We start from the raw sequence: 144,179 nt of genomic DNA on the forward strand, positions 1-144,179 counted from the left end.
ATCCTTGCGGTCCTGAATGCATGCCTGATGGCGGGCACCTGGAGTACGGTGTGGGCGTAGGTAGATGGGATTCACCTGGGCTGAGACTGGGCTTTTAAGGGCGGCAACACGGAGATGCCAGCAGAAGCCAAGAAGAAGCAGAGAGAAGAGAAGCAGAGAGAACGCCAGAGAGCCCAGATAGAGTGAGGATTTGCTGGGGGCTGGGAGGCCTGCCAACCTCCCGGCCCCCCAGCACCCCTGCCTGCCATATGCCTGGCAAATCTAAATAAAAGACCTGCAAAAGCCACTGAGGACTCTGACTCCCCCTTTACCCGGTCTACTGGATCAGAAAACCTGCACTGTGGTGTTCCTGACCCTACAAGGTAACTTCAAACTTTTCCAGAATGTGATTTCCATATTCCAGCTAGCAATAAAAAGCCAAAGGTGCCCATTAGGATGTGTCTTGAAGTAGACTTGCCTTATTCAGTTTTGCCAAAGCCTTGACTCCACAGAGCACTGAAGACCTCAGTATCCCTCTCAGAAAAATATGCAAAGTGCCTCAAAGTCCCTAGAGAGCCCTTTGTTGGCACCATTCCACTCCTACTCAATCCCTGCTCTACCAATAACCCTTTGGACTCTCCTGGAAAATACAGATGGGAATTTGACACTGGGAAGCATTCTTGCATAACTGTCTCCCTTCTCCCTGTCAACTCTTGACAGCCCAGAGGACTTGGTGCAGTGTGACTCTGGGACCCGGAGAGAAGAGCTTAACACCAAAGATAGCAGCTTCCCTAGAACTCAGCGTCTGGTGTGGTGGAAATTGGTGAGAGGCAGGGAAGGGTTGGGGAGGGTAAGCACGCAGAGGCTGGAGAATGCTGACCTGAGGAAACGGGCTTTGTGTGTGTCATTTCTTCCCCCTACTAGTAGAGTAGAAAGACGTGTTGAGGTAGAGGACAGCAAAAGGGCGGGATAAAGAGACTGCTTGGAGTCTCTCCTGTTTTGAATTTTTTTTTTAAGTTTTATTTCTTTATTTATACAAGCACTGGGTATAGTCGGAAGCGCCGGAGGGTGAGAGAATTCAACAGAGCCAGAGCAGGGAACAGAACAGAACAGGCAGAGTGACGGAAAACACTGCTGGGGGGAGCAGCAGGCTGCAGGGGCGGGGGGGGGGGTCTGTTGCTCCATGTGGGATCCTCGCCGGCGGCCGGGGATCGAACTGCCGCTGCAGAGGCTGCGGGCAGCTTCGCAGCCCAGCGCTCAACTGCTGCGCCACCGGGGAGACCCCGTTTTGAATCCTTAATCAGAAAATCGGTGACTGTTATCTTGGCTCTTGGTGTGCGCTCTCCGACCCAGGTGTAACTTTTAAGGTGGAATTTGTGGAGGGCTCTTTAAATCCAGGTGTACTCAATGAGCCTCATTTAGCCAACGGTGTATGTACCTCCTCACGAGCTCCAGCTGATTAAGCAAGTATGAATTTTCCCTACATAAATCATGGTATTTTTCTCAAAAGACTGTTTTACTTAAGTGTTCCGTGAGTTGGCCCTTCCCAGCAGTGCAGCTGTCAGCTCCCCACCACCCCGCCCCCGACCCCGCGCCCCACCAGAGCCTTTTCACACCGAATCATTAGAAGCTGTCCCAGAGCTGGAGGACAGGATCTGTTGATTTAACATTGATTCTTCCAGAAGTGGTACACAGGGGCCACGTGGGCCATGCACTCTCACTGAGCTCTTTCAGCCCTGAAGTTCGATGTGTGAGGTCAAAAAACCTTTGCATCATCAGTATTGGATTCCAGGTGGTCCTGGACTCGATCAGCCCCGTGAGCCAGCGCCTGACCTGTTAACCTGGCCCTTCCTCAGCACCAGGACAGCCCTACATTTGACAACGGCCTCACACGCCCCATCCCTTCCTGATCATTCCAACAAGGGGGCATGAGAAGTAGAGTCATCAAAGGAAATGACTCTTGAACAGGCTCTGGTGGCAGAGCAACCTCCGTTCCACACCCGGTTCTTCAGTTTTGCACTGTCTGCCACGCTCGGACAATCTACCTAGTCTGAGTCCTTTTACTCGTCTGCAAAATGGAGCTGTTCCTCCTTTGCAGGATGCAGATAACCCACATGGCCCAGCCTTAGCAGCAGGCACACAGGTTCTCCCTGCCTCACAGCTTGGTCAGGTGAATACGGGTAAATAACCATTAACTCCCGTTTTTCTATTGTCAGTAAATATATCCAAATAACTGTTCACTGCTGCTGCAAAGTGTTCAGAACTGAAACGGCAGAGCAACAATTTTCATTCCTTTTTAAGAGAAGCGAGGGGAGGGACACTGAAGACCTATAAATGAACGCAGTGAAGAGTTGAGATCCTAATGCCTGTGTGGAGAAAAATCACCCACCGAGCGTGATTATGTCTCAATGGCCAACCTGGCACCAAATGCCCTGTGCAGTGAGTCACCAAGAAGAGCGACTTGTAGTTAGGTTCAGGTTATTGATGGTGATGCAGAAAGCAAATCCCAAGCAGTGGTAAATCTAAGCAATTCTATTTGGATTACATTTTATATGTGCATGTAATTTTTTTCTTGGCAGGAGGCTTACCTTCCTAATTATGTTTCCCTTCGGCTATTATTAAAATCAGTTTGCATTCCCCGATCACACAGCAGTGACAGTGGCAGGAAGGCAGCCCGTGACAGGGTACAGTTTATCTGGGATTAAATGTTCAAATACATGCAAATCTGTGCATAGGTATGTGTACACACATACACGCCTTACAGTCCTGTTGTTGAAGAAACAGCAACATGTGGCATTAAGTAGTTGGTTGTGAAACATCCCCCAAAGGCCAGAGAACAAGACCCTAAAACTTTAGAAAAGCATCTTTTGTCTCTATACATGTGCTTTAGCTTCACTCTTTATCACATCTGCCAACTCTCATCAGCTTTCACCTAATAAGGCTGACACATGAGAACCTTTCAACAATCCTATTTTCAAATATTTTAAAGATTTTATTTTTGTGGAGAAGAACTGGGGTACAGGCCAGAGGTGCTGGGGAGGGCGGGTTGAGAGGATTCCCCAGAGAAAGAGTGGAGAGCAGAACAAGTGGAATTACTGAAATACATTGCTGAGGGGAGCAGCTGCTGTGCCATGTGGTCACCTCCTTGGCCAGGGATTGAACGCAGGCCCCAGTGGTGATAGCACTGAGACAACCCCAAGGCCACCAAAGAGGCCCAGATTTTCTATTAATTCTTTAAGAAATGTTCAAAGTAGCCTAAAACATGCATGTAATCCAACGTGGACACTCATGTGGAAAAATGGATTTCTGTAGATTTTACTGATGTGATTAATCCTGAACTTAGAAGTCACCTCAAACATTGATGACTAGCAATTCAACCTTCGATGAAAGCTGAAATGGGACAACTTGATATGCAGGACAAGTGAAACTTTCACTCCATACCTTCATGAGTTTTAGTTTTTAAACCCTATCAATATATTACCTAATTGAAAAGCAAATAGTATATGGTAATAGCCTTACAAATGGACTTGAAGTCCTATTTTACCCTGTCATCTTCTGGATGATTTTCATGTGTGTAAGGATTTTCACAAGAATATCATTAGGGATTTGAAAGTCAAAACTGAATTAACAAAGTGCATTACAGAATGCTGATTTATATTTGTCCCACTGTTCTAAATTGGAAGAATTGTCCTAGTACAGGAGCTGTGCAAATAGTCATTCTGCCAAACCAAAAAGGGGAAGTAGAATTTTGTGGAGCACCACCCACACACCTATATTTATTGTGGCTCTGTAATCACAAATGATAAATTTTACTTCATGTGAACTGTTCAGTTTTTACCCTCAAACTAAAGTTTAAAAAGGCAAGTCAATTCTATGTGCTTTTTCTTTTATCAAAATAATAGTTGCTAATTACTGATGAGCTTTGAAATAAAATATAAACAGAAAAGTGAAAAATACTTTAAGGTACAGAATGGGAGAAATGTTTGAAAGAAAAATAATTTATAAATGACTTTATAAAACATAAAACCTTCATATGCCATTAACTGAGACTTTGGAAAAGTCAGGTCTCCCAACAAAGCCTTTATTCTACCCCATATTCTGAACTCTTAAGGTTTTAAAATATTCAACTTGCCTCTATTCTTGGGGTGGGGGGTGGTAAAGGGAGTGAGGGGGTGAGCCAGCCAGCTGGTTACAAGCCAAGAGTTATCCAGTCAGACCTGAATGGAAAAATCTATGATTTGTTTATTTCATAGTTCAAGTTCAAAAGCAAGAGACAATTTGAATAATAAAAGGGGAAAAAAATGCAAAGAAAGAAAACAAATCAGTAAGAGTCCAGAAGAACCTTCAAGAACATTTAATTTGGAAAATGTTATTGGTTTAAAGAACCTGACTGAAAGAAAACAGCTGGGCAGAGTTCAAGGTTTTAAATTAAAAACAATCTAACAAGGTCTATGGGGATAACTCTTTGAGCCACATTTTGGAGACCAGATTCATTTCTACCAAGTAAAAGTAATAGCAGTCTAAGCTAAAAAGGAAATTCCTCACAACTGAGGTAGTTACTAAGAATCAGCAGATTTTCCAAGTTCTCACAAGGCAGCTTAGCTACTTACAATCCATTTTTCCTCATACATTAATGGAGCGCCTCTTCAATTTTATGTCTTCTGTGATTAAAAAAAAAAACACTTATACACACCAACCAGAATATGCCTATTTTATTAACATCATGCTTTAATAAATAACTGGCTACTTCTAATAAAATTAAGCCTCTGTTTACAACAGCCCCCGATATTCCATTTTGACCGTTCTGTAGAATTTGGTGTAAAAAGTTGAATGAAATGTAGACCCTGAGCTATCAAGTAATTATGTTTCAATATAAAAATAGAGAATTACTCTTACAACTGAAGATTGAACAAGAACACAAACAACCTCTGTGGGTTTTGGCTTCTGTAGAATTAGTTGTGATTTTAATGGCTGTCTAAAGCAGGAAGAGACTTGCAGAAATTGATTCTGGAGACTCCTTTTCCAGTGATCTGGTACATTTTCGTGGTTTTATGAGCTGTCATTGGTAAGGATAAAGGGACCAGTTCGTAAGGGGCCAAGGCAGCTATTAGTCTTTGGCCTGGGATAGTGGACATGGCCTGTGCCAATTCCCTCAGGGGCTAGAGGGTCACCCCTATGAGGCAGTATCCTCAGCTCTACCTATGCCCAACTCCCTGCCCTCTCCCCCCCCAAAAAATCCCCAATAACACTTGAAAAAATCAGGATGGTGAGTTCTCCCCAAGTGGCCTAACTTATATCAGTTACTACAAGAACTTCACCTTTCTGGTCAGAGGGGTTTGGGTCAGAAAAAATAAGACCAGAATCTCTGCAAAAAACTGGGATTCAAAGCAAGTGCAAAAACACCTGCACAGACAAAAACTTTCCTCAGGTGTTGCCAGTTATTCCCTGAGCCCAGGCTGTACCCCAATTCTGGCCACCCCCCAGATAGCTCTCCCACTTATACAGTTGAGTTTGAGGTCCAGAATATAGTAACAAGGGGAACCAAATGAGATTGTGGGTCACTTGGTATCACCATTGGGGTATCCATCCAAAGAGTGTCAGTGTGGACAAGAAGACAAGCAGAAAGCGGCTTGCTAACTTGCCTGGAGTAACAGAAAGAAAAGAAAACCAAAACAAACCCCCAAAACCCACCCTCCCCAAACTAAGTGTGAATATATGGTAACTGGGACATCCTGAATACCCAATCTCTTCTAGGGGGTAGGGATCAACAATCTTCTAAGTGGGTTACACTTTAAATATAAGCGGGTTCAAGAAATGGACCTCCCTGTGATCTTAGTCTATGCAACCCAACTCGACCAAATGGGTAGTCTGCAGTCTCTTCCAGTCACCAGCTAGAAATGAAGTATAACCTTCTTGTATCGGTGCTTGAGTGCAAACTGACCAGCCCCCGTGCCTTCACATTCTGTCCTAACTTAACAATAATGATGAAACAGTCACCTCCGCTTCTCTCCAGATAAGGCAACTAAAACAGGGATAAATGGAAATTTTACTGCTTGTTGGGCTTTTTCTTTTAATAAGATAACATGATAAATAAAACCTGCTTCTGTACAGCTATTTAATATTTCAGAAATACGTACATATTACATGCCAAGAAAGGACCCTGGTTTGCTTTTAAGAAACAAGGTGACATCATAACTGAAGGAAAAAACCCACAAACAAAAAGGAAAAAAAAAACAACAATCGTGATAAAAACCACAAATGCACAGCTAGCTACAGCTCTGGCCCTACACTGTCAGCCACATTTAACAGGATTCTGGGGGCGCAGGAACTGACTTTATGGATAGTCTCCTTCCCCCCCCACTCCAAAACTGAATGAAAAAAGTCAAAATTTGTAAAACCGGTGGCCACATAGTAAAAACTGTACATCGTTGTCCATTCATTTAAAAAGCAAAGTCACTAGAATGGTATAAAAAATGATAACCGGCGCCTCTTTAACTTTCTGATGGTGAACACTTTCTCTCTCTAGGATGGAGAATTATCTCCACTCTCTCTGCACGGCCAGGAACAAGATGCAGAAGCCAGTCAGGAGGTAGGGCTGTGTCCCCGCCAGGGCAGCAGCGCTGCTGGCCTTCTCGTTGGCGTTCTTCCCCGCGTGGACCGTCGCGTTGTACTCGAACTCTGAGGGGCACTGCTGGTCCTCGCAGCCGCTGCCACTGCCTTCTCCGCTGCTTTCGTCACCTGTTTTTGAAAAAAAAGAAAAAGAACAAAAACGGGAGAGAGTTTGTTCCACTTGTTCTCGCTCCAAGGGCGCCGGGAGCAACGCGTGCTTGACGACCTCCCGGTACTTACTGATATCAAAGAAGTCCACGTCGTTGCCGTTGTACGCGTTCTTCATCTTACTGGTCATAACCCGAAGCGCCATGATCTGGCGAAGGATCACTACGTCTGGTTTGCTGGTGTCCACCTGGACCTCCGGATTATTGCCCTGGTTCGCTAATCCATTTCCAGTCACTGCAAACAGGTACCTGAGGGGAGAAAGGATGCTGACAGATGACCAGAGAAACAAAAGGCTGGAGTGGAGCAGCACAGACTTCTACCAGCCCAGAGGGCTGCTACTGAATACGGGAATCCAAATCCGAATCCATCAGCTGAAGTTTTTAAATGAAGGGCCATTGTTTTATATCCTTGTGAATATTCTGACAGGATAGGATTTCTGACAGGATAGGATTTCTCCCCTCAGGTGTGGTCACCATAACTCTCCTACCACCCAAGCACTGAGTCCTCCACCACAGTCCATGGTGCTCCCTCCTGTCTCACCCCTCCTCCTCTCCCTCTGCACGCCTCCAATCTATGGTCAGGGCCTCTCTGGTGGCACAAGGGGTCAAGACGCAATCTATGAAGCTATCCGCAGCCTCTGCAGCACAAGTTTGATCCCCGGCCAGGGAGCTACCCACAGGGCACAGCAGACCTCTCCTGACTCGCCCACTGCTCCCCTCAGCAGTATATTTCAGTCAATCTGCCTGTTCTGCTCCCTACTCTGTCTCTGGTGAATCCTCTCACCCCCCACACCTCTGGCCTGTGTCCCTTGTATGCATAAATAAATAAATCTTTAAAAAAAATAATCTACAGTCAGCAAATTTTTTCCTTTTCTAATGAATTTGATTGTCTTCTTTTTCTGGGTACATGTCTTGTTTCTCCAATTGGACGATGATGTTTTCTGGAAACTACCCCCGGTGCAGGTTAGTGGGTGACATGAAGTCTCCAAGACCGGGTGCTTATCTAAGGTACTGAGTTGCGCAGGGAAGGGACACAGAGCATCCTCAAATAAGGGCATGGGACTTCTTGAGAACTGGTGCTTTATGAGGCCAGGCCACTGCACCAAATACCACAGGTATGAGATAGTTGAAAACCAATGACATGATTGGTACGCTCATTCCCCAGGCTGCAGCCCTACTGCCAGAAGAGAACCAGTGCTATGAACTTCTGCCCCAAGGCTCTCTGCAAGTAGCTGGGTGCCACCTTTCCAAGACTCGCACAGCCAAGTCCATTCTGAAGACTGACTAGCAGTTGTCCCTGCGGCTGCTGTCTACCACGAATTGCTTCCTGAGGCCTTAACGAAGGAGATCTTCTCTGAGCGTTCCCCAGGCATGGAGGAAGGGAGAGATTGCACAGGTCATGAACCAAGGCTAACCTGCTCTTGCCCTTCCCATTCCAGCAGTCGTCCTCATTGCCATTCCCCGCAGCCATCCTCTCGTCGTTGCACACGTTGCTAGGAAGAGAGGACCAGAACTTTTTGGCCTGCTTCAGTTTCTCCTTGACGTCAGTAACCTAATTGAGAAGGAAAAAAAGACCTCTGTAGAACAACACAGCACACCACCTCATCAGTGTGCCTTTGGTCACGTCTAATCTCAAGTCTCCCAAGAGTGATGGGCAATTCATTCTCAGCTTTACACAGAAGAGAAAAATGCACATCAGGTTTATACTCAGAAGCACCAAATTACCCAAATGAATTCATGTGGCATGCCAACTCTGCAGGAGCTGCCCAGACCTTCTCCATGCCATCTCTCTTCATTCTGCCTTCCCTCTGAACTCCACCAGGTTTCATGGCCTGGAGACAGACGGGTAAGACCCCTTCTCTTCTCGAAAGTCTTTGTATTCATGATCAAGCTTCTTGAAGTTCTCTACTCCATGCCATGTGCCCATCACTGCTCTCCCAGCCCACTCAGCCCTCCCAATCCTCTGTGCGCCTGTGTTTGCAGCACGCTGTCTTGTGAGCAGTTGGTTGTACTGTCATCCTCCCGTCCTACCACAGATTCAGACATCAGTACATTAGCAGGCCCGGGGGTACCTGCTTCTCCCTCTTTGCTGGTTTTAGCCTTCGCATAACAGACATGTCATAAATATACAGTGAAACAAAGGCAGGCTTTGAGGTGAGACTTTTTAAAATTGTATTATTGCTTTTCTGAGGTAACATAGGTTTACAGCACTGTCCATGACACAGAAGTAATAAGATCACACCTCTTTAGATGGAAGTGACCACACCATGTCCACCTCCAAGACACGCACAGACCTTCACCTTAGTCCACAGCGCCCCCTCTCCCTTTTGCTGCCACCCCCCACACTGCCTCTATAAGCTAAGACTTTTTACATCGCATATTCAAGACTAGCTCTGAAACGTTCTGAGCTAGAAAATGAGAAAAGACAGATTTACTGACATCCACATGTACTTGGCTTGAAAAGCTGTACCTGGAACACCCCCATTTGTTAGCCTTCCAACTAAAAATGCCCTTGGAGCAAATGTTTTCAGTTCTTTGTCATTAAACACTGCCATTTCTGCCAAAGCGCTCACCAGTCGGTCCAAACTAGTGCCAGCCGCTGTGGTGGGGCGTTCCTCGGGGTGGTACGGTCTGAAGCGCGCGCTGAAGGCACTGAAGGTACTGAAGGCCGCACTTTCAGGGACAGACCGGGAAATCCGTCCAGCTGGGACAGGCTTGGGGGGTCCACAGCCCTGGAAAACCTGCATTGGAGCAAATGTGGTATGTTAGAAAGTCACATACTGGAGGGGCCCGGACACGCTCCTTTCCACTCTGCCGCCCTCGTTACCTTCTGAGACACCTGCACGCTGTTCTCCTGCATGTTCATGATAGCATCAGAAATCTTCACATCAATGGGGTCCATGACTGACTCGATGTTGAAAGGACCCTCTAGCCTCTCCGCCACCATAAGCATAGCATCTACCAGGGGGTGCAGGGAAGAAAAATACAGAAGAAGAAGTAAATCAATTGCTGGGGTGGCCAATCAGTCTAATTATTTCACTGGCCTGTTTTGTGTGTATGGTGGGGAAAGGGGAGAGAAGAAGGAACACACTGAAAGTAGCTACCATATAATTATTTAAAGAATTACTCATTTGGGCCTCCCTGGTGGCGCAGGCGGTTGAGCGCTGCACTGTGAAGCAGTCCGCAGCCTCTGCAGCGTGGGTTCGGCCGGCGAGAATCTCACATGGTGAAGCAAACATGTCGTGTCTCACCCGCTGCTCCCCTCAGCAGTGTATTTCTTCAGTCTGCCTGTTCTGTTCCCTGCTCTGTCTCTGGTGAATCCTCTCACCCTCCCGCATATCTGGCCTGTGCCCCGGTTCTTGTATAAAAATTAATAAATCTTTAAGAAAAAAGAATTATTTATTTATTGTAAGATTTTCATTAATTTTATTTATTTTGCATATAAGAACTGGGGTATAGTCCAGAGATGCAGGGGGTGAGAGGATTCACCAGAGACAGAGTGGGGAGCAGAACAGGCAGATTGACTGAAATGTACTGCTGAGCTGAGCAGCAGGTGAGACAGGAGAGGTCTGCTGTGCCATGTGGGTCATCTCCCTGGCCAGGGATCGAACTCAGGCCACCTTGCCCTTGCAGATGTAGCACTGAGACTTAACCCCTACGCCACCAGGGAGGCCCCAGTTACCACCTATTTCTATTTCACCAAATTGCAGTTAGTCACTGTGCAACCAAAAGGTTAAATGGTAGATGAACTCTTGATCCTACAGTTCCCCAGCAAGGAACCCTATCAAGAATCTTCTATTACACTGATTATTCTATTCCTCCCTTCATTATGTCAGTGCCGTCAATGCGAGGCCAGCTCACTCCCACCTGAAAAACCAAAGGCTGTAGGCAGAAGCCCATGCCAGCTCTCCCCCAAGGCTTCCTAGGGTCTTTTTCTCTCATGTCCAAGTTACAAGAGTCAAAAACATAAATCAGTTAAAATCCTGGCATGCCAATTCTTTTCTTTCATTTTTTAATGAAACCCTTTCAGATCCCCGAGTGCACAGTTGGAAAACACAAATGAAAGTGTTCCTGGGAATTCTAATGACTTTTCAAAGAATGAAATTGTGAAAAATGCAATTTTTGCATTAAGATTAAATTCCCATTTCAAATAAAAGGGCCTAGATTTACTTTTAAAGCAAAATACATACAACCCTCTTTTTACTTGCGGGAAAAGACAACATAAGACACAGAACACAGAACTATGTGTTCACAGCATGTCTTCAGAGATCACTCTCTCTCTGCAAGTTACCTGTAGATTCTGGAGGCGTCTAGAATTATTCAGCACATACCACATCTCTTTAACAAAATATGTTGTGTTTGCTTTCTTGTCATACATATCTGTTGTGATTGTTAAGATTTAGTACTTTTAACTGAAACTTACAGTGCAAAATCAGAAGAAATGGGAAATGCACTCTCCAAATGAGATAAAGGATGCTTCAGTAATGACAGGCAGTGAGTCTTTAAACTCGTTTTTCCCCTTTTACAATTGAGGGCTTAAAGCATGACAGGAAAAGGATAGTAGGATCCCAGTCTTCGGGGTAGTCCCAGGAGAACTACTAGAAAGATCTCATTTCCAGAAGAGTCTATCTTCTGCTCAAAGAATACTCCAGGCCCCAGCTGAACTTCTACCTAAGCTTTCTAGGGGGAAGGCTGTGTTTAAACATCAGCATATCAATGAAACCAAATTTGGTCAACCTTTCACCTTCAACCTAGAACAAATGCAACGCAACATTTAAAAGCACGAGGTCATTTCTCTAAACTAGAATTCCGATGTCACAAACCACAAATAGATTTCCGTGCAATGCATTTTTTTTTAAAGTAATAACAAATGAAGTTTCAGATGGCATTGTGGCAAGCGCCAGTAAGTAACGCTTCCAACCTCTAAGTAAAGGCTGCCAGCATGAATATGCCATTGTACTAGAGGAGAGAAAAAATGCTTTTGATGTGCTAGCAAAAGGAGACTTTTGTAAACAAGTGGAGCACAACTTGAATGTGTTCATCACTGTCAAAGCATCACGGCCGCCATGTACAGAAAGCACATTCCTTCATCGCCTAGAAGAAGTCGCTGGCTCCAAATAAAAATATTATGAATAGACAGATAATCAACATCCAAAATGCAGAGGTTTAGACCGGGGCGGGGGAGCACACTTTGTAGCTCCGAATTCCCCTAGTGGTGAGGAAAGGCCAGATCACTCGTGTGTTTGTGAAAGACTGAAAGGAAACATAAGCCCCAATTCTTCTGGCTGTTTGGCGTCTTTGTAAACTCTGAGCCGGCCTGCCATACACAAGGGCCTGGGAATGGAGAGTGAAGCCGGGCCTTTGTTGGGGCCGGTGCCATGGCGTTGCCTGTCGTGCTGCTGAAGAATGTGAATGAGGATGCATTCTGCCTGGAGCCTGAGGCTCAGGAGCCAAAGCTGCCTGTAACCCAGGGGGAGTCCTGATTGGCCACACTCGGCCTCTTCCTGCAGTGGTCCACTGGGTTAGATACCCCACTAGAAAGCCAAAGACTGTCAATCGGGTCTGGTGTTTTGACTTTACCTCTGGTTGATCTTGGTCAGCCGGATACCTGGCCGGCTCCTACCTCCTGCCGGGACCTGGCTGTTATCCCACCAGTAAGCCCAACACCCCACATTAAATTCCTGCTGGCAGCAACATGTGACACTACTAAGGTTGGCTGTGAGTCAAATGGATGTTAACACAACGACACTATGTGATGGTGAACAATTTGCACCTAAGTAGAATTCATGATGCTCCAGAAATTGTTCCATAAAGTGGTCACTATGTTTTATGTTTCCAAACTTAAGGTTCCATATTGACCAGGTCCAATGTATTTCAACTATGTGCAACCATGTGATAAAGGTTGACAAGACTTGAACATGCAGCTAAAGAGAGGACAGGGCAGGCATGGCAGCAAGAAGGCAGATTAGCCTCTTAAAGGGTCTAGTTCAACTGCAGGATTTCAGTGTTCAGGTTTCTGGCACTGAGTTGTGTCCTGCCCCAATAATGCATCCCCTTGTCACTAGGGAAAATGATTCCTTTTGCGCTGTGCTGGCTGATAATCAGAAACACACATCTTCAGTTTCACGACCCGACTGGAAAAACAAAAGGCAGTTTCCCGACTTAACCCCAAGATCTGATTTAAAGAAATGGGGGGAGAAGCCCTTGACCATTCATTAACAGCAGTCAGTTAAAGGGGAAGGAAAAATTCCTTGCAAAGAAGAAAGAAAACTCACTGCAGAGGCATGTAAATTGGGATTGGATTCTACAAACACAGAGCAAATTAATTAAACCCTTGTGAGAATTCATGAAACAGCACTGGAGATTAACAATGTCCATTACTCTTGGCCTTTTCTATTAGCTTATTAGAAATAAGAATATAATACCCATTAAAAATGAAGTTCAGATACAATTATATCCCTACAAAAATATCACTTAGAACAACAGAGGAAAACTGATTCAGAAATCCTATCAACTTACATTTGGGTTCAATTTTATTTCTTGAAAGAAAACAAATGCAATTCTGAAAACATACAACAATGACAGCAACTTAAAGTCCTGCTTGTCTTAGAGTAGCCGGTTGAAAACATTCATTAAAAGCAAGTTGTAGTTTGGTTTTTGATTTGATATGGACCCGCAAACTCTTGCAAAAATATGTAGACGAATTTGTATTTTAATACTAGGATATGAGGACATTAGTTACAGCTTCTGCCGGACATGTTAGAATATTACAGCACAAGGGACATGCCCCCCTGTACTTGATTCCTTCTGTTTGTAGAAAAGTTAGCAACACTAGACCATTTTCTGTATTGCATGGCAAATTCTCCTCCTCTGCTCAGAGAACTAGCACATTAGAGGTTATAGGGGAAAGGCCAACTAACTTTAAAAAAAAAAAAAAAGCATTTATCCAAAGCAAACTGCAAACTTGACATCTGGGTGTGGGGGTGGTAATGGGATTAAAAAAAGAAAAAAGTCAACTTTTAGATCTGGAAATGCCATCAGCTTTTATTTTCATGGGAAATATTTTAATGCAACAGTTTCTCCCATGGCTTCTCTCTGGGCACGATGTGCCATGCGTGTGTCTTTGCTGCTTGTATGCCTTTCCTTTCATGTGATTCTGGTTTTCTGTGTGTAAAAGATTTCTTCAGGTCTTCTAGCTTTGAGCTAGTTAGGCTACAATTGTGCTGAAGTGCTTAATATTCACTTTTTTTTTCTTCCTGGGTCTGTGTTCTCAACAATCTATTGGAGCCAATTTATTGATGCACTTTCAAACAGTTAATATGGTAATTAGTTCTCCAGCAGACTAAAAAGCATTCACCAACTCCAATTCCGACCCCCCCCAAAAAAAAAAAACCAAGCAAGCAAATTACATACATGTTCCCATGAAAAATGGACTAATATGTGAAAAATCGGTATTTATAAAGCACTCTAACTCTGCAATTATACAAGGGTGACAGGGGAAGGGAATGGGCATCAGAGTTTGTTGCGGCCTGTTGGAGAGAGAGAGAGAGAGAGAGAGAGAGAGAGTGTGTGTGAGTGAGTGTGTGTGTGTGAGTGTGTGTGTGTGTGACCCCGCTAGCGCTCAGCACGAGGATCAGGGATTCTGGTCACTGATGTTCGGGACTAATACACATAAATACACATACTAAGAAGGTATCGAGGGAGCTGCTGACTGACAGGGCACTGAAATTATCCTTAATGTATCCTTTTCTCCAAACCCTAACAGAAACTGGCCACTCCCCTTACATTGCTGTCTGGGTTCCAGGAATGGTTTCCAGGTAGAAGGTTTATGGGGGGACACTTACCTCTAAAATAATTAGGGCAAAAGACCTTCCACTGTGACCAGCAGTGTATTATTAATTGTATTATTAAGTCCTCTATAGAAACAGAACCCCTACATTTCCACAATCCAATTTAACCTGATCCAAACATCCTATGGGTATCTGACCAGTTTGCAGATGATCCAGTTGTAGTGTAACAGATATTAACATTTTATTTTTTTAAACTATTTATTTACTTATTTTTTTAAAGATTTATTTATTTATTTATACAAGTACTGGGTACAGTTAGAAGCATGGGAGGGTGAGAGAATTCACCAGAGCCAGAGCTGGGAGCAGAATCAAAGTACACTGCTGAGGGGAGCAGCGGGCGGCAGGAGAGGTCCTCGCGCCATGTGGCCTCCTCCAGTGGCCGGGTGAAAAATATCAAAGTCACTTCCTTGTTATTGAATTTAGTAATCACACTCTAATGTCTTCAGAAATACCAGCATTAGCTCAAGTGAACATTTACTGGTCAAATGGGCTGGACTTTGAGCACAGTTAAGACTCTGGCAAACATTAAACAACGAAAAGAAATTTCAGAACTGACTATCACAACTTTCCTTGTGGTGGGAAACCAAGTTCTCTCCTGCAAGACAAACACATGAATGGCTTGCTCACCTATGAAGTTGTTCCACTCAATATCCAGGTCCCCTTGGTTGGCCAAACAGCCTCTCATGATGTTTGAGCAGTAGTTGTAACAAGGCTTCACAGTCACGAGGCCCTGGCAGTGAGAGCAGTAGATCATCTTCAACAGGGCATGGGTACACTCGGCTGTGGGAGTTACCTAATTTGGGAAAAGAAGAAAAAAAGACAATGGTGGAGCACAGGAAAACACAGAAATCAAAGGCTATTCACTGTTATAAGAAATGGAAAAACACAAGGAAATGGAAAGATATTCCATACAGGTAGATCAGAAGAATTAACATCGTTAAAATGGCCATCCTACTCATAGCTATATGCGGACATCATGTAATCCCTATCAAAGTTTCAGTATCATTCTTTGAAGAAATAGAGCAAACGTTATTAAAATTTATATGGAATGAGAAAAAGACCTCAAATAGCCAAAGCAATCTTAACAAAAAAATAGAAGAGAGGAGGTATCACACTCCCCCAAACTGCAATATACACTAGAAGATAGAAGAGTATAGTAATCAAAAGAGTATGTATGGTATTGGCATAAAAATAGATACACAGACCAATGGAATAGAATTGAGAGCTCACAAATAAACCCTCATTTATATGAACAGCTAATCTATGATAAAGGAGTGAAAGGTATACAATGGAAAAAGGAAGGTCTCTTCAACAAATGTTGAGGGAAAAACTGGTCAGTCACATGAAAAAGAATGAAACAAAACCACTACCTCTCACAATACATAAAAACTAACTCAACATGAATTAAACACTTGCATGTAAGACCAGAAACAATAAAATACATAGAAAAAAACAGGCAAAACACTCCATGAGTAGGGCTTCGGGGATGTCACAGGGAATTTGTCTCCAACATCAAGGAAAATAAAAGCAAAATAAATGAACGGCACTACATCAAACAAGAAAGCATCTATACCTTGGAAGAAACTATCATTATGGCAAAGACAATGAATTGAATGGGAGAAACTATTTGCATATCAAATCTGACAAGGGACTAATATTCAATATGTACAAATAACTCATACAATGCAACAAAGAGAGAACAAATAGCCCAATCCAAAAAAAGGGGGGGCAGAAAAGCTGAATGTACACTTCTCCAACAAAACCATAAACATGGTCAACAGGTACATGAGAAAATGTTCAACATCACTTATTGGGAAATGCAAATCAAAACCAGAGTGAGATACCACCTTATTACAGTGAGAATGGCCCATATCAAAAAAACTACAAACTAAGGTTTTCATTAGTGTGGAGAGAAAAGGAACCTTCACACGCTATTGGGGGAAATGTAGACTGGTCCAGTTTCTATGGAAAACAGTATGGAAGTTCCTTGAAACATCAAAAATAGAGCTACTACATGATCCAAAAATTCTACTCCTAGGTATCTATAATACATGAAGAATGCAAAACCACTAATTCAAAGGGATATCTGCATTCCTTTGTTCATTGCAGCCACGTTTACAATAGCCTAGTTATGGGAACAACCTATGTGCCTATAGAAAGAGCAGTGGATTGAGAAGACCTGGTATATATACACAACATAGTATTACTCAGCTATTAAAAAAAAAGGTGAACGCTTGCCATTTATGACAGCATGAATGAAAAGTCGAGGGAATTATGCTAAGTAAAACAGTCAAAAGGAGAAACACAAATACTGTACTTCACTCACATGTGCAATACAGAGAAACAAAACAAAGGAACTGACAAAACTAAACCAATATAAATCCTAGACCTGAGTGCAGAATCAAGGCTATCAGTGGGTGAGATAGGACAGAGGTGGAAACAAGAGTGGGAGGGGGCCCAGTGGCCAAGGGTAAAGGACTGTGGGTGCTTAGATGGTGGGGGTACAGTGGCAGAATACAACTGAGGAGGTGTGAATCCACTCCCCTAAACCATATCCACTACTGTAAACCAATGTTACATCAGTAAAAAATAAAAATACGAATAAAATACAATTAGGAACAACCTTTATTTTCCAAATAAGGGGGGAGAATTACGACTATCAAGTTGACAATGAAGGCTTGGCCATAAAACTGAACAGAGCTGTTGTCATGGATCAAATTTAGTACAGCTGGCCTGCTTCCTGAAGCTATCGCTGGCTTAAGATTAGATAAAGGGCAGGTGTGTGCTGGAAAGAAGGGAGGGATGAACTCTGAATTGCCTTGAACAACAGCACTGAGTATACCTCCCACCCTACAAACTCCCATTCGCCTCCCTTCCTACCCCCCACTCATTTTAAATGGTTCAATTATATGTATGGCCTTTTACAAAGAAATTTTCAGAATTAGCTGTGAGGCAAATTCATAGAGGCTTGGTTCACCTTCCCACCACACACACGGTATTACCTCTACCATCACTGTGTTTGTCTTGCCAGATACAAGCACCTTTTCAACCACATTGACTCTTAGGGCTGCCCTTTAGACCTTAATCCAACCCCCAAAATCAAGATTTAGAAGGACACCCAGTGCATACTCCATTCTGTGCTAGTAGCTATGCACAAGGCAATATTAATGGTATGGTGAAGAATAGATGTGGGCTTTTTGTAGTAAATTTAATATAGAATATACAACATATATTCTCAACAATCAACTCCTGAAATATATGCTACTATAATGCCATGTTACTTCAATAAAAAGGGGAAAATTTAATGTACTCTACAGGGAAGAATGAGTAAATTTTAACTTAGGGTTATATGAAGGCCTTCCAAGGCTTGGGAGCAGTAAAGCATGGTGTTCAAGGACCGGTTTATGGAAGAGGTGAGACTTTGGCGCAATTTTAAACAAAGTATTGGATTTAAGTAGTCACAAGAAAACATGCAGTAAGGGAAAATGCAAAGCAAAAAGCTATAAGACAATGTACCCAAGCATAAGCTGTCCTCTTAGTGTGGGGTGGGGGATTTGAAGGGCCTGAACACCAGGAAAGAACTAAGACACCATATAGTAGGACACAGGGTTATCAAAAACTAACAAGGAAGGGAAGCAACAAGAATGAAAGCTGTTTAGAAGTCAAAGCGGACTAGATGTCTCATCTGTAGAGAAACGTGGCTGAGTCTCATCTTTCTAGTTCTATAAGGAGAAACTGTCTTGGCCACAGAAAAGCTGGCTCCATCCTGTCACTCATTTTCACCAATGTTTGCAAGGGACCATGGCTTGGTATCACATGCTGCACAACCCACATCCTGCCCCCCCCTTCTGAAGTTAGTATCAGAGGATGCATGCATTCTTTATCAGTATCAGCCAGTTTTGCAAACACAGGCTTTTGAAAGCAGATACCACCACAAGGACAGATGCAGGGATGCAGAGCAGAGTACTTCACCTGCTCTGGACTGTTACTTGGGATACCACTTATCGCAGTCCCATTAGGAACAGGGAGGGGGGGTTAGCACAATCAGGAGAAAAACTTTAACTGCTAGGATCCTATGTATTGCACGCGCGTGTGCGCGCGCGCACACACACACACACACACACACACACACTCTCTCTCTCTCTCGCTCTCTCTCTCTCTCTCTCACCCCAAACAGAACTCTTGCCTAAATTATCACAAAAGTGTGATAATTGTATACTCAAGTTAACATTCCCTATGAAGAATCATGATTTTTTTCACAGTTCAACCAGTCCCAAATGTTTTCCTAGGACCTAAATTAGTCCTTTTAACTCTGCATTCATATTCAGTAAATCTTGGCTAGCCAATACCTTGCAGGAATGTCCATTCTGGCTAGTCAGAAGTACTTTTCTTTCAAGTAGCAGATGGTTACAAATTTCACACTGGTCCCTCCCTCATTATGAGCAAAGAGGCCTGGACAGGAGAATCCTAGGGTCACAGAAATCTTCAGAGTTGGAAAGGGCCTTGGAGAACAATGAATCTAGTTCTCACTTTAAGAGATAACAAACTCAAAACCAAAAAGATTAGTGCAGTTGCTGACAGTCACACTGCTACTTTTGATTTAAGAAGTATCTACATTTGACTTAAGTATCGTACCTCTTCCAACATTTGTCATGAACAGCTTTCCCAGATATATCATGTCATCCTGCCTTCTTAAAAAGAAGATATAAAGCTCTTATCTTAAGTACTGGTTGTTTCTTAATTTTAGTTAGGTTCTACAAAGGTGAGATGGCTAACTGGCTGGATTTTAGAGAGGTAATGAGTTATGTAAATGTCTACGAAAAACCATAGAAGAGTACTTGGCATTTGTGGAATATTATGCTTAAGAGGAAACAATGCCTTAGAGTAACAAGAAATGTAGAAAGTTAAAGTGTCAATAAATAGTTACTGAGTGCCCACTATACCAGGGAATACTCTGGACTGTATTTATGATAAGGTATCAAGGCAAGTAGGAATTTGTGTTAGAATATGAACCCTGTCCTAGAAAACACAAATAATTTCCAAATGGCACAGGGCCTTTAGGAAATAAACAAAAAATTTAAATTTAACAGTTATATTCAAGAAACATTCTTTTTCAAATAATGTCCTTTCCTTCTCCTTTTCTCTTTTAATTCTAGGAAGTGGTCTGCTAGATTCTTAGTTCAATTGCAAGTTAAACCATGGATGCTTCCAGTCCCAAATCACTTATTTCCAGCCCCCAAAACTACTTATTTAGTTAAGTGGATTTACTATGAGACCCAAGACCAAGGGGTAGATCATGCCACACGGGGACCCAAGGTCTTCCTTTAATCCTCAGTCATGTGTTGATTCTTTAGAGCACGACATGCCACTGAAAATGATCTGCTTGCTCCTTTGGGTCATACCTCTTGACTAATATATTTGATAAGCTTTCAGAAGAATCTGTTGAGCCCAGAGGTCAGTGGCTTACAGAATCCTTTGGGCTGGGGTAGGTGTGGGAGTATGGGTTATGTCTGCTTTTGTAAGTCACATTTTCCAGACCTCTCTTAGGGATTAAATAGTTACTTCTCAAAATGATATCTAGGAAAAGAAAAACTGTATTTTTCCTGCTGAACCACTAACACAAACAATGGCTTACGGCATCAGAGAGAATATGCTTATTTCATTTCTATGGTTTCATTCATGTGAAGGTCTTTATGTCAAGATTCAAGAGAAAAATATTCTGTTCTATTTCAAAATTATTTGTCTACTCTTATAGGTAGCTATTATATGATTCTGTTTACTTATATGATATAGAGAACTTATTATGGCCAATGCTCTGTTCTAAGTACTTTACATGCATCTATTCATTTGTGTCTCAATATACTCCTATATGAGTATGACCATCTCGTGTCACAGATGAGGAAGCAGAGGTCAGAAAAGATTAAGGGACTCACATGAGGTCTTTCAGTAAATGGCAGAGACACAATTTGAACCCGAGCAGGTCACTTCTAGAAAAGATACATTCGACTTCCTTGATATGTATCTGAATGGCTTCTTCTGAGTGACAGACTGTAGAAACTGGGAGTAGCTATACACAGGACTGCCCCTACTCCACCGCTCTCATACCCAGCGCAGGACACTCACTTGGGAGTGAACATAGCTACTGGAATGGATTTTTTTAAGTGAAAATTTGCATTTATTGACCAAATGAATCAGTATTTATATTGGGTGGCAAGTTAGGATGCAAATGTTCTACACAGAGCAATATTTGACCATTCACTTGGCTGAGATGATATATTGTTTAATAAACACCACTGACTTATTCAGCCAATGCAATATCCTCAGAACATTTCAAGATGTTGTAGGGGTGAAAAAAAAATATATAGATGACTCATTGGCCCCTACTCACAAACCATTGAAAGGCTCAAGCAAATGTTGCTGGCCATGGAGAGAAAAGGGTTCATTTGAACAAAACCAAAGACAATGTCTATTTTCACCAACATTATAGCATTTTGAAAGAATTGCAGCTAAATGTAGAGATGGTCAATTTCTACTAGAAACCTGAACATTATATAAGAAAATGGTTTTGACATTACTTATGTAGGAATGAGCTGGTTTTTTTTTTTTTTTTTAACTGTTTGGGGGCAATATGACAGAAGGGAACATTATTGTGGTCATACTTGTATATTAAGTCTTGGCTGAGATGTTATTGACCCACAGTTAAGACCAAGCTGAGTTATTGACCCACAGTGACAACATAGTAATAGCCCATTTCCCAGTCTAATTCTAGGAGCGATGCTGTAGAACTGAGATTTTAGGAGCCAGTCTATGTTTCATATATGTAAAAATCCCTTTGGGTGCCTCCCTGGTGGCTCAGGGGGTTAAGACGCAACCTATGAAGCTATCCACAGCCCCTGCAGCACGAGTTTGATCCCCAGCCAGGAAGCTACCCACATGGCACAGCAGACCTCTCCTGTCTCGCCCGCTACTCCCCTCAGCAGTATATTTCAGTCAGTCTGCCTGTTCTGTTCCCCACTGTCTCTGGTGAATCCTCTCCCCCCCACCCCACACCTCTGGCCTGTACCCCATTTCTTATATGCATAAATAGAGATTTTTTAAAAATCCCTTTTAAATTATTAAAATGCTGGTAAAAATACTCATCCTGGCCTTCCTCAGGATATATATTTAACATGACATCTGCACGCCATGTCTGCTATTAAAAGCCTTTCCAGAAAGTTCCCTTCTTTGCAAAGACTATTTTTTAATATAGATTGAGACTTTCTATCAAATAAACCTGCATTTTCCACACACCACATTAAAAACTACTGCAAGCAGCCCCCCAAATGAAAAATGCTGGGTTTCATTTCAGTAATTCAGAATGAGCCTTGAGCCACATTGCACAGTGATGGCAGTCAACACGCTGTGCTGAAGTTAAAAACACATTTCCTTCCGTTTATTCCAGCTCCTAACATACATTCGCTGCAACATTTTTTTCTGCACAGCCAGTCATACCAAACAAACAGAGAAGGTCTAGATTTTATCGGTTGCTTGGTAACATAAGCACCCAATAAAAATAACAGGAAATATTTCCCCAAATTATGGTAAAAGAAAGAGATAGGGAACCCAAACATGGCGTGAGATGTGATGAGTTTATTCAACAAAACTAACTGGTTTTGAATTCAGTGCACACACATATACTCGCAAAGAAGGCAGGATGAGAAATTCTTAGCTATTTTCCTGGTACTAGAATTTTTAAAACATGACAAAATCTATGGGATGAGCTAAGATTTGTTCGGGAACAGTTGTAGATACATTATAGACAAAGTATGAAATCACATAAATACTTGAACGCATGTCTTGCTTTAAATTATTAGACTCAGCTCTAAGTCTGACTCAATCACAAGGCAGCCCTATCAGCATTAGATTGTTACAGGCTAGACCCACAATTCGTAAATCGAAGCATCGTTGTCTTAACCGCCTTGTGCACGTAAGCACTTGTGCATGGAGGGCTCTACTTTTTCTTGAGATCATGTGATCTCCTTTGATTCAGTGCTTGGCACTCCCCACACTCCCACCATCCCATCTCCACTGCCACTACAGCGGGTCATTGTATTCCCAGTCTTTTCAGTTTGTGGGGGTAAAACAATATTAAAGGTTGAATTAATATCTAAACTTTGTTTCTTGTAAAGTTTTTGCACTGACCCCTGGAAAACTTTACACTTCCAGTGACTGTGGGAGATGGCGAAATAGTTTGTGTCACCCTCTTGTAAGCTCTGGGGCCTGTGAATCAACACAAATGGGGAGGGGGAGCCATAGATGTTGTTTTCAAGCAAGACAGTCATTTAGACATCACAATGGTGAGGCACGGATTTCTAATTATAGCCCCTGTAGTTTGGGGTGGGGGTGTAGACATAGTCCCATTATGTCAGTGTTAATTGAAACCATGAGAGTGCAACTCTCTTTGGCATAGGAGCTATTAATTTTCATGGTGCATGTAACCACTTGTGCATTTTTGAAAGACCACAACAGACTTCACCCTTCCAGGCAAAACTGCTGCCACAAAAGCAGGTAAATAAGAAATGTATCATGAACCATGACAAGTAAAGATGGAATAAGTAATACAAAGATGTGTAGCACCAGGGTATTCTGGAACCATCTGTTACTAATTAAAGGACTTTTCTGAAGTTGGAATGGTGAAACTCAACAGAGTGTGCTGAGATCGGTGCATGTTTGGGCCCAGAAAAACTGAAGCAAGGCTAAGAACTGACTTGCTCCTGAAGTTAAGCCTCCTGGTGCTATAGCCTTTTCACGGCTTACTGCTCACCAGTCACTTAGTGCTTGGCTGACGGCTTAGTGCGCACCGGTCAGTTCAAGTTGTAACTGCAACCTTTGTTGCATAAGTGAACAGGGAAAGCAGGGCACCCACCCAAGAATGAGGAATGGTTCAAGGAGGGGAAAGGTCCCAGGTGAGCTCCAGTGTAAATAACTTGATCTGGATTAACTATGCATTGTTCAGGGATGCTGACAGGAGCATCTCCAAAGTTACTAATGGCTGCACAGTTGGCAGGAGTTCAGGAACCAGACTATTCCTTTAATTATAACCATCATCTTCCCCACTTGCTCCCACCCCACCCTCCTGTGTCCCCACAAACTTTTGCAATTTACAATGAAAATATCAGGAGGAAAGGAGAAAGCCAAAACATGCTGGAAAGAATTGTTTCCTGACAGTTTATGGTGGGGAGATGAGCCGGAGAGCAAACGAAAGTGTAGTAATGAAATGCATCCAATCAACTCATGCTTCTACCACCCAGTTCTAATATGCAGTAGCCTGTAAGCACCACTTTTATATAACACAATTCTTTAGAACATTTCTCTTCACTCTGGTGAATGGAAGTTTCCTCGCTAACTAGAGGGACCATGTGTAGTCCTGGCTGCTTATCATGAATGAGTATCAAATGTTTCCTGTGTATGATTGTTGATCAGTGCCTCGGTTTATACAATAAGTATCTCAATTTGGAAAATAAAAGATATGCCACCTTCACTCTAAATGAACTCTGATAAGCACTTAGGTCACTCTTTATCACTGCTCTTGAGTTTTGATGTCAGTGACTCCTCCACTCTGCTAAACAACCCACGTGGAGGCTGCTGTCCTTGTGTCTCTAGACTGTTCAGCAGGAGAATAAAATTTGGCTTTACCTTTGGGGGTTTAAAGGTAACAACACTAAGATCAGTCTGCAAAGGTAACTTTGGCCCAGTACAATCTATTTTTTCACTGGTATTGAGTCATGGAAGGGCAGAGGTGAAATGTCTTCAAGAATTTCAAATTTCATCTTTGGTTGGGAGTGATGGGTGAATGAAGGAATCACAGTTTTTCACTTGAAATCTCGCTCCAACCCTGTCCTGCTGCATAGAACTGAGGAAAGCAAAGCTTCTCTGGAGCAACCAAATGGGAAAGGTAAAGCTGCACTCTGTCCCCTTCTAGAAGAGGGAGATTGTGTCACCACTGCTGACCAAGGCGGGCCCCCTGAGTAAAGAGGACTTTCTGAAAAGTACTGGACTGGTTCGAATTGAAATTTCACTTACAAATAAGGAAAATGTGGTTTGTTTCATCTGCCTCTGCCTACATATTGCCATTTCATCTTTGCTCATAATCTGGGAAACAGAACACAGCAGGTGGTCCACATTAAGTGTCACAGAAAGCCTAGCTGTGTGTTTCTTTCTCTGGAAGGGAAGTAAATAGGAATTAAAAAGAAGTGTTAAACCCATTATTAAAATTAAGTTTCCAAGCGATCAGGGAGCTGATGGTGCAAGGGGTTAAGACGCATCACTATGAAGCTATCCCCAGCCACTGCAGCAAAGGTTCAATCCCTGGCAGTGTATTTCAGTCAGTCAGCCTGTTCTGCTCCCCACTCTGTCACTGGTGAATCCTCTCAACCCCCCGTACCCCAGCTTTTGTGTGCATAAATAAATAAATCTTTTTTAAAATATTAAGGTTCCAAAGTGGAACCTATATCCTGCTTCTAAAAATAGCTACCAAGGAAACCCCTGGAAAAAAAAAATGACTAGAACTGAGACTACCCTGGGGGTGGGGTGTGGTGTGGAGGACTGAGAACAACGGACTGAGGTGGAGGACTCTGGGTGCTTGGGTGGTGGTGTGGAGTGCTGACACACTCCTGAAGAGGTGTGAGTCTATACCCCTAAATACATACAGTGTCCTAAGCCAATGTTAGCTCAATAAAAATAATACAATATAAAGAAGAGTAATACTGAGAGATGAGGGGGCTCAACACACTCTATCACTACGTAATGTGCAGGCGTAAAGACAAAGTATGAGAGAGAAGAGGTGATTACAGGAGCAATGGAAGCAACTGACTTGTCTACCTCACTCAAAACTTCTTTTGAAAAGAAACAAACCAGAGCAAACAAGGAATGCCAACAGCGCTTACCACAGAGACTTTGCTCACTACATCTCTGGCAACTGCCAAGCCTTGAGCAAAGGTGCGGGCCGCTACAAATGCACGAGTGACCTGCAGCTTCAGTTTCCGAGGGACGTCGCCAAAGGGCTTCAGCTGCTCAGTGTACTTGCTCACGCATTCCAGATACTCGTCTGTGAAATGGTATTGAGAGTTGACCAGGCGGAACATGCGCTCCAGAAGGCGGGCCCAGAAGTCATTGAGCATTTCTTCCAGGTTCACGTTCCCCGCCACATAGTAGCGCTTCAGCTCTTCGAAGAGATCTTTAAATAGCTCAGAATTTTGCATGTACAAGCGGCCATATGTCTTCACAAACATGTCATTCAGGGATTTCTCTGCATTTTCAAGTAGTTCTTTGAAGAATTCTAAGAACAAAACAAAAAAGGGGGTTTTAGTAATTGAATAACTGCTTTTAGGTATATCTGCAAACTGAAAAGGAGATCTGGAATAGAAATGGGAAAACATATTGCTATATAGGGTGAGTTTCTATTGGGGAATTCAGCATCTCTGATGATTTATAAATGAAAGAAAACCAATCTCACGACCTCACATGTGAATACGTGTATGAGGAACAAAACAAAATTTATCAACAACTTCTCAGGTGTCAATCTTTCTCTCTCTCTCTCTCTCTCTCTCTCTCTCTCTCTCTCTCTCTCTCTCTCTCACACACACACACACACACACACACACACAGTGTAAATAAGGAACTGGATAAAAATGGGTGCACAAAGTCTAAAACACACATTTTCCTAGAACATTTTAATGCAAGAATCTAAACCAAAGTTAATAATGTCTTCTAATTGCAACCTGACACCAGAACAGGTGTTTTCAAAAGATGTTTTCCTTGGACACAGTTTTTTTCTTTTCTTCTTCTTACATCTGCATGACATGCAAGAAAGCCGCCTGGGAAGTGCTTGAGGCCAAGAAACATAATGAAACACTCTTAGAATTGAGCACATAAGTTCCTTGAAAATAAGTTCTTAAGCGATCCCTCTAACATTAGTACAAAGTAAAGTTCCCAAGTTGACTCTGTGTTCTTAAAATTCATCCAGTAACATCATGAGATTTGGGGGTGAATGGGGAGAGACTGAATCACAGATTTGGTATATTTATAAGACAACATGGAAAAATAGATATAATTAATACCTGGTTATTTCAGATTTAATTTTTGGCTGCCACATACCAATGCTTAAGTGGTAAAGATTTTAATCTCTTAAGTAGAAATGACAAATTAGTTTCTTCTGAAGTTTTTCTCAGGAAGTTCAATAATGAGAGAAGCTAATAGTGTTTATCTGTTGTTAATCAGTCTTCAAGAATCTCTTCCCTGGTATAAACATAAACACCTCATGATATCAAATTTATAAGCAGGAAATATAATAAATAGCCAAGCAAAATATAAGAACCACATCAAATAAGAAACTGCCTCGGAGTGAGGAACAGAAAATATAAAGCCTCCTTTAAAGTCAGACAAACATTCACGAGCTTATCAACATGCAATGGTGCTCTGAAACCATTCTCTTCTCATGTTGGGTGGGCAGATCAAAGGCTGACAACAAATTCCAAAGTTTCTCAAAACCTGGACTGAATCCACTGAAACCTTTTAAAGGAAATGTGTGTGACCTTCCTTAGCTCTAAGAGATCCCACCCCTGTGCCCCCAACTCATCACCACATGGTGTTGAGGCTTGGGCTAAAGCCCATACTCCTCTGGATTCCCATTTTCCAAATTTTGTGCGTTGGTAGGGTCTTTTTGGAGGGGAAGGGATGAGGTGGTCTCTTCTTTCCTTTCTGTCTAGTTTTCATTCTACTACCACTTGTCTCTTATTTCCTGATGTTTCTTTTCTGAGAGAAAAAAGGAGAAATAGAAATGGATTCCCCCTGAAACATCCACAAATAGGCAGATCAACTCTTCATCTCCATTACAAGTGCAGAGCCTGACATTTTACCTATACTCTCTCCCTGGAAAAAAGCCAGAAAGTATACAAGGAGCTTGAGGAAGCACCTCCAAACCCTGAGTGGTCCCTGGATGGCCATGCCTCGGAAGTGCTTGTCAGAAATGCAAGTTCTTGGGCCCAACCTAAAACGAGTAAGATATCCTGGGGGTAGGGCACAGTCATCTGTGATTCTGCTGGACCTAAAGTTTGAGAATCACTGTTCTAATAAAAGTCTCCTGTATCCCCTTCTCACTAGCAATCACCTCCAGCTTGGGGGCTATGTTCAATGCAAAGCATGAATGTTTTAATTAGGGAAAATGTCCTTCCACTGCATAGTGATTTCAAAAAGTTTTCTTGCATTCTTGAACGTGACTTCAGCTTTGGGGACAAATTTTCATGTGTGGAAGTGTCTCTCAACTAACTGTCAAGATGCAAAGTTGGAGGCTCGAAGGGTTTAAAAAAAAAAAGATATTAACTGTCTTCTGGACTACCTCCCAGACCTTACCTGTATCACTAGTACCCCTGCCAAATGGTCCTGGTTCATCAGAGGCAAAAAAGTAGGTACATTGAGTTCTGTGTTATTACACATCCAGTGTGTTGCACACACAGCTGACACATTGGAAAAATAAAGAACTGGTCAGTGAGATCAATATGAAAATCTCCTGTCATTCCAGTGCACTTAATATCTCATCATCTAAAAGCAGATTCCAAAGGGAAGCATAGGTCCTTTCCTATAATGGATTTTTACTGTATTGTTCATGAAATTGGCACACATCATTTAGGGTCGAAATAGGATATAGAGAATTATCTGACTTGGGCTTTCAAGGCTCATTTAGTCAGCAATTCTAACTATTCCACTTGCATTTCTAATGAATGGCATTTACAGTGGTTCTGCTTTTAAGGGTGGGGCAGAGCGGCATGTCAAGCTCAGTTTTCCTGTATTACTTCTATAAAATGTCAGTTCATCCTTTAGGCATTAAAGTGCTCCAGGTTAGGGCCTTCCCTGGTGGCGAAGGTGGTTGAGTGCCGCACTGTGAAGCTGTCCACAGCCTCTGCAGCGCCGGTTCGATCCCGGCCAGCCAGGGAAGGTCCCACATGGACCCTGAGCAGTGTATTTCGTCAGTCTGCCTGTTCTGTTTCCCGCTCTGTCTCTGGTGAATCCTCTTGCCCTCCGGCGCATCTGGCCTATACTCCAGGCTCTTGTATAAATAAATAAATCCTTTAAAAAAAAATAAAGTGCTCCAGGTTAAACACTAAGATGCTGACTATTTTATAGAAAAAAAAATCATTCTTAGAGCTCCTCATCCTGGTTGAGCTTTGGGTTGATGTCGCTAATGTAGGTAGTTCAGAGTACTAGAGAAATCAATCAATGAAGAGACTGATTTCAAAGCTACTTGTCCACCTGTTCGCTGTCTTATTTGCCTGCTGTCCAACACTACCATGGAGCACACTTCATTTCCCATGATTCAAATCCTGTCTCAGAAGGTTTTGGGGTGTGTGTGTGTGTGTGTGTGTGTGTGTGTGATGTGGGTTTATACTTGTAGCAAATTAGCTTGGTACTACATACATGCTAAATTCTAAATCATTTGATCAATCAGAAAACTGATTTCCTTTCCTAAAATCTGACAATTTAATCCCTCCAAAAGGCTATGATATTTGACAGGTATTTACTGAGTAGCTATTATGAGCTCAAGCCACAGCATACAGCTTTCACGTGCATCTTAACCTTCCTGCCCAATCAGACTATAATGCCAATTTCTAGAAATACAAACTTCCTCCATCCAATTTACCTTTATTATATTGCCACTCTCCATGCATGGTTTTATGGGTGTATCTGAGATTTTAAAGCATATAACAATTTTCAATTACTCATTTCCTATAGTAGGCTTGAAAATATCCTCGTATGTCACCTACAGGAGTCAACAGAACAAAAAATCTAGGGATCCAAAAGACTCAAACTATTTCTCCTTAGATTTAGTTACACTGGTACACGGGACTACTCTACCCATGCTTTTTGTCTCAGAGAGACCTTGTAAGGATGACAGAACTGAAATTCCAAAATCCATACCAATTAGGTACAACATCAACCAAAGTACAATAATTTGTGGTAAGATGAGGGGGAAAAAAAAACAACATTGCATCTTTTCTTGTCAATGACTAACAGGACACAGATTAAACATTCAAAACTCAGGGTCAGGGTCAGATCTTAACTGCTAAATAAGAACTCTCAGGGGTCCTCTCTGGTGGCCTAACAGTTAAGTCTCAGAGATATCACTGCTGAGGCCTGAGTTTGATCCCCAGCCAGGGACCTAACCCAAAATGTGTAGCAGACTTCTGTCTCATCCGCTGCTCCCCTCAGCAGTGTATTTCAGCAGATCTGCCTGTTCTCCCCACTCTGTCTCTGGTGAATCCTCTCACCGCCAACCCCCCTCCCACCTCTGGCCTACATCCCATTTCTTGTATGCATAAATAAATAAAAACTTTTTCAAAAAAGAAAACTCAGTTTTACTCATCCATTCTCTCACCCAAGATCAAATACTTAATGCAGAACATAGCAGCTATATTTGCAAAAAAAAAAAAGAAAATTAGACAAGCATTTTACTGACTGAAACCAAAATGAAACTTCAGTTTAGGACAATCTCCTCCTCTATCTTGCATTTTGTGGTCAACCCTGTATAAATATTTAACTGGCACTTTGCTCTATCGCGACATAATCCCCCGTCTCCAGAGTACCTGCTAGTGCCCAGTGCACTAAAAGGACATGAACTTGACTGACGTTCCTCACTGATATAGCACATCAAGAGCCTGCTCCTGGGATGACAAGTCAACTGCCAGCTGCAGCCTTATTCGGGGCTGTTAACATATCAAAGGGGATCCTGCCAGTTTGAACAGGACTTTCTTCCCAAGGTTAATTTTATTAGTTAATGCATTTTGAATGCTAAAGCTCCAAGTGAGTAAATACATCTCTCTTTGGTGGCCAGGGACACAGACCAGCAATGTAAGGTCGTTTTCAAAGGGCCTCCTTCCATTTCTACTCCCAGTATCAGCTACCAATTTGCATTAAGCACAGTCTTTCTTCTTCTCAAACAGAAGTACCCAGAGAAGGCTTGAGTAAGTCTAAGTAGGCTACAAAGCTGGAGACACCACTTGTGAGTGATCTATATACTAACCTCCTGCTGTGTCTATATGGTCTAATATACAAACCTCACAATATCTGCTCAGGGTCTACTATCAAGAGAAAAGCCAGGCCACAAAAAGCACAATCAGTTATGATTCCAATTTGCAGGTATATGAATAATCCACCCGTGTCCAAAAAGAAAAGATTTGAGATGAATACAGATGTGGTGGACTGTGGAGGAGCAGAGGTGATTGTTTCTGATGTAAAATTTCTCAATTTCCTTCTCCTCAATTTCCATTTCCATTGATTATTCAGAAAAAAAAAAGACAGTAACAAATCTACACTGGTTTGTATATTGTTTTGATAATACCAAATTTGTACTGGTCATTTGCAGTATCTGTCAACTTCAACTTGGCTCTCCTGTCCACAAATGTTTCCTATAAAAATTCATCTTTCTGGGCCTTTTAAAGACGTTACTGTCTTTAATTATTCTAAGAAGTTTGTGGTCTTGGAAACTCTGAAATTTCTTTACATCATTGATTTCACACTGTTTAACATTTCCTTTGTCTTCTTGGGGTTAGGTCACCTTTCTTCTTGGTTTCTCTTCCAGCACAGAATCTAATCTAATCATCATTTCTTCTTCTGCTGTTTTACTTTTTGCTTGTATAACTACTGCTTCATTGCATCACATAAAGCAGCTATTTAAGGCCAGTAAAGCAACTTTTCCATCTTGAAAGATTGGCTCTCTTTGGTCCAATCACATTGGAATGTCCAATAACAAATCCAACTGAAATAATGAGTATTTTCCAGCCTGATTTCAGGACAATTCTGGCATCAGACAATTTGACAGCTATCAGCTGCTCCGGAGGACTATATTCCTCATCAACTTCTTTATGTGAAGTTCCCAGTATAAAAAGTCCATAGTCAAGTACATGTATGTAGGTACCTTTATCCATTTCAATTTCTTTGATTCCTGAAATTTCACCAAAATCTGTTCCCATCCACCAGGTTACAACAATATCAAGCTGGGTTTCTTCATTCTCCTCTCTTTTTCTCTTTCTATCCTTGCTTTTTCTTTTTACCTTTTTTCTTGATTTCCCTGAGCATGAATTTTGGCCATGGTTCCAGTGACACTTCTGCTCTCCTCAATTTTTTTTTAAAGATTTATTTTTATTTATTTATTGTTCATACAAGCACTGGGTACAGTCAGAAGCGCAGGAGGGTGAGAGAATTCACCAGAGCCAGCAGGGAGCAGAACAGGCAGAAGGACCGAAGCACACTGCTGAGGGGAGCAGCGGGCGGCAGGAGAGGTCTGCGCGCCATGTGGGACCCTCCTCAGGTGGCCGGGGAGCAGCCGGGGATCGAACCAGCACTGCAGAGGCTGCGGGCAGCTTCACAACCCAGCGCTCAACCGCTGCGCCACCGGGGAGGCCCACTCTCCTCAATTTTTATAAACATTTTATAACTAGAAAAATAAAATTCTTTCATATTTTCAAAAATAACTTTATTTTCCTTTATTCTCTTCATTCAACATAACTGCTGCTGGCTTTGATTTTTCTACTTTTGCCTAATTGTCTACAGTGAGCATTCTGATACTTAAAAGAAAACCCCAACATTATTTTTAAAAACCATCAAAGCAGGATCTCCCTGGTGGAGCTGCAGGTTGAGCATAGTGCTGTGGAGTTGTCCGAAGCCTCTACAGCGTGGGTTCTATTCCTGGCCGGCCAGGGAGATTCCCACATGGCACGGCGGACCTCTCCTGTCGCGCCTGCTGCTCCCCTCAGCAGTGCTTTCAGTCTGTCTGCTTGTTCTGTTCCCTGCTCTGTCTCTGGTGAATCCTGTTACCCGCCTGGACCTCTGGCCTGTACCCCAGCTATTCTATAAATAAAAAAATAAATAAATCTTTTAAAAAAAAAATCAAAGCACTTCTAAATTTTTTCATAAAAATACATTTTTTTTCCTGTATTCATTTCGAATTGCAGCAATTTGAAAAATTTAGAAAAGAAGAAAATATAGGAGCGTCCCCGGTGGTGCAGCAGTTGAGCGCTGGGTTGTGAAGCTGCCCACAGCCTCTGCAGCGCCAGTTCGATCCCCAGCCGCCTGGCGAGGGTCCCACATGACACGCAGACCTCTCCTGCCGCGCCCACTGCTCCCCTCAGCAGTGTACCTCAGACCTTCTGCCTGTTCTGCTCCCTGCTGGCTCTGGTGAATTCTCTCACCCTCCTGCGCTTCTGACTGTACCCAGTGCTTGTATAAATAAATAAATCTTAAAAAAAAATAAAATAAAACTTCTTAAAAAAAAAGAAAATATAAGTCATCCATAATCTCACCACTAAAAGTAAGTAACAATGGTTTATTAAATATCCTTCCTGTGTATTTCCTATGGGGATATAGATTGTCACGTGGTTGAGGTAATATTGTATTTACAACCTGTTCTCATGTAACACTGTATGGTTATCATTTTCTGCATGATTAAACATTCTTCCAAAACATTTCTTACAACCATATACTATGACATCGGATGGGCATGCGAAGATGTAATTTCATGGGACATATAGGTTGGTTTTCTATACTTCACTATTATAAACAATACTGTGATGAACATCCTTGTGCGTACCTCTCCATGCAGAATCTTTCTTTCTTTGAGACATACCTAGAAATAGAATTATTTACTCAAAGGGCATGATGAGTGTATTGAAAACCTCTGCCACATTGCCAAACTGACCTCCCCAAAATGGCTTGCCCATGAAACTCCCTCCCTGCTTGAGTCATATTTATTACAAGAGTTACAAATCCTCTGCTAATTCTTTCCAGAGAGAGGGTGATGGAGATGGGTAGGGACAATGAACAAGAAAGGCCTGACTGGCTTGGGAATTCTCTCAATCAAGTTGAGGCAGTTGTAGAACAAATAAGCCCTTTTCTTTGCCCAGACAGAGAGACACATAGAAAGAGCGGGTGGGCAGAGATGAACAAGGTCGGCAACTCTCAGGCTCAAAGTGCAATGAACCAACACAGTTGATAAAAGGAGTGGTGTTGAAGCTCTTCAATTTATTTACTGGCCCCAAAATAGATCAGCTGCTTCTCCCCAATGCCATGTCTTCTTAAGAAACCTAAGTTAACAGCTGCCACCCCCCCTGCAAGTGCTCAAGCAGTCCAATCGGGTGAGACAGCCAATGTGAGAGTCACAACTGGTCACACCAGATAACAACTCAAAAGGCAGAAAACCTTTGTCAGTACAGAAGTGGGTGTCTTTTGTCTGGGCTCTTGATTTGATTTGATTACAGTAGGCTGCTAGTTCCTCATTCTCATCAAGTTTCACTGAGATGATAAAATTATGAGCAAAAAGATCCTGCATTTTAGTTTCTTTTATGTGGAAGGAGAAGAAAATATAAGTGTAAAGGGAACAGCAGCAGTGCCGTCCAACAAAATCAAAGACAGTAGCTTGATCTGGAAGGAATACTTCATGTGCAGGAAGGCCAGCACACCTTGGGTCTTTAACGGCTCGAACTGCTCATCCTGTGAAACGGTGCTGCTGAACGATAGACGAGGTTGAGAAAAGCAACACATTGTTTTCTTTTACTGTCTTAATGAATGAAATCTGAGGGGAGGATTAAAAACCAATCATATGTTATGTTGTCCTGACACATTTGTTTTGAGAAAGTGTAAGGCCCTTTTCCCAAGGTAAAAATCTCCCAGGAGGTCTTTAGTTAAGTCAATACTGGCTGCACTTCGCAAAAGACAATAATAAGACTCTTACTGAAAAATAGCTACTAAGGTCAGGGATCAGGAAAATTCCAGAAATTTCAGTTTAGCTAATGGCCATGAAGCTTATTTGGATGAATCTGTCTTTTAAGGTGAGTGGCCAGCTCCCTCCCACTGAGGTCATAACTTTCATGGGCCTGTGAATTCTAATGCCTTCAGCCCCCTTAGCCTCCATGCTGGCTTTCCTAATGGCCTAATGAAGTAATGGCCGGTATAAACTATGGAAAATTTTCAGTCTGTGATTAAAAACACAGATTTGGCTAAACCTGAAGGCTGCTTCATGTCCTGCCTCTGTGAAATGATAGAAAACAAGCAGGCTTGAGGGCTCGAGGGAAGGGTGGCCACTCTGATTACACTTGGCCCATGAAGATAGATGGGACAATTATTTCTTTTATGTGCGTTTTCAGCTAATTCAGAAAATGTCTACTATTATTCGAGTTAACAAGCTTCAGGCTCATGGGAGGGTTTTCAAAGACCTGGTGAAAGTAGCGGAGAGTTAAGAAATGATAGGAGGAAAATAGAGGGCGTAGCATACAGACGGCTAATTAACATCTCGTAAGACCTTTCACTAAAGCAGCTGGTCTAGTCACATATTCAGAAGATTTGCAGAATTTTTAGAATTGAAAGGGTCTTTAGAGAGCATCTAGCTCAACCCCTCATTTTATGGATGGGAAAACTGAGACTCAGTTAATTGCCCCAGGTCACCGTGGGTTCACCACAGAAGCAGGCTGACAATTCAGTGCACACTGCCTCCGGTCCAAAATTGTTAATTTTGCTCTTAAAATGACAAATTAAAGGTGGTTTCCCAATAGACTAGCATCACACATCTCTATTTCCTTTAAGATTTCTTTTAAAGTATCTAGCCAAAAAAATGTGATTCGGGGAGTTGTTTAGCAGTAATATATCTTCCTAGTTGCTACCTCATTGCTACTCTGTAATCCAGAAATATATTTAACATGGCAGCTCTAATCTTCTTAATCTATTTGGGTTGTTTGATTTAACTGTGCTTCTTTTTAAAACAACTAGTCTTTCACAAAAAGCGACATTTTGGGGTGGGTCTTTATGTTGTGGTCCTAAAACACGGATTATGCCGCACTTCCATTATTTCTGTTCCCTTTGCCAAGCAATTCTTTCAAAGTCCCCAGAACTATCTTATTAGCATATTCATAAGACAACTGATTCAGCTATGTTAATTAGCTATTCTACTTTTAAAAATTCCTGAAACTGGCCAAGAGGGGGAGCAGCTAGCTCTGTCACTACCACCTCCTAGTTCTATACCTCAAGCCTAGGATGGTAAATTTTATATTGAACATCTAAAACTAAAGAGTGGATAAAGAGGATTACAGTGCAGTAAAGTAAAAAGGTAAATCCTTAAACTCTAAAGCACAGGTTTTCAAATCTAGGAAACCTGAGTTCTGCAGGGGGTAGGAATGTGTACTAGCAAAGGAAGTGGTACCTCACACCTAACATAAGAGAAGTAGCCTGGGCTCGGAGTTACCACTTTGAATTAACACGGTGTGCTTGGTGACAGCAAGAAAAAGAAAAAGAAAAGGGAAAAAAAAAAAAAAAAAGCTCTCCTTGAAAGCTGTTTGATCCAGATGCTAGTTTTGTGTCCCTTGGCAATTTCCTCAGTCCCTGACCACCACTTTTATGACTGCTTAGACAATTCTTTGCACTAAGCACCCCAGACACACTTGGGTTTCTGGGAATTAAGACTGCTCCTATACAATTTCAGTTAACATCTTTTAACGCCTTGAGGAGCGTTGGCAAGACCTAAACACCATTCAATCAAACAATCAATAAATCCAGCACCAACTTGAGAATTACCATTTGTTGGATACTAGTCAACTAAGGTTTTACCACATAAAATGATCTAATGGCCTCAGAAAACCCAATTTGGAGAAAATATGCAACATATCCCAGTTACGTTCTGATCTCCAGATCAAGAACATTTTCAGCTTCTACTCCCTCAAACAAAAAAAATCTATGCTCACTATTGTCTATGCCATATTTTAATTTGAAGTAAGAAGAAACAAACTGGAGTTTATAATCATTTTTTTATGACCACTTTGGAAACTGATAAAGAAACAGTGTTAGCACATTTTATTCAATGTGAAGCCTGACAGTGAAGGGCAAGAAAAACTGTTTTTCTGTCTTTTTTAAAAGGACATATGTTAACACTTACTGAGATAAAGTTTCTCTGTATGGCTTTTTAAAAACTACACATTGGAATGATAGGAGTAGCGCTATGAAACCGTGGGGAGCAAGAAGGAGAAAGAATAGCTCAACCAGCAGGCCCACAGGCGAGAAGAGTCACGAATGTGTGTGGGCTCCACCCCAGGCAGAGATTGTCTCACAAGAAATGGGGCAACTTGGAGGAGGTGGCCACGCCATTAAGCTGCCAACAGGACGGACATTACTCAAGAGCAGGATTTATTCCTTCTCATTTCCAGAGTTAGGCCCCCATAGTGGTAATTTTTAAAATATAGCACCTCAAGTTTTCAAAGATAATTATCTGGTTATCCACGTCTTCTCTTCAAAATAAAAGCACATACCCAGGCTATTGTCGCAAATGCGAACACCATTGTTTTCACTAACCATAAGAGTGACGAAGAGGGCCTCCCTGGTGGCGCAAGGGGTTAAGCACCGCACTATGAAGCAGTTCGCAGCCTCTGCAGCAAGAGTTCGATCCCCAGCTGGCCAGGGAGCAACCCACATGGCACAGCAGACCTCTCCTGTCTCTCCCACTGCTCCCCTCAGCAGTGTGTTTTAGTCAGTCTGACTGTTCTGTTCCCCACTCTGTCTCTGGTGGGTCCTCTCACCTCCCCCTTATCTCTGGCCTGTATCCCAGCTCTTGTATGCATAAATAAATAAATCTTTAAAAAAAAAAGAGAGGTAGAGGTGGTCTAGTGATGGATTTTGCCAGTAACACCATCCTCATGCAGTTATTAAACTCTTTACAGCTAGAGCACGTGTGTTGGTGGCTTGAGAAAATAAACGGGATAGATAGATACAGAAGCTCTTTTATCCATCCAAGGAAATGAAATTAAGGCTACACACAATTTTGCATCCAGAGTGTTGGGGAAAAACGGGTAAGAATAACTGATATGCCGGACAGAAAAAAAAATGTTCAACAACATTACAAATTAAATATGCTTTTGTGGTCTAGCCTGGGAACCTAACTAACACTTATTAAATCAGTTATAAGTTTCAAATAACAAATCTCAAAGCCAACATTTGAAATACAACCTGTTCTTTAGCTGGGGACTGCCTTATCAGCTATATCAAATCTAATTTAGTTCAACTTCTCACCATGGTAACAAGCCCTTTGCAGAAATACTCAAAGACATTTCACATCTCGAAAATTTGCCTTGTACTTCTTCACCACACATAATGTCAAGAAAAGCATGCTTCAAAGGTACTATGTAATTAGAATGGCCTTTAAAACAGGCACAAAGGAAATCATTCCTATTAAAATTAAATCCACTTCATGACAATCTTCCAACTGAGTGAACGGTGCCAGAGAATCCTGAGGTGTTCTGGACCCCATACTCGAGTTGCTAAAGTCTGTTCTTGCTAACATTGCTTCAGATATGATGGAAGTGTCTGTCGTTTGGTTCATCTTGGCAATTTCCTCACTATTTAAAGCAAGTATGCATGTGAGAATCCTGTTTGGCACAGGGGACTGAAATGGGTTTGGTTGTGGCTTTGCACAGACAAAGCCAGAGCACTAGCAAAAACCGGGCCAGGGATGGAACCCAGTTAGTTTACTACTACAGTCTAGTAGCTGCTTCTGGGTCACTGCTGCACGTGAACTCAAGAGCTGAGCTTTGATCCTGTCTGTGGTCTACAGAGCTTCTAGGAATTCTAGCTGTCTTTGGGGGGACCCATTTTGAAATTTAATTTGAAGTCCAGCATCTGCAGAATCTCTATGGTTATTTTGACTAAGTTCTCAGATGCCTGTTTTTTATTAGGAGTTTTTTTTTAGTGACTTGCGTCAACAACACTAGTCTGTGTTCACCCAAGAAATTATATGAAACCATTTAAATTAAACGACTTTCATCTATTTTTTGGCTCCCTGTGACCATGTTTCCATAATGCCTACCATGCAGATTCTAGGGCATCCGGGACGATTCTAGCAATAAAGCTGTAGGGCTAACTTGGCCCCAGGCTCCAACAAGAGCATCATCTTGGGAGGAAACTTGAGCACAGGGAGAACAGAGGGGCTCTGAAAAAGCAGACTTTACTGTCAGCCCTTCAGTGTGAATGGAGGAGGGGTAAAAGAAATTCAAGAAGGCAAATATCTATGCTCCCTTGGACCAACGTTCCAATACATACCATCAAACTTCTTGTAACGGGAGGCGAAGACTGCTTGCAAATGATTGCACTGCTCGGTGACCACACTTTTGAAATCATCTTTACTTTGCAGGCTGTACTTCTCTTCCATCTCTTGAGAGCAGCAGGTATAACCCTGGGAACAGATCTTCAAATGATCACCTGGAAGACAAAATGCAGGAAAATCAATCTCCATAATCATTCATCGAATCCAAGAGGGGAAAGTATGATTTAAGCCAACACTGTGTTTTATTTCTGTCTATAAGGTTCCTGCAAAGGCCTAGGCATAACACATAGGTCCACAGAACTAAAGACATGTATTCTCTCATTGGAAAAATAAACTAATAAAGCCACCTCCAAAGACAAGGTCTACAGTCAGGAAGATTGTTCCACCATGGAAAATCAGTGTGGCCAGCAAAGAAATATCACTTGGTATCAACCCAAGTGTCTCTTATAAATTCTTTGAGTCTATGCTAACTACTGCACACCTCATGCAAATGAGTTTTTCTGTCTTTGAGAAGGTACCCTTAATAAAGAATGATTGGTCCAATGTCGGGTAACCACCAAAAACTGAGCAAATCTATGAGTAACAACAGTTATTCTGTGGGAAAGCAAAGTGAAACAATGGGGTTTCATGCTGGGTAATAGGAATCCGTAAGTCACAAAGGTGGTATGTTTGACACGGCCTTAATCTTAATATATTTTTCTCCCCTAGCATCTTCTGTGCAGATAAACCTCATGCCTCTGTACTAATGGCATCGAGTAAATGTCCTCTTCGCTGTGACCCAAAGAGTCAAGGGAAATGTAAAGGTCCTATCCATCCACAGCAGCTCAGCCCACAAAACACCTCCCCCCGCCCTAAACCAACCACATTTTGCATGTGGTTTGGAGGTGAGGGTTTCTATAAATCCCAAAGTTCACCCCTTCCCTATTCCTCCTGTCACAGAATAAAAGTTGTGCTTTAACGAGATCACAACACTCTCTCTCTCTCTCTCTCTCTCTCTCTCTCTCATAATTGGCCGAGATACGGTGCCATTGGAAAACAAACCCCACTAATTATTATCAGTTAGTCCGTCTGTTAGAGATTGGTATGGTATAGGTACCCTAGCATAATTTTGTACAGATGTTTATAAGGATTCACTTTCACTGTTCCTCCTGTTATTGCTGTCCATATTCCACACAAGACAAAAGGGATCTGAAAAGAATCAAAAGCTCTGGAACTCAGGAATGAGTATATTGAAGACATGTGAACCTCTCCGTGGTTAAGCATGTACAATAAATACATGGATGGAGAATGCCAAGCCCATCTTCCTAACAACATTAATGGGACAACAGCCATGAGAAGTGAAATGAGCCATACCTGGCCATTTGCTGCACACTGAGTGCTCAGAGGAAAGATGTCTTGGCCTACTATATTTTCCCAAATAGCTTTGGGAGCAGTGGATTTCAGGTAAGACTGCGTCGCCCATTTGTTTGGCTATCATTAGGACTGTCCACTGCACATATGCAGACAATTACTTAAGCATATATATTCCTGATTATTCTTCCTTCCTGGCAATTAAAAAGTAGGGAGAGCCTGACTGCCAGCCAAAAGGGATATGTGGCATTAAGGGACTATGTAAGGAAGGGCGAAAGGAAACAATCCTCTCTTGGCATTTTTTAGAACCTGGGTTAACAAGTCATATTAACCAAACAAAAGGGGGGGGGGAATCAGAGAAAAGGGTTGTATAACAGTTTCGAGCTGTAAAATTGCAGAGTATCTTACATACCGTCAGTGAAAGCAGGTTGCTGAGGCTCAGTTTAACAGAAATACCTTTGCAACAATCAAACACAAAACTCGCTCTTCACTGGCTTAACAAGATCACAGCAGGTCATGGGCACTGAAACACGTATTTATAGACAGATGCATTTGTCTCCAGGTTTTAGGATTGAGGATTTCTCCCAAGCACATCTTAATACAAAAAATAATACGAAGGACCCCACTAAGTACAAGCTTGCAGTAGCTATAATACATAGTACATACCATATTCATACCCCCTAGAACATCAGAATCCTCGGAATGACAAGACATACAGACTACTTTAAGTGAATTATAATAAGGGAGTTGCTACTTTTGAAGATTATCATGGGCGAAATTTTGTCGCAGGCTGGCTTTCAGGCCTGGAGAAGGTTCCATTGTGTTCCACACATTGCCTCTCCAAGGCAAAAGGACATGAGCTGAACATCATCTATGTTTTTCCTTTACCAGATCTTCACCAGGTTCATACATACCACCAAACAAAAGGGTCACTTATTGGATCCAAACAAAATAAGCTTCTTAGTCTGCGGAAAGCACCCAGGGCTCAGGCACATACACATACACACATAAAGCCAGAAAATTCGAAGAGACAACAGGAAAGAATTTTGTGCATTTAAGAAGGTACTACATGTTGAGACATTTAAATTTACCCACAGGAATTTTACACGGTGGAGTAAGGGCAATACCAGTTTTCGCTGGCACATGGAAAAGGTTGAATAAGGCCCAGTAGTCCGTCCATTTCATGCCCACCAGGCACCCTCAGCAAGGCCTCATGGGAACCTGCTTATACCTGAACGCTGGGCTACGTCTTTGTCTGGGTAATGCCTAATAAAAAAGGACAAAGAGTCTGCTTTCACTTTAGAGCTACCTTTCTGGGAAGACATTATCTCCTGATAAAAGGCTGGACTTGGGAAGAGGAACAATGAGGTAGGCCTTGGCTAATGTGTTCAATGCCGAGCCGTCCTCCCAGCCATGCAAACAAGCACTCCAGGCTGCCACTTCTGCCCACATAGTCTCAAACACACCACTTATTCTACCTGCATTTCTAAAAAGCATTCATTGAAAATGTAATATGACATTCTTGCCCAAAGCCCTGGCTGAGACACATGCTGCCCAAGACATATTTGTAAATTTAAGTGCAAGCCATGCTTAAGGCTACTGGGGATTTGGTGCCACAAGCCATTTCTGCCACTGAGAAGACCAGAGGAAAAGGGAACCCTTCTCAGTGCGGGTGAGAACAGAATGAGAGCTCCATACTCTAAGAACTTGAGCAGCCCCCTGGATTTTTAAAACGTGAATATCTTTTTTTTTTAATAGTGTATTTTTTTAAAGGTTTATTTATTTAATCATACAAGAACAGGGGTACAGGCCAGCAGTGCGGGATGGGAGGTGAGAGGATTCACCAAAGACAGAGTGGGAAGCAGAACAGGCAGATCCACTGAAATACACTGCTGAGGGGAGCAGCAGGCGAGCCAGGAGAGGTCTGTTGCACCATGTGGGCAGCACCCTGGCTGGGGATCGAACTCGTGCTGCCGCGGCTGTGGATTATTTCATAGGTTGCATCTTAACCCTGCGCAACCAGGGAGACCCAAAACCTGAATATTTCTGCTTGAAACAGCTGAAATGGTTTCTATTAAAAGCCAGAGTTCACGTATTTGAAAAACATTGTTTTGTCTGTTTAAGGCTGCTTCTAAAATGTTGTGACTGAATGAGAAGTGCCTTTTCTTTCTGGAGATCTCCTTTCTACACCTGGGGTCTTGTATACTTCTCATTTCAGTAAGATGTCACGAAGTTTTCTTTAGGTTGCAAGTTGAGTGCAGGGACAGAGGACCCCAATAAGGGATGGGCAGACACACTGTGGGGGTGGCACTGAGGTGATGCTGCCACAGAGCCTTTCTTAAGAAGCACCACTTGAAAGGCTTAAGCAATGGAGCCACAGAGCAGCAGGAAATCGCAGTGGAGCAGCTAATGCCATCGCTCAAGTGAACAGTTGGTTGGTAGCCGCAACTATCATTTGCCTCCTCCACTTCTCTAACCCACCTCCTGCCTGCCTGACCCACTTCCAGAGCTTTCCCCCCCCCCATATCTCTTCTAGTCCCTTCCAGCACTCCTGGCCACTTTCCACTCTTTTTACTCTCCCTACATTGTTCTTTCTTCCTCCCACTCCCCCCTCTTTAACTGAGCATATTCTGACACCAAAGGATTTTTTTTTTATTTGTTGTACGTGTTGAGAGTTCCCTGTTCTTAATTTAAAAAGCAGGTGAATTGAATGCTTTATGGTTTTCTAAGGAAGCACCTAAATTAAGTTGCTTTTTGTACATGGCCCTTGATTAGTTTTTTTCTTTGTGGGTCAGTGGCCTTCAAAAGAAAAAAGGTCCCCTTGCCCTGTCCTAGGAGGCTTGGAGGAGAGTCAATGAAGCATGCTTTTAAAGCTTAACTCTATGGCATTAAAAACAAAAAAAGAAAATCACTCGAAAGAGCCAAACTTTTTTCAATCACACCAGCTCTATGTAATTTCTCTTTAGTTTAATATCAATGCCCTAGTTTTCAAGGCTAAACAAAGACAATCACAATAAATCACGACTCAGTCCTGCCGGAGTGTGTATTGGTTCTTCCTCTTCTTCTTCTTCTTCTTTTTTTTTTTTTTGAAGTACTTCAAATCAGCAGTTAAAGAAGTGGGCACTGAATATGAGGAAGCTATTTGTATTTTAACAGGTTCCACAGTGAACAATCTGGGGAACTGTGCTTCTTCATTTTAGCTCATTTTTACTAACTTACCAAATGCTGCTCAGAGATACAAGTGGGGTGCAGCTAAATGCCTGCTTCTTTTCAGTTGCCCATAATCCACCTTCTTTCCATATAAAATGTTATAAATGGTGGTTAGGTCCTCAGACCCGCCCTCAGCTTGTTTACTACCAAGCTTGACTATTTTTAACTGTATCTTACAACTATTTTCTATGTTTCTCTCAGAAAATTCATTTTGAACTCCAACTACATACCTCAAAAAGTCTCTCAGATTCTCACACACTTGGGGGGGGACAGCAGGGATGGAGGAATACTTGTGGTTACCACTGAGATGTTAGCTTTCTGTGACTGGTAGATAAAGTGATTTTTCCCCCTCAGTTTCCCACTTGGTGGAAACAGCAGCTGGAAACCTTCAGGGGACAAAGTGCACCAGTGGTGGTGGTTAAGCAGATACACTCTGCACCCCAGCTGATTGTGTGTGAAAAGCAGCCATGCCTTTGGTAAATAATAGACACACTTAGCTCTTTAAGAGAGGATTTTAGGAAGTGAATACTAAAGGTTGCAGATACTTAACACTCTGGTTCTTTCATTCTGCATGGCTAATGGCAGCCAGGCAGTGAGAAGAGCCATCTGGGAGTCAGGAGTATGGGCCAGAGACCCTGCTCTACAGGACTTGATGCAGGTAGGCTCTTGGGAAAGTCACTTACCCATTAGAGCCTAAAAATACCCTTTGTAAACAAGGAAGCATTATGTCCAACAGTGAGATTGCACAACGAAGACAGAAATGAAGGACATGGATTACACTGAGGAGCCACAGAAGTTCTCCATGAGAAGACCACTAGGTGAGGAAGCGGGAGGGGCCAGGAGAGCAGTGCCTTCTGGCCTTTCTTCTTGGACTCTGATTTTAGGAGAGGAAAGAGCAGACCAATTAGTTGTGAGAGTGTGGACAAATGGCGGCTTACTGATGACAACCAGCCACACACATCTCAAGGGCCATGAAAAGCAAAGCTTTGGGGTTCTAACAAGACATGCTGATGATATATAATGTGGTGTCGGGGATGGGATCCTGGATCAAAAAAAGACATTAGGAGAGCAGTAAGGAAATCACATGAAAACTAGCATGTGGGTGTTCACAGCATTATCAATCGTAGCCAACTATCCATCAACAGGTGGGACAAACAAAAAGTGGCATGACCATACGATTGAGTTATTATTCAGCCATAAGAAGGAATGAGGTTGGGCCTCCCCGGTGGCGCAGTGGTTGAGCAATGGGTTGCGAAGCTGCCCGCGGCCTCTGCGGCGCCAGTTCGATCCCCGGCTGCTCCCCGGCCACCGGAGGAGGGTTCCACATGGCGCGCAGACCTCTCCTGCCGCCCGCTGCTCCCCTCAGCAGTGTACTTGGGTCCTTCTGCCTGCTCTGCTCCCCGCTCTGGCTCTGGTGAATTCTCTCACCCTCCCGCGCTTCTGACTGTACCCAGTGCTTGTATAAACAAAACAAACAAACAAACAAATAAATAAATAAAACATGCCTCTGTTAAAAAAAAAAAAAAACAAAGAAGGAATGAGGTTGTGCTATGTGTTACATGACTGAACTGCACAGACACTATACTAACTGAAGGAGCCAGTGCCAAAATTCCACATTACTACTGTGGGATGCATTTACATGAAATGTCCAGCATATCTAGGATGTAAACACAAGGTGGATTGCTTAGGCTTGGGGGTGTGTGGAAAGTTTGGGGGGTGCAGGTTTACTGCTAACAGGTGTGGGATTTCTTTCTAGGACGATGAAAATGTTCTAAAATGGATTCTGGTGATAGATGCCCAATTCTATGAGTATTAACAGCCAACATCCACTTTAAATTGTTTGGTATCTCTCCATTCATGGATTATTTCCACTAAACAGTCAAAAAACTGAGCAAATCAGTATAAGGTATGGACTTTAGTTAATAAAGAAGGCTGAGTATCAGTTCAGCAACTGTTGAAGAACAGGGAAAACTGGGTGTGAGGTTTCCCTGTTGAAGGACAGGGAAAACTGGGTGTGAGGTATAGGAAAACTGTTCCACCTTTTCAATGTCTATAAATCTTAACCTCTTCTAAGATAAACAGTAGTTTGTTTTTTTTTTAAAGCATGCTTTGGTTTTCAAAGTGAAAATGATAAATGTGTGTGTGAAGAAGACTTACATTAGGCTTTAAAAAAAAAGTACTTGATGTAATTCTAAGATTGGGGAGCTACATTAAGCTATTATTTGCTGGGGTGATTTTCCTAATCCCTCAATTGCTACCTTACTCTTTTTCTAATTTTTATTTGTTCTGAAAGTAAAACAATTCCTTGCTGTTGATCTAAAGAGTTACTGAAATCATTTTTGTTCCCTTTCTAGACCCAAATTCATGTCGCCACAGACTGAGCTAAAATGTAGGTCCCTGTGTAACTCCAGCCCCTCCAAGCTTTCTAAGAACCCCAGGAGGGACATACAATGCTCTGCTTCATGGGGACAAAAACCCAAAATCTCTAAAGGTTTTTAATAATCCCAGGGGGACGGGGAACATATACATTAATTCACAGCCCCCCCCTTACAAAAAGGAGTTAAATTACTGCATATAATATGCTATATGCATTGAAAGCCTGAAGTCATTTGACCTAAACCTTAATAATAAAGCAAATAAATTACAGTCATTATGCAGATGTATGATTTGAGATCACCTACCAATCAGTAGGAGAAATGCAGCTAGTTAGCATTTTGCAAAACCTTGCCAAAATATAGCTCTGGAGGGCTTAAGACTGCCTATTATTTTTAGGTCCACTAACCCTGCAAGGTAGGATGGAGGAGGCCAATCAGAAACATACATTTTGAAAATCAGTTTTATTATTATGTTTTTCTAAGAATACTTTTACGCAGTGTAGTTAAAAGTTAGGGTTGCTACTTTGAAAGTACATACTTCGTTTCAGTAAGCTTGCAAGAGCTTTAAAATCCATTCCAGATAAAAATCAAGCAGGACTTTTTATTGCTTCTTTACAATGATAAGCAAATGAAGAACCAAAGGTTTTATCTGACAATCTCAGAACTCCATTTTAACTGGGCCAAAGGTTTACTAAAGTAGGAACCATCAACCTTAGCCAGGGACTGGCCTGAAATGCACCCTTTGACTTTATGTTACCATCACTTTAGAGCAACTGCAGCTACTTCGCACAACCATGATATGATGTCCATGCCTCATCAGGAATAATAACTGGAGATTAACCCCCAAATCCTCAGCAATTCTGAGAATCCAATAAATACCACCCAAGGAGTCAGTGTTAATAAAAGGCTCACAGAAATGAAATGGGGGCCTCGCCAGTGGCGCAGTGGTTAAGAGCTGGGCTGTGAAGCTGCCTGTAGCCTCTGCAGCATCGGTTCGATCCCCGGCCACTGGCAAGGGTCCCACATGGCGTGCAGACCTCTCCTCAGCAGTGTACTTCAGTCCTTCTGCCTGTTCTGCTCCCCGCTCTGGCTCTGGTGAGTTCTCTCTCACCTTCCCGCACTTCTGACTGTACCCAGTGCTTAAATAAATAAATATAATCTTTTTTACAAAAAGGAAATGAAATGGGAGTTCTTGGCATGGTAGGCCAGAGGCAGGCAGAAAAATTACTCGCTTTACACTAACCAAGGAGATCTGTTTTTGTAAAGGATTTGGCTGCATGTACCTTCCTAGCATCATTTGAGAGCTTCTCTAAAATACTGATTTCCAATTTTCACTCGGCTCTTAATTGGACAGAATGTCTGGGAATAAATAAGTGGTTCCAAATGCTTCCGTGGGTTTCGGAAACACCATGTGTGAATTTCCTTTAAGAGGAAAAAAAAAATAGAGATCTTGAGGGTGTTTATTGCAAAATGCTATGAAATTAAGATTTCTGAAATTCTTCACAGTCTTTCTTGTTTTTATTGTGAATGTTTTTCATGCTCCCTTTCTCCTCCATCTCTAAAGTTTTGTTATTATAGAGGAAGCGATGAGAGGCTTTAGAGACTGATTCTCCAGACTGATGGTCTGTGACATCATCAATTATCTAGTCAGCTATGACTAGAAGGCGGCCTGAGGAGGAACCACCAGAGGCTAGACCATGTCTTCCTTTGGTGTCCAACAGTACTTTGGGAACCTGCATACCCATGCCAGACATCATAGTCCCTGGTGGACCAACTCAAAGGAACAACTCAAAGACAGCTCATCAGACCAGGCTCACAGGGATTTCCAGGGTGGGACAACGCTGGCCACCAGCAAGGTACCCTTTCTCTTGCACCCCCATCATGCTGTGGTCTTCTGATGCCCCTGTGAGCAGTCTCCTGTGGGCAATCAACTAAGATCCTGGAGAAAGTGAAAGGAGGAAGGCATCCTCCCAACCACGTTGGGAGCTCATACTTCCCACACATGGACTCCAATACAACTACAGTATTTTCCGCTTTCAATACATTTCACAGGTGTTGTAGGTCATGAGCATTTTAAACATTCTTTTTCCCCACAAGTGTTCTCAGTTTGGGTAACTAGCAAAATAAAAACCCTCCTTCGCTTCTAATGACTCTCCTTTTCACCATATAACTAGGATTCCTCCCTCTAAAAGGCAGGGTGAGAATAGGTTTCAGTAAAACCTAATGGATACATTCATCACTAGTTCTCCAAAAGTCACCTCTCTGAATGGTTATCTAGAAAGCTTTTACGCCAAGTGACAGCTCCACATCAAGAAAAAATTATGTTCTAACATCAGATTTCAAATTTACAAGAACCATTCTTTAAAATTCTAGCCAGGCATGGGTGACATGCCAGAGGGGAAAGAAACATTTACATTTTTAAGGTTTGTGCTTAATTACATTCTCTTAAAATCCACTTCCACAAAATTCTGGTTAAAGGCCACTACAAGTAATCAGCGCACCCTAATAACTTTTTGCATCAATGAACTGCTAGTTAGTCTCCATCCCCACGAACATGGGCATGAGCCACCACTGAACAGAGGTTACATGAGAAAGTCTTCTGAACCTTACTGAGCACAGGATGGTGGGGAAGGGCACAATTACCCTAACCCTCAAACCTCTTCCTCCTCTGAATGCACTGTGGTCATTCTATAGCCATGTAAATCAAAGCATCATGCTGTATACATCTTAAGTTTAAAATTTTAAAAAGACCCCTCACCATTAAGCCCTAACATCTGGGGCTGCCACCTTGGGGGCATTTACCCAGAATGTATTCCCATTTAAAGGGCCCTATGCTATTGAGAAAATTTTTAGAGAAGTTATTTTAGAAACATTTCTGCAGATGAAAGTAGATTTCAATGTATACTTGCTCTGCTAAGTAATCTACTGGAGATTAAGTAAAACTTGTCTTGGTCCTGATGTTGGCGAGAAAGACACTATGGATGCTGCTGGCCAGAGAATTTTCTATCTATCCCTCCTCTCTACTTCCGGCCTCAAATCAGTGCTATGTTTGATGGGCTGGTTCCACAATTCGGTGGTGAAGTCAGTTATTTGCCATATCCTCCATTCGGTGTGCTGGCCCATGAAAAGCTTTTTGAAAGCCTAAATCTATCACATTCACTGGCTTCCCTTAGTCCACATGTGCATTAGCCAAGTACAGATTTCCCTTACAGAAGTGAGGTTGTCTTTCCCATTATATTCTACCCAGTTTGCCTTTCTAAGTGAGGCATCCCAGAGCCAACTGGTTTTATCCTAATGGCAATTGACTAGCTCTTCGGCACCATAAGATCCCCTAGTCTCACCTTTCAGACTCTTCCCATTAGAATCTGATCTATTGATTAATAAATTTGATTGTTGATTCATATTAGAAAATTCAGTAAATTTACCACAAGGTTAACCTAGTTACTTCAACCAGCCCACCTGAAGAGATGCTGTGGGAATAGAACTCTGCCCTAAAATTATTCCCAAGTCTAACTAAAAGAATTGATTTACTTCTCCCAAACTAGCTGTTGACCTGTCCCTGGCAACACAAAAATGTTGTTGGTGCTTAATGTGGTATTTAGCAAGTGTCTCTTCTATCAACATGCCATCCATCAGTGCAGAAAACATAAAAGGCTGGGTCTCTGCACCGCTGAAAATTACAAGGTGAAAAGACATGGATTTTATTTTTGTTCTGGAGTCTTTTCCTCTCTCCTTATTCTATCATCTGAATTCCTCCACAATCTCCATGACAGCCACACTCCCACAAAGATGGCCGAGGTCCTCTGATCTTATCTTGGAACATCTCAAGTTCAAATGGCAGGAGGAGGGGTGACTACCCCAGGCAGATTTACCCAACCCCTGCTTCTCACATTGGCACTTCAACAGATGTGCCTCAGGTGCTGCACTTGGACAAAATGGGAGATTCACATATGCAAAGATAATCTATACATTGCTAGATACACCAAGGTTATTTTTCAAGCCATCCAAAACTGCAGAAAATACTAACTAGCTCCAACTCAATGCAGAATCTTGGAAAAGGAATAAGCAGACAATGTGGGGATATAATATAGTTCTGCTGCCTTTCTTGGTCAACAAAGCAAAATGTACAAAGGAAAACCTTTTCACACAAATCATTTCATTTATGTGGCTTAACAAATCAGGTCACTAAACATTCGAATTATTTTTTTAAACCCATCTCAGATGATGTTAATGTTTTGATTTTCAAAGTCTCTATAAATCTGATCCCTTGATGACAAGCTTCCCTAAACTTATATTCCAATAGTCAATAAACCACTGGATGGCTCCATTCAATTTTTACAGATCAGGAGCTTCTAATGCCCTCAAGTGACAGACATGCCAAACTGGGATGTAGATATAGACAGTTCCTCTCCAGCACACTAGGAATAATTCCTGTTTATTCTGGGCTTCTGCAACTTCTGCTTGAAGTCAAATGAAAGGCATCAATATGAGGGAATTCTTCAGGGGGGCTGCCACGCCACCTCAATTTTCCCTCTGGTTACTCAAATATCACAGACAGGGAGAAATAAAGGAAGATCTTCCCCAGTGAATTTAAAGTATTAATATGATTACTTATTTATTATACACACAAAAAATTTACTTCCTTACAGAAGATGGAAAAGCAATTGCTTCTCTGCCTACAAGTGGCAGGGGAAATGGAGAAACCATTCACTTGCTCTGCATTCAAGTCCTCACAGGCCTGTTCATCTCCTGACCATCATCATATACAGGCCTGTCAGACTGCCACGAATTCGGGGCGGGGAGCGACTCAGAAATGAATGGACAAGTCCTCTGGTTCTCTCTACTACAGAACTGCCAGGTGCCCAAGACTGCATGGGCTGCTGGTTACCATTTCTGCTGAAACAAGAGAGGGCGCTCCAAGTTGAGCCTTTGAGAAGAAATGAAGACTGTTTTCTTATAGCCAACACGGAAGTCACTACAGAATGGGGTTGTCAGTTACAGAACCGACTAGCGGTACCAGAGCTTCAAAATATAGCCCAACAGAGAAAAGCTTGACACCCGACTATCACAAATTTCAAATGTCAGAGAGCTTCGTATGGTCTGGAGCAACTGGGTGAGTGGGTGCTTGTCCCATTATTTCAATATCCAACTTGCCTTCCATAAATTTTCTGGGTCATGGGCCAACTGCTCACTCATAAAGCAATTAATATGCTCAAATACCTGAGGTGAAAGAAGTTCCCATTACTCCTCCAGTCCCAGAATATGTGCCATTATCAAGGGCCATCAGCTACTGCAGGATTGAGCAATAAATATGGGGGTGGAGAGGCTAAGGACAGCTGCCACTAAGGGGCAGGCGTGGGTGAGAAAGAACTGAAGAGAAATGGGCCGAACAGGAGAGAAAGAAGCCAGTCCGCGATGCAGGGTTAGTAGTAGGTGAGACACCTAACACTGATGTGGGTGGCAGTCTGGCACCAGGGCCTCAGGGTTCCAACGTCAACGTAACGCCCATCAAGCAAAGGGACATGTTTTTCTCTCTAGTTTCCATCACACAGAGCCTGCAGATGGCACACAGCATCGTTCCTGCAATTATTGACTATAATTATCATGCAGAGTCTTTGATGTGATAGCCAAAATTATTAAAATGGCCCTTCTCAGAAAAGAGGGGCAATAAATACAGCATCCTTTGGAAAATTCAAGAAACCAATTTCATACCAGGACCTTCTAGCAGAAAAGAATAAGTCACTTTAAAATACTTGTTTTCGGCTCCTCTCCTTGAAGATGTTTTATCTGTGTGGAAAAGGAATAATGGCATGTGGCTCAGGATCTAGTTTAAGAGTATACTTAAAGGTACTTCAAAGGAAAATAAAAAATAAAAAGTAGCCTCCTTGCAGACACATATTTGTCCAAGCCTCTAGCTTTTCCTGATCCCATGGTAACCAATGAGAGGCAATTTTTTCAACTGTCTTCCAGGATGAGAACAAATGACAACTGATGTGAAGCATCGGTCTTCTTTTAAAAGATAACACTTGGCAGTGCTGTGCTTATCTGAATTAGTAAACATTTTCATGCACTTGAATGAGTATTGGTATCTAGAAGTATGAAAGAGCAGAGAAAAGCTTACTGTGTTCTCCTGCCTTTCATGGGATCATAAACAAGGCAAGGTCACATTTTAAAGTTTTTAAATCTACCTATTCTTATGCTGTAACTGACTCAGGAGGCATAATCCCAAATTATATCCAATGTTATAGGAGCACATACATTAAACCTTGGTGCAAGATTTATTTGATTAAAAAAATTTTGTTAGCTCTAAAACAAACCTTGTTAATTAATTAATCACACAGACTCAAAAAAAAAATTACATTCTGCCTTTGTACCTTGGTAGGCCAAAGAATATTTCTATATTCTCAAAACATAGGATGGCAAGGTTGGCAAACAACAAACGACTACAAATGATGGGCTTTAAATCATATTCTGGAATCAGTTTCAATATGTATAGGGCGGGGGTGGGGATGAGGTCATTTCAAAAGCTGAAGCAAAACTAAATGTTCAGCATGATACGGTTTGATTTTTGGAAATGAACTGTCTAAATCAGAATGAGTCCAACACCAGGTTATCTGAAAAATGCTTGCTTTGGCCCACAGTGTTTCTATTTTTTTAATATATGACAATGAACACGGCCCAATACAGAGACCAACTAATTTAACCCAAGCTGAGCTTTACTTTTGAAGTTCAGTCATGTCGAATATCTATACTTCAATTAACCAACTTTGGGAAAGAATCCCAGATCAATCTCAAACTTCATAAACATATATCTGAAGAGATGCTTGGTGGCATGGGTCTGTGCTTCCATTTAGCCTAATGACTAGGTGATCATGGGTAAGGGTGGGGCATACGGCTCCTAAAAGGCATTGCTTGGTTATTGTGAGATGAACCTTCGATATGTGTCCTTGAGTTGTGGCTGCATCTAAACAGAAATGATGAAAAAATCATGATATCTTGCGCTTATTGGTGACAGCTCACATAATGGCATTGACAAATCTGGCAGGTCTGGGGTAGCACACGGAAACCAGTCTCGGTTTTCTCTCGTGTGCCAGCAATAACCCAGAACAGGAAGGGTCAAGGCTCTTTAAGAACCAAGGGCTGATCCCTTCCAGCGCCATCCATGTTGCAGCAAATTGCATGTGTTTATCTTTTTTGAATGCTGAGTAATATTCCATGGTATATATGTACCACATCTTCTTGATCCAGTCATCTATTTTTGGGCATTTGGGTTGTTTCCAAAGCTTAGCTATTGTAAACAGTGCTGCTATAAACATAGGGGTGCAGGTGTTCTTTGGAATTGATGTTTCTGTGTCCTTTGGGTAAATACCTAGGAGTGGAATTGCTGGGTCATATGGAAGCTCTATGTTTAGTAGGTCCAGAAATCTCCACACAGCTTTCCACAGTGGTTGGACCAGTTTGCACTCCCACCAACAGTGCAGAAGAGTTCCTTTTTCTCCATGCTCAGCGAAATAAGCCAAAAAGAAAAAGAAAAATACCGGATGGTCTCACTCATAGCAGGAATCTAGAAAACTTAAATAAGGGACCAGGAAAATGAATAACTATAAGAAAGTGAAAATCAAAATCAACAAAAAACTATGAACCAGAGACACTTTTAGGGGGGCGGGGGCGGGAGGGGAGGGATTGGGGTCAGAATGGGGGGCTGCAATTGTATGGGGAATATAACAATAAAATTTATAAAAAAAAAATAAATAAAATGTTTCTAATGTAAAAAAAAAAAAAAAAAAAAAGAACCAAGGGCTGGGCCTCCCCGGTGGCGCAGCGGTTGAGCGCTGGGTTGCGAAGCTGCCCGCGGCCTCTGCGGCGCCGGTTCGATCCCCGGCTGCTCCCCGGCCACCGGAGGAGGGTCCCACATGGCGCGCAGACCTCTCCTGCCGCCCGCTGCTCCCCTCAGCAGTGTACTTGGGTCCTTCTGCCTGCTCTGCTCCCCGCTCTGGCTCTGGTGAATTCTCTCACCCTCCCGCGCTTCTGACTGTACCCAGTGCTTGTATAAACAAAAAACAAACAAACAAACCAGCAAACAAATAAATAAAGCATGCCTCTATTAAAAAAAAAAAAAAAAAGAACCAAGGGCTTCAGCACTGTTTACAATAGCTAAGCTTTGAAAACAACCCAAATGCCCAAAAGTAGATGACTGGATCAAGAAGATGTGGTACATATACACCATGGAATATTACTTAGCAATCAAAAAAGATAAACTCATGCAGTTTGCAGCAACATGGATGGAGCTGGAAGGGATCCTGCTCAGCAAAACAAGCCAGAAAGAAAAAGAAAAATACTGGATGGTCTCACTCATAGCAGGAATCCAGAAAACTTAAATAAGGGACCAGGAAAAAGAATAACTATAAGAAAGAAAATATCAAAATCAACGAACAACTATGAACCAGAGACACTCTGGGGAGTGGGGGGCAGGGAAAGGAGAGATTGGGGTCAAAATAAGGGGGTTGTAATTGCATGGGGAGTATAAAAATAAAATTTAAATAAAAAATAAAGTGCATGTATGCATATATAAATATATAAATAAATAAATAAATAAATAAATAAATAAATAAATAGAGCCAAAGGCTTCAATTCAGGTGCATCACTAAGGCTCCTCAGTCAAAGCAATGCCACACAAATGAATCAAGTGAGGACAATCAGAGAACAAAAAGAACGGAGAAGAGAAAAGCTTGTCTGGGACATGATTTGCTGCCTCGCTGCAGACGGTATCCATGAGAAGCAGGTAGGAAATGAGCCACAGACTCCGTGACTTGACTCTGCTCTCAGTCTCTGAGGCGGGGAGGCACCAGGGCATGTGAAAAGGTAAACAAGTCCGAGTTTGGACCAAATTCTCTTCCTGACGAGCTGCAAGATATTGGGTCTGTCTCTTCACTTCTCTGACACTACTTCACCTTCTGTCAAGTGGGGACAAACTGCCTACTTCATAGAGTTGCTGAAAGCATTAAATGTATCCATAGCCTCACTCACTGGCACTGTCTTTAGGAGTCCTGACAGCAGAAGATACCCCAGTGCTGAGAGGATCCTGCCCATGCCCCAGGATTCAGCTATATTTAACCACAGAAGGTGCTCTGCTGTTGTTATTGTTACCTGTCATTAGATATTACTACTACTCTTATTGGCTTTAGGAAATCTTTATTTCTAAAAAATTACGCATCGAATGCAAATCTACCTTTATTTAGGCAAAACAGAAAGTGTCCTTTAATAAAAATTCAGGCTGTCGCAAAACCACAGTGGGGATTACAGGCTAGAGAATTTTTCCATTCCTTTAGAAATGGCTGTTATAACCTTAGAGATAATGAAAAAATAAAATGGTAATGTTTGATTCATATGAAAATGCCATTATTGTAGGTTAAAAAGGTCAAATATTAGCAATCTGATATAACTAGGCCTGATATCTGGAGGAATCAACTTTGCATCAACATCCTAATGTGTGTACATATAAAGTATGGATCCTTTGCATTCTAGAATTTCTGCACTCATGAGTGCAATTCACAAGACTGAAATAAGACGCTCTGATGTACCTAAAGATGCACCTTACTTTGTATAAAAGTCGCTTCGAGTGTGCAGCACACTGGTTGCACTATGCTGTCAGATAATCAGTTCTTTCCTAACAGCCAATCCTCGTGGTAAGAACATCCTGCTCTAAACAAAGGTGGCTGATTCAGAAATTCAGAATATCTGAGGATAAATGTATGTCAAATTAAATAAAAAAACACACCCACCCACCATGAGATGAAGGGCGTTTGTTCCTAGCACATCAAAGGAAGGGAGAACAAAGATGGAAATGACAGATCCCTGCACAATGGAGATGCATTTAAGCGCTGATTTTTTTTTTGATGCTGCTGATGAGAGTATATCGACCTCAGAGCGTCTGTCAGTTCATCACCTGATCATCTCCTTATACTCTTTTATTTCTTAAATATTTCTGTCAAACAGGTCTTCCTGTACTAGGCTTCAGACGGGTACCACAGATTTCCCTCTGTTGCCCCCCCCCTTAAAACTGTGCATAAAATTCAGACATGAATTTAAAAAAGAAAACTCATCAGCATAATACTTACCTGCCAAGATGATTAGGCAAGGTTTTGAAAGATGAAAAATGACTACTTCCTGAACAAATGTTAGCAGAAGGGAATACGGGGAGCAGGAAGCAGGTACAGGGAGGTAAGGGAGGGAGGAACAGCTGCCCTGGCCTTAGTTCTGAGCAGCAGACAGGACCCAGGGCACTGAGCCACTGTATAAATATGACATGGTGATAAAACGTCACAATGAAATTCAACAACCTGATGAGGGAGGGAAAGATCAAAACTTATTTCATTGCCTTTTCTAGTTAAGAGTAAGAAGGTATGACAAAAAGTAGAAAAAGAACATTCGAGATGCCTTGGAGACTGGTTTCAAAGCACAGGAAAACAACACCTTACCTATCATTAACCTCAGTATAAGTGGGGAGAAAGAGAGACAGAGAATCAGAAAGAGAGACAGAGAATCAGACGCACAGAGAGAGAGAGAGAGAGAGAGAGAGAGACAGAGAGACAGAGAGACAGAGAGACAGAGAGCGAGCGAGAGAGAGCAAGAACCTTCCGTGTAACTAGAAAGCAGAGTAGGACTAGTGAAGTTATCTTTGATAAAATAAAAAGGCAGTCCAGACTGGGTCTAGAGAAACACCCGTAAAGCTTAGCAGGTTAGACACAAAATAAAAACTAGGCAAGAGCAACTTGCAAGAGATTGCAAAGCCAACAGTGAGAGGCTCCTTTGCTCTATCAAAGGGAGGAAGCCATTTAGAGCATCCAAGGATCCACTTAATCACAGTCACAGAGCAAAAAGGAGATGGTGGAGAGACTGAATGTATTCTTTGTCCTGTAAGGAGATTCGCATTCCCAAACCAGAACACTGAACTCGGCAGGTCAGAGGTACTAGATCAAATAGTGGTAAACATGACGCTCTGCATCTAATCAACAAACCACGAGTAGATAAATCACTGGGACCAGATGGTATCCACCAGCCAGTTTTGAAGTAACTCAAGGGTGAAATTGTTTGGGCCAACATGTGTAGGTTGCCTTTACAAGCGGCCACTGTGCCCGAGAAACTGGTGCTTGTCACTGTGATTCCCATTCATAAGAAGGGTTCCAGAAGGGACCCTGGTAAGTAGAAGCTAGTCAGATTCATTTCCATATCAAGCAGACTGGCCAACTATACATAAGAAAGGTACAGTCACTGCAGGTTTATACAAAAATAAAGCCAGGGGTGGGAAGAACTAAATATTTTGGCAAAGGAGAAAAATCAAGTCCATCTACTAAATCAGAGTTCAGCTCATGGGGGGTGGGGGCGGGGTCAGAACAAGGAGAATATGCATTTGAATGAAAGGGATCCTAAAGACAGAATTTATGGAGGATGCTGAAAAGGCAGCAGGAAGTATTAGTCATGTACCTATGTTGTGCACTCGCACTGAATCTCAAAAGATACTAAGGAGATAGGCAAAATTCAGATGTTAGATGAAAAGATTGGGCAACTGTTTAAGGGAGGTGGGGGGAACCAAAAAGGAAAATAACGTTCAGTGTGGGAAGGTGGGGGAACTTTATTTTTTAATCAAGCATGTGGAGAGTCTTTAAAGTGTTTCTGGCCTCCTGATATACTAAGTTTACTCAGTAAACAATCCTAGAAAAACAGCAACAGCTCACTTGTACATTGCTTCCATTTTGGGGGCAACCCAATAACCGGGGAAATCGTGGTCTTAAAAACAACAACAAAACATTCAAAGTCTGTGAAATTTACTGTAGCATACTGCAGCCCCCCTCTGAGACACAGCCTTTATTTTGCACACGAATACTCCAGTTGCATATTTAACCAACTCTGCTGTCTGATTTCTAGACATTCAGTTCTGCCCTGAGTTAAAAAGGACAAAGAGTGAACCCAAATCAATGACAGCAGAAGTGACAGCTGAAAGGGGAGGCAGAAGCAACAGTGGCAGACCAGTCTGAAGCCATTTAGCTTAGGGGCAAATAGTTCCTCCTACATCAAAGAGCCCCGAGGACGTTCCGGTGTTGGAACACCATTTATTAAATGATTTTCACGATGATGACCCTGGGTCTTCTTGAATTGATTAATGGTGGTTTTTATCCTTGTGTTTAATAAGGCAGAGGAATAGATAGTTAAATATTTTCACTGAAATGTTTAGAACAGTCTTTAAAGTTTGCTTGATATATAAAAGGATAATTATCTCAGAAAGAAATCTTACTCAGTATGTCTTACTAAGACATTTTCAAGCCACAAGAGTAAAGGTCAACAGTACATACAGGTTGCCCCACGAGAGCTTCACAAAAGTTCTAGATGTATTCAGAGAGAGAGATCAATGGGGCGATTTATCAAGGAAATCTGGCTTATTGTGTACACATTTAGATCCTTTGAATTTGTGTTCCAAAAAGAACATTCCTTTTCCTTCCACCTGAGAGTTGTATCCTTGCCAGAGACATAACTGACCAGAGAAGTGACCTATGTAAGCAGGCTGTTTTTCCTTCCAGAGGATATCAAACAGCTGGTGCCTATTACCAAATATACTAGCCCCAGAAGATTTAGAAAAGTAAACATGGGCTTATTTGTTGCTGAACACATAGATTTTCCCATTTGGGAAGACTCCTTCACACCGTCATTTCTTTCTCTCAGGACAACATGGGCTTGGGGAAGAAAGTAGATCCCACACATGCAAGGATTTCACAGGGAGAGGTATGCTGTAAAGCAGCCAGTGCGCCCAGCAGAGCACACGTCACGTGCTCCAGGCAAACGACAGGCCACGGGACCTGGACAGCATTGAAGGTGCTCTCAGAGCTAAGCTGATCGGAAAATAAGTGTGCAAATTCCATCGTCCATGCTCCTGTGTATCAATGACTGACTACCCAAATGCAAAAGTTGCTTCTCTCTCACCAAAGAGAAAAGGGGATAAGGCAGGATTCTGAGTAAGGAGAGAGGCCCCAAACAAATTAATGACCACGGAAATAAGGACCTTGAACAGGGAAAGAGAAGGGAAGTGGCTCACTCTTTTTCAGCCTAAAGATACCAAAAGTGCCACAGCATCTCTAGCCTACATGTGTCACAAACGGACTCCCTGATGACCTAGGGGTTAAGTCTCAGTGCTATCAACTGCTGCAGCCTGAGTTTGATCCCCAGCCAGGGAGGTGACCCACATGGCGCAGCAGACCTCTCCTGTCTCGCCCGCTGCTCTCCTCAGTGGTTTATTTTAGTCAGTCTGCCTGCTCTGCTCCCCACTGTCTCTGATGAATCATCTCACCTCCCACCCCCTCCCCCGGCACCTCTGGCCTGCACCCCAGTTCTTCTATGCAAAAATAAATATTTGAAAGAACAAGAATGGTTTTGCAATTTTACATGCCCTGGATTGGGGGGTGGAACTTTGATATGAACCCATAACCGCTCCCAGTCTCATCACCTTGTTTCAAATGGGCATGTGTGTGGTGAGAGATGGCACCCTGGTCTTCTGCCATCATGCCTTCTCAACATTTCCCTTTTGTAGGGTAAGTCAAGTATCAGGCTTTTCTGTCCTCCTGCCATTAGGATGGATGATGGATCCTTGCAGTCCTGAATGCATCCTGATGGCGAGCACCTGGCGTAGTGTGTGGGCATGCATAGATGGGATTCACTGGGGCTGAGAGATGGGGCTTATAAGGGTGGCGTCATGGGGACGCCAGCAGAGAATGAGTGAGAGAGCAGAACTAGGAGAGGAGCAGAGAACAAGGCCACGAGAAAATGCCGAGAGACCAGAAAGAGTGAAGACTTGCTGGGTGCTGGAAAGCCTGCCAGCCTCCCGCCCCCCCACCCCCAGGACCCCTGCCTGCCTGGTAAATCCCAATGAAAGCCTTCAAAAGCCACCGAGGGCTCCAGGACTCACTTCTCTTTTACCCGTCTGCTGCAGTCATAGAAAACCTGCACTGTGCCCGTTCCTGCCCCTTACACACTTCTTAGCAAGACCAGACACTAAAAGCAAGGAATAATGCCTTGCTGAAGAAGGGAGGAAAAGCTTACTAAGTTTTCTGAGAGGAACAAGGATACCCTGTGAGCGCTGTCCTGAGAACAGCCCTCTGTGGGTGCACACCATCTTTACTCCATGAAAGCTGTGCAACCGTGAGTTTTCAGTGACAGCTCCTGCTCCTGTCAGAGTGATGAGGAAGGCTTCCAGGGTTGTGGGCCCCCTCCCTGGCACAGCTGTCTCCCACCATGAACAACAGGTAAGTCAAGTCAGGGCGAGCAGGCAAGTCAGGGCCACCAGGCTAATAGGAAAGGAGGGGATACGGGGGTAGGGGGTGGTGCTCCTTTTGGCAAAATGCAGGTGACGGTTAGGAATTCTGAAAGGAAGCTGGGACACAACAGAGAGTTGGGGATGCCATGGCAGAATGGTCAAGTAGCATCTGGGGCAAGTCACTGTTAATACCCAGCCTGGCACAGTAATAGGAATTAACCACACATGCTTGCTTTCTGTCAACTGTCGGATGTTTATTTAAACATAGCTCCACTGTATATAGACTGAATATTTGTGCCCCCCATCCATATATTGAAGACTAATCCCCAATGTGATAATACCTGGAGGTGGGGTTTTGGGGATGTGATTAGGTCACAGTGATGGAATCTTCATGAATGGGATTAGTGCCCTGGCCTCCTGTGATCCAGCTTGTGATTTCTCTATCCCTCTTCTGTCTGGTGAACCCCAATGTCAGCTATTAGAGAACTGCCAATTAATTGGGTATTCATGGGGTCAACATGCTGCTAGATTTGCTACTTGTCCCCAGTAGACATTTGCTCCAACTTTGATTTATCAAAATAGAATTCTCATGTCATAGAAGTCAGTGTGCAACCCAGTGGGGTTTTAGTATATTCACCTGTTGGACAACCATCCCACTCATTTCAGAACTTTTCAATCACTCCCAAAAGGAATTTCACAGCTCTGAGCTGTCAGTCACTCCCTCACCTCTACCTGCCCACAAACATCAACCACAGGCAACCACTAATGAATTTTCTGTCTCTATGGATTTGCCTATTCTGGATATTTCTTATAAAAGGAATCATACATTCTTGTAAGCCTTTTGTACTGGCCTTTTTCATGGAGCATGAAGTTTTCCAGGTTCATCCATGTCTCAGCGCTTCATTCCTCTGTATAGCCATCTAGTGGTCCATCATATGGATATACCAGTGTTTCATTTATCCAGTCCCCAGTTAACAGATACTCAGATTGTTTCCATCTTTTGACAACCGTGGATGTTGCTACAAATATTCGTAAATTATATTACTTTATTTTTAGCCTGATGCCACATACGTTGACAGAAAACACTCTTTACAATAAAATCTTAGCAATCTCCAAAGTTAAGAGGTTTTGTTTCTTTATTCGTATTCATTTTTGGCCAAAGGGATTCAGTTCTCTTAAGTATGTACCTCGAAGTAGAACTGTAAGTATCATAAGCCAAAATCTCCATATTGAATGTTTTGCGAATCTGCCACCCTTCCATCTGAACTGGCCTCAGCTAATAAGCTTAACACAAAGTTACTGGTCTCCGCAAGCTACTTTGGCCACCAAACAACAATGGCATTTAAATTGGGAGTGATGACCCAAACCAAACTCCAAAACAAGGGTTTTAATCCTGCAAATAAGAAAACACACTTAAATTTAGCCACTACTTCCTGTTTTCAACGTAAAATTTAGACAAGGCATTCAAACTTCAACACACACACATAATTGTAGAAGTGGAATGAAACAGTAAATAAAAATGAGATAGCCCCTCCCCCACCTTTTCTTTAACTACTCTCATGTGAATTATATCTTTCAGAAATGGTGAAAGGGACACATAATCACCTTTCAGGATCAGAACATAACAAATTATCCCCAAAGAAACCTAGATATGAATGCTCCTGAAAATCTAAGAATATCCACTCTCCCAACAGTTTTAAAAATGTACTGCCAAAGAGTAACTAAGAAATTTAAGATAGTCTCCTAGTTCAAGAGATCCTACTAATATAACAAGTGCAAATATTTTTGACTCATTTTAGGAGACTGGCTTTGGTAAGGAAAAGATGTCTTTCTTGTCAAAGATGGTGGGACGCAGCTACTGGCTGTTCTGGAGAGTCACAGAGCTTGTCGGTTTCTTTTGATTCTGAATTTTTTTTTTCATTATTGGGGCTGCTGGGCAAGAGTATTTTTCCTGATCCCAGCTGTTAGCCCCAAAGCTAAAAAGTAATTTTTTACAACTTCCCCGATTTCTTTTTTTCTTAATGTTTTATTCTATTTCAACTGCTGTTTTGGTGGCTGCCTGTAGATACCTCCTGTGGTTTCCATCTAATTTTTAAAGCTTCGCCTTTTTATCCCAATTTCACTAACCTTTCCCCACACCCATGCCTGCTCCCCATGTATTCCCACGGGCTGTCTTTTCCTTTTTTTTTTTTTTTACTATCTTTTTTTAAGATTTATTTATTCATGCATACAAGAACCAGGGTACAGGCCAGATGCATGGGAGGGTGAGAGGATTCACCAGAGACGGATCGGGTAGCAGAACAGGAAGACTGACGGAAAACACTGCTGAGGGGAGCAGCGAGGGAGGCAGGAGCAGTCTGCAGCGCCATGTGGGTTTCTCGCCCGCCGGCCGGGCACTGCAGAGGCTGCAGACAGCTTCACAGTGCTGTGCTCAACCGCCTGAGCCACCAGGGGAGGCCTGTCTTTTCTTCCTCTAGTTAATCACTCAATGAACATTTACTGAGTACCTAGCGCATGTCAGGGCTCCTCTACCCTCAAGGAGCTCAGAGTCTAGGGTGGATTATTTCGTCAACCCACTACTTCCCATTCCAGTTGAAACCCACCCAGTGATGACAAGCTTCCATGTCTCAACTATTTGAGAACCTGTTGAGTTTGAGGCCTGGCTACCTCGACTTTCTGTTCCCAGGAGAACCTCTGACTGACAGTGCAATCATACTCAATATGGGCCATTTTTCATCTGGATACTGATGCAAACACTGATAGGAAAATCCTTTCAGAACACCAAAATCTTAAGAAATCGCCACCCTCAAGGAACAAACCAAAGTTAGAGTGATCTTCAAAGGTCTTCCAAACCTACAGACTATGGTTTTTTTTCTTTACTTTTTGGTAGAAAAGGAAACAAGCCTGTTAAAACCTGCAAATATGCACTATTTTCTGCATTACTCATCTTTTGTCTGCAAAAAGATCGAGCAACATCCTATACTAGATGGTAGGTTAAAGGGTACACTTCTTAAGACAGGAAGATCAAAAATGGTCAATGGCTGGGAAATGAAATGTTAATAAGCAATCCCTCAAGAGCTGGACAAAAAGGATATGATATTATAGCAGGACATTCATCAGTCTGGCAAGTGTTTACAAGTTATCAGAGCAGCCTTCTCAAGTCCTTATCAGCTCAGTGGACTACAGGTTAAAAGTATGTGATGAAGGCACGAATCAGGTATGCCCCGAGATGATGCAAGTGTAAAAGCATTCCGGACCGTAATATCAAGTTCCAAGAGCAAAGCTCCAAATGTTATCGTAACATAAAAGCACACATGTTTCCAATGGTTCAGTCCAGTGGTTTCCAACCTGTGGGTCTTAAGAAATATTTCCAAAAGACGATGGATTTATAGGTCTGCCAAGTACACTCTGCACACGGAATACTGTCTCACCATAAACCATGCCACGGTCTTCTCAAACTACCACAGGTTGGGATCCACTGCAGCCAACACTAAGCACTATTATTCATGGACTCATGGAGAAGAGAACACCCGGCCAGTGCTTGAGACTGCGTGGGCAGAAAAAGCAGCTTAAATCCCCCAAGCTAGGGCACTTAATTATGCCCCCACCTCCTTGTTTCAATGACCCCCATCTATAAAATGACTTCTGAGCTCCCTTGGGGATCCAACATTCATTGGTGCCTGTAGGGTAAGGAAAAAATGTCAGCTTTTCTGCCCTCCCGCCATCAGGATAGATGATGGATCCTTGTCCTGAATGCATGCCTGATGGCGGGCACCTGGAGTAGGGTCTGGGCATAGGTAGATGGGATTCACCTGGGCTAAGACTGTGCTTTTAAGGGCGGTGTCACAGAGACGCCAGCAGCAGCAGAAGCTGAAAGAGAAGCCGAGAAAGAAGTAACAGAAGCTGAGAGAGAAGCAGAAAACGCCGGAGAGCCCAGATAGAGTGAAGACTTGCTGGGGGCTGTCAGCCTCCTGGCCCCCCAGCACCCCTGCCTGCCATATGCCTGGTGAGCCCCAATAAAAGACCTGCAAAAAAAACCACTGAGGACTCTGACTCCTCCTTTACCCAGTCTGCATGGGATCAGAAAACTTGCTCAGTGGTCCATTCCTGCCCTTTACAGTGCCCTAAGTCCTCTGTTCTCATTATTCTACTTCTCAGGGGAAGCCGGGGGCCCTCTGTGGGAAGGCAGAGTCGAGAGACATCAGTTCCAGAATGAGCGCTTTGACTGGGTGCTCCTCCAGCAGCCAAGGCTTTATCTTCTTCACCTGAGCATCCTCAGAGCCACGCACGGCTCCAGGTTGAGTTGCTCAAGAAAAGTTCATGTGGGTGCCTGTGGGGACTGGACAAGACCTTCAGGCAGCAGGGGTGACCCACACATCTCATTTCCCCTCATTTCAACTAAGGTCCTTGGAGGGTCTTAGGAAGAGACTTCTGATTGTTTCTGATTCCGTCTGCAGTGCACTTTCTCTCTTGTAACCCTGCTTCTTCAACTTCACATTCTGCATTAGGTAACAGGTCAACTAGGATAGTTGTATTTTTATAAATTAAGAGGCTCATGCTAAGTTTACCTCTGGGGGGTGGTTCCATTTCTATAATCCAATCCATGAAGGCTGAAAGCTGGGAACCAGCAGAGTTTTCAGTCCATTATGACTGCAGGGTTGGAGGTCTGCCAGACCTAATGGGGGGACATTTGTAGAGATAATATACGAGCATTTTTTAAGACTCTTTTGCTTTGGAAGCCAACTCCAATTTACACTGCTGACAGAATATGAATCCCCTTCTATCAAAGGCAAAGGCCTGAAAAGTAGTTAATGAATCAAAACATAATGGAATAAAGCGAAGCATTCTTTGCATGACCACTATCTGACCATGTACTCTCAGGACTAGCCTGGGAGGACAGAGCTAAGTCCCTAGGACCAACTACCTAAATTGTATCCAAGCAAAGCACTTGCCTGTCAGGGGTCTGACCCCCTACCAAACTGGATGTCTCACAGGCTACTCCCAGCCCCTGTGTACTTAGGTCTTTCCCTATTTAATTTTTCATTGAGAAGTATCCAGTGTTCCAAAGGAAATGGCTTGCAGTGAGCCAAGATAATGAAACCTAGGAAAAATATTCTAATGGTTGCTGAAACTAAAAATGAGGCTAACACAGCCCGTTCACATTACCATCAAGATCCAGACTTGAAGCCCGATGACCATGAACTGCAACGGTACAAGGCTCTGTGGAAAGCATGCTGAGATGGTCCAGAAACTTCTAGGTACTGAGTCTGAACTTTATGTGCTACGGTACTGTAGGGTAAGTAAAGTATCAGGCTTTTCTGCCCTCCAGCCATTAGGATTGATGAGAGAACCCTGTGGTCCTGAATGTATGCCTGATGGCCGGCACCTGGAGTGGGGGTCGGGTGGGGGGGGGGTGTGCGCACACATGTTAAGTGGGTATACCTGAGCGGAGAAACGGGGACGCCAGCAGAGTGAAAGAAGCGAGTAAAAGAGAACCCGCAGAGAAGAAGAGGCCACGAGAGAACGCCACAGAGCCCAGAAAGAGCGAAGACTTGCTGGGTGCTGGGAGGCCTGCCAGCCTCCCGGCCCCCTCGGCGCCTCTGCCTGCTCTGTACTTGGTAGAATCTCAGTAAAATTCTGAAAAGGCCACCAAGGGCTCCAACACTCCTTTACCCACCTGCTCCAGTCACAGAGATCCTGCCCTGTGTCTTCCTGCCTCTACAGGTACTTTCAAAACCTGGGTATCTCGTTTCCATCTTTCCTACTTGCCCTATTCCCTGCTCCATCGGGGTCTCTCTGAAGCAGGTTGTTTGAGAAATACTATCGACTACTACAATCACCTAGCTCTTCCAACTCACGTATTCTCCCAGCAAGTAACCGTTACCTAACTCTCCTACCTACTACAGCCCAAATAACTCAGTGTTAGGATCATCAGTCCATCCAGGCCGGACTGGAACCACATTCTCGCCTGAATTAAAACTTTCCCCAGACCAGAGGACCTGCCACTCACGGCGTCAGTTTCTAACACTGCCCTGGAAAAGGAGCTGACCAATCCAGTGCTCACAGAACTAAAAATAACCCTGCAGGCCTGGGGGCTGGCCAGTTTCAGCCAGGAGGAGCGGCGCTTGGGTTTCCCTCTGCCTAGACTTCAGCTGCACATTCCTGTCAAGGAACTCTCCACCTTCTGCACCTCACACTGGGGTAAGGGCTGCAGCTGAGGCACTCACCAAGCCTTCCAAGGGCTCTCCTAGTTGAGCACGATACAGTCTGCGTGAGTGCATACATCTCCTGGAAGCAAGCAAATGCTCTTCTTTAACCCTAGAAGATTTCCTTAACCTTGTTAAGCCTCAGAGAGTAGAAGAGGGACCTGCGGCACAGAAGGATTAAGTGACTTATCCAAGGTCATTCGCTATAGCCCAGGAATCAGTCTGTCTCCTAATGCAAGTCCACTAAACCACACACCATAATAACAAACACATAAATCTGACTCTAAAATACCTATTCCGCACTATTTGGACACTTTTGCACAACTCGGGTATTAGGGTATTCCCTAGGCAGACGACATTTGATCGCTGGGCACAAAACCGTAATCCATACTTTAGCCTCTAGCACTGTAACCAGTTTCAAAAAACAAAATGCACAAATAAAACAGAAGAGGGCTTCTCTGCTGCTCTCTGTTGCTCCCTGGGAAGAGGTTCACAAAGAATAAGAGATTTGCTTTATTGGACATTTCAAAAACAAAAGCACTGACAGGCCCCAGAGGAAGGCAGTTGCAGATTCTGCATTAAGGTTTCGTGCAGAAGCTATAGGGAGAGGGGCAGATACTTTGAGTTAGTCCACAAAACTCCTCTGAGGGTGTGAGCCCTGCTTTTAATGCACCTGCACGTGTAGCCAGGCTCATATAACTGACAGCCATAAAGACAGCCCTGAGAGGCGCTCAGAACCAGCCTTGGCCCTAGTGGGGTGCGGCATTTTAGAGGCGAGTATATATGGTTTTCTCGTCTCTTTGAAAAACGCTGGTGTCTTTTTCCTCCACCTTAGGCTGTTGCATCTAGCCAAGAATTTTAAGTTCACTTAACTTCTTTGGAAGCAAAACTATTTTAAATCACTTTTAATTATCAAGTTCTTTTCATGAATATACTGCTTCCCGTCCTTAGGGTGACCATAAATTACAGTCCACAACAGCACACTTTGAGAGTGAAAGACAGCACTCTAACAATTAGGCTGAGACAACAGGTGTGAGTCCGGACCCAGCAGGGCAAACCGGAACAGTGCGTCTCCCCTTACCTTTCATCTTTCAAGAAAAGTATCCATGTGCTGAGATTCTGTCCAATAAAGGGGGTTAAAAAAAATCCGTAATTGTTGAACTCCATGTCGTGTACCTTCCAATTGTAAATCTCCTGAAAACAGCTCTGGAGATGGGCTGGGTGTTCTATTCTGTCTGCCCCCGCCCCACCAGAAGTCTTAATTTAATCTCAATTATCTGCATGCCAGTCTAGGCCCCTCACCCAAGCTGCAGCCTCCAAGACAAGGCAGCCTGGAGATGGCAAAGGGACCCATTTCCTGAATATCAAGCGCCCAAACTGACTGTCCCCTCATGCTTCCCCCCTCCACACCGAAGTAGAAGGGGATATTTTCTTCTTTTTTTTGCTATATTTAATTTTTTTTTAAAACTTCTGTTACTTTTTTTTTTAAGATTTATTTTTATTTATTTATTTATACAAGCACTGGGTACAGTCAGAAGCGCAGGAGGGTGAGAGAATTCACCAGAGCCAGAGCGGGGAGCAGAGCAGGCAGAAGGACCAAAGTACACTGCTGAGGGGAGCAGCGGGCGGCAGGAGAGGTCTGCGCGCCATTTGGGACCCTCCTCCGGTGGCGGGGGAGCAGCCGGGGATTGAACCGGCGCTGCAGAGGCTGCGGGCAGCTTCGCAACCCAGCGCTCAACCGCTGCGCCACCGGGGAGGACCCTATTTTAATTTATTTTAGAATGATCTCACTCTATGTATATTTTAGATGAACTTTACAACATTTTAGATATCCAGTAGAAAAAATACTGCTGGTATTTTTTGTGTGTGTGTTTTGCTCACTTTTTATATTATAAATTTTATTTTTATATTCCCCATACAATTGTGACCCCCTTATTTTGACCCCAATCCCTCCCCTCCCCGCCCCCCAAGAAGGGGATATTTTCAATTCATAAAAGCACTATCAAGGAAATTAACCATTTTTCAATGTGCTGTACTCTCCTGACATCACCTAAAAGATTGTTCATTCAGAGCTTCCCTCTGAAGATTTTTAAGTGTGGTAATTTAATCGTCCACAAAAATATTGAGAAAAGTACTTCAACATGAAGTAATAAAATACTAGTGTGAATGACATGTTTTTATACTGTGATGTGGCTTCCTGATTGTTCTTATATCCAAGGGTAAGACCCTACCTTATGCACAGGTGGCTACAGGCAAGATGTTGTGAATTACAGTACCTTTTGATTAGCAAAACCAGGAAGTTCATTTCCTTCAAGTTACCATGAAATAATTTTATATAAAAGCACACCCTTTCCTTCTCCCTCTCCAAAGCAGGACATACAATTAATTTAATCCTCATTAGTGCTGTGCTCAAAATCCTGTTACTGCATTCCTTCATGCCATCAAGTGCTCTTTAAAAACCAGGACACTAGTTAGTACATCACAGTTAGGTTTGTGCCTCTGAGAAAGGTTGTGACCCTTTTATAGCCTGTGGGGCTTCTTACCCTAGTTCCTGTTTCGCTTATCTCTGTCAAGTTACAGTTCTCACAGAACCACTGTCATATACCTGACAGAACTAGTCTGCTTAAAGGATATTAAACTTGCACCCATTAGACTGTGAGAGCTAAGCAAAGACCTAATAGTATTATGATGATGTCGATAAAGAATGACATAAAAACCTAGTCAAGAATGTCAAAATATTTTTCAAATCTTTAGCTTGCATGATGAATTATAATGTAGTCACTCAGTCCATGGTACCATTCCCTTCCAAATTGAATTAAGCACCCCAGTATTTATAAAGCTTTCCTTCCAGAATAAATAATTCTTAGTGCATGTGATATGAACATTTAAATGAAGATTCTTGAAAAAGCAACTCACCCCTGCACTAGGGGCATTTAATTATCAAAAGTGATTGGGGGAAGATGGAGGTCAAGAATTAGGGTTTAAAAAAATCATTTTCATCAGAAAATTGTTTAGTTACCTATGAAACAGTCCACCAAGCAGGCGAGAGTGGCGCACTCCCAGCCCAGCTGTGACTAATATTACTATTAACAAGTCACCATTCAAGAGGCAGATCAAAATAATTAACACTCAACTTGATAAAAAAAAAAAGCCAAACTACTCCCATATGATTGCTTTTAAAATAAGCAAGTTATGTCAACTAGTTGATCACTTCATTAAAAATGAAAGTTGACAAGGTAAATTGAGTGGAGGTGGGAGGTCAGGTCTCTCAAGCCAGTACATTTAAAAATAAAATTTCAAAGTCAAGTGTCTTCTTACCAAATGCTTTAAAACAAAAACAGAAGACAGACTCAAATCCCACCCACATCGCTCCAAAAATAAGTTTTTGCTCTGAGAATAGAGGATATGAAATCTGAGGTTTTTGTTCACCTCAGAAGCCATGAGTAAATCTGTCCCCCCAATTTTTTGGCTAAGTCAATGATCTGTTTTGTCTTTTACTGTTAACCCAAAACAAAATATGGTGGAGGGGAAGGGAGGTGGAAACTATTTTGCAAGAGCTGGTTAAGATTCCAGACTTATTTAATTTGATGGCTTAAGACAATATTCTAGAGAACCACTTGAAATAAAGAAGCAAACAAACTAGACACGGAGAATGGAGGAAAACATCATTCTGACATTAAATTGGCACCAATTAATGCTAGTTCCTATACCTAGAAAGTTTTTCATTTTTTTTTTTCTGGTACACGAGATTTTTTTCACATCTTCATTCTTCCAAGGGGACAGTTCCATCATCCCCACTTTTCAGTAGGGGTGGATCACATTTCCAGGATTGCCCAAGAGAGGCTTTCAATGCTCCAGTGTTAACAAACCTTTTTTTTTTTTTTTCCTCCGAGTATGTTCTTCAGCCTCTAGAAGTCACTTACAGATTTAACTAATTTCCCTTGTAAGGATTAAATGACCGCTAGCTCAATAACTACTTGAGGACCTAGTTCTACATTCAGAAAAATTCCATACAATCGCTAACCAAAAGAGATGTTCTTTTAAGACTGTAGCTCTTGGGGGGGGGGGGGGTAAAAAGAGCTTGAAGCAAAAAGGAAGTTTCAATTACTTTGTGAAGTGAAGCAGAAAAATTAAGTGAGATCCAAGCAAACTTTATTAGCTATGACAAGCAATCCTTAATGCTTTTGTTTCATGTGTGCTATGAAACCTTTGCTAAAATATTTGAAAAATTCATCAAGCTACGGCATCCCAATTTAGTTGCTGTGTGTCTGGCTGTGTGTATATGTGTGCATATGAAATTAGTCTTTTAAGCAAATTCCATTCGGTGTGTTTTCCAGAACACCCTTAGGAAGTAAGGTCCTAAGCCTAAGCCCTCTTCTTGTTCAAATATAAATGTAATTGGAAACTATGGCAAATTTTAAACCTGTTAATTAAAAGCCTACTTTACTTCTTGATTTTGTGGTCTAGGACTGTTCCCAACCTCTCTTAGTTTGTCATGACCCCTGGAACAAACAAAACAGGGTATAAGTGTAGATTGGTAAGAAGCAACTCACACTGGTTATAGAGTCTTATGGAAAATATACAGTCCTCTGAATCATGGAGTTCATTATTTTAAATTACGTTTCAGAACTAAAAATTAACACACAGATATATGACATCAACTCTTGCTCTACCCAAATCACTGTTATCTTTTGAAGGAAGTCAGCAGCCTCCCTGTCCCACCTCTGAAATATGCTCAGGTTTTGTAATCTAAACAAACCCATCAAATAAAAGCCTGCAGCCATCATTTCTAAATATAAATAAAGCCATCTTTATACACATGAAGCTTGTCCCTTAATGGGTATACCATTTCTTTGACAGAAAAAATATGCTTGAGTTGATTTTCTCTTTTTCCAAATTGGTTAATATAAATATCACAAACCTTAGGCCATTATACCAGTTACAATGCTTCTCATAGGGAGAGGCAATTAACTTACCCAGCAGAAATTGAGGCCTCAAGAAAAAGCAATTTACTTTCCAGAACCTTCTCAAAATTCAGCCAAGGGCTGCAGGTGATTTCACAGAAACAAGTGCTGCTTCGTACCCTAAAAGGACAGCATTCACACCTAGCCCAAACACCAAGCCATTACAACCAGATTCTGGCTCAACAGCTTGGAAAAGATTGCATGAAATCCAAAATTTTTCTTTGAAATGTCAGAAAGTCTTTTGTAAGAAGGCCCCAAGGATATAAATTCAGAGTAATCATAACATGCTGGTGTTCATTTTCTAGAAATAAGTCCCCTGACCCACTCTAAACCTTTACTCTTAGAGCCCTCTCTCCAGAGTCAACTACACCTCCTTGTGAACTGGGACCCTCCAATCAGTTTCAGGGTGACTTTTGACAATTATAACTCTCAGAAGTTCACGGAGAAAAGGCCAGAAAATGCAGTTTGTGGTTCAATAAAAACATCTGCTTACTAGCTCCTTCAGAATTCTTCCAGTTTCTTAAATTTTCTGGAAATGATTAAAAATCAAGACACATGGCATAAAGGGGAATGTGTTCTGTGTGTGTGTGTGAGTCTCTCTCTCTCTCACACACACACACAAACACACGCACACTCCCCTCCCACCTCCAAAAAAAGCAAATTATAACACTTTTCCTAAAGGCCAATATATAGTAAAACACTTTTATTCCATTGCCAACTTTAGAGAAAAAATAGATGTGGTCACCACACAGTGATAAAGAAACCACTATCCCTTCATCTTTCCTGAGGAAGATTGTGTTATTTTAAAATGCTGGTTGTTCACAGTTGTATAGATACTTTGAATCTCCTACAATTTTCCTCTGACCCTCTCTTGTTTACAATCTACTTAAAAGCTTCTTTTCAAGAAACTCAGCTACTAATTCTAGGAAAACAAGTTGTTATTTAAAGGTCACAGTCACCCAGATATGTGCCGCTTACTTGCCTAACATGGAGTCTGTCTTCTGGACCATTAGGAATTCTTCCATAAGCATTAACAAGGAAAGCAATTTTTTAAAAAGGTCTGGCTTCTACTTGTAGCAGAGCTAAATGGGGCCTGAAGGTGGAAGCCGTGAAAATCCAAAGGTTAACCTGAGGCCGCTTTTCACAGATGGAGGTAACATTTTTCTTATTCCAGTAAGGACAGCGCTCTTGGGGCCTGACAAACCTTGCCAGGTCGAACAAGAGACTCCTTTCAAATTCTGTTCCTTTTCTTATCATTCCCTTTTTCACCAGGCCCCTGTGTGCTCTCAGAAAGCCCCCCGCCCCCAAAACCTGGAGAGCCCAAAACAGTCTCCACTCCCTACACGCCATGACTCAGAGGTTAAGCTCAACTAATACTCATAATTGCCGAACTGGAAGTTTTGCAAAGTCCTTTGATAAGGTCTCTGGTACAAATTAGGAGCATTTTAGGCGTTTGCTTAAGAGCGAGCACATGTCTTCCAAACTGCTGTACTTCCTGCTTATCACTCTGTGAGTGCAGCCGGGATATTTTAGATAGCAAGCTTGGAAAGTTCAAAGCCATTTTCGATCTTCTGCTTCTTACTGTGTGGCTTTTAATATCCTATTGTTGGACAACATTAAAACCAAATGACCCTACCGGGTTTCGCTTTTGAATTCTTGCCCATACCAGGGGGAGGGGGGCATATCCCCATTAACGTTTTATCGGCACGTTCTCAACCTCTCTCCCAGGCCCACTGTTCCGGCAGATGGAGGAATCTGAGATAAAATCTCCTCACTCCCACTGATTTCTGACTGCACAACAGGCGTGTAGCCTGGTCGCAAGTAAAAGCCTTCCTTCCCAGATGCTCATCCTCAGATAAAGAAGAAAAGAGCTCAAAAGAATCAAAGCCGCTACCTGGAGTACGGATTTCCATAGCATTAGGAGGGAGAAATAAACATAACTATGTCCTTGAAACCTTTCATGTTTTCCCGTAAAACAAAGGCGCATCATGTTGTTTTGTCCTGTGTAGGAACCAGTCACAAGAACGGAAAGGTAGAGAGAAAGGGATATATCTCTGGTTCCTGCACAAAATGGGTTACACCCAGAATTTATTCTGATATCAGCTGTGCTTGGTATTTTTTAAGTGATTCTACAGTTGGGCTATATATATTTTTAAAGAAAGCATCAATGAGCTCAATTAGTTAACAGTGATGAGGTGTGTGTGTGTGTGCGTGCGTGCATGCAAGCTGTGGCAATCTACTTTACTCTCAAGGTTTCTGAGTTGGGATCACAAAGTCCCAGACTCAAAAAGCTTTCAGTATTGGGGTTTCCTATCATCAAGCCTCAGGGACACAAGGGAGATCCATCATTTGACAAAAAAGGAGGTTGAAGGGAGTCAGACATCAGAAAGGGAGTTCAAGTTCACCAAGAAGTTCTCCAAGTTCTCTTTGTGGAGTCTACACAGTAGGAACCATGGCCCAGGTTTACTTGGCTCTGAAGCAGTTAGTGAAGGCTACAGTCAAGGCAGCTGAGAGCAGCCCCGGGAGCCCTCTTATCACAGGCAATGGCCGCAGCACTCAAGACATCAATTCCCACACGGCAGACAGAGGAGTGGGTGGCTAGAGCCACTTTCTGAGGGCGAGTTGTATATCACGTGTGACTTACATCTCAAGAAAGCTGAGAAAAAGACACCAACCCACAATACGGCCCTGGCGAAATGTGCTTGGCAATATAGGGAAGGGTGGAGGAAGCAAAACAAACACCCCCTACCACAGCCGCCCCAAGGGGGGAAAGCTCTATTCTTTCTTAAAAAAAAAAAAAGTAATTCCAATTGTGTCTAAAATATCCTGGGCCAGTCTAAAACTCATGAACAAAAAAATTAAAATTCATAAACCCTCTGAAGAGGTTTTTTTTTTTTTTTTTTTTTTTTTTTTGCAGAAGGGCAGCAAAAGACAGGGAGGAGCAGGGGGGAGCACTGTGGAAGAAACAGACTCAAGGTGGGAAGCAGGTGGGGGGAAGAAAATGGGAAACGTGCGAAGTCCCAAAGAGTCCAGCCAGGAGGAAGGAGGAAGGTCTTTCATTAGGGAAATCGTTAAAAAGGATCCAGTGGGGCCGTGGGGGGAAAGGGCACATGTTGAGAGGAAAGAGGCCTAGAGAGTGGATCAGACTCTGTGACCTTGAGAAGAAATCAGTGACCCTTCGGGGGCTTGCACTTCCAGTCTTCAAACACAGTGTGATTCCTAATCATGCTCAAATCCTCCCTCATTAATCAAGTGAAGCCCTGAAAGAATCAGAAGCCACACTATCAGGTTCCGCTAGGAAGGTCGGGCAACAGGTTTGGGGATGACACAGAAACTGACTACATTTCACAGTAAATGGCCAAACGCTCAGAGCATCCATGGGGTTTGAAGATCTTGGCAAAGCCTGACAAACCTCTTTGGTTTGAGCTTTCAGAACTCCCCAGGAACCTGCAGGTTTTGGTAAGAAATTGTTGGAGCCTATTATGAGACAGTCTATTTTTTGCTGCCGAGTTGGCCAAGATCGTCTCAAACACATAATACAAACACTTCCACATCCACATACTGCATAATAAAGCATCTTCAAAGCTTCTGACCATTGCAGACCTCAATTTGTAAATATCATCTATCGTACATGACAAAGTATCTCACAGGATTAATACAATCACTGAAATTCTGCCAACGTTTGTGTCTTGTGGGAACCCAGACACTGAACTAAGCGCCCCGGCATGTGTGTATGTAGCGGTCTACAGCTTCTTGATTTGTTAATGTGTCCTCCTGGAAATAATTCTAATGGAAGCAGTGCACGGTCAAGTTGTCCCAAAGTATTTGTGTAGATTACACCCAAGGGCAGTTTATATAGAAAAAGCAAATCAACTGTCCATCTATTGTAACACAGATTCTCAGTAACGGTTTCTTCATAATTATGGAACACATAGTGGTTTTTAAAAGGTAAAAGCGGGCCTCCCCTGGTGGTGCAGCGGTTGAGAGCTGGGCTGCGAGGCTGCCCCGCAGCCTCTGCTGCGCCAGTTTGTTCACCGGCCGTCAGCGAGGGTCCCACAAAAAAATAAATAAGTAAAATAAAAATAAAAGGTAAAAGCCACTGGTGATTAAAAAAGAGAAAGCTTAATAAGAAACCACTTTCTGACTGAGGGAATTTCCATTTCTTAAGAATATTAAACTGGAGAAACTACAAGGAGTTATAGATGGCTGAAAATGGTCCACTTGAACTTGGGAATCCCACAGCCTTTGGCTGTTCAGCAAGCTGATTCTCAAGTTCCCTGCAACAGTGCAAAGCCTCCCTCCCTTTTTCTTTCTGTCACTGAAAAGCAGACCTCCCCCGCCCCCTCAAAGAACAAGAACTGCTGACCTAGGAAAGTAGTGGCTCTAACTGATCCAACTAGTCCAAACCAGCACCCAAACTTGAACTTCACTTCAGATTGCCCACTTCAGAGGTCCTTAAAATATTTTATTGGTCCAGATAGGAGGCTAATCCCCTCCCAAGCTGCAGAATCACAAAAGTACACCAGGGGATTATACTGGGTTGGCAACAGTGAAAACTCCTTTAGGAAGGGAGGAAGAATGTAACTTGAAATAAGACAGAGAGAAATGGCCCCTCTTCAAATTTCCCAGCACAGCTTTGAGAGCTGCCCTCCAACCAAGTCTCCCTGGGGTTCTCCTAATCCCCAGCAGCCACTGAAGACAACCAGGATGAAACTTTTTCCTGAACAAAGAGAACTGAAAAGGGCCAAGTCTCAAAGTCACAGGCTCCCAGTTCGCCACTGGCGGGAAGCCAAGGAGCAGCCTTGCAGCTGATGGACAGACAGCGGGCTGGGGAGGGGCCTCAGCAGGGAGAAGCCGCACATCTGACCCCAGCTTCTCTCCTGCTGCCCAGAAAAGCAGCCTCAGGGCCACAGAGCTGCTCACTGGGCCCCCGGTCCTCCCAGGGGCGTTTCACACTTCCGCCAAGGAAATCCCCCGTATCTGACACGATTGCCCAGGCACGCATTTGGACACGGTGTGCATTCTCAGCTTCAGCTGACATGAGCATTCTACCTCCATGGTGGAATCCAACACAAATATCCTGCAGAAGCAGATGAGAGGGCTGAGCGGTCCCAGCGACAAATTGCTTAACATGATGGTGGCTCAGGGTTTTCCCAGCTGTGAGATAAGACCGGACCGGTCTGCGAGGTGTGGGACATTTTTGAAAAGAGATGTGGAAATGGCAGAAAAGTACTATGCAAAGGACTGTGAACTGTGTTGCCGTAACCCTTCACACGCGTGGTTTAGAGCCCGCCCACTTGCAGTGGGGAGCCTGTCCTCTGAAGTGGTCTGCTATCCCGTGGTGTGCTTGCTGGGGGGGTGTGGGGGACGACAAGGAACTGGCTACCTGCTTTTGTCTGCCCCTTCCGAGGGTCAGATGCCCAAGTCCTGCAAGTCGGAGCAAACAACAGTGGAGAAGATTTTTTTTTCTGGAACGCCTTCAACCTGAGAACTGGATGAGAGGGGCGATACGATGTTTTGCTTGTGGGGCCTTTTCCTCCCGTGCAGATGTAAGTCTTCAGACTCGTGCCTCCCTTCTTTCCCATCAGAGGTTTCTCCTCTGTGGCTGGTTTCCTGACCAGCACTAGTGCCTATCTCCCAGTTCCTCGAGGCCCTGGGATGGGAGGCATTAGGAAAGAGAGAGGAAAACATATCCAAGGAAGCTAATCTACACCAGGATTCTTCCAACTGTGGGATCATGACCTCCAAAGGAGCCAGAGAGAATTTCAAGGGGGTCAGAGGCCCTGCAGCCCAGCGCCCAAGACCTCCCAACATCTGTTGCCAGTGAGGGCAGAGCAGCCTTTTAATACAATTTCCTCTCCCACATCAGCACCAATATTCTTTTTCTAGCCCCTAGGTCTACCCAACACCCCCTGCCACATGACCTCATCTCCCATTATTATCCAAATTATTGCCTCATTACATCGTCCCAGATTGCTCATTTCTCTCGGCAGCAGGGTTGAACGAAGAATTTAAATTTTAAGAGGAATTCCACCTATTTCCTGTCTTCGTTGCCCTATCAGGAACACCATCTAGCAGTTGGATCTTCAAAATTTTATGATGGTAATATTAATAGTTAGTAACATGCACTGAGCACTTGTGATACGTCAGGCCCCAGGCCAAGCACTGTATTATCTATATTAGCTCCTTTCATCTTCACAAATCCACAAGGTAGGGACAGAGTTATTAATTCACCCCCTTTTACACAAGGGAACGCAAGAGCAAAGTCACCGAGAAACTTGCCAAAGGTCAAAGCTTGGTACTAAGCAGCAGTAACACTTCAGAGCCCATACTGTTTTCTGAAGTTTTAGGGAGCTATGAGTCACATGCCATACAATTCACCCATTTACAGTAGTCCATTGAATGGTTTTGAATATATGCAGGGTTGTGCAATCATCACTGGTATTAGAACAATGCAATTACACCCCAAATGAAGCACCAAATCTAGGTGGCCACTGATCGTCTGTGTGGTCTATTCTGGACACTGTAGAATTGGCATCACACGGTGTGTGGTTCCAGGCCTGAACTCTGAACCGCTACCTGACACTAGGGAAGATAAGGATGTTCATCAACAAATATCAAACGTCTGTTCTTTCCCCAACGGCAGTCATATTACCAACCACTTCCCCTGATAGCAGGGCACATCCTGCAACATCCTATGGTTGGCGGGAGGTGAGACTTGGGGTAGAGTCCCTGGGAGTTGTCAGGAGACAGTATGGCCTAAGAAAATGAGCACAGCCCTGGAGGCAAAAAGACCTGTGCCCACCTCACCCACGACTGTTGGGAGTGTAAAATGGAACAGTGGAAAAGTCTGGCAGTTCCTCAGAAAGTGAAACATAGACTCGTGGTAAGAATCACCGTAAGATCCGGTAAACCCCACTCCTTGACACATACCCAAGGAAACGCGAAAACCAGTGTTCAGACAAAAACTCGTAATGACTTTTCAAAGTAGCATTATTCACAATAGGTAAAAGGTAGAAAAAAGCCAGACAAATATTTCTCAAATTCACAAATGGGTTTAAAACGGTGCTATGCCCGTATGATGGATGGTATGTTACTCAGCGGCAGAATAAATAGATGCAACAATGGGGCTAAACCTTGAAAACATTATGCCAAGTGAAAGAGGCCAGACGCACAAAGATCGGATATTGTATGATTCCGATCGTGTGGTTTATACAAGTGCTCCCCGAATAGGCCAAGTGCACAGACAGAAACCAGATTAGGGATTGCCAGGGACCGGGGGTCAGGGGGACCAATGATCGTTGATGGGCTGCACGGCACTGTGAAGGCATTAAATTCCACTGAGTTATACACTTCAGGAGGTTAAAATGGTGAATCTTCTGTTACTCTAATCATACCTCAATTTAAAAAATAATAAAATTGTTTAAAAGACAGTCCTAGGTTAAATTCAGATTCTGCTTGATCGTGTGCCAGTGACTTACAGAGGTCTCAGTTCCCTTTACAGAGTTGCTGCAAGGAGAGGAGATAAAACAACACGTGAAGACCATGGAGGTGCTGGACAGGAAGGTCTCACGGCAGAAAAGCAATAAAGTGTCAGAACCTCTGCCCTCATTCTATAAGGGAAGACACCAACAGGTCTCCGCCTGGCACAGTGGCACTTCTGTAGACAAAAATAGAAAATGATAACAGGGAAATCTGGAAATCCAGGAAAACTGGACTGTTCTGACCGAAGATTTGGAGAGTTCTGAATTTCCCAAAACAAACCTTTAAAATGAGGGCCTCACTGGTGGCACAGGGGGGTTAAAGTCTCAGCCGTATCAAGTTATCCCCAGCCAGGGAGCTAACACACATGCCACAGCAGACCTGTCCTGTCTCACCTGCTGCTCCCTTCAGCAGTGTATTTCAGTAGATCTACCTGTTCTGCTCCATACCCTGTCTCTGGTGAATCCTCTCACCACCACCCCCACACCTCTGGCCTACATCCAGTTCTTTAATGCATAAATAAATAAATCCTTTAAAAAAAAAAAACCTTTAAAACATCAGATCCTAATTCAAAGCACCCACTCCCAGTCAAGCACAGAAGTCCCCTAAATGGGACACCCAGTGGGGCATGGTGGAGGAGATTACAAGAAATTGTAAGGCTTTGGATATAGCTATTACAGCCCATCTACAGAAAAACCCAAGAAGTTCCAAGAACAATAAAACTACTGAGCCCAAAGCATCTCTGGCGAGGGGAGTTATAGGAAATGACACAAGAGAGCAGAGCATTTTTAGTCTGCGAAGAATCCCTCCCTCCAAACAGAAAAGGTAATTATTTCCTAGAACAGAAGGACAACATTTGTTGTCATTGGACCACTCGTCTATGTATTTAGATGCAATGTGAAGGTCTATTTTTGAAAGTAAAATCCTAAGGTGTTGTTTTCCCTTTGAAAACGAATCTTAGCCACGATTGAAAAGTTTCCCCAGCAAAAGAGGTTTCTATGATCCCCAAGGGAACAATGCACAAGCAGCAAGGCAGACACAAATGAAGACAGTCCTGTGAAGAGCCGGCTGAGAGCGGAAAGAAGACCTGCCTCCAATATGCTTCTAATTAGTCTATGAAGACAGTCCATTTGAGGGCTCAAATATGCAGCCAACCCCCGGCAGACAGGCTCCAGGGAAGCCTCTTGCCACTTAGCACTGGCTGGTGCTCCATCCATCCCCGCCATCCTGAGTAGGCAGTAGGTCTTCAACAACCCAGCCCCTCCTCCCACAATAAAACCCATAGTCAATGCTTTGTGACCTAACCGCCTTCCAAGCTGCGCAAGAGGCCAGTGGTGATAAGCCCCCTGGGTCAGTGAGTCCTTGATTCCAGTGCTCCTGGGCAGCCCACACAAAGCACAAAGGGTCGTATGTGAGCAGCTACTGGGAGGTTGAAAGGAACCTACACTCAAGAGTGCAACAAAGGATATTAATTCAGTCTGCTATGCTATAACACTTACTTTGAAAATGTGAATTTGCTCTAACGAAACTGAGGTATTAGGGAACAATTTCAACATGACGTGAATCCCACATTCACTTACTCGAGATTTTGTCTTCAGAAAACACGAGGTGAAGGCAGAAAGCTGTAAGCATCTAAAGCAAAACATGCACAAGTCCACAAAGCGGTGTCTACACAAGCGTCAGACCCAGTGGCTCCCTCTGCTGTGTTGTCACGCCCATTTAGTGTTACAATTTTCCACCAAGTCTCACACGTTAGAATAACTACAAGCTAAAACCCCTTCCTACCCCCAGGTCCACAGGTAAGCTGCAGGAACTTTTTAAGGCCAAGTGCCATATTTATCATACTATTGAGGTATTTCTTAGCTGTTCAGAATGTGTAGTTAATGTGTCACTGGCTATATTTCTTAGTGGTGTCCTACCCCTAATGTTCACTTAAGCCCCGTGGTGTTATTGAACAATTTTGCAGAGTGCAACAGTTTTTTGGAATGAATATGTTATGTTGTGCTACAGCAGAACTGACTCTACTTTCCTGCAAGGTTTGTACATTCTACAAGTTAACTGGCAGCTGAACACTTAGTTGATCACTAACTTTTAATTTGCCCTTTCACCAGAATCATATTAATAAAAGTGAATCTTCAGCAATCCCATGGCAATATTCTCAGGCATGACCTGCCTTAAACCTTATGCATGGATATAAGTGGAATATGTAACCAAAATAAAATGGCCCAGTTACCAGTGAGAAGACACTAAATAAGTATGTCATAAAATGAAAAAATATTAAGGCTAAGAAAACAATTGAATTAAAAAACAGGGCAAATGAGCCTCCCTGGTGGCGCAGCGGTTGAGCGCTGGGTTGGGAAGCTGCCCGCAGCCTCTACAGCTCCAGTTTGATCCCCGGCTGCTCCCCGGCCACCAGAGGAGGGTCCCACATGGCGCGCAGACCTCTCCTGCCACCCGCTGCTCCCCTCAGCAGTGGACTTCGGTCCTTCTGCCTGCTCTGCTTCCCGCTCTGGCTCGATGAATTCTCTCATCCTCCCACTCTTCTGATTGTACCCAGTGCTTGTATAAATAAATAAATAAATCTTTAAAAAAAAAACAGGCAAAGACCTGAGTAAACACCTCACCAAAGATATACAGATGGTACATAAGCAGATGAGAAAATGTTCCACATCATGTCATTGGGAAATTACAAATGAAAACAATTAGATACTATTACAAACCTATTAAAATGGCCAAAAACCACAACATTGACATCACCAAATGCTGATGAGGTTATGGAGCACCAAGAACGCTATCGTTTATTGCTACAGGGAGCACAAAATCGTACCGCCACTTTGGAAGACAGTTTGGAAATTTCTTATAAAACTAAACAATACTCCTGTGCTCCACACAAAATCCTGTATATGGAGGTTTACAGAAGATTTATTTACAATTAGCAAAATCTGGAAACAACCAAGATGTCCTTCACTGGTGAACTGCTAAGTAAAATGTGTCTTATTCAGGGCCTCCCCTGGTGGCGCAGGCAGTTGAGTGCAGCGCTGTGAAGCTGTCCTCTGCAGTGCAGGTTCAATCCCAGCCAGCCCGCCAGCCCGTGAGAATCCCACATGGCAAGAATCCCATATGGCACGGCAGACCTCTCTCCTGCCTCACCCTCCTCAGTGTATTTCGGTCAGTATGCCTGTTCTTCTCCCCACTCTCTCTGGTGAATCCTCTCCCCCCCCCATACCTCTGGCCTGTACCACAGTGCTTGTATGCATAAATAAATAAATCTAAAAAAAACAGTAAAATAAAATAATATAAAATAAAATGTGTCCTATCCAGACAATGAAATTATATTCAGGACAGAAAATAAAAGAACTTATAAAGCCATGAAAAAACATGGAGGAAGTTTAAATGCTTACCACGAAGTGAAAGAAGCCAATCTGCAAAGGCTACCTACTGTATGATTCCAACTCTATTCTGGAAAAGACAAAACTATGGAGACAATAGAAAGATCAGTGGTTGCCAGGGCTTGGGGTTTGGGAGAAATCAATAGGCAGAGCACAGAGGATTTTCAGGGTGAGGAAAATCCTACTTTCCAGGATACCATAGCGATGGATACAAGTTATTACACATGTGTCCAAACCCAGAGAGAGAATGTACCCAACCAAACCTTAAACAAAACCTTAATGAATATGATGGACTTGAGTGATTATGAAGTGTGGACAGCAACAAATACACCACTCTGGTGGGGGATGTTGGTAAAGGAGGAGGCTTTGCTTGTGTGGGGGCAGGTGGGAACACTCAGTGCCTTTTGCTCAAATCCGCTGTGAACCTAAAATTGCCTACAAAATAAAGTCTATTAGTCATATTAAGAGTAGCTCTTAAATCAAAGTTGAAAGGCCCTTTCAAGAACACTCATGCTTATTATTATGCTAGTGCAAGATGAGAATTTTTTTGGAGAACCAAATATGCACCAAGAATTGCACTTCAACATGTCCAAATGAACTCACTCCTCAGAGCAAATGGTCAGCACAAGATAAAAATGTAAAAGTCTAATTAATTGTACAATTTTGACTCCATTATAAAAAGAAGCTATGCGATCTTTCTCTCTCCCTGAAACGGTGCTGTCAATTTTGTAAGTTCCGAAGTTTCAGGGATCTTTGTTAAATATCACGTCCTTCAGTGCCAGATGGGTGCATGGCTACACCGGTGTTACATCGACAGTGAGTTAAAGTCCCTTCTTTTCCTATTTTTAAAAAAAGAAAAATTCTTTTCTCCCTCAAAGTTCAAACTTTGCAAGAGGACAGAGAGAGATGAGAGCAACTTGAGGGCTGCTATAAATGTCTGTTTTCACTTTGAAAGGTTACTTAAGGATGCACAATTACCGGGGTAGGAGTGAGAGCACCCAAGCCAAAAGACGACTCTGGGCATTGTCTCTGGTGCACGGAAAGTGTTTCCGGAAGGCTTCAGACCTTGGGCTACATGGCAAGCAGGGACCTTGACAGGTCCCAGATCAGGCCTCAATCCAAGAGTATCATAGACCTTCAGAGTCAACAGATGCCCTAAGAAGTGATCAGCGCAGATATCAGATCTCAGGCACACCCCCTCCACCACTCCCTGCAAATTTCTCACCAGCCAGCTTTCCCCTTGACCTGCAACCTGTTTCCAACAAAACAGGAAGAGAACCTGCTAGCTGTCAAGCTGAACTCACCTTGAAAGAGAAGATACTCTCTCCATAGACTTAAACCCTGCTGAGAAATAGTACCATTGGGGGTCCTCTCAGAAGCCCTTTACAACTCAGATCAGGGCCAGAGACTCCTAAGTAAGGACTCATAATGAATGCACATCTATTTGCATAGAAACATTGAAATGTATCTAAAGACAGGTCAATGGATGCATCCAAGAGCCTTGAATTACCTCTGTAGGGTTTCCCTGCACCTTTCCAAGCTTGTGGGTGAATAAAGTAAGTATTTACGCACAACACAGCTTCTGCCTCATAGAAATGTCCTTTCTGACTCAGTGGTTAAGTAGAGCATTGAGATGAAGGACTCCACATTGCTTGCAAACAGGGGGCTTGCAGAGATGTTTGCAAAGCAGACTCGAAGTCAATTTTTATGGGGTGGCAGTTTGGGAGTGAAAAGAAGCATAAAAATGTTAGGAGAAATGTTGGAAACACTCAAGAACTCAGTTGCTAAACATCAGGCGCAGTCAAAAGATCAGAATCTTTTGGCTTTGATGTTTACTTGAAGGTACGTCTTAACAATGGCCACGCCTCATCCTGGTCTGGTGCTGAAAAGTATCTCTCATGTTCTTCTGTCCACACCGCAAGCCCTGAGGTATTCACCTATTTCATAGTTCCAGAAGCTAAGGCTCAACTTCTGATCAGAAAAATGAAGGTAAGAAGTCCTCCTCCAAGATGCTCGGGAGGATGGTAGAAGATTCACTGAAGTATTTAAGTGCTTACAAAAGCTGGCCCCATGCTTCTCGGGGATAGGGCTAGGGACATGCAGTCGCCTAACTGCTGAGTTCTGCCGTCTCCTGTCTACATCCCAAAAAGCGAGGCAGCCAAAACTAATGTTTGATTTGTTGCTGTATTACAGGAGTACGTATCATTAAGCTAATGCTAAAATTAATGGACAGTCCCAAAATAATACCAGCTTGGCAGAGGGAGAGGACTAGGATTTCAGCTTTATGGAGGACGCTGACACGGGCTTTTGTTTCACAGTTTCCCTGCTTGGGGGCCTGGAGGAGGAGGCCAGGCTGTCGGCAGCAAAGGCCCTGCAGTCCATTTTACTGTTTTGTTTTTAAATCTAAGCAGTTCTTTCAGGAGTCTACCAAGAACACTGATGGAAATGGAAAATGTTTCAACAAAGAATACATATTTGCTTGTTTAAATTAGAATCACTTCTAGGCACATTATCGAGAAACTTTATCTGGAAAGTAATTGGGCCAAGCGTGAGGGCTCTCAATTTTAACACGTCATGTTTCAGAGAGAATGAAAGGGACATGATTTTATTCCTTTTCAAAGAACAGCAATAAAGACCCTGATGATCCTGTATTACACGCGATACACAGTGCCTAATGACATTAATGGAAATGAGAGGCAGGTGCATATTCTCGGCGACTAAAGAACAACCTGAGAAGTGGCTATTAAGTCAGAGATCTGTCTATTCAGGTCCCCGCTCGCCTCCCTTGTTTTAAGGAGCAGCTTAGTAACTAGCAGTGTTGTTAAAGCATTAATAGTCCTAATTCGCACTGACACACTTGAAGTAAAAGTACCTATTCTCTGAGTACAAAGGACTCCCCGCTTCCAGTTTCTAGTCCGTTTAGTTTATGTTTTTTGAGACTAGAGAGCTAATTTTATGCAGAATTAGATTTGAGGAAAAAATAACGCTCATGCTAATCCACCCAGGGCTTCTGGACCCCAAGCTAATTCTCACAGCCATTAGACATCAGCTTCTGCCTCGGTACTTGCCAGAAGCCCCCAGTTTCTCCCTCTGAGAGTTCAACGTTGCTTTTCAGGCCACCCAGCAAAACCACCCCGGCGCATGGGTGGTAGCAGGTGTTGGCATCTCACCACCTAAAAAGAGGAGTACCTGCCCCACTGGCAAACAAGCTGTTTAAATCTGCACTGACTCATGATGGCCTGGATCCTGGCAGGCTCCTGTTTGTACTCACACTCCCTAAATCTTACTTGGCCAGAACACATCAGCCTCAGTTCACAAGAGCAAAGTCGCCTCCAGTTATCCTTGGAGTGGCCTGAAAGTCTCTCTCCTCTGGTCTCCCAGGATTTCCTGTTGCTGTAGGAAGGCTGCCGGAAAGACAGCCATTGGTCTCAAAACACACTGCCAGTGACTGCTGAAGCCTTTCCGAGTGATAGTAATTCCTTGTTTTTTTTTCTTTTTTAATTGATGTATTTGATGCTATTTTGAATTAGGTTTCTTTTTTTTTAAGATTTATTTATTTATGCATACAAGAACTGGGGTACAGGCCAGAGGTTCGGGAGGTGAGAGGATTCACCAGAGACCGAGTGGGGAACAGAACAGGCAGATGGACTGAAACACACTGCTGAGGGGAGCAGCGGGAGAGTCAGGAGAGGTCTGCCACGCCATGTGGGTTGCTCCCTGGCCGGGGATCAAACTGCTGCAGGGCCTGTGGACAGCTTCATACGTTGCATCTTAACCCCTTGTGCCACCAGGGAGGCCCCGATAGTAATTCCTTGTTATTCACAGTTGTCTGCCCAAGTGGAAACAGCCCAGAATTAGAAGCATTCTGGGGAGCACAGGTTCATTTTTTTTGAACATCAAATATATACATGTATACATGCATACATACATAAAAGTACACAGAAGACTAAGTGAGATTTCCACCTTGTTGGTGAATTATAGCTTATAGGTTTAAAATATTATTCTCAAATTCTTTCCTGAAAGGTTTAGGAATAATTATACAGCACTTAAAGGACAGGCATTGCCAGATAAACCTAATAAGTCTGTAATTTGGACTGGAGGCAGGGTTTCCTGTGAGTGAGAGCTGGCTTTCATTCGATCACTGCACTGGGTGTTAATCATGTGGCAGGTCGGACTGGTGAGGCTGCCGCCCTTCCTTCTCCAACTCCAGGGCAGCACTGAACCTAAGGACTCAGAGGCTCCAGGCGAGTTCCCTGGTGAAGAGCTTTGGTCTACTCTCGGTGTCAATGAGTCCTCACTCTATGATTTTCATGTCTGACTGGCTCAAGAACCAGATGATCAGAAGCTGTTTCCCCCAACACCTCTGTATGGTCTAAGAGTCTGTCTTCCTGGGATGATTATTCTGCTGGGCTCTCCTATCGCTGAACAGATGGCATGAAACCCTTTTCAAGGGTTTCAAGAGACACAGGTTTGTAAGCTAAAGGCACATTAGCAACTCCAGCCATAAAAAAGACAGTTGGCAGGCTCAGCAGGCCCTCAGCCGGGAGTACAAACAGCAGCAGTCCTTCTTCTGAGGCTTCAGCGCAAAGACCCTCATAGCTGCCAGGGACCAGTCTTAACCCTCTGTGGTTTCAGCCCACTTGACATTGAGGGAAGAATGTGCTTCCATGTCTAACATCCCCAGTCGTCAGGAAAGACATGCTTTGCAAAGGGCTTCTAGGAGTGTGTGCCAAGCGCCCCCCCCACCTTGCTTTCATGGAAAAGAAATTGAGCATTTTTCAGATCAAGTTAATAAACATTTATTGAGCCTCCCCACCCCATGCTGGGTGCAAGGCATGATGGGGGATTAGAAAGCTGAGCAAGACACCAATGCCTGACTGCAGGGAGCTTACCACCCTGTTGATGTAATAAAACCAACAGCTAATTCTACTATAAGGTGAGCATTATTTCCTTGAGACTGAGACTATGTGGGCCCTATTCATTTGTACAGCCCTTATTAACTGACATTTAGCTGGGCACAAAGAAGCTATTTACCAAAATGCATACCAAAATAAATGAACGAACAATTCACTATTCTAATGTCCATTCCTTCATCTATAGCACAATGCCAAGGGGCAGAAAAGAAGAAGGCCAGCCATGGGATCTGAGAAAATAGATGCGAAGGGGGATGAGCAGGATTTTTGATGAGCAGTAGGGAGGGGCACACTTAGGCAGAAGGAAGCAAAGGCCTGCAAGGTGGGGTGGGGGTGGGGATGTGACAGCCCTGACCATTGTAGGGGAATGAGTAGTTTGCTTGGCTACCTGTTGATGGAGTACAGGGTGTGCGAAGGGGACATAAAACCTGGAAGGCAGGAAGATGGGGTGAGAACAACCAACTTATCTATACCCCAGCTGACCAACATGTGGGCAGCACCGCAGACTTAAGTATGAACAGCTTCTAGCTTGATGGCCAGAAGACTTACTCTGAACACTATGATTGATCGTCTGAATTATAGAAGGGGAGCAGGCTCTCCGTGGCCTTTCAGAAGTTCATGTGCAACATAGGAATCCGCCAGGAAAGCAAGCCATAAATATATACACATTGGCTGGCAGCTTGGACTTCCCAGCACCCTCCCTTCAAGCGGAGGCACACCCAAGCCAGGTTCCTCTTTAGATCCAAACTACGTGCGTGTGTGTGTGTGTGTGTGTGAGAGAGAGAGAGAGAGAGAGAGAGAGAGAGAGAGAGAGAGAGAGAGAGAGACTCCAGCTTTCTCAAAAAGCTCCTTAGCTTAACTTTTCACCTCAAACTAACTGCTTTGATTTTTTTCCTTTTTTTTTTTTTTAAATGACATCTCTCTGATGCATGTCTCCCTATTTGGACCCAAAGAGAAATCTCCCCACCCCTCCAGTCTAAGTGCTTCCTTGCCTCCTCTCACCCACCTGCTCCGCTTTCCTAGTTAATTAGCACAGAGGAGAAATGTGCTTTTTAACAACGCTCATGTCTAGCTGAAGACATGGGGGGGGGGGTGGCTACAGTGACACGTGACCTATCTGTACCCTAAAAGTACATCCCAAAAGGCTCTGGTCAGCCCAAATCCACGGGCTGGACTCAAGGACAGGGTCTCCCCTCACACCACATGTGCGCTTACTTGACAGGGTTCACATGCACTGAAGGCTACAGCTTCTAAGACCACAAGGGAAGCGGCCAAGAAGGGACAGGAGTCGCTGAAAGCAGGCACGCTGACAGCGGTAAAGAATGACAGCTGACAGCAAGGAAGGAGACAAAACCCATTCAGAAAGCTCAGCTACCCAGAACTGCTCATTTCAGGGTTTGATTGTGTTCAAGAATACATATGCAATGAGGAGAAGGCCTTCCTCATATTCCCCTTATCTTTCCAGATCATCTCATCAGCTCTCAACACATTTGTAGTGAAACACAGAATATCAGAGTTGGAAAGAAGCTCAGTGATAATCTAGTTCAAAGTCCTCGTTTTACAAACACTAGGAACAAGGCCCTGTTATGATGACACTGAATGCCCATCGCCCAGTGGGTCAGTGGCTGAGCAGGTGCCAGCGGGTAGTTTTCCTGACTCACAGAGAATTCTGGCTCTTTCTCCCGCCTGCCAGTGAAATGTTTCTGTTCTTGTCATAGCTTGTGCCCACTTAAGAGAACAGAAAACAAAACAAAAATGGGCTTAGAATCTAATGTAAATATGGAAATCAAATAACATCAAACTGGAAAGAAAGGAGCTAGAAATTCAGAAGAGGTCAGTAAAAGGAGAGGCTAACTCTCATCTAGCTTCTAGAAACCCCTTCCTAATACAGTGTTATTGTTGTGATCATTACTGCTATCACATGCCTTCACTTACACGCTTGAGACGCATTTACTATCAGGCCTCTCTGCAGGCTGCAGTGAATTCCTGAAACACACACCATGCCACATAACAAGCATCCCTCACTTAGAGAAGGCCTTCCCTGCCTCCGCCAATGGCCCTCTGTACAAGCAGTCTTTGTTACAAGAGTTCTAGACAAAAAAATGGGGTGCAAACTGCTCTACTCGCTGTTTTTTTTTTTAAGATTTATTTATTTGTTTGTTTGTTTATACAAGCACTAGGTACAGTCAGAAGCACTGGAGGGTGAGAGAATTCACCAGAGCCAGAGCGGGGAGCAGAGCAGGCAGAAGGACTGAAGTACACTGCTGAGGGGAGCAGCGGGCTGCAGGAGAGGTCTGCACGCCATGTGGGACCCTCCTTGGGTGGCCGGGGAGAGCAGCCAGGAATCGAACCGGCGCTGCAGAGGCTGCGGGCAGCTTTGAAACCCAGCACTCAACCGCTGCGCCACCGGGGAGGCCCTCTACTCACTGTTTTCACCCTTATCGTTCACTTGGTTTTCTCCCCAATCTTTGTAAACCAAGATTGGGAGAGGGCAAGAAAAAGGAGGTCTGGAAAATAACTGCATGAATCCCTAAAGCCTCAAGTTTTGGTTGTTTCTACTGGCTAATTCTTTCAATTGCTTTAAACCTTGAACCTTGTTCCTGGTTATTAATAGGCTTTAATCTGTTAAATATACTGTAATCAACCAAACCCTTCTCCCCACCCCAAATTACTTCAATCATGTACAGACAGAGGACATAGGGGATCAGAAAAGAAAATATTTTCCCAACCTTGAATCTACAAAATACCTGGAATATCACTGCAGAGTTCTGGGTTGGATGCATGTGGCAAGACAGAGACTGAACTGGAGGCTCGGGGAGGGTGTAGCGATGCAGTCAGGGGCAGGATGGGCTAAAGGTTGAGGGGCGACTGGTGCAGGTGAGACTTAAAAAGGGTACATACTGAGTTCTGCATCTCAAAAAAAAAAAATCAATAAAGACCCTCTAATCCCAAAAGTGACCATCTCAGAATGCTACCAAGCAGAGGCTGAAAGAGGTGAGGAACCATTTCATTTATAAGAAAAAAGCACTAGCTGATCCAGTGGGCAGTCAACAGTCAATGCATGCCGCTTCCCATTAGTGGTATAAACTAAAGAGAGCATGGCTAAAGCAAACCAGGTCTTCTGGGAGAGACCCCTGAATGCCAGGGTCCTGGGGATCAGCTGAGATCCCTTGCGGGCCTGGACTCGGCAGCTGACCAAAAGGGGCAGCTCCTCCTAATAAGAACACCTAGCTTTATGAATGATTTATCACCCTGGTGCATTACAGGAAATTCATCTTCTATATCCTCATTCTGTTCCCACAAAGGGTACCCCAGTACAGGGCAAAGACCCAGAAATGCCTTGTTGGCAAACCCCTCTGTCATGCCCCACAGAGGAAAAAGAGCAAGTAATTGCTGTCCATGTACCAGAGAGCCCCCAAAGCAGCAGCTCACCAATCTCTCCGCCCACCTGCCCTTGCTCTTCCATGCCCCTCCCCCTGAGCCCCACCCTTTAAGCACCTCTTTCTCCAACCAGCTGTCAAAATAAAACCAGCCATGGATCTTTCAAAAACTGACACTAGAAAGAAGCCGTTGGATGATTTCTTTCCAGGACCTGTTGAAAGATAAAAGATGAAGCAGACAATTTCAAAGGTGCGCCTGTACCCTTCCGGATCACAAAGCCGACAGCAGACGAACCGTGCAAGCCAATGACAAGGAAACGCCCTTTGACCAGAGACAGACACTAGGCACAGCCAGGTTAGTTTCCATACAGAATCAGAAGCTGAATTAAGCCATTGCACAACTAACAGTCATAAAATCATTTCAATGTAAAAAAGTGGACAAGGAAGGAGAGTGGAGGTTTATGACAAGCCCCTCCTTTTAGAAACAGTGACACTGCTTTCTAGTAAGTTCTGTTCAGATGACAAAAGTTTTCGGAAGAGTTTGTTTGAGTCCTTTCCCTTTGTTTTTGTTTTTTTTTTTTTCCTGTTTGTTTTTTTTCTGTTTGTTTTTCAAGGGAGACCTAGGCCTGTGGGTCCAATCAAAGGGCAGAAGAACCACAATAAAAAGGCACGGCCCTTCCCTTCCAGCTACCAGTTTGTCTGCCTTCAGGTTCATCTCCTCTCCTACCAGCCAACATTATAGCTGTTTCTGGGAATATCGCTGAACTCGGGTTTAGCAACCAAAGTAGATGCAGGTTCCTGGCAAGAGCTCACTGAGGGCACATCAGGAAACTCTAGAAAAAAACCCTCAGGCCTCCCCGGTGGCACAGGAGGTTGAGCACAGTACTGTGAAGTTGACAGCAGCCTCTGCAGTGAGGGTTCGATCCCAGCTGGACGGCCGGTGAGATGCCCACATGGCACAGCAGACCTCTCCTGTCTCACCCGCTGTTCCCCTCAGCAGTGTGTTTCAGTCAGTCTGCCTGTTCTGCTCCCCACTCTGTCTCTGGTGAATCCTCTCACTCCCCAGGTCTCTGGCCTGTACCCCAGTTCTTGTATGCATAAATAAATATTTTTTTTTTAAAAATTGCACTTATCAAGGCGTAGATTAAAGGCAACGCTCTTTCTGGCCCATTTAGAAAAAGAAAAAGAAAAAGAAAAAGAAAAAGAAAAAGAAAAAGAAAAAGAAAAAGAAAAAGAAAAAGAAAAAGAAAAAGAAAAAGAAAAAGAAAAAGAAACTCAGTTCCTAGGGCTGACCAAGTTCCTGGGTTAAACCTCAGCTTGCCTCCCTTCCCCCACTCTGCACACCTGAACAGAGGGCCTGGGCAGGTGCTGCAGTTAGGCAAAACTCTCAGCACAGGGAAGCAGTTCCTTTCTTTAAACTTTGTTCACAGTACACAAGCCAGGAATTTATCCTAAAATTTTTTAAAGATTTATTTTTATTTATTTATGCATACAAGAATTGGGCCAGAGGTGCAAGGGGGTGAGAGGATTCACCAGAGACAGAGTGAGGGATCTACCAAAATACACTGCTGAGGGGAGCAGCGGGTGAGACAGGAGAGGTCTGCTGCAGAGTGTGGGTCAGCTCCCTGGCCAGAGATCGAACTCCTGCTGCAGTGGCTGGCGATAGCTTGATAGCGCTGAAACTTAAACCCTGCGCCACCAGGGTGGCCCTATCCTAAAATTCAACTTAAGGAGGTTATTCAACAGAGCTGAACAGCTAAAAATGAAGATGATCACACACAACCCCACAAAAATGACTGGAAATAAGGGCCCTGTCCACATGTGGTAATACAAAAGGCAGCAGAACATCAACTTCAGGGACTGTTACCCACCACTGGAAAAATTTTACCTCTAAAGGACTCACGAATCATTTTTGTAATTTCATGTGCTATTAAAAATAGCTGCTATGACATTGAGTGGTGAGCACTACAATTTAAACCACACAAAGTGTATGCCAAGTCCTTCCTCACGTGGCTATGTTGCAGGAAACTGTGACTTTTCAACAAATGATGTATAACGAAACCAAGTCCGCGAATAACATTGTCTCGTTTCATGTCAGCCAGAATTTCTTTTTTATCATAACAAAAGGACATTGACTCGCAATGTTGTTCGAGGACCTGCTTGCTGTACTTGTGACTAAGGGTTGGACAGTGATAAGGAAGGAACACAGAAGTGATGCTTCATTTTTGTTGTCATGTCATCTTTTCAATTGGAAAAAATCTAACATCATGAAGTATCACCTTGGGAGGCCAAATGACACCGTGACATTGGAGCATGAGGTACAAAGTCCTGAGAGCAGAGATGGCCTGGGCAGGAAGATAAAAAAGAAGTGACAAAACAGAGAAATGCAGACTAGATCCCTGAAGTGGTTTCAGCCTGCGGGCTCAAGATTTCCCTGAGATACATAACTCCCTGGGGTTCAACACTTCCTGGGGTTCCAGCATGGCGGGCTCCTTACCAGCTGCCTCGGAGACCAAGCGCTGTGAATTCATACACCAAAAGGAAGCAGTTACCCACCAAGATACGCCAAGTTCACTTGTTCAGCCTGGAGAAAACACCATGCACCTGCAAATCTGACTGGCGTTCTCAGATGCTCTTTCTCTGGGCTTTATGGGAAATCAGCACAAGAAATGAAGTCGTGTTGACGATACAGGTCATTACCATTTAAATTTACACAAGAACCTGTATAATAAAATCTTTCTAGATTTAGGAACAAAAAAAATATATATACCTGCTCTGAAGAACAGTCATGTTTTTTTTTTTTTTATCAGGAAAATGCAAAAGCAGTCAGGGGTCCTTCTCTAGCTGGGTTACCTGCCCGCCTGCGGATCTAGGGAGTGGCATCATGCCGTCCTGTGCAATAGTCCTGCTTTTAAAAGTCTTTATTCCATCCTCCTTCCATGTAATTTTTTTATTTTGTTTATGTAAGATGCGCTAATCTACATAATACTTTCAAAAAACACCCACAGTGACTGCTCAATAAATGATGTTATAAAAATAATAACAATTATCACCATGATTACTGGAATCTTAGTATGGGTTAAATAATTTTAAGTAGATAGGAGTTATATTAAAATTACATTTTTAAAACCTTGGAAGAAAATGATGTGAGTTAAAGTTTCAAACCCTGCCAGATTCTAAAAAATTAAAGACATATGGTTGGGGAAAAAAATCGGTCACTAGTTCTTTTTAAAACTGCAGCCTTGATGTTTGAGGGACCAAGGGGTTTCCATTAGTAAAGCAATTAGAGGCTTGATGAAATCATGTTACTGTCTTTGTGCCTTTTTTTTAAAATGGGAAAACATTATCAATATTGACTTGATGAAACAAAACAAATATTAGGAAAGAAAGGGAAATGAGATGATAAAAGTCCTGGTCAAGGTTACGAGAAATTGCTAAAAAGAAATGTGCGCACAAAGTCAACTGCTTCAGTGGACAAAATCCAATACAACTAAGAAACGTTATGTGGTGGTGTTTGTAGAAATCGCCAACATTTGACATACACCTGGAGGAGAGTGCCCTGCTGGTCTTCCTTATTGAAATGATCGAAATTTGCCTCATTTCAAAGGATGACTATCACAACTGAAATAAATATATTTGAATGCCCCCCTTGGAAACTCTCTGCAATTGGGGGCAATACTTTCTCCAGTAAGAGCATATGCTACACTAAACACGAAATTATAAAAAAAGTTTGACAGAACTCTCAGATCACATATCAAGTAACTGTTGAAAATGGTGACAAATGCCATTATGACCAAGTTTTGTTAAGAAAAATACTTAATACTTGCAGATTTATTTGGCAAAATGTAGGCTCTAAATCTACATTTCTGAAATGTCACCCCAGGAAGCCACAAAGCATTGGCATAACAGTCAAGCATATACCACAGATTCAAAGACATTTCTGAAATTAATAACTGCGCCAAACATAATCATTCCCCTTTATTCTTAGTGATCAGGTTGCATTCCTCACATTAAAAACGCATCTCAGTTTTTTTGGTTGTTTTTCGTTTCTGCAAAATATGAGAATACAACAGCTGCTGGGACTTCAAGAAGGAAAACAAATATTCTGTCCTAGCAGCAGAGCTGCCATTCGTCTCATGTTAATCTGGTCCATCACAGAAATGTCTTCTATAAATTTGACTAACTGGACAGAATATGGGCTGAATTATACCATCTTCTTTCAAGAAATGCAGACTTATCATTTCCACACACAGTCACCGCCCCCCACAACCAAAGCAGCATAGAGGCCTATGTTAATAAAGAGATATATTTGTAATTAACACAATGGTTTCAATTAAAATAGCTAGTCCTGAGGTGTTTGGAAATACACTCTTCCCCTGTGCAGGTGGCTCAACATCTCCTAATGTCATCTTGACACCCCTTATTTGCTCAGCACACCCTTTTATTACAGACCATGCAGATAGATAAGTTCAGCCCCAGCCTCCATTATCCCAGAATCTCCTTTGTGCTTGTGCTTAGAAGCCACCCAGAAAATCTCTTGCCCAAGAGAAACCCTAAGAGGTTATTGGTGAAAATGGTACAGGTTGTGTCTTCTAAAAATCAATGGGAAGACGATTCATCACTTCCCCCTTCACCTGGGTTTAGATAGCCAAGGACTGGCTTGCTCCATTGTGAACTCACACACCTCAGCCCACACTGTGAGCACTTCATAGCATATGGACGATTTGATCCACTAAACAAGAAACAACATGCTTATTTCTATTCTTAATCGGGCAACTTAGCCTTATAATGATAGCCAGGCCCACAGTATCTAAAATAGGACACAAGCCATAATCTTCATATTTAAATTCATATTTAAAATAGGGCACACCTGCACCTGTATAGCTAAGCCAGACTTGGTCCTTGCCTACAGACATATGTACCCAGCTTCCTACAGTGCAGTCAGCTCCCTCCATTGCATGGGGAGCTAGAGCCTTCAATCTTTGTCACTACCCTTCCTAAGGGGAGAGCTATGGATCAGAAGATGGCTAAAAACCCTGCCTCATAACCAGGACACACTGGGAACACTGGGACCTGATCACACCTGTATCTCTAGGTAAAACTGTCAGGCATGCAAGGCAGCGCCTGTCTAGATGGCATCTGGCTTCAGAGTTCTGCATTAGGCTTTTGAATTTCAGAACAAAGTAACAAAAATAGGGCCCTATGTTTGGGCCTCCCTAGTAGGGCAAGGGTTTTAAGATGCAATCTATGAAGCTGTCCACAGCCTCTGCAGCACATGTTTGATTCCCAGCTGGCCAGGGAGCAACCCATATGGCACAGCAGACCTCTCCTGACTCGCCTGCTGCTCCCCTCAGCAGTGTACTTTGGTCAATCTGCCTGTTCTGCTCCCCACTATGTCGCTGGTGAATCCTCTCACCCCCTACACCTCTGGCCTGTACCCCAGCTCTTGCGTGCATGCATAAATAAATCTTTTTAAAAAATAGGGCCCTATGTTTATCTATGGCATTCACCTCAAATTCTGAAAAGTATCAATCCTGTATCAAATGAACAAACAAATCTGAAAAAAATTCTTTCTTGAAATGGAGGAAAGCCTGTTCTTAAAGCCACAGGGCATAGCAGGGAGGCGCCTTCTGGTCCCCTGATTAAGCTACAACCCTAACTTCTGACCTCTGGGTGCACGACCCCCAGCCAGGGTGCTCTTCTCCTCCACAAGCTGCACACTGGATGGCCACCAGTACAGGCTTGGGGAAGAAAGGATTCCTGTGACCAACTGAAAGGTACATTTGGTCCAAGGTCACAATCACTGCTGGTTAGAGGGCTTCATTTTGAGCCACTCACCATTAGAAACTCCAGTATTTATGTGGGAATAAAAGTGGACATTAATTGAGCCTTCCAGAAACCTGACAGGGTTAGTATTCATGGCACTGGGGTACATACTAAGCAGATCACCCTGAGAACAGACAACAGTGCCAAGTGACATGATGCAAGTTCCTTTTTGCATTTCCTGATGCCCAGATAAGCCCAATCCCTAAAATGATGGCCCAGGTATGGAACCAGAGATGGTGCCCCATGGATATCCCCAGGGAAGCCTCCCCGCACTGCTTCACCAAGTACTGATTCCACTTCAGGAATCACTGACTGAAACGACCCCGGCTACTCGAATGTCTGGGGAGGGGGGGTCAGGTGGTGGTAGTGTGAAAAGCACTACTGCGGAAAATGACAAGAGCCAAGTCTAAGTGTCAAAGAAGACTGCTTTATCCTGATGATCCTTCACCCAAGACCATAGGCTTTTTCTTGGAAGAAATCACAACTATAACTGAACCATGATTTCTAGAATTACCAAGTCAAAATCCATCTCATCCCTTACATTGTCAGCTCCCTCATTGTGAGGCCTGGCCTGTGTCCTTTTAGGTCACTGCATTATCGCCACTGCCTAGCATAATGGTTCAAATTAATAAGCACTCAGTAAATAATAATGAGTGACTGAAATGAATCACTCACTCATTGTGAAAATGTACATACCCCCTCCTTTCTACAGATGGGGGTTCAAAAGTAAAACCTTACATAGGTCCTAAAGAGTCACTAAGAACTCTGAAAGCTATTTGCTAAGAACATCCTATTTGCAAGGAATATTCATTCATGCATTCATTCAACAAACACTTCTGTCAGATAGTGTGCTAGACATCAGGTAGAGGGCAGTGAACAAAACAAGGCCAGGTCTCTGCCCTCAGATCAGATGGTGTTAACTGCGAAAAGAGTAAGGCAGGGGAACGGGGACAGGGCTGATGTACGTGTGGAATGTTTTAATTTAGACGGAGGTCACGAGAGGCTTCTCCTTTTGGGTGACCGATCAGCAAAGCCCTGAGACAGGTGAGGGAGTGAGCCATGCTGCTGTCTGGGAGCAGACTGTTCTAGGTGTAAAGGCCACCAAGTGTGCCTGGTGTACTTAAGGAACAATAAAGAAATCAATGTGTGGGCTGGATGGGGGGGGCGAGGGCAGGGGGTGCTGGCAGGAGACCCAGTGGGCTGGCATGGGACAGGGGGCAGTGGTCCGGTGCATTTTGAGCAAAGAAACAATCTGACCTCAGTTAGGTTGATATGCTAAGAGTAAATGGGAGAGGGGGGTGCAAGAGCCAGATCAGAGGCAACTGTAAGTCCAAGGAGGTGGGGATGGGTGACGAGATGGGGTCACAGACGTCAAGGTGTTTAAGAGGTCAGATTCTGGATACATCTTAAAAGCAGAGCCCAAAGGCCCGATTGTGAAGACCATGCAAGAAGAAATAAAGTCCCACAGGTCACCTCAACCTTTGTTCGGAAAACTGACACAGTCCCTGATTTTGGGGGGTGGTAATTTCTTCGTTTGTCCCCTAACTTGAAAGACACAAGGCCATGGTCATCATCTAAGGGGGCCACACAGCTGAAGGATTAAGCCACTTCCCACCAGCAGAGCCTTCTTCCAAGTGTGGGTCCAGATCCATGGGACTGGAAGGCGCAGGGAACGGGAAGTTGGTTCCAAACTAGGGGTAAGCAAGGGAGAATATTAACCACCCAGCCACCTGGGGGCATTTAGTTCAAACTCAGTTTAAAGTGAACCCACTGTACTACTCCTCCCTTTAAGAAACACCCCCCCAAAAAAAAAACACCCCTCTGCATTACCTCCAACAGCCTTGTCAGGGGCTACTTCTCAAGCACACTGGTGAAAAGTTGTCTTGTTTTCCTTTTTAAAAAATCTTAGCATGGGGAAATATTCTATAATTAAGGCAATTTTTAACAATAGTAGATAATAATTTGACTATAAATTGTAAGGAATGTAATGACTGCTTATTCTGGCACCGAAGAAACAGGACTTTCTGTGAAGTGACTGCCAAGAAAAATGATACTCCCACTCAGACTGGGCCACTGCAAGTAGGAACTGTTAACCACATGCTTCACACTGCAGTTTGCAGGACAGAGTGCTTTGTTTTCCTCTCTAACCAAACACCAGACTGAACACTCAATGGAGACGAACCCTGTGGTAGAAGAGAAACAATAACTGAAGGGGAAAAAATCTGCTGTGGCTTAGTGCTTGCCGGGATGCCGACGTCAAGGGTTTGGAGACTCAGGGAAACCGTGCAATCCGAAAAAAACCACTTCCAGGCTGCTTGGGTGGACAGAAGCCCAACATCTAAGAAAGCAGCCAGGCTTTAAGAGGATTGCAGAAAGCCTAACTGACAAAGTGGCTGCGAGAAGAAAGGACGAGCACGAGAAGAATGGCTGGGATGAAGCAGAGAGACCAGGTGACCTTGAACTAGACTAGACAAAGACACAGATCCTGCCTGGGGCCCTGGCCTGACTTCCTGGGGAAGAGGAGGGAAGTACACACCTGGCAGAAAGGCTGCAGCAAAGAACAGGAGCAGAGACAGCCTCTCTATTCTCAAAGCACCTCTGCAGGGCCTCCCCACTGGCTCGGCTGAGCACAGTGCTGTGAAGCTGTCCGCAGCCTCCACAGTGTGGGTTCGATTCCCAGCCAACCAGGGAGATGCACGCATGGCACAGCACACCTCTCCTGTCTTGCCCTCTGCTCCCCTCAGCAGTGTTTTCGGTTTGTCTGCCTGTTCTGCTGCCCGCTCTGTCTCTGGTGAATCCTCTCACCCCCCACACCTCTGGCCTATACCCCGGTTCTTGTATAAAATAAATAAATAGGGCCTCCCCCATGGCGCAGCAGTTGAGCGCTGGGTTTCGAAGCTGCCTGCAGCTTCTGCAGCGCCTGTTCGATCCCCGGCTGCTCCCCGGCCACCGGTGGAGGGTCCCACATGGTGCGCAGACCTCTCCTGCCACCCGCTGCTCCCCTCAGCAGTGTACTTCGGTCCTTCTGCCTGCTCTGCTCCCCGCTCTGGCTCTGGTGAATTCTCTCACCCTCCCACGCTTCTGACTGTACCCAGTGCTTGTATAAATAAATCTTTAAAAAATAAATAAATAAATTTTTTAAGGATGGATAAATATTTAAAAAAATAAAAGCACCTCTGCAGGTACAGCTGAGTTCCTGTTTACATCTGGAATAGACAAGTAAGAAGCAGCAACCATTTGTCTGCTGGGATTAAAACAAACCACATAGGGCCTCCCAGGTGGCGCAGTGGTTGAGCACTGGGTTGCGAAGCTCCCCGCGGTCTCTGCAGGGCCGGTTCGATTCCCCAGCTGCTCCCCGCCACCAGAGGAGGGTCCCACATGGCGTGCAGACCTCTCCTGACTCGCCCGCTGCTCCCCTCAGCAGTGTACTTCGGTCCTTCTGCCTGCTCTGCTCCCTGCTCTGGCTCTGGTGAATTCCCTCACCCTCCCGCGCTTCTGACTGTACCCAGTGCACATATAAACAAAACAAACAAACAAATAAAATAAATAAATAACATGCCTCTATTAAAAAAAAAAAACACATAAAATACTCAGCTCCCAGGTCTCCCTGGTGGCGCAAGGGGTTAAGCACCACACTATAAAGCAATCCACAGCCTCTGCAGCACAAGTTCCATCCCCAGCTAACCAGGAAGCTACCCACATGGTGAGGCAGAACTCTCCTGTCTCGCCCGCTGCTCCCTTCAGCGGTGTATTTCAGTCAGTCTGCCTGTTCTGTTCCCCACTGTCTCTGGTGAATCCTCTCATCCCCCTGCATCTCTGGCCTGTACCCCAGCTTTTGTATGCATAAATAAATAAACCTTTAAAAAAAATAAGAAATACTCAGCTCCCACCTCTAAGCAAGCCAAGAAGTAACACTCCCTTTTTGGGTTAAAAAAAATCTTTCTTCTTCCCTTTCTTACTCAGGCATCTAGGACTAAATTATTAGAAATGTGAAAATATAACAAGAATGAAAAACAATGGTTAATTCATTAAAAATAAAAATATTTTAAACGAAATGTTAAAATAAACCAAATAGCTTAAAATAGATTAAAGTAAAAAGTGATGAATAGAAATATTCGTTCCTAGAATAAAGATAAAAGTCAAAAACAAGGCTTGAGCTTATTTTTGTACCACAAACATTTCTGGAACACTTGCCATGTACCAGGGAAGCGGCGAGATAGAAACTGCAGCTACATGGGCAAAAGGGTTTCTTTAAGGTTTGAACTGCCACAAGATCAGAAGCAAAGACGATCAAATGTGGCCTCATTCGTGATGCAGTACTCCTATCCTGCTTCTGTAATTATGATTATACATTGACTTGGTTTGGTAAATGTTTAAAAAGAGAAACCAATATTCAAATATTTACACTTGTCACCTCTAACTAAAAACTAGCTCTTGCCTCTTGTGACTTCAGGTCAGAATGTCAAGCTTCCCAGCTGAGCACAGCAGACATAAACAGTGTTAGGAACTAAACCTGATGTGGATGTTCTGGAGGGCTTAGAAGAAAAGACACAAAGGAACATTATCACCAACCAAAACCTCTGAAGTGAATAAGGCACTGAATTAATAATATACACTCTTCGACATTTTTTAAAGATTTATTTTTATTTTTTTATGCATACAAGAACTGGGGTTTAAGGCCAGAGGTGCAGGGGGTGAGAGGATTCACCAGAGACAGAGCGGGGAGCAGAGCAGGCGGATGTACTGAAATACACTGCTGAGGGGAGCAGCAGGGGAGGCAGGAGAGGTCTGCTGTGCCATGTGGGTCAGCTCCCTGGCCAGGGATCGAACTCCTGCTGCAGTGGCTGGTGATAGCTTGATAGCACTGAGACTTTAACCCCTATGCCACCAAGGAGGCCTTTTGACTTATTTTTTTAAGACCAAGTGACACATAGGATTGGCTCCTTCCTGGGCCAGCACTGCGGGAAGGAAGGTGCTGTGTACTGGTATATATAAAAGGGTCTATAAATGGTTCTCTCTTTTAAGAGCAATTTTTGTACTTCAAATATGGAATGCTTTTCTAAAATGTTAGTTTCTGAACTTTTAAATCAGAATACACCAAACACAGTATTTAATACTGCCCTGAAGTGCCTCCCTGGTGGTGCAAGGGGTTAAGTCTCATCACTATGAAACTATCCCCAGCCACTGTAGCACTGAGTTTGATCCCAGCCAGGGAGCTGACCCAAATGGTGCAGCAGACTCACCTACTGCTCCCCTCAGCAGTGTATTTCATTCAGTCTGCCTGTTCTGTTCCCCACTCTGTCTCAGGTGAATCCTTTCACACCCCCGAACCTCTCTGGCCTACACCCCAGCTCTTGTATGCATAAATAAATAAAAATAAATCCTTAAAAAAAATACTGCACTGAAATATACCAGTGTGCCCTAGTGTTAGAGGTGTCTCTGAGAATTCACCCCCATCCTTAAAGGTCTCAAACTGCCCAGATAAGCAAGTTCAAGGTCTCCTGTTCAGTTTTTGGCTTCCACTGCAGCCCATCGCCCACTGTTAGCTCTCCCTTCTCCCAGATGTCAAGTCTTGCTTGCCTCTGAAACCACCCCTTCGTGGGACCCTTCCACTCCCCAACCAGCACAGCACCACTTCTGCTAGTCAGCTTTGGATTGGGAAGCCAGATAACCCAAGTAGTACCTTATCTTCTCACATTTAAAGCTTATCTGTCTAATTTGAATGTAAGCACCTCGAAAGCTTGATTCCTATTTTGAACCTCTTTGAACCCCAGCTCCTAGCAGACCACTCTGGTGAGAGGAGATATTCAATCAATGATTGTCAATGATAAATTTCTGAACGCTTTTTCTCCAAGCAGAATGCATGAGTTTTCTGACAGCTGTTTCCATCAGTTAGCTTTTCTGCTTACCTCTACATTCCCAGCTGTGTTCTGGATGGCTGTAGCGGCCAGAAGCCTAGGGATTTACTGTACTTCTATTTCTTGATAAGATACTTGAAGAGAATAAACACATGGCAAAGAGGACATTAAAGTAAGGGATAAAGAGATTTTTTTTTTAACCAATAAAGAGAAAGGGAAGAAAGATCACCTAGCACACTGACACTTAATCAATAAATAACAGCAAGGCGAGATTCCTTTCTAATTCTCTCCAAAGTTCTCTCCATGTCCCAGTCTTAGTTCTCCATCCTCAGCAAAGCATCGGTGGTTATGGCTTATCTTTGCATCTGGATTAACAAATTGTATTTTTCCAAGTAATAGTAAAAGTAACTATACTAGGGGCCTCCCCGGTGTCGCAGTGGGTTGAGTGCCGCACTGTGAAGCTGTCTGCAGCCTCTGCAGCACAGGTTCGAGTCCCAGCCAGCCAGGGAGAAACCTACATGGTGCAGCAGACCTCTCCTGCCTCACCCGCTGCTCCTCTCAGCGGTGTCTTCGGTCCGTCTGCCTGTTCTGCTCCCCACTGTCTCTGGTGAATTCTCTCATCCTCCAGCGCCTCTGACTGTACCCCAGTTCTTGTATAAATAAATAAATCTTTACAAAAAAAAAAGTAACTATACTAATAGGCCCTAGTCTTAAATCCAAGTTAGTCAAAACAAGCAAGGCAACCACTAAATCAAAATTAAGGTTCTCTTCTGAGACAACACCTTGTGATGAAGTTCACTGGGAAATTTAGATGCATCGACTCTGAGATGGACGGGACCTCAGCGATCATTCAGGGCCTTGGTTCTCAATCATGACTGGTCATCAGAAGCATTGGGGGGGAGGGAGGGGGGGGTCTTTCTGTAACTACCATCACAATGCCCAGCACCAGAAAGTACTGATTTCATTGGTCTGGGGTGATTGGAGAATCACTGACCCAATCCAGCATGCCTTAAGATCCCACTTCCATTTTCATACAAAGGAAAAATTTACCAAAGATATCAGAACAACTCGTCTGTCGCACAGCTAGGCTGGCACTGCCTTCTTAAGAAACCAAGTCCTCTCCAAGTAATCTAACCCATCTAGGCAGTGGGATCTCGGTCCACACTCTAATTTTCTTTTTTTTTTTTTAAGATTTATTTATTTATTTATACAAGCACTGGGTACAGTGGGAAGTGCAGGAGGGTGAGAGGATTCACCAGAGCCAGAGCGGGGAGCAGAACAGGCAGACTGACAAAATACACTGCTGAGGGGAGCAGCGGGCGCGGCAGGAGAGGTCTGTTGTGCCATGTGGGGATTGAACTGGCTGGGGATCGAACTGGCTGGGGATCGAACTGGCTGGGGATCGAAATGGCACTGCAGAGGCTGTGGGCAGCTTCGCAGCCCAGCGCTCAACTGCTGCACCACCAGGGGAGGCCCAACATAATCTCTTAATTTTCTATTTTCAATAAACCAACAGAGAAGGGCGGTTGAAAAGAGGCACAAGCTTCCAATTTTAAATAAGTCATGAGGATGTAATATATGGCCTGGGGACTATAGTCAATATTGTATTGCCCATTTGCAAATTGCCATAAGACATGGGAAGCAGATATAATATGGTGATCATTTTGCAATATATATAAATGTCAAATGACCCTGTTGTACACTGAAATGAATATAATGCTGTATATGAATTACACTTTAACACATAAAATATACCAACATCCCCACTTAAACCCAAGTGTAAGCATTTTCTGAAAATTCTTTCCTTTGGAATCCCACTGCACAATCCTTAAAAGCCTAAATTATTATGCCTATCTCCCAGTTTCCACTTGCTTTTTCCAAAGGACTCAAGGAGGTAAAATCAGACAGCTTCCCTTAAAGAGGGAGGCCATATTGCTTTTTCTTCCGCAGTCTAGACTCACTCAGCCTACCCTTCTCACCATCACCAGCACATGGGCCTTCTTTCGAATTCCTCACAAGGGTCACCTCCAATTCTCCTGTGGACACTTCATTTCTAGTTACTACCTGCCCTCATCATGGACTTCCCTCCTCTCCTGGCTTAAACTTTTTCCATTTTGTGCAAGATGCCTTTTTCCCTGCAGCAGCCTCTTTTACTCTGCCAGTTAGTCATGCCGGGTTCTTTTTTTCTTCCCCCAAGCAGCTGGTCTTTTTGATGTCTGCACACATTTATCTGGGCTTCCAATAAGATGTTTTTACATAGTTTCCAGGCTTCCTGGAGGTTATTGACTTTTTTAACTCTTCCATTCATTTTTTTCCTAATTTCTAACATTTGTTAGAGTTTCCTTTTCAAAAGTTGAATACCTGGCTGATGGATCCCTTTGATTTTTCTCTCTCACCAGATTACTGAATTAAATGCATCAGAACTTAAATATAATATTTCAAATTACCTCCAGGATGGAACCACTTCATGAATTTTCTACACTTTCATGTTCTCTATAGTAAGCAACAGATGTTTAGCCAAGTGAAGCTGAAAGTGCTAGTTCTTACCTGATCATATTTTAGTATGTTTTTATAAAATATTCTGATATCTTTAAGCCTGTTTTTGCCTGATAAAAAATAGTAAATATTAGATTTTATTTTAAAAGGTAACTAAGGGCCTCCCTGGTGGCCCAAGGGGTTGAGCACCACACTATGAAGCAATCTGCAGCCTCGACAGCACGAGTTCGATCCCCAGCCAGCCAGAGAGCAGCCCGCATGGCGCAGCAGACCTCTCCTGACTCACCTGCTACTCCCCTCAGCAGTATATTTCAGTCAGTCTGCCTGTTCTGTTCCCCGCTCTGTCTCTGGTGAATCCTCTCACTCCCTGCATCTCTGGCCTGTGCCCCAGCTCTTGTACGTATAAATAAATAAATCTTTTTAAAAATAAAAAAATAAAAGGTAACCAATATGCACTAAACAGTTGTATAAGTTCATTCAAATGTGTTAAATTACTGTTCCAAATTAATTCTAAATTGCCTAATCACAACAGTCTCAATTGTTCATTTTTTAAAATTCATATCTCAAAGTGGGAAGACAGGATGCTGAATTTTCCTAAAAAATTCCTATAGCACTATTTTTTAATGAAGTACCATAGTTTTATATCCTTGTTAAATTTTGGCAATATGGGATTTTTCCCAGCAGGTATAGTCACGGTAGCTCTCCCACCACCAAAGCACCCATAGTCCTAGAGCTCATTTTTTACGAAAGTGGCAAAGACATATACTACCCCAAGTAATAAAAACAATCTCAAAGTTAATACCAACATATTGTGGAGCCTTACTCTAGATTTATTTCATTGGAGAGTGTTCAGATCCAGAAGATTCCCAGGAGAGCAATAGACCTCGGGATGACAATCTATCCTCCAGGCAGCATAATCCCATGATAGCCCTGCTGTCCTGGACAAGAACGCAATAAAATTGTCTGTGTAATCCCTCCCCCCACCACATGTTTAACAAATATTCCATGAAACTACTGCACTTGGTACTGCTGCGTATAGAAAATCTTCAGGAGCTGCCATTTCTGTCCTTAGGTTGCTCCGAGTTGAGAGGACACACGTCTGCCTGCACACACAATTAACTAGAATACACGACAGTTATGTGCAAAGACCATGGATCTCATTCAAGCAGGGAATTAGGAGGAAGAGCGCACACACCCGGGAGTTCAGAGGTGACTCAATCAAAGTATCATTTGACATAGTTGGAGCCACTGAAGCTCAAAGCAGAGGAATGACTCCATTCAGCACGCTGCTGTCAGGAGAGGAAGCTGACCACGTCCAGAACGGAATGGGCGGGTAAAGGACAAGAGGTAGGTAGACCCCTTTGAACTATTTAAAAAGCCTTCCAACAGCTCTCCCTGCCTGCACCACCCTGGCCTCACCAACCCTGAACTTGAAGTGCCACTTGTTCTCTTCCAAAAACAGTTGCAATACTGACATTCCCCTCCTCAGAAGCCATCACCTGTTCCCTATGGCCCAGGAAATACAGTTTATATATTTTTAAGGATTTATTTATTTATTTATTTATTTATTTATTTATTTATTTATTTATTTATGCATGCAAGCACTGGGTAAAGTCAGAAGCGCGGGAGGGTGAGAGAATTCACCAGAGCCAGAGCGGGGAGCAGAGCAGGCAGAAGGACCAAAATACACTGCTGAGGGGAGCAGCGGGCTGCAGGAGAGGTCTACGCGCCATGTGGGACCCATGTGGGACCCTCCTCCAGTGGCTGGGGAGCAGCCAGGGATTGAACCAGTGCTGCAGAAGCTGCGGGCAGCTTCGCAACCCGGCGCTCAAGGGCTGCGCCACCGGAGAGGCCCCAATTTATATTTCTTCTGCAGTAAGCACCAGATAGATGTGGGGCTCCACCATCTACATTTGCATTTCTCAGCATGCATGCCCATTTCTCAGAGCCTATCCCCTTCATGAGACAATCCACAACTGTCCTGTGCACTCACTTGTCTGGGTCCAACATCTGGCCTGCAAAGGATGTGATTGGCCCCTCCCTACTGCAGCATCAAAATAGCATATCCTGATGTTCTTTTACTGGTTAGTTGTCTGTCCTCGTCTAGCTTATTATTTCTAAATGAGCCCTCAGTGGGAGGAGGCGTGCAACTTTCTCATCTTACATCTGTACAACAACATAGGTTATACTCCCAGGCAGAGAAGACCTGATTTCTAATCCCACCTCTCCATTCACTAGCTGGGAGACTGTGGATGTACCTCTTGATCTCTCTGAGGATCCTTTCCCTGTCTGTAAAGTGGGGATAATGAGTAATTCTGACTTCATAGGGTGATTGTGGATTTTAAGTGAATCACATAAAGCCCTCTGGATATGACCAGACCCAGGGAAAGCACTCAGGGGCTACTAGCTCTTTTCATGGGACTTTTTTTTTTTTTTGGTGAACACTATGAGAATAACCTCAGTGCTAATTAAAGCAGTTACTGTTATTGGGGAGCCAGACTCCCTTCCAATCGATTTGATTAACACTGGCGTTGTTACCCTTGCAAAAACAAAAAGCTTCCTTTTTATTCCTCATCTAGTCTCCAGATAATCCCAAAATTGCATAGAGCCCAATGTGAGTCAAATAAAAAAGGAAAACAGTAATTATGCTAAATCAAACATTTTATATTTCTATGTTCTAACAAGAGCTGGAACTGCACAAGCCATGACTTTGAGTTCTTTTCCAAGCACGGCCGGAGACAGGGCCTACATTCTATGGGATGATTTCTATCCTGCCAGGGCCTGGGGCTCACCTAGACTGAAGAGCACACATTCACTGCAAAATCTGGCCCATCTATTTAAAGTGGGGAAAAAGGAATACAAGGCTTGAATACATGTGCCGTGTCTGACATCCAATAATATACTCAATTTTTTTCAAAAACACCTAAATATATGAGGCACACTAATATTCCCATGTACAAAACCACCTAAATAAAAGTGTAATTTAACAGTAAAGAATCTAAACATATGAAGCACAACACTTGATTTAAAAAACCCATTTAGGGCCTCCCCTGGTGGCGCAGGCAGTTGAGTGCTGCACTCTGAGGCTGTCAGCAGTCTCTGCAGCGCAGGTTCGATCCCAGCTGGCCGGCGAGGGTCCCACATGGCGCGCAGACCTCTCCTGTCTTGCCCGCTGCTCCCCTCAGCAGTGTATTTCCTCAGTCTCCCCTCTCTGTGTCTGGTGAATCCTCTCACCCTCCCGTACATCTGGCCTGTACCCCAGTTCTTGTATAAATAAATAAATCTTAAAAAATAAAAATAAAAAAACCCACTCAATACATTCTTCTCCAACATTTTCCATGTAATCCTAACACATTTTAATTCCCAGAAGCCTCGGAGGTACACACGTGTGTGCATATGCTCACAGGTGCATGAGCTGAAGAACAGAAATGGGAACAAGAGGCCAAAACTCCAAATCTACACAGTTCTCACTATCACTCAGTCATTGTGCAAGGGACCGCTGGCAAATTCAAGAACCTTACTAACCAACAACCTCACTCTTAAAGACAGTGGCAACGCAGATAAGTCGTTGTGTTACCAACAAAATGCCAATTGTTGCATATGCTTTATGTCTGTCTCTGGAGGGGGCACAGTGAAAACTGTTAGATTTTTACATGTCTTATCATCTTTGCCTGTTTCCTCATGAGTGAACTAACATGACCAAAGTTAACACTCTAGCCCTAAATCCTTCTCCCTTGAGACTCCCTGGGCACTCTCTCCTCTGTACCCCCATGCTCATCATCACATGTCCTGTTGTGTTTGATGATGTGTGCCCCCTCCCTCCCTCCCTCCCTGGGAACGCCCTCCTACCTGGGAACGTCCTGGTGGCCAAGGCCCCACCTGCCCTTCTGGCTGCCTCCATGATGTCGAGCAGACACTGCACCTAGTATACCCTCCAGGAAGATAGGCCTGCAGAAAGCTGAACAAAAAACTTATCCTTTCTGTTAAAGACCCCTTTTGGTGGTGACATCTGGGCTCCCCATTATTTGATAAGCACAGGGGTCAAGCAGTCAGGCTGAGCAGGACCTCAGTGGGAAGTCCTGTCAGCATGACCTTCTCCAGACACCCTTGAGAGCACATCAAATTATCTTAATTATGATCAAGAAAGACCAAGACTGTAAGAGAAGGGAACATTCTTAAAGCCTGTGCAAGCCACTAGAAGGCAAGTGCAAGGCCATCAAGAACAAAACCTTAATCTTGGGCTAAGCCTGGGGTAAGACAACCAGACACTACAACCCTTTGCTTGGAAAAGGACCCCGAACATTTTGTTGTAAAAAACATATATCCCCCTGACACTCCAAACTGACTGGCAATCCATTCATTCATTGGCTGAATACTAGTCACTTTATTGACTCTGCTCACACGAATGACCAAAATTGTCTGCGCAAAGCCTTGGAGAGGCAAGGCTAATGCGTGCAATCTGGAGAGGGCAGCGCAATGCTAAAGATTACCCCTGTTTCTCTCTCCTGGCCGTCTAAAGGTATTTCCTTGGGCCTGTCTGTGTTGTGACAGTGTCCTAGACTTAAATGAATGCCTCTAACACTCCACATTTTTGAGCCATTCAGTCATGCATTTTTGTTATTGTTGAAAGTGGTGCGAAATTGCACTGCATGAGCTAAAGTCCTTGGTGGTCTTCCAAGGATTCCAGCTAAAAAGGCACTTCCTTTGTTCCTCAGGAGAATGCAGTCCAGTAGGTCATTCAAAAGGGGAAATAAAAGCAGCAGCCCTGGGAGGGAGATGAAGGACAAGACAAAAAGAATAAAATGTTTGGGGTGTGAGCACATTAGCTTCCATTTCCTGCTGTTGGCCACTAATAACTCTCCTATCTTTGGGGGGAAAGTGCAGATAGACCTTTAAGCAGAAAGGTTTGTCAGGTGTTTTCTGGGGACTGTGACCTCCCAGGGCACACCTAGTGCATTGTCACTGAGTGCCATTGAAACTTCCCTCTTAGTCCTGGGATGCTGGCTGGGAAAGAAGGCCCGTCATCATGAGACCAAACAGAGCAAAGTAAAAGGAAAGTGAGGAGGACGGCTTCACAGTCCACTCCCTGAATGCCTCCAGTCCATCTCAAAGGCACATATTGTTTGTTAAGCAAAAAGTGAGTCACATTCCCATTAACTGCAGTGGTGCATTTACCCCTTCAAAATGTGGGAATGAAAATTGTAACCTTCATGCCAATCATCTCCCCTGGGCCCAGGCCCAAACTGTGCAGGGCACAAAGACCCCAGGTCTGACCTGCAGAGCCCCCAAGCCTCAGTGGCTGCTGGTTCACTTCACTTTTTCTGCCAGGCGGGAGGAAGAGGGGAAAGAAAGAGGGCTTTTCAAGACTCCACAACCAATAAAATCGTGCCGCTGGGAGGACGTACATACTTGAGCCCCCAAAAGACAGGCAGCTCAAGGGCAAACAGGGGCTCATCGGTAGCGAGCAGCTTTGCCACAACTGCCAAGGTGCACTGGGCTTCGTGGCCGCTCCAACAATTTCTTCGGTTCTATTTCTAGACAGATGCCGGTTACGCTCAGAAAATGCCCAGCAACTTGCCTCAATTATCTTTGTAATTTATATGTAATTGATCACTGCACTTAATCTTCAAGGTTATTAATAGCTCTTCCAAAATACTGGCCCCCCGAATCTTCCTAAGCCTTTGTAAGCTCCTGGTTGAAATTACAGTATTTCCTTTGCTGGCTGCCAGCCCCCTGCCCGCCCCACCCGGGTGACCAACACCGCGAGGCGAAGGCGCGCTCAGTTCACTTCCATGAAAGGTTCGGAAGGGAGGTTTGGCCCCCGGGGCTCGAATCGCTCGCTGGTCCGTTAGGTTATTCTGGCCACACGCCAGCTACGATCGTGGTTCTTTCTGAACCCTCGGGGTGAACAGGCTACCTGCGCAGCCGCTGGCCTTGGTGCGGCCAGCGGGGCTGCGCGCAACAGTTGGCCTCTGCCAGTGAGTTGACCCTGGGGGACCCGCCCGGCCACTGCGGGCCGCCTGTAGTGAGGAGTGAAGAAGGGGATCCGCCGGAGAGCTCCCTCTACGGTACTGCCAGAAGGACTCTCACAAGTTCCCCCACGCACTCCCACCCCACCAGCGCCAAAACCCGGTGAACTTTTTCCACACCGTTTGCATAACCATGTCTAAAACGAGATTCAGGTTCCCTGCAATCAGTCCTTTCAAAGGTCTGTAATTGAGTGTGCAATTAAGCCTCAAAATGAGGCGAGAAAGGGGGAAATACCCTTCTGGTCCAACACCTTCCGGAAAGCAGGAGAGTTCCCCAAAGTCAGGGTCTGCAGGGGTGGAGAGTCGTTTGACTTTTTGAAGGCGACTGCTAAAGCCGCGTCAGTTACTAAAATTCCTGATCCGCGTCAACGGTGGGAGAGAGGCAGGAGGGGTTTTAGAGAACATCAATGAAACATCGATTCAATTCCCACGTTTTGCGCCCCCCGAACCTGGCCAGGTCTAGAAGGTTTTCTCCCCTACCCGCACCACTGGCGACCCTCCACCCACAGCCGACCTCTCCTCCGCACACAACAAAGCCGGGAGCCCAGGAAAAGAGCTCAACCCGGAAAAGGCGAGGGAGCGGGTGACACGCACTTTGCGGGCCAGAGTCCTCCGAGACTTCCCGGGAGCCGGACGGCCGCTGGGGTGGGGGTGGGGAGGGCGGTGGGCAGCGCGCGGGAGTGCCACCCGGCAGGTCGCCGTCGCCGCCTCGCTCGGGGCGCCCAGCTGGGGGGGCCGCCGCGCCCACCCGAAACATTCTGCGCCGGGGCGCGCTCCCGCCGGCCCATTTGTCCCTCTTGGCAACCTGCGGCCCGCGCGGGGGGCGGCAGGGCGAGCGGGGTCCGCGGCCCCTTCTCGGTGGTGCCCGTGTCCGTGCCCGCTTCCCGGGGGCTCCCACTTACCGTTGATCTCGTGCGTTGGGGCATCGTCCTTGTCGAAGCCTTTGGACACGTAGAGACGTCTGACTTCCGAGCAACTTTTCGACTTGAGCTCGGCCGCCAGCAGCGCGGCGCTGAACACCGCCAGGGTGCAGAGAAGCGCGGGCAAGCCGAACCGTGCCATGGTGCGGGCCGGGGCGGACGCGCTCCCACCTCCGGGACGGGAGGGCAAGGGGCGGGCGCAGGGTCGGGGCTCGCGGGTGGAGCGGGAAGGCGAGGGAGTTGGAGCAGGAGTTGGAGCGGGAGGAGGAGAGCGGCGGCAGCAGGAGGAGGAGACGCGGGACGCAAAGTGGAGCTGGGCCTCGCACGTCAGGCAACGGTCCCGGGTGCCAGGCGCCCGGCCGGGGGAGGAGGTGGAGGAGGTGGAGGAGGCGGCGGCGGCGGCGGCGGCGGCGGAGGAGGAGGAGGAGGAGGAGGGCGTGGAGGCGGTGCGCGGCCCCAGGGAGCGGAGGCGCGGGCCAGTGACCCCGGGCTCCGCGGGGCAGCGAGCCGGGCGAGCTGGCCGGCCGGCGGGACAGGGGCGAAGGGAAGGTGGCAGGCGCCGCGGGGACCGCGGAGGGCGTGGGCGGCGGCGGGCGCTCGCTGCACGCTGCTCGGGCTGCCCGGCGCTGCTCCGCTCGCTGGCTCGGCTGGCTCTGCCCTCGGCCGCGCGCCTGTGCCCTCGTCGGCTCCGCGGCTGATTGACTGGCCGGCGTGCGCGGCGACGCTCCACAAACTTGGCCCAGCGGGCGGCACTCTGGGGGAGGGGGCGGGCGGCGGGGGGGCCGGAGCCGGCGGGAGCACGCAGGGCCGGGCCGGGAGAAAACCTGGAAGCGGGCTGGGATCCGGAGCGGCCAAATCCACTTCCTAGGGGGCCGCACCGGGCGCGCGGCGCTCCCTCGCGCGCCCCGCCCCGCCCGGCTCCTCCCTCCGCCCCCCCTCCCGGGAGGCGGGCAGCCGGCCCTGCACCCCCCACTCGGAGAGGAAAGGCCAACTTCTCCGGAGTGGAAAGGCCCGGGTCCTGGGGGACCGAGCGCCTGGGAACTTGTCCCGAAACCTACCACCGCGTCCGAGGCCTTTAGCGCCCGGCCACCTGACTCTCCGCCGCGATACCTGCCCCCTTCCCCGGCTGGGGGGTTGCGGCAGACGCGGCCAATCGCCCACCCCTACGCGAGGCGGGCAAGGCGCCCGCACTTCTCGCTTTGTTTCGCTGCGGGCGCCAGGGGGACCTGACACTCCGAACTCGCCCTACACCTTCACCTGGCTTCCTCAGACCTGCTGGCCATCAACCGGCGCTCCTGCGGCCCCGGCCTGTGCCGATCCCCGGCAGGCATTCCCCTCTCCCCACCCCCAACCTCCTTGCCGGGTTCTCCTACAAGTCTAAGCAAACCCCTGAAGCGGGAGAAATCCCCCAACTCGCCAGACGATAGGGAAAAGCCAGGGGTGACCGTGGAAACTTCTGGCCCAACCCCTCCCTCTGCATATAGGGAAACTGAGGCCCTGACAAGGAAAATGACTTGCGGATAGCACGCGGTGTGGGGGGGGGGGCTGGGGGGAGTTTCCAGAACCCGGCACCCTGGATTCCTAGCTTGCGTTGCATTATGGTACCTCGACCCCTATTCCCCTTCGCCTGCCCCTCTTGAGAGAGAGTCACACCTCTCTGGGACCCAGTCTCCATTTCCCCAGCAGAAAACTGGAAATGGGCGAATCTTCCCACCTTCCAAGCTTTGTCAGATTCCATTAATGAGTGTTTTTGAAGCTCCCAGGACTCCTTTAATGAAGGGAACTGCGCAGATTGGGAACTTGTCATTACCGTTGTTATTGTTACAATCTGCTTTAAGAGGTTGGGGTGAGAAGTGCCTCAGACACCTCGGGAGTGTGCTGGGAACTGGGCAGATAAAAGGGGCTGAAACTTATTATTTGGCTAGACTCTCAATTCCCATAAAATTACATAGAGTGAAGATATGAACCATCATTACAATTATCGCCCTCATAGGGTGTGTTGAGACTTTCTCCACTGTTGTTTGTAAACCACATTGACATGGTTGGCGATGAGGTGCTGTAGAAACAAGTGTTGCTCTTGTTTTGAATGCCCTCCGTAGACTCTTTTCCATTTTATTAAGTCTTTGAGATCATCCGCATAAACAGACAGATTGTGACCATCTATAAGCGGGGCTTACAGTTTCTGTGGCTTGGCAGAACATTTCATTCTGAAAGTAGGAGAGGAGTTTTCCTAAATATGCAAACTCGATTGCAAATGAATTTCCTGCCATTTACAGGGACTCTCAGTCCAGGTTTTCCTCAAACTGATACTGATAACCATAGGGTCCTCAAGGTATTGCTAGGACTTAGCCCTGCACTTTGAACTTTCATTGATTGATTTACTTAAAGATGTTCTTCACCAAAGAGAATATGATCTGAGATGTAACCAACATTAATAATAGGAAATCCAGTGGACATAAGAGAGAAAAAGACCCCCCCCACACACACACACACCCATGATCCCCAAATCAGAAAGCTTCTTTTCGTAGAAGTCCACGGGGACCCATTCCTTGCCCCCCCAATTTACTCCTGCTCATCCAGTTTATGTATTATTAACCCAAACGTGAGCCTTTTCTAGGGATTCTGGCTAGAATCGCATCTGGACAAGTCTGAACTTTACCACACCAGGCAGGAACCCAGAGCCTTGTTCAGAGGCGGCTCCCACTTCAAAGCCTCCTTTCATTTAAATACAAACAGGGTGAACAACTGGCAATCTACGAAACAAATACCATCCAGTTTCCCTTTTAGAGGGCCCATAGCGGCTCCCCTCCCCACTCCCTCCCCCATCTCTTCTTTTCCAAAGAAACTCTTTGGGGGAGAGGCACCTCCTCTGTCAGTATTCTGAACACCAGAAAAAGGATCGGGGCTCATGTAGAAAGCAAGAATCAGCAACCTCTCAGCTAATCAGATGGCACCCCTTTTTTCTCTTTTTTTTTTTTATGGTGGTAAAATACCCAAATATAAAATTTATCATTTTAACAATTTTAAGTGTACCATTCAGCGGCATTTAGTACATTCATAATGGTGTACAACCAACTCTCACCACTCTCTAGTTCCAGAATACTCTCATCATCTCAAAAGGAAACCCTCTAGCCATTAAGCCATCAAAGTCAACTCCAACCTCCCCTCACCCCCTGGAAACCACTAATCTGCTTTCTGACTATGGGTTGCCTATTCTGGATTTTTCCTATAAATGGAGTCACACAATAGGTGACATTTAGTATCTGACTACTTTTACTTAGCATCATACTTTCAGGATCCATCTGTGCAGATAGTGTTTCCTTTCTATGGCTGAATAGTATTCCACTTTACAGACATAGCACTTTTGGTCATAGAGTATAGTTTACAAACTACTTCCCAGTACACTCTCATACTCTAAGAAAATGTTCATGTTTTTTAAAACTAGGTAACAAACAGAGTCTGAGCAAGGTTATAAGGAATTTCCACTGCCACAGAGTCCTTGAATGGCTGAACTAAGACGGCAAAGTGTAAGGACTCTAGCTAAATCCCATGCTATTTTTTTGTTAGAAAGCACCGCACTTGGTCTTGTTTTGGATCAGCAGTGGGTGTGCAGCATCCCATTTCCTGAAAAAGTATCCCTGTTTTGTATTAATACTTGTACATTGAGCACCTATTATGTGTCAGATGCTACTCAGCCCTAGATGGAGGAAGACAGAAGGACTTTACAATCTAAGGTATGGGGCAAGACTGACATTCAAAAAGACTTGCTCAGTCAGATACACTGATACTATACAGCTGACCTTCAAACAACAGGGTTTGAACTGCGTGGATCCACTTATAAGCAGTTTTTTTTTTTCTATCATAGGGTTCCACAGTCACAGATTCAACCAGCCTTACAGGAGCAACTGTAAGGGACTTGAGCATCCTGGGATTTTGATATCCATGTTGGGGGGGGGGTATCCTGAAACCAATCCCCCCATGGCTATCAGGGGACAACTATAGTTAAGTTTGGGAGGAATCAAAATTTATGTGTTCGGGCCTCCCTGGTGGCACAAGGGGTTAAGTCTCAGCACTATGAATCTATCCACAGCCACTGCAGCACTAGTTTGATCCCCAGCCAGGGAGCCACCCACATGGCACAGCAGACCTCTCCTGACTCACCCGCTGTTCCCCTCAGCAGTGTATTTCAGTGGATCCACCTGTTCTGCTCCCCACTCTGTCTCTGGTGAATCCTCTCACACACACATACCCCCTGCAGCTCTGGCCTGCACCCCAACTCTTGTATACATAAATATTTTAAAAAAGAAATTTTCTGGAGCCTCCCTGGTGGCACAAGGGGTTAATACACCGCACTATGAAGCTATCCACACACACTGCAGCATGAGTTTGACCCCAGGCCTTAGAGGTGACCCACATGGCACAGCAGACCTCTCCTGTCTCACCTGCTGCTCCCTTCAGCAGTGTATTTCAGTACATCTGCCTCGTCTTCTGCTCCCCACTCTGGTGATTCCTCTCACCCCCCACATCTCTGGCCTGTGCCCCAGCTCTTTATGCATAAATAAATAAATCTTTAAAAAAAAAGTTTTCCTTAAAAAAAATGTTATGTGTGCATTTTCGATTGGGAGAGGTCAGCACCCCTAACCCCAGAGTTTCTGAGTTGTTCAAGGGTGACCTGTACTTGGTTTTCTGAGGTGAGGCATTTCTCATGATGTGAACCAGGACTACTTTCACTAGTGGTGGGAGAGAACAGGCTGTGCTCACTGCCCACATCCTCCAAGCCAAGAACTTGAGTCCAATCTACTCTCAGCACTGGGGACACTTCTCTTGGCCTGCTGGGAAGCTATCTTGATTAACAAATATGGATCTGATGATTAGAATGTAGCTTCCTCCCCTATGTTGGTTAGTTGGGCCTGCAGCCCTCTTGTCTCTCCCTATCTTACCCATCCCTCCCACAGCCACCAGAGTGGTCCATTGATAACCTCACTGAATAATACCCTCCCCTCCACTGTGCTACCCCACTGCTTACCAGATCAATCCCCAAGTCATTCAGCAGATCTAGATCTTTCCTATCAGGCCTCAGTCTACCTTAGCCACTTTCTTACTGGCCCTTCCCAACCCTATATCTTGTGCTCTGCCCCACGAGATCACAGCACCCATTCTCCATCATGCCAGGGACTGGGGTATCTTCCCATCACCCCCATTCCCCAGTCCTCGGACTGCTCCTTCAAACCCATCTTTCAAGACTCAGCCAGAATTCCCCCACACAGAGCAAATGCCTCCTGCTTCTAGACCTCCAAAACACTGTCTGCACAAAATCACTTCCACACCTGCCCTGCAGCAGTGTTCGTGCCTCCTCCACTCCCAGCCTCCAGGAGCTCTTTTAGGCTTTATTTTTATTGGCATGCCTACAGCCTGCAAAAGTGCAGGTTCACCAGATGGGCCCTTTCCCAAGGCAGCAAAATACCTAGATTTGTATCTGAAATCCCCTGATATTTTTAAATGTTAGTGACTACTTCAGAACTCTGGAAAATTTACCAGACAAATAGGCTGTATTCAGCCTAAATTTCACCTAGACACTTTCATCTCTTGCCTCATGCCTCTCCTTTTTTAAGCAACCAAGCAAGTAGTGCCTTCTTGCTATGTGCAAAGGTTGGTTCTGTGAAGGCTCTAGAAATGAAAGGCCTGGGGCTGCCTTTGAGGAGCTGACCAGTTGCTGGGGGAGGTAGGACTCATATCTCCATGGAGAAAGGCAAAGATAACACAAGGCCACGCATGTCTCTGACCACAGTCATCCTAATTGCTCTGTTTCATGGTTGCCATGGTCCTTCTGGAAACTGTCCCTAAAGTGTCAATAATTGAAGGGTCAGTCACTTTGGAAGGATGTTGGTGCCTGTAGTTTGTTCCTGTCTCCAGACCTCCCTTCAGTATTCTCTAGTGCCTAAAGGTGACCCCACCTTTCCTTCTCCCCCAGAGAGCTCTGGGCTTCCTGTTTGTGCCAGTGTTGTCTGCTGATCCCTGTACCAATGTTGCACACACCCCCTCTCTTCATTAATCACCTGGGCCTATTGGGTCTTCCTTTCCATCAACTCTTATCCAGGTTCTATTACTTCTCATCTAGACTACAGAGGCAACATCTTAACAAATCTTCTGGCCTCCATCCAACCTCTCTTTCCCCCAACCTTTTTCTTTTTTTCACTTCCAATTATATTTATAGAGCTAAAGTTGGTTTAGATCACTGCATTTGTTTTAGGGGTTATAGGTTCAGGCCTCTACAAATGTATATTTTCACATGCTTCCTACCATGAAAGCCCCAATAATCCTCCACTATGCTCCATTGGGGCCCCTCCCTTTCCTGCTCCCACCTTGCCACCCTCCCCCTTTTGATTGCCTCAGTTTTGCTGTCAGATATCAAGGGTTTATTACTGGTTTAGTTTTTTCTGACGCTTTGGGTCTCTGTATTCCATGTATAAGTGAAATCATCTGATATTTGTCTCTCTCTTTCTGACTTTTTTTTTTTGCTGAGCCTGATCCCCTCCAGTTCTATCCATGTTGTCACATATGGCAAGAATTCATCTCTGTTTGTAGCTGAGTGCTATTCCATTGTGTATATACACCACATTTTCCTAGTTCACTCACCTGTCTTTGGGTGCTTAAGTTGTTTCCATAACTTGGTTATTGTAAATAGGGCTGCGATGAACATAGGAGTGCAGATATCCCTTCGAATTAGTGTTTCTGCATTCTTCTGGTAGTTTCCTAAGAGAGGGATTGCTGTATCATAGATAGTAAAGCTATTTTCAATTTTTGGAGAAACCTCCATTCTGTTTCCCATAGGGGCTGAACCATGCTATATTCCCACCAAATGTGTATGATTGTTCCTTTTTCTCTACATCCTCTCCAGCACTTCTTGTTTCTGGTCTTTCTGATAGGGGCCATTCTCATGCGTGTGAGATGGTATTTCATTGTGGTTTTGACTTGCATGTCCCTGATGATAAGTGATAGTGAGCATTTTTTCATGCGCCTATTGGCCATCTGTCCAACCTCTCTATCCACCCACCCAGGGACTCTCACAAAATTAATCTTCTTTCGTAACTTCATTTGCAAGTGTCACACTCCCTGGTTGAGAAGTCTTCCTTGGGAAGAAAACCTCACAATGATAACTGATATTTGTTTAGTCCCACAAAACTCAGAAATTGCTTTCACATGTATTATCTGTGAAGTAGGTCTTATTTTCCATAATTTTGGGGTGAGGAAGCTGATTCAGAGTCCTAAATGAAGGCCCTCTGAATTGGCGTTCAAAGACACAGCCACTTCTCACTATGCCCAAGGCCTAAAACAGGGCCTCCCTGGTGGCGCAAGGGTCACATCTCAGCACTATCAAGCTATTGCCAAAGCCCAAAACATGCCCAGGAAAACTGTATACAGTGCAAGACTGATGGATAAAGTAGTGCAGAAGGCTGGACGTCCTTTGAGTCATGAAAGATGGGGAGGAATCACTCGACAGAGAGGAGTGGTGACACTACCTTGGCCTAGTGCAGTTTCATCTGGGGGACTACCATGAAATAAGGCACTGGATAATGGGGGTATGGGAGCTGGAGTCATAGTGCCCTCTCTATCCCATCAACACTGAATTATGAATAGAATGAAAATCTAATTATGGCATAGTAAAAAGAAAAATCTGGGAGGGCCTCCCTGGTGGCACGAGGGGTTAAGTGTCAGTACTGTGAAGCTATCCAAAGCCTCTGTAATGCAAGTTTGATTCCAGCCAGGGAGCTGACCCACATGGTGCAGCAGACCTCTCCTGTCTCGCCTGCTGCTCCCCTTAGCAGTGTATTTCAGTCAATCTGCCTGTTCTGCTCCCCACTCTGTCTCTGGTGAATGCTCCCACCCCCCCCCACACACACCTCTGGCCTGTACCCCAGCTCTTATATGCATAAATAAATAAATCTTTTAAAAAAGAAATTATTAACAAAAATGATCTGGGTTGGTGAGGTAAGAGGGTGAGGGATGGGCTGAATAGAGGCAAGTTAAGTCACTGCAGTCTTCCCAACACAGTAATGAAGGCCCAACATTTCCTCATCCTCGTTCTGTAAGAAGAATAATCAATCAATCAAAGACAAAGAGAAAAGACAGCATTTCCCATTGAAAGAGGGGAGGCTGTAGCATCAGACAGACTTTGAGTTGAATCCTGGCCCTGCCATTTACTGTCTGTGTGTCCTTAGATAAGTAACTTGCCCTCCCTGAGCCCCATTTTTCTCATGTGTCATGCCTGCACTGGGAGGATTACAGAAGCAAACATGAGAAGCTTTCCTGTGGCCTGGAGCACGTCACATTCCTTTCTTGCACCCTCTGCACCAGGCCTGGAGTAGAAAATACATATACTTTGAAGTAATTGGAAAGCACTCAGCATCCTGCCTGGTACATTCACTCATTTCTCATTCAACAGGTCTTTATTGAGGATCAACACTCTTTGAAGATTTGGGGCTATCATTATAAATAAAACAATATCTCTTTTCTCAGGGAGCCTAAAAGTTGAAGTTTAGGGGCCTCCCTGTGGCTCAAGGGGTTAAGTCTCAGCACTATCAAGCTATCTGCAGCCACTGCAACACAAGTTTAATCCCTAGACAGGGAGCTGACTCACATGGCGCAGCAGACCTCTCCTGTCTTGCCCACTGCTCCCCTCAGCAGTGTATTTCAGTCACTCGCCTGTTCTGCTCCCCACTCTGTTTTTGATGAATCCTCTCACCCCCGCACCTCTGGCCTATACCCCAGTTCTTTATGCATAAATAAATAGATCTTTTTAAAAATTACATTTCATTCTCATACAAAAGGTGGTGTGGGAAGAGAAGTGGTTAGTCTTCTCTACACCTAAGTTTTATTTATAATCTGATTTATAAAGAGCATTTCTAACTACTGAAAAAAGAACCCATTTTTCAGTGAGTACACTCCCATACGATAGCAAAACGGTTGCCATAGATTCATTGCTCTAGTTTGTTGCATGTGATTCGATCTACAGCTTTCGATGTAAAATATGCATCTCAATACAAACGGGAGAGAGTTCCTTATCTCTAGCTTATAATTTGCCTCCTGGATACACATGGTTCATTCATGGAAAGAAAATTATTTCTCTATATCTTTTAATTAAATAAAAACACTGTTACTGTGTGTTTGGCACTTAGATTATGAAGGCACTTTGGAACATTCATTTTGCAAAAAATGTTTATATTATGCTTCCACATCTCACCTACCTGATGAGAAAGTCACACAGGCAAAAAGACAGGGTGGAGGCAGGGAGCCCAGCATTGTCTAAGCTGTGTCTACTAGAATGTGAGATCTGGAAGGACCTTGGCCTTTGTCTAGTCAGTCCACCTCGAACTTGACCTTTCCTTTTTTGCTGAAGATCTCAAGCCTTTAAGAGACTGTCAGAGGCAGTCTGGGGTCTGGACTTGAGCAATGGCAGGAGTGCTGGTGTTTTCTAAACTTGCTGCTTCTACTCAGGATTTCACCCGAGAACAAGGGCTCCCAGGTACTGGGCACATTGTGGCTCAAGGTTGCCAAGGACCCCTGTTGACATGCAGCATGGACTATTACTTTTTTTAAAAAGATTTATTTATTTATGCATACAAGAACTGTGGTACAGGCCAGAGATGCAGGAGGGGTGAGAGGATTCACCAGAGACAGAGTGGGGAACAGAAAAGGCAAATTGACTGAAATACACTGCTGAGGGGAGCAGCGGGCAAGCCAGGAGAGGTCTGCTGTGCCATGTGGGTAGCTCCCTGGCCTGGGATCGAACCCATGCTGCAAAGGCTGCAGATATCTTCATAGGTTGCATCTTAGCCCCTTGTGCCACCAGGGAGGCCCCTGGAATATTACATTTTGTATTCACTCTCCACATTGTTTGGAAAACCAGAAAGCTCTCTGGTGAGAGTGTCATTCTCTCAGGGCTCCAAGGAGCCAAAGGACGCTGGGAGGATCAGGAGACAGCCACAAAGCAAGGCCTAATTAGAAAGTGACAGAATGATGTAAAGGACACAGGAACACTGGGAATGAAGTGCAGGTTTAGTGCAACAGGTTTCTGGACTTGTCCCTCAAACCTGAGAAATCCAGATGAATCCCTTACCTTCTTTTTACTTCTCCTCCTCCTCCTGGCCTTTGTCTTCTTTTTCCATAGCATCATCTTCCCTGCCTTTATGGGAACAGACAATGTGCATTTTAAAGAAGGCCCAGCAGGGAGTAGGCATTTTTATTCCAAAGAGAAACCACAGATAAAAGAGTTGAGGAGCGTCAGGGTCAGACATAGTTTGACATTTGTCATTTTCTAACCAAGATGGGTGATGTCTATGGAAAGGCTGCTGTTACTGCTGCTATAACAATAACGCATTCAAATGAGCCAGGAAACTATTAGACCTGGACAGACATTCTGTGCATCTAGCTGAACCCAGGCTGCACACGCAGGGCAGGGGGTGGCCATTCCCATGTCTCCTTCTCTTCTGCTGACATCTACAAGCTTCCCTTACCCAAGCTGACATTCCATGAACCGAATCGGTATTTTCTTAATTCTCCGAGTACACAACACAACGCCTTGTTTCAGCACGCAGGAGGTTTGCAGGGCAGGGAGGATGCACAGAACTTGGCAGAAGTGAGGAAGAGGCCCCTTCCCTGCTCCTCCACTTCCAGCAATTCTAAGGAACCTTGCCTTTCGTTCCTTGACTTCTCAGGGTCAAGGCTAGGTGGAAGCTAAAAATGTATCAGGAAAATATTGTGCGCAGGGGCCTCCCTCATAGCACAGGGGTTAAAGTCTCAGCGCTGTCAAGCTCTCACCAGCCATTGCAGCTTGACTTCCATCCCCAGCCAGGGAGCAACCCACATAGCGAGGCAGACCTCTCCTGGTTCACCCACTGCTCCCCTCAGCAGGGTATTTCAGTCAGTCTGCCTGTTCTGTTCCCCGCTCTGTCTCTGGTGAATCCTCTCTCTCTCACACACACACACACACACACACACACACACACACACACACCCCGGGCAACTCTGGCCTGTACCCCAGCTCTTATATGCATAAGTAAATAAAATAAATCTTTAAAAAAAGAAAACATTGTGTTCATAAGCCAGATTTTCAGTTTTAAATTATCTAATCTAATTCCCCGGCTCCTAACTTCTTTAAAGTATGGCTTGAGGGCCTCCCCGGTGGCGCAGCGGTTGAGCGCTGGGTTGCGAAGCTGCCCGCGGCCTCTGGGGCGCCAGTTCGATCCCCGGCTGCTCCCCGGCCACCGGAGGAGGGTCCCACATGGTGCGCAGACCTCTCCTGCCGCCCGCTGCTCCCCTCAGCAGTGTACTTCGGTCCTTCTGCCTGCTCTGCTCCGCGCTCTGGCTCTGGTGAATTCTCTCACCCTCCCGCGCTTCTGACTGTACCCGGTGCATGTATAAACAAAACAAACAAACAAATAAATAAAACATGCCTCTATTAAAAAAAATAAAAAATAAAGTATGGCTTGACAAGTCTGTCTGCCTTTAGTAAATATGTGCAAATGATACAATTTTGAAATTATGCTGGTTTGGGTCAATATTTTAGTTATTATGAGGAAAGGAACTAGAGAAAACATGGGAGTACTAGAATGTTCTATCGCCTGATCTAGTTAGTAATTACATTGAGTGTATACATATGTGTTTATATAATTTGGGAGACTTCTGTACAGTAAATATCTGTGACTTTAACCATCTCAAAAATAACAAATGTATATTTTTAAATGAACATCACAGTCGTAGTAAAGAGAAGCTCTCATTTTTCTTGATTTTTTCTATCCTCCTTAATGTTCCCTGTCTTTTATTTACATCATAGTTCAGCTCTCTTAAAGTCTTCTCTCTTCTTAGATTATTCTCAAACATACACCACGCAGATCTGTCACCGTGGGGCTCACCAGTGGGTATGGGTGTAGATGATGGCTAGAATGCTGTGCTGAGTTACCAAGCTCACCCTGATGCTCAGAGCCAGAAGAGCTAGAGGGGAGAGTGCAGACAACAAGCCCTGGAGAGGGAGCTCAGCTCCAGAAGTGAGCGGCGACTGTACACACACAAGCCCCACAGCTGCACACAACCAGCCCAAAGCAGAACACAGAGAAACAAAACTAAGGCCAATAATAAAATCTTAACATTTGACTGCAAAACTGAGGCAACCAGAGGGGGAGTGTGGCAGGATGGGAGTGGGGGAGGGAGAGGACCCACTGAAACATGCTGGAGGTTTTTTGGGGCGCTGGTAGTGGGCAGAGTGTGAAAGTATACATTTGTAGACGTTTGAGCCTATAACTCCCAGAGCTGATTTAAAGATGTAAACCTACTTTACCTCAATAAAAATAATTTGGAAAAAAATGAAAATAAAAATGAAATTGAGGTAAAGCCCATGTACCATAAAATGAATGATTTTAAAGTGAATGATTGCGTGGTGTTTAGTGCATTCGCAATGCAGTGTAAATATCACCTCTAATGAAGTTCAAAATTTCCATCTCCCCAAAAAGAAATTTTCCCCATTAAATAATAATTCTTTATTTTTCCCCTCCTCACATCCCTTGGTCATCTCTACTTTCTGTCTGTATAAATTTGCCTAACCTGGACATTTCGTATACATAGAATGATACCAGAGAGACCCTTTCATGTCTGGCTCATTTCCTTGAGCACAATGTTCTTGAGGCTCGTCCCTGGGGAAGCATGTATTGGTACTTCATCCCATGTAGTGCATGAAGAATGTTCCACTGGATGGATAAAAACATTAGGGTGATTTTTAGCTCTTCATGCCCAGGTAATTCTCCTAAGGAAACAGCCAAAGAGATGCAGGATGGAGGGCCTCCCCGGTGGCGCAGCGGTTGAGCGCTGGGTTGCGAAGCTGCCTGCGGCCTCTGCGGCACCGGTTCGATCCCCGGCTGCTCCCCGGCCACCGGAGGAGGGTCCCACATGGTGCGCAGACCTCTCCTGCCGCCCGCTGCTCCCCTCAGCAGTGTACTTCGGTCCTTCTGCCTGCTCTGCTCCCCGCTCTGGCTCTGGTGAATTCTCTCACCCTCCCGCGCTTCTGACTGTACCCAGTGCTTGTATAAACAAACAAACAAACAAACCAGCAAACAAATAAATAAAGCATGCCTCGATAAAAAAAAAAAAAAAAAGAGATGCAGGATGGATTACCTACAGCGCTGTTCATGGTCTATCTACCACACCATGTTAATCCACTCATCCACTGAGGGACATTTGGGCCTTTCCATCTTTCAGGTTTTGGAAATAATGGCGCCGTGAACACGGATGCACATGTATTTCAGTACCAGTTTCTGATTCTCTGGGTGCATGGGCATGCTTTTTTATCATGGATTGTGTCCAGAGAAAGTCCTAACCTGCTTCCCTCCATGAGGCAAAGTCATCCAGCTGTGCAGTGCTGACCTCTGCGTCCTGACCTTGCCCCTCACTGCTTCTGGCACTCCAATTTTTTTCTAATTATTTATTTATTCATACAAGAGCTGGGGTACAGGCCAGAGGTGAGGGCAGGGGGTGAGAGGATTCACCAGAGACAGAGTGGGGAGCAGAACAGGCAGACTGACTGAAATACACTGCTGAGGGGAGCAGCGGGCGGGACAGGAGAGGTCTGCTGCGCCATGTGGGAATCTCCCTGGCAGGCCGGGGATGGAACTCATGCTGCAGAGGCTGCAGATAGCTTCATAGTGCAGTGCTTAACCTCTGGGCCACCAGGAAGGCCCTACCAGTTTTCTTTTCCCTAATATTTGAGTTCTGAAGATCTTCCAGGTCTGACACTGGGTTTTTGCCCTTCACAAGATCCTGGATCCCAAGAAACTTAGAATTTGACTGGGCAGACAAAACGTGTCCTCCAAGAGATCACCAATGACCCACAACAGCATGTGGGAAACACCAGCCATTCGTTTTACAGGTGTTTGAAGAAAGGAGTTTTTCTTCGTGTCCACTTCTCCACTCAACATGAGGAAATCTTCTGGTGATGTTCAAATTTCTTACTGCAACAGCTGTGGCTGCCAGTGATTTAGACGTCTTGGGCACTGCTAAGTCGGGATGTTATACATAGGGATGGAGGGCAGCAGTGTTAGAGAAATGTTATAAATGTTGAAGTGCTAAAAAAAAAAATTAAAAAAAATAAAGGTTGAAGTGCTGAGCTGTCAGCCATGCCCAATGCTGGCTACACAAAGCTAGCCTCTTCCCAGGAAATGAAGAGCAGCTGGCTGCAGTCTTCCCGCACCCGCACCCCACACCTTGGGAGTGGCTGCTTCCCTGAACTGAAGGAGAAGCAGCAAAAAGTCCAATGCCCCCCAACACTCCTGAAGAAACTAACCTACCACCTGCCTTGCAGCCGCTCCTTCTTTCTGTGAAGAACCCAGATACAAACTACCCCACAGCCACTCTATTCATCATCACATCCCCTTTGTGAATGCCATTTTCAATGTGACTTCGCAATTGGATAAAACCTTTTTTCAAAGAATGCACTGGACAACATGCAGCAGGGACCCATTAAAACCCTGCTTTGGTATAGACAAAATTATACTCATTTTCACAGATTTAAATACTTCTCAGCTCTCTCCAAAGGACTGCATGACAGATGGTTTCAAAGCGAGTCACATTTACAAACAGCAGACAAAAATATGATTTAGCAGATTCTCTAAGAGTTCTTCTGAGCCTTCCAGAACCAATCTTTTTCCATGGGCTCTTTTTTCCTAGTCTGTGGAGACCCAACAAAAAAGTCCCTTGACTTTCAAGCAGCCTCTATGTGATTTCCTGGGCCCATAGGATATAATAGCTGAAAAGTTCTAGAACTATGAAACTGGCTCTTATGTTACCTTAGAAAATCCCACCTTGGGGGGCCTCCTCAGTGGCGCAGTGGTTGAGTGCTGGGTTGTGAAGCTGCCCACAGCCTCTGCAGCACCGGTTCGATCCCCGGCTGCTCCCCGGCCACCGGAGGAGGGTCCCACATGGCACGCAGACCTCTCCTGCCGCCCACTGCTCCCCTCAGCAGTGTACTTCAGTCCTTCTGCCTGCTCTGCTCCCCGCTCTGGCTCTGGTGAATTCTCTCACCCTCCCACGCTTCTGACTGTACCCAGTGCTTGTATAAATACATAAATAAATCTTAAAAAAAAAAAAAGAAAACCCCACCTTGGCCTGAAACTTATGAATTATTAACCCACCACAAACACTAAACTTAAAACCCAGAAGTAGGGGGATAAAAGAGGTGATGTGTGGAGCAGAGACAAATAAGAGGAGGGTGAAATGATAGAGGAATTATCACAGGAGTTATAAACCGTGTCCACAGCCAGTTAGTCATTGTGCTTCAGCTAAAGTCATCAAAAGAAGTACCATCTTCTGAACAACTCTCTTTATTTTAAAAATGTCTTCTCTTTTTTTAAATAAAGTTTTATTCATCCACAATGTGATGTAACCTCGGGAGCAAAAGCTTCAGGCCTCCATTTGCATAGAAGGCTCATTTCACCCCCCACAACACCACTCCTATCACATGGGCCCCTTTTTCCTTCCCCTTCCGTCCCCTTCCCCTCTCTCTCTGATAACCATGATATTTTTTAAAACTTTGGGAAAAGACCCTTGCGGAGCACATATTATGAGCCTGGAATAAGCCACTGCCCTTGCCTGGCCTCCAGGAGCACCCGCTGCTGGTGAGGACCAGAACCTTAACTCACAAGACAGGCGGCAGCGTGTGTTATCCAGATAACTGGTGGTCCTTGCGATGGGAGGAGTGGTGAGGTCGCTGGGCCTTCAGGGGTGTCCAGCTAGAGATCTTCACAGCAAAGAAAGCTTAAGGGGATGGGGGCAGGGGAGGCCATGTCAGATGGACAGAAGGCCTTGAACAAAGGATCTCGAGAATGAGGAGCACTGGGGATGGGGAGACGGAGGAGAGTGGGGGGCATGTTTGCAGAGGTGGGGAGGATCGAATTGAACCTATGGAGCCGGCGAAATGGTGCCACAGCTGGCTGGAAAGAAGGGTCGTTCGGCATTGTAAGTGTGACCCAGAAGAAGGTGATGCTCCCCCACTGTCCCAGCCAAGACTACCTTCTTCCTTTTATGTCAGCCTTAGCCTGAAAACCAAGGGTATTTACACCATCTTTAACATGTATTGACAAGGAGAAAAAGAAAAAGCTTCAGCAAAGCAACAATCTATCTATCTGGTTTCTGATTAATAGCACAATTGTGGGTTGTCAAAGTGAAGCCATCCTGCAAGGAGTTAGTGCATTTTCATCTCTACAGTGAAATTTTCCTGTTTATTCCTCCCACTCATGTTCTAGAATTTTATTTATAACACATTTTGGCCTGCTCTTTAAAGTCTGTGTGCATTCCTCTGTGTGTGAGAGACTGACTGTGAAACTAAAGTACTCTATTGGGCTTTGGGCTTCTGGAAAGCAGGCCCCACACACATTCCAAGTATTATAATTCTGATCCATTATGCACATGGAGAAGCCATATAGAGGGTGCCCCGGTTCTAACTGTGCCATCTTGCACAGCTGCCTCCCGAGTTAATATCCCTGGGCCCAGCAAGCCTGCCTGGCCCCCAGGGCCATGGGGCCCTCTGGGGGCCTGATAACCTGCACTGGAAAGGGGCCTCATCAGAGTCACCAGGGCCAGTCCCCTGCAAGCAGACAAGTAGCTAAAGGTGTTCACACATATGGACACATGCACGCAGCCAGGCAGGCAGGCAGACAGAAAATCATCAGTCTAACTGGGTACCTGGCATAGAGTTGAACAAGCCTGATAGGCAGGAAGTGCTTCCCCAAACACAAGAGGGAGTACTGGACCCCTGTCCCTGCTGCAGTAGTACCAGCAGGCACCCCAGGGCCAGGAAGAAGAGCAGGTGGTTCTGGCCCACATTGAGGCCAAGTGAGGCTGGGCATCTTTCCTGGGACAGGGCTGCCTTTTCATGCTGGACACCAAGCCTGGACAGTCACCCTCTCATGGGGGAGGGGATGCTCAATGATGGGACACTTCTCTCCGCACCCCCTACTTGAGAGCTGACATTCTTCCTCTGAACCACCAGGAGAAGGGCAATTCAGCTCTTTGTCTGAGCCTGCGCACATGGAGCTTATAACTTTGGCCTCTGTATTCCTATGGTCCGGGTTCATTCATTCCTTGCTAGAGGGCAATGTGATGTAGTGGAAAGGATCCTGTATTTGGAATTGGATAAACTTGTGTTTGAATCTTTGCTCTGTGATTTTGTTCAGATGTGACCTCGGGAAATTTATTTAGTCCTTCTAGGCTTCCTCCTCTGGAAAATCGGAATAAAATTAGCATCTTCCTCCCTGGGTGGTTGTGAAGATTAAACATATCTTGAATACAGTATACACAGTATAAATGCTAGAGCCCTTCATTTTCGCCTCAGTGTGCCATACCCGTTTTACAAAATCCATTTCAAAAACATGAAAGCTCTATCTCAATTTCTGCTGATCTAAATATTACTTTAGGGGCCTCCCTGGTGGTGCCGGGGGTTAAGACACAACTCTGTGAAGCTATCCACAGCCACTGCAGCATGAGTTCCATCCCCAGCCAGGGAAGTGACCCACAGGGTGTAGCAGACCTCTCCTGTCTTACTCCCTGCTCCCCTCAGCAGTGTATTTCAGTCAGTCTGCCTGTTCTGCTCCCCACTCTGTCTCTGGTGAACCCTCTCACCCCCCACACCTCTGGTCTGTATCCCAATTTTTGTTTGCACAAGTTAATAAATCTTTAAAAAAATAAAAATTACTTGAAATCAATGTACCACAACCTAGAGATTTAGCCAACATTGTGCTGCAGGGAGATGTGGCAGTGATGGTGCATTTTATAGTAGGATCTCATCTGCATATTCACACTTTTTTATTGCTTTGGTGGTTGTGTGTGTGTGTGTGTGTGTGTGTGTGTGTCCTCTTCTGATTGATTTTTCACCATCCTGGATCATTTCTCTACCATCTTAGCCAAAATCAGACCAGGTTGGACCCAGGCCTCTGGGTAAGTTTGCATCACTGCCAAGTGTAGTGGAAGAATGCCTTCTTGTTTGGCAGATTCATGTTTCTGAACAAACAAAAGAGTGATACTACTAAATGTCTCCACTTAATCATAATCCTTTTTCTTGTATTAAATGAAATAACATATGTAAAGTGCCCAGCATAGAGTGACATCAATAACTAGCAGCTACAGGGATTTTTCTTTCTGTTACTATTATAGAGCCAGAGATATGGGGGAAGACCCTCAAGAGGAAAGCTCTGTCATTGCTGTCCTGGACAGGAATGCTGAGTTCCCAATGGATATACATTACATCAAAGGCCTATTCAGTCAACTCAGCAAGATATTGAAACACCCCCATCTGAAGTCAATGAAGTCCTGATAGTTGTCAACTTGATCCTTGAGCCTGAGACCAGGGAGAAAGAGGAGGCTGGCCAGTCTAAAGTTCCTTTTAATTGCTCCAAACAAAAGGTTAATGAGGAAGTGGAGAGACCCTTCCTGGGGGGGGGCTGGGGGGACACAAAGGCAAGGACCTTCCCCTCAAGGAACTTAGAATCTCCCCTTGGCTCACTTCCCTCCCTATTATACCCACTTGTGTGTTGTTTTGTAAGTGTCCTTAAGTCTTTTCTCAAGAGAGTTGCTTGGCAAGGGCTAATTAGGCCTGTGAACCCATGGTAGACAAGGGCCCCTGGCCTTTATTTCTTTTGTTTTCCTCTCCTGTCCCAGCAACTTGAACAGTGCTTAGCACATGGTGTAGCCTCAATAGAAGTTGCTGACTGTCTGACCTTGGGGACTTGGTCAACAGGCTAGTTAGAAGCCCCAGCTTAAATTATGTTAAGTGGCATTCGCTGGTGACAGTGGCTGGCTGGCTGGCTGCTGCAGACAGAGCAAACGGAACCACAAAATGCAAGCATGCCAAGGGCAGTTCAGTGGAGAAAGCCAGGCTGTGAGCAGATGGGGGCTGGGGGAAGTGGCAAGGGGGGTGGTGGTTCAGTCACCCCCTTCAGTAGACTAGATATAATTACCTCTACAGCATGTGTCCAGATCACCTTCTATGGAATTGTGTCTTTGACTGCAAATTATCCATTAAAAGAGATAAAGCCAAAGAACAAAGGGTAGATTTTGGAAAGCCTGACCTTTTAAGATATGATTAATACTGTAAACATCTGATATCTTTGGGGTGCTACTACCACCACCAGAGTAAAGTCCATGCTCTAAGGAATTTTATGTGATATTTGCTTCTGGTGATTAAGGATCCATTGATCAAATTAGCCTATGCACAACATTCTGGTTGCTGGTTGATATCACAAATTCAGGGTAGCCTCTCTGATCTCCAGGGGAAAGAGGGAAGCATACCCTGACATCAGGAAGAATTCCTAGTGGAACCACAGAGAAACAACGAGACTTGCAGACTACCATGTCTCCTCTCAGGCTCAACTTCCTCCCCACCTGGAATCCTAAAAGTGGAAGGCACCTAGCCAACTAAATACATCATAGGCCGTGCCCATCCCAATCTGCGAGAAGGTAAACAATATTGCTAAAATCTATTGGGGGAAACAGATCAGATTTAATCCATATGGTTCCTGAAGGTGGAACTCGAACCAAAGGCAGATACAAGCACGGAGTTTTCAACTCTAGGTAAGGAAGAGTTTTCTAATCTATCAGCACTATTAGAATCAAAGTGGATTGGGGCCTCGCTGGTGGCAAAAGGGGTTAAGTCTCAGCACTATGAAACTATCTGTAGCCACTGCAACACAAGTTTGATCCCTGGCCAGGGAGCTGACCCACATGGCACAGCAGACCTCTCCTGTCTTGCCTGCTGCTCCCCTCATCAGTGTACTTCAGTCAATCTACCTGTTCTGCTCCCCACTCTGTCTCTGGTGAATCCTCTCACCCCACCCCACCCCCTGCCCGTATAGTACCTCTGGCCTACACCCCAGTTCTTGTATGCATATATAAATAAATCTTTTTAAAAAATCCAAGTAGATTGCCTGCTAAGGTAATGAGAGCTCCACATAGGGGGTGTTTAAGTTTCTAGCTACCTATCCAGCTTCTCTACCCAAATTTGCAAAACCAAAGCCCAAACTACCACCCATGATTCAAAATGATTAAATCTGAGGCCCTGGCACCCTAACCTCCATGGCTCTTAGATTCAGAGACAGTCTCAGCTGGGGCCTCCCCTGGTGGCGCAGCGGTTGCGCCTGGGCTGCGAAGCTACCCACAGCCTCTGCAGCGCTGGTTCGATCCCCGGCCACCGGAGAGGGTCCCACATGGCGTGACAGACCTCTCGTGCCGTGCCCACTGCTCCCCTCAGCAGTGTATTTCGTCAGTCTGCCTGTTCTGTTCCCCGCTCTGGCTCTGGTGAATTCTCTCACCCTCCCGCGCTTCTGACTATACCTGGTGCTTGTATAAATAAATAAATAAATAAATCTTTAAAAAAAGAGAGAGAGAGAAATCAGAGACAGTCCCAGCAGGCACAATGGCGATTTCTTCCTCTAGAAAGAAATCCAAATAAGGTCACCCAATTTGGTCTCCCAAAGGGGGCACGCACTCCAGGCCAAGCACTTCCTGGGACAAGTTAAAATGCTCCTGCTTTGACCTTTTAGGATTTGGGCACTCCAGGGGTCAGACCTTCCTTCTGTTGCTGCACTTTCTGGGTGCCAGGTGAGCCCTCCGGGCTGGAGCAGCTGGACCAGGTACAGCTGTAGCATCCCATCTGTTCAGCTACTCTCCCAGGCAAGTCCATTCTTCTGCCCCAAGGAACAGCCGCCACCAAGCAAGCTTGGCAAGTAAATACAAGAAGTGTGCAAACTCCAAACCATTTTTCACTAGCTTGCCAGTCCCCTAAAGGTACTCTAAGAGACATGAAATTAGCATTCTTGACCTTTCACCCCACACAAATCATCATTCCCCTGAAAGAAGGGCTATTCACAAAGTCAGACATCCAGGCCTGATAGACTCAACCAGGAGTTGTGAGCTTAAAAGGGCAGATTTGAAGCTGTATCTTGAGTTCCATCAAAGTTTTAAGTGTATTCAGCCCTTAACCAAGCATTCACTTTACCCAAGGTGGCTAAGACTTGTGGCTGCCCCTTTATATAGTAATGCTTTTAACAGTGGGGACGGGCACATCATCACTTTACATTTGACAGAGCATTTTCAGAATCCTGGATGTAAAGGTGTAAAGACTCAGCATAAACCTGAAACTTTGTTCAATGAATATCCATATCTCAACAAAAAGCTCACATGCCACCGTCCTATGGTCACTCTGGGTGATAACATCTCGGTCATGGTCACCCGCCCTCAGCTTGTAGACAAGGCACCTGAGGCCTTCAGATATTCAGCGACTTGTCCTTTTGACTCAAGCTAAACAGAGAAATCAGAAGCCATGACCATCCACTGGCCCCTGCTGTTGGGTACTGGCAGCTCTGTAGGGAGGCAGCGGATTCCTGCCTCCTACCTACTCTGCAGCCTCTCAGAGCTGTTGCTGTCCTGAGTGTCCTGGAGGCCTGGGACCTGCAGTCTCTCCTACCACCTCCAGATCTCACCAGCGAGGCAAAACTCACCCCCCCACACCTCTGACCTGTACCCCAGTTCTTGTATGCATAAATAAATAAATCTTAAAAAAAGAAAGAAAAACTTTTCATTTTTTAATTATTTTTAAACATCATTTTTTTATTTATGCATACAAGAGCTGATGTATAGGCCAGAGATGTTTGTGTCTCGGAGGGGGGAGTGAGAGAATTCACCAGAGACAGAGTGGGGAGCAGAACTGACAGATCTACTGAAACACTCTGCTGAGGGGAGCAGCGGGCAAGATAGGAGAGGTCTGCTGCGCCACGTGGGTCAGCTACCTGGCTAGCCAGAATAGAAATCAGATAACTTGATAGTGCTGAGACTTTAACCTCTGTGCCACCAGGGAGGCCCTCTCTTCATTATTTTATTTTTTAAAGATTTATTTATTTGTGCATACAAGAGCTGGGGTACAGACCAGAGATGGGGGTGTATGTGTGAGAGAGGATTCACCAGAGACAAAGCAGGGAACAGAACAGACTGACTGACTGAAATACACTGCTGAGGGGAGCAGCGGGAGAGACAGGAGAGGTCTGCTGCGCCATGTGGGCTTCTCTCTGGCTGGCCGGGGATCGAACTTGTGCTGCAGAGGCTGAGGATTGCTTCACAGTGCTGTGCTTAACCCCTTGCACCACCAAGGAGGCCTCTTCTTCATTATTTTAGTAACTAACTCAACAGCCCAGATGTTTTCCTGTGTACCTTTGCAGTTTTTGTTAGATTCAAGAAAGATTTTATTATTGCTAGTTTCCCTTTGGTTTTTAACATTTTTATTTTCCTTCTTTTTTTTCAAGAGGAAAGACTTGGGCAGGGAGAAGGGGCATTCTCCCTTCCCCTATTGGTTCTTCTAGGCTGGCAAATGATCAAATTGACCCCAGACAGATAGGCAGGAGGGAAAAAACAAAACGAAGTTTAGTGCTATCACGTGTACCTTCTGGGTCCATGGGAGTTACTTTCACTGGGGCTTTATCCCACACATAAGGGGGTAAACAAGTCAGTGTTAAACAAATTTTTTCCTCCTGTCAACTTTTCCAAAGCCCCTAATGTCCTAACTGCTCCTGCTCTCTTTTCAATAACAGTCTCTCCCGGGTCCCCTGATTTGTCCCTTTGTCTTTTGCTGGCTCAGACTCACTAGACCTCGGGATTCCTTTCCCAGCCGCCACCACCGGCCCTATGACCTTTGAGGACGACTAGGGATTTCTTTCCGTGAGTTCCAGGCAGAGTAGCGGGGCCATCTGAGCATAAACTGGGGCCAAGCAAACTCCAGGACAGAGCCCTTTGGTAGAGACGAGTGTCCACAACCGCTGCTGCTCAGCCCCGTATGTTTTCGGGCACGGAGAGATGGCAGCGTCAGGACACGTATCTCATGGCACAGCTGGAAAGAGAGCCAAAGAGGAGAGTCATGGAGAATTTACGGAAAGGCATTCTTGCCAAGGACGGTGGCAGAGAGGACGGAGTGCAGAGGTACAATTTGTTGAAGGTCTGCAGGGTGTTCCTTATTTTGTTTCTTACGTTATCTCATTTAATCCTCCCAACAACTCCCTGAGCTGGAGGCTACGATCCCCTTTTGTACAGCCTGAGAGGCAGCGGCCCAGAGAGGTGCAGGCAACTGCCCCAGGCCACACAGCTGGTTCCCTGGTGACTGCTGTGCCTCTGACTTCAGAGCTCAGGTTCTCTGGGTTTCCCTGCGCAGGCTGGCTGCCTCCCCCCTCCCCCCAGGAAATACAGAGTCCACAGGGGATGCCTATCCTTGCTGGGTTTCTGTTCTTTCCACGCAAAATACTGAGCCTGGGAGGGTCTCGAGCTGCTCTGCCTCTCTGAAAGAGGCCTGGAGTTCTCGTCCCATGCCGACCCCCCAGTTCCCCCAGGAGCACACAGTCTTCAGTGGGCATTTCCCCCCCATCCCCTCCCCCCTCCCTCACAAGCTGGAGCTCTCATCCTAGAATTCCACCCTCCCCGGAAGCAAGAATCTATGTGCTAATGTGTTAATCCTCCTATTCAAAAGGTCGCTACTTCCCTACTGTGGGGACCCGCGGCAGTCTATAACCCGCCCCATACAGTATTTCTGTCCTGGGGTGAGCCTTGTTCCAGCCTAATTATAGCACAAAGGGGAGTTTAGACCCACTCATGCAGTTGTTTAAATTTACGGGGAGCAAATGGGGCCAGGGGATTTTGGAAGGTAGCAATAGAGTCCCGACTTCTATGTTACTGGAGCCACGTGATGGCCTGGCTCTTGGTGAGACTAAGAGGGGAGTCAGCCTGCGTGCTCCAGCCAGAAAGATCCCCCCACCAGGGCAGGAGAGTGGGGGCAAATTACCCCTGCGGCCAGGACTGGCCTCCTGGAGGAATGCAGCCCTCGCTCTATGGGAGCCTTTAAAAAGGTATCCTCCATTGTGGGAAACTTTCTTTCCTGTGTGGGAAAGAACTGGGCTCAGGTTTCAACCAGGCCATTCTGAGAGGGAATGAAGGGAATGGTGGGAACAGGCCACCAGGGCGTCTCATCATGGCGGCGGGCACTGAGGAGAGGCAATGGCGGCCTTGCCCTCCGGCAGGGGCTCCCTGAAAGACACAGACCAGATACACTTATGGACACTTGCTCCTACTTTATTGGGTAATTGAAACAGAGGAGACAATCTGGGAGAGGAGAAATGCGGTTTGCCCCTCTCCTGCCTCTCCTCAGCACTGTGTATGGCGGTACCAGGAAGAGGAGTGGGCATGGCCCCTGCTCATTGGACCCAAGAAGCTGCTGAAAGGCGATTGAGGGCAAGAGAACACTGCACCGGAGTGGTTGAGCACTGGTTGCGAAGCTGCCGGCGACCTCTGCGGCGCCGGTTCGATCCCCGGCTGCTCCCCGGCCACCTGAGGAGGGTCCCACATGGCGCGCAGACCTCTCCTGCCGCCCGCTGCTCCCCTCAGCAGTGTGCTTCGGTCCTTCTGCCTGCTCTGCTCCCCGCTCTGGCTCTGGTGAATTCTCTCACCCTCCCGTGCTTCTGACTGTACCCAGTGCTTGTATAAAAACAAACAAAAAAAACAAACAAACAAACAAATAAATAAAAAAAAAATGTCTCTATAAAAAAAAAAAAAAAAAAGAGAACACTGCACCGGGAGTCAGTGTCTCTGGCCCTGTGTCTTTCTTCATCTGTCCTCAAAGTGGGCTGGACTAGCTCATTGCTAGGGACCTTGCCAGCGCCGATATTCTAGCATTTACCTCCTAAGGAGAGTTTCTAGAGGTTTAGAGATAAGGCGGGACACGAGAATGGAACGCACAGGGGACCTTTGCTGCCACCACAGTGAGAAACTTCACTGCCACTTCTCAAGCACGTGTGTAATCACCTGGGCCCTCTGAAGGGTGCCAGGCTATCCCAGCCCTGGCAAGACTTTCTGACATACAAAAGGGCCAAGATCCCAATGAGCAAGCTGGGCAGCCTGGGGGTTGGGGTGGGGAGGGGGTGGGGAATGCACCAGAATAGATCCCTGGCGATTGTAGCAATCCTGAGGATTGTATCCTGAGAGGTCATGAATTTCCCCCCTTTCTCTTATTGTTCAGCTTGCAGGAAGGTGGTTACATTGATTTGCCCATATATATATATATATATAATTGCTTTGCTAAAGAAAGTTTGCCCGATGGCGAGGTGACTGGATCCCTGACTGGGCTGAGGTTTAGTGGGGAATTATGCCATTTAACACGCTGACCACCAGCACATAACCAGCTATTTCAAAGGAAATTCATTGATATAAAGTGAAATAAAAAATTCAGTTTGTCAGTTGGACTAGCCGACCCGACCTGATAGTGCAAACAGAGTATTTTCATCATCTCAGAAAAAAATAGGTTTGAATGTCAAAGTCCTGTCAACTGTGTGCTAACAGTACCCTGGCCCTATCAAAGAGACCAAAGGTCCTTAAAACACCTACCTGGAATCCTTTGCTTGTAGTCACTTGATTATTCCACTTTATTTTGTTATCTTCATTTAACGAGTGGGACCCAGCATCTTTAGGCAACCCTCTGTTGTTACTGTTATTGCTTGAAAGCATGGTTTTTACTAAGTTTAAGGTATTAACTGATCTTGGCTCCTCTTTCTGGATGCCACCTTTCCCTGCCTTCTATAAGGTTAGCAGTTCAGGTGAGAGGCTGCTGTTTTGCAGGGTGGGTATGATCTCCTGCAGACCTTGAAATGACCTATAGGATTCCAAAGCTACTTTTTGTTCAGATACCTTCCTCAAAGAAAACTGGAAAGTGGGGGATACAGGGCATACTCTGGAGGGAAGGGTGGGAAATGGGGAGAAGTTCATATGACAGAGGCATTTGACTATGACCCTGATGCTTCTAGGAAGATTGGGAACCCCCTCCCCAGATATTCTAGTCTTTCCCTTTGCCTCTTCCCCCACTAAGGAGAATAGCCTAAGGGGATCTTGCTGTTGTGTCAATAAAATCCATCAGGGCAGGGCCTCCCTGGTTCCACAAGGGGTTAAGCACCACATTATGAGGCAAACCACAGCCTCTGCAGCACGAGTTTGATCCTCCACCAGCCAAGGAGCAACCCACATGGTGCAGCAGACCTCTCCCGCCTCGCCCGTTACTCCCCTCAGCAGTGTACTTCAGTCAATCTACCTGTTCTGTTCCCCACTCTGTCTCTGGTGAAACCTCTCCCCATCTCTGGCCTGTACCCCAGCTCTTGTATGCATAAATAAATACATCTTTAAAAAAATCCTTCAGAGCAGTTTAACCATCATTAAAAGGGCTGGACAACTCTGGTCAGGCCCAGTGCTAGGCACCACACACTCGGAATTGAGTAAGACGTCTCTACCCTCAGGGAGATCACATTTTAGCAGAGAACACAGACATCTTTGCAACTTATTGCAACCCAGGGTGGCAGGTGCTATGTAGAGAAATGTACAAGGTGCTGGGGGGCATAGATAAAGGAATGCTTCACTCTGGAATAAAGAAATAAGGGAAGATTCTTGGTGGAGATGACATGAGAATGAAGCAAAAGATGAGTAGAATTTTATAGCCAAGAAGGGCTGAAAGCCATGTGTTGGGTGGGAAGAAGCAGAGATTGAAATGTTTGCTGTGACTTGAGTACAGTGTGGGAGTGGGCAGGAGTGTGCAACCCTGGGTGGTGGGGTTGACAGGGTGGTCAGAGGACCCTATGAGGAGGTTGGAGTCTATGTCGATGACAATGGGAATACACTGAAAGGTGTGCTGGTGAGGATGGACTAGAGAGGAGACAGTCTGGATGGAAAAAGTCAGTGGAGTGTCAGAGGCCCTGCTTCTACTCCCAAGACACTTGCCTGAAACACTTATTCAAAGTCACTCTGCTTCTAACCCAGTTCAATCCGTCTCTACAGTACATCACATTGTCTGTGAGAATGGACCGTAGGCAATAGCCTAGGAATTAGCCAACAGGCTAATTTCCATTCATGTGCTTGGTTTATATAAATGACACCATTGCTAAGTATTCTATAAAGAAGAATCAGGCATGGCCATTGCCTGCAATTCTCCTACTTTTTGAATAATCTAGAAATTATCAGGGCCTCCCCGGTGGCGCAGCTGTTGAGCGCTGGGTTGCGAAGCTGCCCGCGGCCTCTGTGGAGCCTGTTCGATCCCCGGCTGCTCCCCGGCCACCAGAGGAGGGTCCCACATGGGGCGCAGACCTCTCCTGCCGCCCGCTGCTCCCCTCAGCAGTGTACTTCGGTCCTTCTGCCTGCTCTGCTCCCCGCTCTGGCTCTGGTGAATTCTCTCACCCTCCCGCGCTTCTGACTGTACCCAGTACATGTATAAACAAACAAACAAACAAACCAGCAAACAAATAAATAAAGCATGCCTCTATTAAAAAATATTAAAAAAAATCTAGAAATTATCAGAGGGTTTGACTGTAATTTATTTATTTATTTTTTTTTTAGAGGCATGTTTATTTATTTATTATATATTTGTTTGTTTGTTTTGTTTATACATGCACTGGGTACAGTCAGAAGCGCGGGAGGGTGAGAGAATTCACCAGAGCCAGAGCGCGGAGCAGAGCAGGCAGAAGGACCGAAGTACACTGCTGAGGGGAGCAGCGGGCGGCAGGAGAGGTCTGCGCACCATGTGGGACCCTCCTCCGGTGGCCGGGGAGCAGCCGGGGATCGAACCGGCGCAGCAGAGGCTGCGGGCAGCTTCGCAACCCAGCGCTCAACCGCTGCGCCACGGGGGAGGCCCTTGACTGTAATTTAAACAGTAGCCAATGAAAAAAAAGAAGTTAAAAAAAAATAAACAGTAGCCAATGTAACAGTACTCTAAGTCATCTAAACATGTTTAGAATTATACCAACTTCTAGTAATTACTTTGGTAATAAGAATGTTTTTACCAGGAAATGATAGGAGTTTTGGTAGAAATTTGTTCTACCAAGACTAAAATGATACTTAGCTCTTTTGATTAGGCCAGAAAAATGAAAACATGACCAGAAGTCCAAGTGAGTCAGTTCTTTCTATGGCCTTGGACATATTTTCTTCTCTGTACCCCAGTTTGTGCTTCTGAAACAGGAGGACAGGTCTAACAGTGCCTCTCTATCTGACAAGACTATGCTAGAATTTTTACTATCAAGTCCCATTAACCATTTCAATATATACTTATATATGCAAGACATTTCCTTTCATGTTCTTTTTCTCTTAAAACATCCCCCCATTCTATTTCTCAGGAGGATTTGGTTCTCTTTCCCCCTATGATTTCCAGAACATTTCAAAATTCTTCAAATGAAAATATGCGAGTCATGACTTGTGGGTAGCAAGTTAGGACTTGTGGGGACAGTTGGGGGGAGGGCAAATGCTGAGATCTGCCAGCAATTGTTTTCCCCCTTGATTCCAACGAAGGAAAAGATCATGTTATTTATACAGCATAAGGTTCCAGATTTTCAGGAATGAAATGTGAAGCCAGCGTGTCAACATATTGGTCTGGTCTGTCTTGGAATCTACAGTAGATGGATTTCTTTGTGCTGGGAAACATTAGCAAGGTCAATATTCTTTTCTGATTTTTTTCTTTTAAGAAAAGGGTTCATTCTCACACTCTAAAGTGGTGGTATTAGATATCATCCCGATAATACACTCAATGGTTGTGCCGACTTCAGTTTCAAACATAAAGCCCCAGGGCAAACAGCTTTTATGTATTCAGTTACATGTTCTTTACTTCACAGATAATGTTTTTCCACAAATACTTCTAGCCTGGGAGGAAATACAGAAGTGAACAATCAAATGAAATAAAAATAATGGTGATGTTAATAAACAATATGTCCCAAACTGCAGTGAACCCAGAGAGACATCAACCTCAGCTTCCAATCAGCCCGGAGCTGCTCCACCAAAGGGCACCTGATGGCTAGCTGCCTCCTGGCAAAGGTGGGCAGCTGGCCTGGAACGCCAGTGGAAAGAGCAAGAGCAGTGTGCTAGGGATCAGAGGCCTGGACGTCCAGTCCTGCTGTCTCTCCGAGGAGTGTGCAACAGGGTGTAATCACGTCCCCAACCTGGCTGTTAGTTTCCTCATCTTCAAAAGAAAAGGGTTGGCCTAGACCTGGAGGAAAGGGCAGGACTCTGCTGTTCCACGCTGGAAACGTGCCTTCCGGCTCTGCCACTGCCTATTGAGTAAACTTGGACAGTTATTTTCTGAGTCTCCGTGCCCTCCCCTGCAAAATCAAGGCCAGTAATGCCTCCTCACTGAACGCTCTTGAAGATTAAAGGGGTAATATTTTTGAGGTGTCTGGCACATAGTAGGCAGCACGCAAGAAACGTGGGTGCCTCTCCAGCTGCCTGCCAGGCTCTTCCAGCTAGAAAACACTCTGGCCCCGATCCAGTCCCTTTGTCTCCAAACTCCAGTCCGTGGCTTAGAGAATTCCCTCCTTCCCAGACTCAGCAGGAGCACACACACCTGAATTGCTTCTTTCAGTTTTCCAAATTGCCACTAAAACTTTCTTCCTGGGAAGTATTTGCCCCAATTCACCAGTTCCCCCCCCCACCCCCCAACTTCAACTTCCCTTCCCCAGGTGGCGGGGGAGCGATGCTTAGGGCGCAGGGGGCTGCCCTGGGACACAGCTCCCAGAGCCTCCCATTTCCGCTCCTCCAGGTGTGCTGAGGCCAGCCCGAGATTTAGCAAGTGTTTCCCGCCTAGGAGGGGCACAGACACGACCATCTTCCCTGGTCTGACTTTGGGATTACTGGATCCAAAAATAGGGTCTCTTGGAAGCTGGGGGCCCGGGGGAGGAGGGGGTGCGGTGGTTTCTTGGTGGTTAGACTCACGTGGCCTGGGCAGAGGGCTGCTGCGTGGTGATCCTGCTCTGGGAAGGGAACTCCTTCATTCCAGGGAGGCTTCAGATATATATATTTCTAAAAATAACATATAATTTAAATATATTTATAACAGTAATATAGCCACATTACAGAACCTTTGAAAAGTAGCGAAAAAGAAAAAAACTCCTCCCTATTCATAAGTCCAACTCCTAAATGCAGACACTGGTAATACTTGGCTGTTCTTTCCCACGCACGCGCGCGCGTGTCTTTGTATCTTGCTTTTCACACTCACGATAAACGTTTCTAGGTAGTGATTTCATAGTTACTACGGTTTGAGTAACTGCAGGCTACACCTAGTGGATTCACTATCACTTACCTTGCGATTTTCTTGTGGCTTTTTAGGAGATTTCTACTGTTTCTCGATAACATTACAATGAGTACATATTAGCATAACACCATTTGAGCCAAATTTCTAACTGTGATTGGAAATACGGGGTAATGAGTATGAACATCTTTGTGGGGCCACAAATCTTGCCCGAATCCTCTCCAGCATGCATTCTGACCTGCAGTGGGTGGGAGCTAGGATTGGGCAAGCTAGGATCTCTTAAAAAAATGTTGGCTTTTTCCCCCAGGGTAACAACTATGCTTTGATTTACAGAGAAACACTCCCTTCCTTGGGTTTGGTTACTAGTTTTTGTTTTTAAGCAAGCCTTTCGAAATGAGTGGGATTTCACCGAACAGAGATGGATTCGTGCATAAAAACTGGGAGGCTGTCCCAACAAGGATGTTGTAGAGAAATGACAAAGTGAAAGAAAGAGGTGAATGAAAATTGGCCATGGAAAGGCAAGGACAGAGGGAGTAGGGGATGAGTTTGGGAGGGGCTAAATGGTGGAGCCAAGCCCCTTGATGTGGTCCAAGCCCCACATGTGAGAAAGATGTATTTAGAAGCAGTGGTTTGGACCAATTGGGAGCAAAAGAGGCTGGAGTACAGACATGAAGTCAGCCTCTAGGATTTGGTGAGGAGGAGAAAGAGAAGAAAAATTTGGATTGGTGAAAAAAATGACAGTCTATCAGGTAGAGGGGGAGAGGGAACCCTCTACTCTGACTCATTTATTAAACACCTTTCCTGTGCCCAGACACTTTTTGAAGCGCTCTCAATAGTCACAGTAGCACAGGAAGAGAAGTGATACCATCACCATCATTTTATATTTGTGGAAACTGAGGATCGAAGAATGGTAGTGTCACAGTGGGGTCTCATGTAACATTGCAAAGTGACAGAAATGAAGATTAGAAACCATGCCCGCCAACTTCAAACCTCAAACCTTCAGGATCAAGAACAAGAATCAGGGCCAAGGAGGGAAAAGAAACGACCTTCATCCAGATCCTGAAATCCTGGGGGTCAGGCCTGGGCAGACAAAGATCAGAGAGACCAGTGACCCACATCCCCAAATTCATTTGGGGGTAGTTGCTGATGGAAAGGCCTTATAAGGATTCTGATTCCTAGATCATCAACTATTTATTTGAAGGTCCTCTGTTTTAAACACTGCTTCATTCACCATGTCAACAGTTCCTAGGCCCAGCGTAGTAAATGTGAGCTTGCAAGGATTCCTGTTTGCCTAAACACTCCTCCCTAGATCAATGAAAGAACGTATCTCCTGCTCAATTTCAAATACCTTCTGTCACTCTCTTCCAATCAAAGTAGAAACTCTTCTGGGCTTAGAGGGTTTGTGGTGAATAAAGCCAAAGCTAAGTTTTCAAATATGTTATTCTCCTAGCCCCTCATTTCAATTCCTTGTTATTTCACTAAAAATGCCCTTGGGTTGAAAACATAGGTTATGTGAGACTGGTGACCGATACAAATGCATGCATCTCATCACTTCTGATTCTGTACTGAGTCTTGGGAGTTATTGCTGTGCAGCACCCATCATTTGGAGATGTGAGTGATGGAGTCCAGCCAGGGCCCCAGGGGAATGTTTTAGTCCGACTGACTTCAAGACCTTGCTTTCCAGAACTCCCACATTCAGCACTCAGTGAGGAAGAAAACCCAGTTTGTCCCGCTGTCTTCAGAGACCGACCAACCTTTGTGTCCAACCACAGTAAAAACAGATGATTTCTATGGCCTTTGTAGTCATTCTCTTATTTCCATCTGCAACTAGAAGGAAATATTCCAAAATGTAAGCATCAACATGTCATGCTGCTGAGTGGAAGATTGTTTTAGAGTCTCTTTTTTGAGGAACAAGAGCCAAGTTTTTAATTGCTTCATTCCTTGCATTTGAAGTCCTCCTCAATGACCTCCCACACCTGAGACGCTTCCATCCTCGCTTCCATGCTCTTGAACCACCACACAGCTGCAGCGCTCTACCTGGCTCTCCCTCAGGTTGCAGAGGCCTACCCATTCTTCTGGTTTCTTGTTGTCACCAACCTTAATTAGGTTGATTTGGGGGTCAGCTCAAATGGCCTCCACCAACTTGACCTACATAGGCTCTTCAGACTTGGATGCAAGCGCCCAGAGACAGGCTTGGTGGTAGACCAGTGTGGACCAGGTGGTCTGTGTTCAACACCCCTTGTAAAGCAGCATTAGCTTCTTTTAGGCCTCCTGCCGCATCACCTTTCTGGGCCTTGGTGGTAGGTTCCCGGTAGAGCCCCCTCTTGAATGTGGGCAAATTTCTGCCTCTGCCTTTCGCCATACTGAGGGGTGGTGTCCATTGCAAAAGTGCTGAATTTTTCATTGTGCTTTCCTGTTTTCCAAAAACTTCCATAACAAGAATGATTTGCTTTGGTATTTGGGGGGGGAAAATAGTTTCAAAACAAAACAAAACAAAAAGCCAGAGGGGACTGACTCCCTGGTGGTGCAAGGAGTTAAGGCGCAGCACTCTGAAGCTCACTTTTACAGCCATCGCAGCAAAAGTTCAATCCCAGGCTGGCCAGGATGGATGCAACCCACATGGTGCAGCAGACCTCTCCTGACTAGCCCGCTGCTC

At 44.6% G+C, this 144,179-nt stretch overlaps 1 protein-coding gene and 1 pseudogene across 2 annotated transcripts; both read right to left on the reverse strand.

Moving 5' to 3' along the window:
* Positions 1-6,514: 6,514 nt before the first annotated feature.
* Positions 6,515-111,573, reverse strand: GPC4 (glypican 4; the record flags this gene model as incomplete). The annotated part of the gene is made up of 9 exons (XM_084258082.1): positions 111,394-111,573; positions 38,708-38,866; positions 25,531-25,922; positions 15,233-15,398; positions 9,583-9,713; positions 9,329-9,496; positions 8,171-8,307; positions 6,829-7,004; positions 6,515-6,717 (listed from the first exon to the last, which is right to left on the reverse strand). Exons 1-9 carry the CDS (start codon positions 111,551-111,553, stop codon positions 6,515-6,517), a joined length of 1,692 nt encoding a protein of 563 aa, XP_084114208.1. The 5' UTR covers positions 111,554-111,573.
* LOC311186955 (protein FRG1-like) lies at positions 31,014-31,714 on the reverse strand (annotated as a pseudogene). The gene has a single exon. The product of its transcript is annotated as a protein FRG1-like (transcript).
* Positions 111,574-144,179: the final 32,606 nt, after the last annotated feature.

The sequence above is a fragment of the Talpa europaea genome (assembly GCF_964194135.1).
Source record: "Talpa europaea genome assembly, chromosome: X".
NCBI classification, from domain to species: domain Eukaryota; kingdom Metazoa; phylum Chordata; class Mammalia; order Eulipotyphla; family Talpidae; genus Talpa; species Talpa europaea.